This window comes from Carassius auratus, chromosome 41 (genome assembly GCF_003368295.1).
Source record: "Carassius auratus strain Wakin chromosome 41, ASM336829v1, whole genome shotgun sequence".
NCBI lineage: Eukaryota > Metazoa > Chordata > Actinopteri > Cypriniformes > Cyprinidae > Carassius > Carassius auratus.
The window spans coordinates 3,676,160-3,820,338 of record NC_039283.1 but is presented as its reverse complement, the minus strand read 5'-3'; the positions used below and the strand labels follow the sequence as shown (position 1 = coordinate 3,820,338).

Sequence of the window (144,179 nt, the reverse complement as noted above, 5' to 3'; positions counted from 1 at the left end):
ACATTTGTATCTGATTAGCAGTGATGGGAAACCAAAGATTACTGAACCGTTTGAGAATTGAAATTGTGGCAGTTAATTCTGATATAAGAAAGATGGGTTAAAGGGGGGGGTGAAATGCTCATTTTCATTCAATATCCTGTTAATCTTGAGTACCTATAGAGTAGTACTGCATCCTTCGTATCTCCAAAAAGTCTTTAGTTGTATTATATTTATAAGAGAAAAATAGTCTGTGCCGTTTTTTTCCGCAAAAACACGAGCCGCTGAAGGCGTGACGTGTGGGCGGAGCTAAAGAATCACGAGCGCGAGTAGGCTTTTGCGTTGAGAGCGTTTGGAAGTTGTGACATTACCTTAAGGAAAAAAACATCATCCAAAACAAACCATGGCTTACAGTCAGATTCAGCAGATTCAGCGCATATTTATGATCCAGAATCAGATCCCGAGGCTGAAACTGAACAAGAGCAGCAGCAGCAACGACTCACTCCGAGCGGGGCTCGAACCCGGGTCTCCGGCATGGGAGGCGGACGCACTAACAACGAGGCAGAGATATTTGAAGCAGTTTTACTCACCGCCTGCGGTTCCAACACACGATCTTGACCCTTTTTCGTTGGGATTGCATCATCCTTAAGAAATAAAATAAACGATACGCAAATCTGTCATCAAACTGGGCCTTGTTTGTAAAACAAGCATCTTCGAAATGCAGGGAACAAACAAAAACACTTGCACAACTTCGTTGATGCTCTTTAAAAATAAACTCCATCCACTGGTCCCTTAATGCTGTTTTTTTTTTGGTAATCTGTGCAGGGTTGTCTTGCCCTGGCAACCAAAAACACACTTCTTTTGTGACATTTGGCGACGCTCTCGCTCTGATCAGTGAATGTCTGTGCTGCTTAGCCTCGCTATACGGGAGCGCACGCTCTTCCGGCAGACGTCCCTCAGGACCAATATTAGGAAATTCCTATCCATCTAACGTCACACAGACCCATACTCAAAAAAACTTTCCGAAACTTGTGTCAAACCGGAAGGAGTATTTTTGGAACAAAAATACTCCTTCAAACGTACAACTTAATTTTTGAAACTTTGTCCATGTTTAGCATGGGAATCCAACTCTTTAACAGAGTAAAAAACTCAGTATGCATGAAATAGCATTTCACAACCCCTTCAAAAATCATAGGATACAGTTTCTCATGCAATGTCCTATCATACATTTGATAAAATGTGTAATAATATAGAGAAAATTTGAGCAGTTTGCACACTGCAAAAATAATGTGAGTATGAGAATAGTAGGCTATGTGTTTTTCTGGACACAGATCTGTTCAGTAACAAAGAGTAATGTGTAACACAAGCTGTTCAAGATAACATTATGGGTCACAGCAAATTCTGTATCATGTACTTTTACTGCCCTCTTGTGTTCATTATAATACAGCTCTTTACAGAGGAAGCGCCTGACAAAAAAATAAATACAAATCTGTTTTAACAAATTTAATTTATGCTAACATGCTGATAACAATAATGTAATCAAATTAGATGTGAAGACCATGTGATTGCCAAATATTATAGAACATAGATAATAGTTGGTTTGTTACTACTCCTAGTTAGTCTAGCTCAGAAAGTTAGTTCTAAGGAAAACCTCAGGATCCATTTGATTTGATATGTTGCATCTAATGTATTGAAATCTAAAGTGCAATAATGGCTAATTGCTGTGATATTTTACTTCAAGGTTGCATTGACTTTATCTTTAGGGTCCAGCCTCTCCTCTGATCTCTCTGGATGCTGGTTGTCATGGCAGCTGTGTGCCGGCGGGGGTCAGCAAGGAAACTCATCTCTGTTTGCTGTAGCTCATTGCCCTGCTGTAATATCAGCACCGGAGACACCTGGGCCCACTGACACTCGAAGAGAGTGTCTCAAAGAGAGCAGTGGACTGGCAACCCCCAGTGATTGCTTTCTCCAGCGTCCAGAACTCCACTCAGTACACACCATTAACCTGTGGCTCACGGAGCAGGACATATTAGTGACCTCACTCGTAATAACTTCCTCAAGATGCACACTCAATAGACTCTGACCTGCAAAGACGGCACCAATCTTTTGCTTCGTCAATGTCACTTTGGTGATAATAAAATAATGGCAAGGCATCAGTTATTATATTGTGAATTATATTTTTGTTTAAAACAAAACATTACAGGTTTACTTGAACTGACAAAAAAATTCAGTTTGGTTATCTCTAATGAACAGATCCGTCAGTAACATACTGTATATGCAAAACACATTTACAGTATGCCCTCACAGACAAAAGAGGAAATAGAAAAAAAAAATACTATCTTTTCCTGGTCTTCATGTACAAGACAACTGAGGGAAAGCACATGAGAGGAGGGAAAAGCCTTATATAATCATTTCTCACCTGTATTTTGATACTTATCTCTCTTTCTTTGAGTGTAAGATTACCCACAGTTGCTTTCATAAAAAGCATTATGTAATGATCACAAAATATGACATAAGTATGCTCATAAAATTTCCCTTCCCATAACAGCACATTTCTTTTAGATATGTTTCGCAACCATAAATGTCAATTCTCCACCCATTTACTGTATGAATGAAATCATGCAACACAAGAAAAGTTGGGAAATACTTTGTTGTGCTTATTTCAAGATACTCTGTTAATTTTATCACTTGAGTTATTTATTAATTGTCTACCAAACCAAAAACAAATATATAAAAACTAACTAACTAAAGAGTAATGCCTAAAAAGTACAATATTACTGAGAATCTAATCAGAAATAGTATTGAAAAACAAAATAATAATGTAAAATATAATAATAAAAAATAACACATCCACATTAATAACTAAGACAAATGACAACTTTTACATTAAAATTATATTTTATATAAAAAAACAAATCCACATTAATCATATAAAATATAATTTTAATGTAAAAGTGGTTATTTGTCTTGTGTAGTAAAGTCAGCAGTCTCTCTCTCTCTCTCTCTCTCTCTCTCTCTGGCGGGGGAGGAACAGGTTGAGTCACCTGAATCAGGAAGTTTAAGGTTGGGTGTCATTAAAACACGTCATAAAACACAGGATCGGTGCTTTCTAGCACACACATATACAACACCGGCCTGATCACTAGGAGAATATGGTAGGTTACATTTCATTTTGTTTTATAAACTTTGAGAAAATAAGCATGTATTGTGTAACAGCCGAGACAGACATTCACACTCGTTTACATTAAAATAACTCTTTATTCTTCTTACTTCAAAACAACAAGTTTACAAGTTGCTCTAGTATTTTCTGAAGGGCTGAAGCACAGTTAAGTTAAAAGCCCCCATGAACTTGAAGCGTAGACAGTGTCGAAGTTGAGAAGGAGAATGTTGTTGTATTGTAGTGTCACTGGCAGTATATTAGAGTTTAGTCAGTTATGATTTTATTATAGCCCTGTGTCTGTAGGAGTTTTACACTCTATATGGTCTCTTATTTACTCAATGAATCAGAAACTCTGAGTGGAAAGTGTTGTAGAAGTAGGGGGAGATAACTATATGTCATTTATTGACACTGTAATTTAACAGATGACACCTGAAGTGTACAATTTAAATATGCAGATGATCACTGCTTTGTGTGTAACAAGTTCACTGCATTAAATATCTCAAATCTGAGTGTTTCAGCAATTAGTAAAAGCAAAGAGGAAAACTACACCTGATATAAACCTCTATACATTTATTTTGTTTATCAAATGCATTGGAGTACATGAGTACATAATGTTACCATTATTCAAAGGCCTGAGCCACTTGGATGATCTGGAAACAGATAAAAATCTATTTCCAAAGTTTTTTTTTTTTTTTTTTTAAATAGCAAGTCACTACTGGGTTGATCTCCATGTATTTTGCATGCACTGAACACTTTCCACTGTTCTAGAAATAGTCCTCTACCTTCAAATAAATGCATGTTAAAATTCTGATAATATTGAAAATAAATATCAAATATAAATATAAACTCACAAACAACACTAACTGTTTGAAGGATAGATTACCTTTTTAAACTGTTGTACTTCATATTTACTTTATTCTAATATGTATTCTAAATTATAAGACTAAATCTTTAAATATGGTTTTATTCTTTTTTTATGTAATTTCTTTACAATATCCATGCATGAAATTGTGTATTATTCTGGGAGGAGGTTGATGGAGGACTGAATTGTACATATACATGAAATTTCATATTACAAATATATAAACAGATAGCTCAAATAATTAATGAATATATTTATGAAGATCAAGTCATGTAATGCATAAAATATGTATATATAAAGATAATACCTTATATAAAAGTATTACCTTGTTATACTGTTTACGTTATATTTATTCAGAATGTTTATGTAAATATAAAATTTAATTGCAATTTATAACTTGCATTTTAGTGACTTCTTTATGTGTTTATGTTTCAGACGTATTCAGAAGCAAGAACATGTCAGAGCTGCATATGGATGACACTGCAGCTCTTACACTGAAAAACCTCAGAACATCACACATCCAACATACAACGGGATGCAGTCGGGGTGTTACCATCAACCTGCTGTCCTGGGCCAAGATGGACCTGACCTCCATGACCTGCAGATGAAGGTCAACTTCTTCCGTAAGCTGGGTTACTCTCCACAAGAGGTGAAGGCCGCCCTGAGGAAGCTCGGCCTGGGGACAGACACCAACGCGGTGCTCGGGGAGCTGGTGCGTTCAGGGGCGAAGGCCGTGCCCTCTTCTACCTCAGACAGTGATGATGGTGGGCCCCATCGGGAAGGAAGCTCATCTAGGGGACAGGACTCAACGCTGGAGGACAGCACTGAACCCGAAAGTGACCTGAAACCTATTGTTATTGATGGCAGCAACGTGGCCATGAGGTGAGGACATGGTACTTCTGGCCTTTTTCCTTCTAGAATTTTTCTTTAGTCTTTCAATAGAAACAGAATGGAGATTGAAAACTTAGCAGAGTTTAGAGTCTTTGCCAGTTTAACAAGTATCAACAAGTTGCAATCACAAAGGGAAATTCGTGACAGCTGCACTCTGGTTGTGAATAAACGCTTCCCAAGTTTTACAAGGCTTTCACTTTGATTCCACTTTTCTTTTTTTATGTTGGTTCACTTCATATTGCTGTAACAGTAGGAATGTTTTTTAGAGCGGATTTATAAAAAAATTAATATCACATCCAAATAATTCCACAAATTCAGACTCATTGCTATTTCTTTATTTGGAAGAAACATCAATTGTTTAATAATTAATTTCAAAAGTAGTAACTAATGCATTTAATGTAATTTTACTTAGCACTTCCCATAGTGAATTGCTCATATTGCCTTCGGGCTTTAAACTTAGACCTGGTTTTTCTGAAAAGTCTTTCCTCTTCGTCCACGCTTCTCTGTTCTCCGGTATGCAAATTAAGGCACAGTTTAACCATTTTGCTTCCAGGAGGCCAAGGCCTCACGCTTAACATACTCTGCAACATTTTTGGTCATGCATTCTGCAAATGTTACAGTAGGGAATTTTGTGAAAGACATTCTTCCTTGAAATGAAAGGTTTATAAGTAGTCTAAGAGAGGTGGTAAATTACAAGACATCACAAACACTGTGGGTAAAAGTCTATTAATGCATTGATATTTGCGATAACATCTTGACGTAATGGAAATGGCTGTTTGTTCTCTTGAATCTATTGTTAGATGTAGCTTCCCAGTCAAAACAAACCATTCTGCCATCATTCCTGTGTGTCTTATCTCTGTTTTTTCTTAATCAGTAGTACTATAAACATATCGGACATGCATCTGTCAACAACTACAGTTTGCATTCCAGTTGTTGAACAGTTTTAGTATTCCTTAATGAGTTTATGCAACTCAGGTTGTGTTTCAGCTTGCCTTCTAGTTGCATTATTGCTATAAGTAAATGTATGTATATGTGTGTGTTTGTATGTATATTTATATATAACAGTTTATTCAATTAAATACTTATAAGTCATCCTGAGGCCCCCTAGTGGGCCCCGGACCCCTGGCAGCATTAAACTATTAAAACTGTCTGTATGTGTATGTAAAATGCACTACAAGGAATTTCTAACTACATTGCCCTCCACTAATATTGGCACCGTTGGTAAATTTGAGCAAAGGTGGCTGTGGAAATAAATCTGCATTGTTTAACCTTTTGATCTTTCATTCAAAAAATTCACAAAATTCAAACCTATCATTGAAGTAATACAATTAAAAGTTGGGGGAAACACACATCAAGAAATAAATGTCTTTTCTTCAATGCATGTTGGCCACATTCATTGGCACCCCTAGAAATTCTGAGTAAAATGTCTCCGAAGTATACTCCCATTCATATTTAGCTTTTTTTAGCACACCAGGGTGACTAGGAGCATGAAATTGCCCAGCCATGACTTCCTGTTCCACAGGATTATAAATATGAGGAACACAAAGGCCAAAGAATAGATAGAACAAAGAATATAGTTCTGATCTGCAGAACAAAATTGTTGAGCTTCACAAAATAGAAAGTGGCTGTATCTGGAGAATTGCAGAGATTAGTTGAATCTTGGGGTCAGAAAGCCCTTCCATCAGAACAATGATCCAAAACAAACATCAAAATCAACACAAAAATGTCTCATTGAGCAAAACAATGAAGCATCTGTAATGGACATCTCAGTTTCCTGAACTGAACCCTATAGAAAATGAGAGGAGTGAACTGAAGAGAAGAAGCTCACATGGAGCTATGAATCTGAAGGTTCTGGAGAGATTCTGCATGAAGGAATGTTGTCTGACCTCTTATCAGGTGTTGTCCAAACTGATCAGGCATTATAGGAGAAAACTCTGTTATATGTTGTTATCTTGGGGAAATGGCATTGCAATAATTGGGTGTCAATAACTGTGGCCAACGTGAACTACAGAAAACATTTATTTTATTCTACGTTTGTCCCCCCACTTGTTTTACTTCAATCATAGGTTAGAATTTTGTGAATCTTTTGAATGAAAGATCAAAAGGATAAACGATGCAGATTTATTTTCACAGCCACCTTTGCTCATATTTACCAAGGGTGCCAATATTAGTGGAGGGCACTGTATCTGAGCAATTCATGTGGTTTACTACACATTGCCACACTACACATAATTATTAAAGAGCCATTTACACAAGACTTGTAAGGAGATGTAAAAAAAAATAATTTGACATGGCATTAAAAACATTACATTCATGGTGTGAGACCTAACCACCAAAGGCTGCTAACGTGTACAGACCAGTGGTTTTTGGCATGCATATTCACTGATTTACTCATTTGCCAATTTAATTTCTCGGTCTCTTTTGTTCTCTTTCAGTCATGGGAACAAGGAAGTGTTTTCTTGTCGTGGGATTAAGTTGGCAGTTAATTACTTCCTTGACCGAGGACACAGGCATATCACTGTGTTTGTGCCTTCCTGGAGAAAAGAGCAGCCCAGGCCTGATGTACCTATTTCAGGTAGAGACACTCCCTCGGCACTTTTGGTAAAAATGAGTCATCACAGACCCATTTGTCTGAAAAGTAAAAACGCCCATCTGACTGCACAGACTCAGATATGCCTATACTTCATACTGGGAAAAAATATTTTTCTTCAGAAGGATTTTTGTCAGGATTTTCAGTAAACATAAACTACCATTCAAGAGTTTGGTGTCAGTAAGGTTCATTTTTAATAAATACTTGTATTCAGCAAGGATGCATTCAATTTGCAATGCATTCAAGAGAAAATGAAGACATTTATATTGTTACAAAATATTTCTTTTTTTAAATAAATGCTTAATGTTCTATTTATTAAAGAATAAATAAATAAATAAATAAATAAATAAATAGTGAAAAAGAAAAGCAGTACAACTGTTTTGAAGCTTTTGACTCTGTTGTACATTAATAAAGAAACAGTGTGTTCATATTTTAAAAAATTAACATGTCTTCTCATCTAGTTATGATTTCAAATATAGCGTAATTTGGTCAAATTTAGCTGTTCATTAGTTTATTGTTGTAAAACAGTCCCTGTGTACATCTGGTACTGATATGGCATACTAGTACAAAATTAACTTTGTATTAGGACTTCAGGTTTAACAGTCCAGAGGTGTTGATGTGGAGATGGTTATCTCACTTGTTTATGTCCCTGAACTATCTCTCTTTTGTTGTGAACGCCTCTGCTCAGATTCCTCAAATCAATTCGAGCAAGAACAGTAATAACAAAACAAGAAGAATAAGGAAGAGTTAAGTTTCCTGCATGTCTCAATGGGAATTCCCCACCAGGAAGTTCAAGAGATTTCCTTATCACCTTGAGTTTCACTGTGAATCTTTAATCGAGTCTGGTGCTGCGTGATGAATTATTGCCTCTTTCCTGGTTTATAGATGATGGCCTGTGTTCTTTGAAATCTTTCAGTTTACCACCTCCCTAAAGTAGCATTTGATATGGTTAAACTTTGGTGGATATTAAATGCTAATTTGGGGAAATAACCGTTTGTTTTGTATCTGTAATGTAGAAAACTCATCAAGCAAGAGAAGTTGCATCGAAAATGTGTAATAACTTAATGGATTGTCCATAATACTTGTCAAATTGTTTCAAATTGATGGGTGTTATGGTCCAGTTATTCTATCAGTGACTGGCAAATAATGTACCATGACTTTAAGAAAGACAGCCTTCATTCCAAAGTCATGCTAAAATTGTCTTCAAAGGCAAAGAAAAATGTGTTTGTCTTTATTTCCAGATCAGCATATTTTGGAAGAGCTGGAAAGGAAAAAGATTCTTGTATTTACACCTTCACGAAGGGTCGGAGGAAAGCGTGTGGTCTGCTACGACGATCGCTTTATTGTCAAATTAGCTCACGATCTGGATGGGATTATAGTGTCGAACGACACATATCGTGATCTGCAAAGTGAACGTCCAGATTGGAAACGTTGCATTGAGGAGAGATTGCTTATGTACTCCTTTGTTAATGACAAGTACGTTCTTCCAACTATTCTTCAATAGCTGCTAATGGCAGTACCTCATCTTATTCCTATTCATTTATTTAACATCATCATCACCATCTTGCACAGGTTCATGCCACCTGATGACCCTCTCGGCCGTCATGGACCCAATTTAGATAATTTTCTTCGGAAAAAGGTGATCATGGTTGAACCCAAGCGACAGTTATGTCCATATGGTAAGTAATTATCAGTTTCTGTCATTCAGAATCACATATGCCTTATTAACCACAAAATACTAATTGAAATACATTTTCTAGGGCAGTCAATTTGTGTAAGTACAGTGCAATTAATTATAAAATATAGCCCAATAAAAAATGGACATCATTAATCATGCCCAATGACTCATCCCATATTTTGTAATAATGGATTTTCCTTCCATCAAAGACATTCAAGCTGGATTTAACAACCTGTAGGCCAGTGATAAGCATATGCTCAATTATAAGAAAACAAAGCAAAATGGTATATTGACTTCGAAAACAATAGTAAAGTCTGTTTTAAGCTGCCACATTAATGCAATTTTCTTCAGTTGGCGGCCTTTTCTTAGCAATAGTGATATATTTGATTTGTTGAATTTAATTAAATTGATTATATTTACAGTAGTTTGCTAATTAAAAATTTCATAATTATATTTTTGGTGTCAGCTAGAAAACATTTACATGAAGTTAAAGTTCAAAAATCACATTATTTTACTAATACTTCACATTGCTGCAGCAACTATATTTATGACTGACACTCACTGTCCTGCCTCTTTAAAGCCCTTCTTTCTGAAAAGCCCAGTCTGCTCTGATTGGTCAGCCACTTAAAGTGTGTATCAAAAATGTAAATTCCTTTACCATAACTAGGCTTTAGCTCCAGAGGCTTCATGGGCAGCTGTAAACAGACCGATGACTATGGTAACTGTTGTGTTGGTTTTGGAATTTTGGAATACAATCTCCAAACAGCATCTATTTGATATAGTAAAGTCACCTATGCAACTGTTCCTTGAGGGTAGGCCAGAGTAGCCAGTAAGCAATTATGCATTCTGCAAATATGTAACATAGTGATGGATATAAAAGAATGACTAAAAAAAAGACTTTTCAGGCAAGTGTTTTTTGCTGGAGAGATTAATTCCCATTGTGTCAACTTCATTATCAGGGGTGTTCAATCCTACTCCTTGAGGTCAAACGTCCTGCAATAATTAGTTTCTAATTTAGTTTCTAGTGAGTGAACTGGAAGTTTCTAGTGAGTCTAAAGACCTTGATTTGTTTTAGGTATGTTTAATTAGGGTTGAAGCTAAACTTTGCAGACAGGTTAGGTTTTATCAAGCAGGACTGTGGCTTTCATTGGCCACCTCTGAAGTGCACCAAGGATGGGCAAATCTGGTCTTGTAGGGCTACTGTCCTGCAGAGTTAACTACATCCCTAATAAAACAGACTTGAAAAATCTTACCTATGTCTCCAGGGTTACAAAAAAAACAGACAGGTGTCTTTGATTATGAATGGAAATAAGCTCAAGACAGCAACCCTCCAGGACTGATTAATTCCTGAAGTAGACCTTATATCACATTTGTCTTTTTACTTTTCAGGGAAAAAATGCACATATGGGATCAAGTGCAAATTCTACCACCCAGAGCGAACAAACCAGTCACAGCGTTCTCTAGCCGATGAGCTTCGAGAGAATGCCAGGCTATCTGGTTCAAAAGAGGACAGCAGAGTAACTGGGCCACTAAGAGGCGTGTACCCAAGAAATGACCCTGGTTTTGGGTCCTGCTCACCCTCCTTGGAGCAAGAACTGGAAGAAAAGCTCAACTTGGATCCCAAGAGCTGTGATGGTAGGGATGTTATGCTCCAGTACTGGGATGACATTTTGTCCACAAAAAAGCCTTTGTATACAGCCACAATGGGACAACATGGTGTTTCGGCAGAAAGAACCAGTCTGCTAACACCTTACCAAACAAACCCTTCCTCTATTTTCAGTTCTGACTCAGGGCTTGGATCCTACCAAAGCCAGTTTTCAGATCCATCACAGAGTATTGAGTTGCATAGGATGAGATCCAATCATTCACCGATGTCAGGTAACCCTGGTGTACCTGCAGGTGGTCAGTGCTACTATGACAACATGAGTCCTTACTACAACCATCAGCCCAACTTTGGTGCCTGCAGCTCCCTACCTCTGCCTAACCCTGTCCATCGTTACAGTCATACTACTTACAGTGATAGGTCTTACCCTTATTTCTTACCACAGGCAACTAGTTTACCCGAACCTTTCCCCTGTCCTAGCTCGCCCATGTCTCATGGTGTCTATGGAAGCCATAAGCACTCTGGCATGCCAAAGTCCAATGCTTTCCAGGAAGAAAGAGAGGAGGTCAGGAAGAAGCTTCATGCAATTTTTAATCCGCATCATGTAAACAAAGTTTTGGAAATGTTCCCGCAGCTGAAAGATGCGCAGCAGTTGGCGGCAGAGGTTCTCAAACTCAAGTCCAAGGGAGAGTTCTTCTGATTCATTGAAACTGTGGGATCATAAAAAAGACCGCATGCCAAACTTTTGAAAAGAAAGAGTCTCTATGCTCTCAGAAAAAAAAAAAGTGCAAATACTGTACCTTTAGGAGTACTACTTTGCTCGTAAAAGCTTTGTAGTTGTACTTAGTATTAAAGGGACCTATTAGTAGTGGAAAATGTTCCTATTACAACTTTAAGGTACTAGAAAATACCTTTTAGAGGGAGGTAAGATACAAACTTGTCAATTTAGTGGTACAACAGTTTGTCTTTGGGGATCTCCCCAAACTTTGTACCTTTTATCTTTAAAATTTCACAGTAGTACTTTAAAGGTACTAATTACTACTCTAAGGTATTAATGTGCACAATTGTTAGGGGTAGATAGGGTACAAACATATCCTTATATGGGTATCATAGTAGTTATTTAAAGATACCCATTACAACTCTAGTAATATGCACCTTTTAGGAGTAGATAATGTACAAACTTGGCCCTTTAGGGGTGCAACAGCTTGACACTGGGACCTTCCCTGAACTTTATACTTTTTTATCACCTAGATTCATAGTAGTACTTTTAAAGGTACCTATTACCACTACTTTTACTTACTACTACTTACTACCTATTACTAATATGCACCTTCGAGGGGTTGATAAGGTAAAAACTTGTCCATTTAAGGGTACTGCCCCATTGACAAGGTGTTGTACTTCTAAATGTACAGTTATTTCAATTGTACTTTTATTTTTGCAGCTTTGATTTCTCTTTTCTGTTTTGTGCTCTTTGAAGTCTCCAAAACCTTAATGACTTATCACATAGTACTTGTGGTAACTCTGTATGACTACGAAGTCAAATGTGTGTCTAGATATTTTTTAAGAGGTTGATGCAAATTGCATCAATTGTTGCTCCTAACGTGTAGCAAACTGTACAGTACCTTGGCTCGAAGGCTACAGATTTGGTTTTGAACAGAACCTAAAATGTAATTTGAGCAGTCTAAATATAGACATATGTAATTGCAGTCAAGGAACGGACCTGTTTTAAATGTTAAGAGTAATTTTGTAGTTAGCATGTCTGCCGCCAATTGTTCATTCAAATCAGCTCCACCACAGAATCGCTTAAAATAATAGTAGGTGTGATTCCTTGTCTCCTGCACTCTTTTCATTGTATTTCTTTGTTTGGGTTAATAGGGGTGGGAATCCCCTGATTGATTTTTAGTACAATACTTACTTCAAGCACTGTGATTTGACTCTGTGGTGAATTGCATTTTGAAAACTTATCACAGAGCTGGACATCATATTTCATTGTGCTTCAATGTTATGTTTCATATCAGTTTGGTTCTGCTACTATTTGATCATTTAAAATGTACAAATGACATCTCACGTCTTTCCTTCTATGCAAAACTGACTTCCATCATCGCATTGTTCTTTGCACAAATTAGTCATGATTTTACTTTTAAGCTGTGAAAAAAAAAACATTGACATATATAATAAAATGCATACAAAGACATTTCCCATGCAACCAGTGACACCATAATTAGTAAATGACAAACACAATCTTCATTAACCTTTTTATAATAAACATGAATAAGGGAATATGCACATTTCTTATGTGTTCACTTTATTGGTTTGAAAATAACTTGTAGTTTGAATAATCCTGCAGATAAATTTTGCAATCCTAACCAAGTTTTAAAGTATGCACATACTGTAGTCTCTAAATTAATATGAGCTGTAAAAACACTACATACATCATAGTTATTAAAGAAGGGAAGAAAAAAGCATGTTTTTAACAGTTTTAGATAAACTACATACCAAGGAATTCCACATACATGAGTGTTTTATGTTAACTAAATATTAACACGCTGGGAAACCTGCTGTTGTCACGACATAAGATGTTTCTGTGAAATAGTTTCTGTTTTGATTTTAATTGTGACTGATGGCTCTGTTTTATCTGGCATCCGAAGTATGTACTGAAACTACAATCCATTTTAATCCATGACTTAAACACACCTTCATAATTCCACATGTTTGGTGCTATTTGTTTCTTTATTAAATTGTATTATTATAACTACAGATTTCAAAGAACTGTTCATCTGCCTGATGGCAATGATGATTTGCATGAATATAATGCATGTGGGTAAATGTGTTTGCCAATGTTATTTTTGCCTTTACTGCTGAAAGCCGTTTGCAATGGAACTCTGTTATATAAATATAATTGTTGTGACACGAACAATTGTATCTATGACTTATCCACATTATTTACAAAAGGATGTCGAGTATGACAGTTTATTTGATTTGAATAGTAAATCTGGGGAGATCTCTGCCATGTGTCAACATTCAATGTCAAATTATTTATAAATGTATCTCTCTCGCTCTCTCTCTCTGTGTGTGTGTGTGTGTGTCCTTCCCTCCCCTTTGGACAATATATTTATCTCTTTACATCTACAAGGAAGAAGGAAGTTCACAGGCGCAAAACATTTTTATGAAAATGCAAAGCAGCTCCATGTAAATCATGTGATCATTGTTTTTTTTTGTTTTTTGTTTTTGGAGAGGGGGGGGGGTCGTTATCTTAATCCATAGGAATGTGATTTGCTGTTTTTGTAAGAGGAAGTACAGAGACAAAAATATGAGCCAAACCAAAAAATGAAAAAAAAAAAAAAAACGCTTGCATAAGACATGTGTAACATTATTACATCTTAACAAACATTTGTTAACATTATCTGTTAGCATTATCTTTTACCTTTGAGTAATCTGTGAGTAAACATGTTTGAAACTAAAAATCATCTTAATTTCCATGAATGAGTTGTAACAGTGTCATGCGTCAGTTCAGTCTCTTTCCTGAAACATCAGAACACATCCTTCAGTAAACAAGGAAAATCTTGATGACTACAAAGAACAATGCAGCAGAGGAGACTGGTTTTTACCTCATATTTACCTCATAAACGTCAGCTCCATCCATGTTTAATAGGGTGTATGCTTCATTTGCATTAACGGATATTGGCAATAAGTAGACCTGCATGGAATGCGTGTCAACAGAATTCCACAGAATTTAAATCACTCTTTTACACATACCTGTTCCTTTTATGGAAATATTTTGGCTAACTTGATCTGTTTAAGCTACCGATATGAGTCTGCTTATCTCAGCCCTGCTGATATTCCAGTATGTATTTTAAAGACAGAATTTCCTCAACAGTCATAAATATGAAAAAGTGCAGATTCCAGTCAACAGGTAACAGGTCAAAGAAACCCACATAAAGCATCAAAACCGAGAGAACATCCAAAATCATGTACTTTCTCAAAAGTGATTGTTAGTGAGTACAGTGTAAAAGTGTAAATGTGAGTACAGAGGTCGTCTGGGACATTAAATGTCATCAAAGCAAACAGGTAAACTACCGTATTTTCCAGACTATAAGTCGCACTTTTTTTCATAGTTTGGCTGGTCATGCGACTTATAGTCATGTGCGACTTATCAAAATTAATTTGACATGAACAGAGAGAAATGAACCAAGAGAAAACATTACCGTCTCCAGCCACGAGAGGGCGCTCTATGCTGCTCGGTGCTCCTGTAGTCTACACTGAAGACATAGAGCGCCCTCTCGCGGCTGGAGACGGTAATGTTTTCCTTTGGTGCTTGGTTCTAAATAAATGTGACTTATAGTCCAGTGCGACTTATATATGTTTTTTTCCTCATCATGATGTATTTTTGGACTGATGCAACTTATACTCAGGTGCAACTTATAGTCAAATAAATATGGAGACTCATTGTGTTTATTGTCAAACTCTTGCAAAATATTCTAGCTCAAACTTTCAGGGAAAATGTTTTTATTCAAAGACTGAAGACTGAGTTGGTAGATCAGTGTTGGCAACATTGAAGTCGTGTGACTGGAGTAGCCTACGTTTCTGCTTCCTACTTTCTGCAATAATCCAAGAGTCATTAAAAAAAATTGTTTTGTCGATGGAACCAGGGTGACTTCTGGGTTGGCTTACACAAATGTCACCATTGCAGTGCTCTATTGTGGATCCATACAGCAAAAAGTGTTCCAATAAGACAATCTACTCCCAAGCCATTAACAATTTACTGAATGCTACAAACGCACCATGTCCAGAGTCACTGAAGGGAAAGAGGAAATTTTGAACAAAAAAAATATATTTCTGAAGTAAATAAGAATAATCAAGACAAAGTATTTTAAAAGAGCATTTCTCAAAACTGGCATACGGGTAGCAGTATTTAAAAAAAAAATTTTTTTGATGCATTCCTGGGTTTATTTGTTTGTTTGTTTTTTCACACCAAATTGACAACAAGACAAGCAAAGAGTTGTACCTAATTACAAAAGAATATGTTGTGCAACATTCTAACACAGATAGCTGGAAGCATAGAACAGGTCATGTGTTTACTGTCGACGACTAGTGTAGACAGTAGCTGCACCCGAAAGCTGAAAAAAATACTGCCCCTGCAGGATACTAAGGTGGCAAGGCACTTGTAATCTAATGATTATGTCACATCTAATCTAAATGATTTTTGAAGGCAGCACAGTGTCCTACACTACACAGTCCTGTGTGTTCCATTACGTGACAGTTGAGCTAAAAAATAAAGATGGTGCAAAAATAAAGTGGTTGGTGGTAATTTTTTACCACTTTCAATGTAATTTCTAGCAGGAAATTAGCGTTGTAGTAATTAAATATTTGCTTATTTATGAATAAGTCTCTACATTTTTTATACACCACTAAACTGTTTTTATGCCTTATAAGTCTATATGAAGTGAGTTTGGGGAGGTACCTTTGTTCACAAACACTGCCTGCAAAGTCATTGCCTGATAGATCAGCAAGTCAGCTACCTAAGCATTCAGACACAGCCGGTTTCACTGAAATTAACAAGTTCTGTTTGCTTTTGGTGTAATGCATTACGCTGTTCTCATCTGGTGTAGATAGGGTGTAGAAACTGTCAGTTAAAGGGCTAGTTCAACCAAAAATATAGAATAAAGGCTTCCTGTAGCAAAACAATGCATTTTGGTAAAAAAAAAAAAAAAAAAAATATATATATATATATATATATATATATATATATATATATATATATCCATATTCATAACTTAATACAGTAATCACTTTAATATAGCTTGCGCTCACTGTTGTAAATGGAAGTACTTCTGTGTGGATGACGTATGTAGGTCAACTTTGTGCCGGTCAGAAGTGACAAAAACAGAAACGCAGCGGAGAGATCAAAACAAAACAACGGTCACTAATTAGAAGAACAAAACTAGGATTTTTAAAGAAGAATCTCGGAGGATTTCGATATAAGCAAAAAGGAGACTGGTTTTCCTTTGCTAAAGTAAGGAAACTTTGCTTCCTTTGCTCCTGTAAACAAATGTTGGTTTTGTTGGCGCAAGCTAGATTAAAGTGATTATTACAGGTTTGAATATGTTTTACAAAAACACATCGATTCGCTACAGGAGGCCTTTGTTCACCCCCCGGAGCCATGCAAAACACTTTTTTTTATGGAAGGGTGCTTTGCTCGCTGATTGCCATGATAGAGCTTTAAAGATCAAAGACAGTTTTTAACTCCGACTGGAGTCATATACACCTAGGATACCTCGGGGTGAGTAAAACACAGTCTAATTTAGATTTTTGGGTGAACTAACCATTTAACTCTAAACTTTAGCATTTGTTTCTGTAGTGCAAAACACAACATTCAGACCAGTGTTGGTGGCAATGCATTAACAAGTAACGTGAGCAACGTAATCAAATGACTTTTTTCAAGTAACTATTCTTCATGCAATCCTGAATGGTAGCACAACTGAAAGGTTTTCCTCCATTTCATTTCACTTTTGGTGTGAAAGGGTTTTTACATTTGCCAAAAATATCCCAGATAAGAAAAAGTAATGCAAAAGTAATGTAATGCATTACTATCCATAAAAAGTAACTAAGTAATGCATTTACTTTAGTTATTTTTTTTTTTTTTTTGTGGAAGCAACACAATATTGTAATGCATTACTTTTAAAAGTAACTTAATCATTCACGAATAAAACAATGTGTTTCACCATGTTGCAGTGGTTGTGCGGATTTGTTTGAAACTATTGTAATCTACATTGCCTTTTATTAATAGCGTAGAAATATTGCACTGCTCACACAAATCATTTTCAATTTTCATACACCAGAGGGCTAAATTACTGTACTTTGCTCTTCCTTATGTAGTAGTTCATTAAACTGTTAACTTAAAGAATAGTTAAAGAATAGTTCACCCAAAAATCATAATTATGTCATTAATAACTTACCCTCATGTCGTTCCAAACCTGTGAGACCTCCGTTTATCTTCGGAACACAGTTTAAGATATTTTAGATTTAGTCCGAGAGCTCTCAGTACCTCCACTGAAACTGTGTGTACGGTCTACTGTCCATGTCCAGAAAAGTAAGAGAAACATCATCAAAGTAGTCCATGTGACATCAGAGGGTCAGTTTTTTGAAGCATCGAAAATACTTCTCTTCAGTGTCTGTTGTGAGAGAGAGTTCAAAACAAAGCAGTTTGTGATATACGGTTCACGAACGAATCATTCGATGTAACCGGATCTTTTTGAACCAGTTCACCAAATCGAATTGAATCGTTTTAAACGGTTTGTGTCTCCAATACACATTAATCCACAAATGACTTAAGCTGTTAACTTTTTTAACGTGGCTGACACTCCCTCTGAGTTCAAACAAACCAATATCCCGGAGTAATTCATGTACTCAAACAGTACACTGACTGAACTGCTGTGAAGAGAGAACTGAAGATGAACACCGAGCCGAGCCAGATAATGAATGAAAGATTGACTCGTTCACGAGTCAAGAACCGGTTACATCAGTTTTCGGATCACCAGTAGTTCTTTCGGACAGTTCGATTCAATAAACCGGTTGAAGAAAACGGTTCACCGGTTCTTTTGCGCTCAACGTAATGGCGTCATTTGCAATGATTGCCCTTGATTCAAGCCTTCGGTTTACCCGCGCTCATAACACTAGCACAGAATCAGTTCAGAATCAATCACCAAAAGAATCAGTTCAGTTCAGTGCAGTATCATCAGCTCCACGGTTCTTGATTCGGACGCATCTGACAGAAACGGTTCTTGACTCGTGAATGAGTATATTATACTGATGATATAAAAGCTTGCATTTCAAAAAATACAAACTCAGAGAACAAGATTAAATTACGTTTGGCAAAAATGAATGAATAAATGTCATACCATCTAATGGGCTTCCTGTTGAGCACTTCCTATGACTAATGATGACTTTAAAAGAAAGGTTTGTGTAAAGTGATGCCAAAGGGTCATTACATTTACATTTATTTACATTTATTCATTTAGCAGAAGCTTTTATCCAAAGCGACTTACAGATGAAGACACTGGAAGCAATCAAAAACAACAAAAAGAGCAATGATATATAAGTGCTATAACAAGTCACAGTTAGGTTAACACAGATTTTAACTAATATAATAAATAAAAAGAAAACAGAATAGAATAAAAAAATAAAAGAATAGAGCAAGCTAGTTAGAGGTCTTTACACACACACATACATATACAATTGCATAATAAATGAAAAGAAAATAGAATACAAAAAGATTAGAAAGGTAGTTAGATTTTTTAAAGAATAGAATTAGAATAGTGAGTGTAGAAGTTAGAGGGTCAAATAAAGATGGAAGAGATGGGTTTTAAGCCGATTCTTGAAGATGGCTAAGGACTCAGCTGCTCGGATTGAGTTGGGGAGGTCATTTCACCAGAAGGGAACATTTAATTTAAAAGTCTGTAAAAGTTACTTTGTGCCTCTTTGGGATGGCACAATCAAGAGACGTTCACTTGCAGAATGCAAGCTTCTAGAGGGCACATAAGTCTGAAGTAACAAATTTAGGTAAATGGGTGCAGAGCCAGTGGTAGTTTTGTTGGCAAACATCAATGCCTTGAATTTTATGCGAGCAGCTATTGGAAGCCAGTGTAAATTGATAAACAGAGGTGTGACGTGTATTCTTTTTGGCTCATTAAAAATTAATCTTGCTGCCGCGTTCTGAATCAATTGTAAAGGTTTGATAGAATTGCCTGGAAGACCTGCCAAGACAGCATTGCAATAGTCCAGCCTGGACAGAACAAGAGCTTGAACAAGGAGTTGTGCAGCATGTTCTGAAAGAAAGGGCTTTTCTTTCACGTATCTGGTCTCTAAGATTATGTTGTCTCTTTTGCAGCTTCACAAACCGCATCTCCCATGATGCTCTCTGATTTGCATCTCTATCTTAAGCTCTTGTATCTCCTCCTCAGACTTTAGCAGTCTCCGGAACTTTCTTTCTTCTTGAACTTTTTTTTTTTTTTTTTTTGTCACTTGTGAAAACTGTTTTCTGGTTTGGCCTTTTTCTCTGAGTCTGCATTTACATTTGTCCATGAGAGTTGCTTGACATCCTGGACAGCTACTGATTTATATATAAAAAAACTTTAGTATTAATATTTTGGTAAATGTTGATTCTGTTTTGATATGGATAATGGAGTCAAAACACTTAATACACTCTAAAAAAATAAAAAAAAACTAATTCACTGTCACTATTTACTAACTTATATATCATACAAAACCTATATGTGAATATGAATATATCTATGTTTTTTATTTTTTTCGTATGTACAATGAAAGTCAATGGAGGCCAGTTTTCTTTGGCACTCAATTTACTTTTTTACTGTATTGACAAAAACATAATGTCTTTTGTTTTCCTCTGGAGAAAGAAAGTGGCAGATGTTTTGAACAACATGAGGGTTCCTAATCAATAACAGACTGTTAATTTTGGGGTGAACTTCCCTTTAAATCCTTTAAATCCATGATAAACTCAGATATAAACTCTTTTGCTCTGCTTTATTTTAAAAGGTTTCTTAATTTGAAGACTAAAGAGAGTTGCAATGCGAGTTTGTCAGAATCCTTATAATTTCACAAAACTAGTGTGCCATCTATTGGACAGGTGCAGGTATTACATTTACATTATAATTGGTAAACAGTCAGAGGACTTTGCCTTCTTTGCATAATAACTGAATGATGACTTTTGTGTGATATTTGGATTTACCTGTGGTCAGTTTTGATGAGGGTTTATGGTCAATCTCAGCTGTGGATTTTAGAACACAAAATGGGCTGACCTATAGTACAAATAACATTTGTGAAGTGACATTCAGCCAAGTATGGTGACCCATAACCATTAACCCATTAACTTTATATATTTGAATCGCTTTACCAATGATTTGTGTAGAAGAACAGTAAATCTAAAACATATGTATAGAATGCATTAACACTGGGATTAACTGAAGATGACATAATTACCCAGAAAAACCTCCATGTGCACAACAGGTGCTTGAGAGTCCAGACAACATCCAAGCCTGTTGCAGACCTGTCGAGAGTCTACAGACATAATCCTGTCTAATCTGATTAGTGACTGGTTTATGCGCTTCTCTTGTGTCCCATCACATACCAATCCAGTGTCCTAAAATGTCCTTTTGTAACAAACTACACAATCATAATGATAATGGATTACTATTTAAAGATTAATTAGAATATATTTATAAAGTAATGTTAACTTTTTTCCACAGTAATAAATAAAAAGATCTTTATGACGTAGAAACCTTTTTTTTTTAACAGCCTCCAAGTATTATACTTTAATTATGTAACTATATTTTGTGATATTGAGTAGTTAGGACTACCTTTTATGTTTGTTTGTTTTTTTTTTTTTCGTATTACATTTGTCACAGCAACCATAAAGTGTCATAATACTTTTTGTTTTCATTTCAACACTTTATATATTGTTCCTCTTCAGGAACGAGACGCTGCGTCGAAACGCTTTGGGGAACGCGTTTAGCGTGAGCGACTCTGAATATGATATCTAATCTGTCTTATAGAAGAGTGTGACGTCACGGGCGAGGTGACGTAAGCGACCAGGAAGCTATAAAGGCACGAGCCGCACAGCTGGCTTCAGCTTCTGCGTTTTCAGCAAGCGCTCTGTGTATGCATGTCATTCTGTCTTGTCAGTCTTATTTATTGTGGTTTGTCACTATTAGCTCCTTGAAAAGTAAGCAATAGTCAAAGAGCAAAGCTAAGACGAGACATCTGAAAGGCGAATCCAGATCGCGTTTCAGATTGTGTGTTCATCACGAGTGAGAATACACGGTCTGTGCGCGGTCTGCCTGGGATTGAGGCACGCTGTTTCGGCTCTTGAGCGAGCCGACTGCCTGCACTGGTACAAGCCAGTGTGGACGCTTCGATCCCGGAGGACTCTCTCGAGGGGGAGTCTTCGCCAGCGTTCCTCGCGGTGTCGGTCCTGCTTTCGCCGAGGCGGAGCGGCGCCTGCACTCGCTGGGTTCGCAGATAGATCTGCTGGAGGGTAGGGAGACGGGCGCGTCCCTATCTCCTACCTCACCCGCCAGATCTGCCCGATCTCTGGGTGCGGAAGCCCGAGTGCTCGGTCCTTCCCCCCGAGTGACGGCCGTGACGCACCGCCTTTTTTTTCTCCGAGGAGATTAAAACGGAGGGCGTCGATGAGCTCGCAGTTGCACAAACATAAGCTGCATAAACATCAGCTGCACAGACAAACAGTTACACAAGCATCAGCTTCACAAACATATTATGCCTAACTGTATAACGAGCAGCATTAATGAGGAGCGCAGCTCACGCAGCCAGCTCTCGAAATATAAATAAAAATAAGGGGGCTGACTGTGCTTCTCGCATATCTAGGACGGATCGAAGACGGCTCTGCCTATTTCCACCCGTATTCCCTAGATTTAGAGTTCATCGAGGTTCGGAAGCACGCGAAACGGTTCCTTCCCCCTCTGTGAACTCGCAGCTGCAGCTACTTATCTCTGAGGACATTTATATTGTTTGTGTGACTATGCGGCTCGCGTGTTGCCGAAGCAGCGCGTGTACTACATCATTTTCAGTTTTGATGTAAATCTTACCAAATCCAGACCGTCTTTACTCGTCTGATTGGTTAACTGCATTAATTCTGAGGAATTAAATTCGGTATCTATCTGACTATGAGAGGTTAGATATGGATTATATTAACAATGCAGACCGTGTTTACTCGTCTGATTGTTTGTTTGCATTAAATTCTGAGGAATATAATGACACTTATCTCACTCTGAGAAATTATATATACTGGAGGGGCTGTTGGGCGAGAGCAGCCCTCCCAGTCTGTAGTCAGAGCGTCGCCACCCGCGCTCCCCCTGCGTCGGGATCCGGAGGCTGAAGCAACGCTCTGAACCAGGGTTTTTTTTCCAGCCGAAGGCGGATCTGAGGGCCGTACTTCAGGCTGTGAGGCCCTCGGTTAAGAAGTCCTGACACGTTTCGGTCACGACTGCAGAGGGCGGCCCCTACTGGGGTGGAGCGGCATACACCGCATTACACGGTTCCCGTCTCGCCTCAGCGCCCTCTGGGGGCCGGTCTGCCAACCCTGCCAGTGTTCCAGGGCGCAGCGGTCCCCAGCGAGCATCATTCTCAGTATTTTCCGCTCGTGCGCGTAGCGGAGCCGAGACGCTCGCTGCCCCTGCGGGGGCCTATTGCACCAGAGGTCAGTCTCGAGAGACTGATTCCCTTAGTAGATTATTTAGCAGCGTGAAAACTACTGCCAAATGTATCTCAATGGGTCCTGCACACAGTAGAAAAAGCTACCGTATTCAGTTCGGTTCTGTACCGCCGATATTTAACGGGGTCATTCCGACGATGGTCGGCCCCGGGCAGGGTCTGGTTATGGAACAGGGAGTCCAGGTTCTACAGCTGGTATTTCACAGTTCCAAAGGAGGATGGGGGGTTGCGTCCGATTATAGACTTGAGGGTCTTAAATCGTTCAGTTATGAGATTGAAGTTCAAAATGCTCACAATTAAGCATGTTGTAGATCAGATCAGGTCCGAGGACTGGTCTGTCACAATATATCTCAAAGATGCATACTTCCACATTTCCATCCTTCCACATGGGAAGTTTCTGAGGTTCGCTTTCGGGGGCAAAGCCTACCAATATCGAGTACTTCCCTTCGGCCTTGCACTCTCACCCCGCATGTCCACAAGATGTGTAGACGCGGCTCTGGTCCCCCTGCACATGCAGGGCATCCACATTCTCAACCACATCGACGACTGGTTGAGTTAAGCTCAGTCAAGAGCAGGTTGCGGCTCGGCATCGAGGTGTCGTTCTCGCACATATGGGGGAGCTGGGTTTGAGACTGAACGCCAAGAAGAGTGTGCTTTCTCCGGTTCAGAGAACCACCTATCTAGGCGTAGTATGGGAATCGACCACGATGCAGGCACGATTGTCCCCTGCTCGTATCGAGTCGATCCCATCTCAGTCGAGAGAGGCAAAGAAGGCCAGTCACTCACTGTCAAACAATCTCTGAGGTTGTTGGGTCTGATGGCAGCTGCGTCCAACGTGATACCTCTTGGCCTGCTGTACATGAGACCCCTACAGTGGTGGCTCAAGACCAAGGGATTTTCCCGGAGGGGCAATCTACTTTGCACTATCAAGGTCACGCGCCGCTGCCTACGTGCCTTAGACATGTGAAAGAAACCTTGGTTCTTGAAACAGGGCCCGGCGCTGGGAGCTCCTTGTCGCCGTGTAACACTAGCGACGGACGCATCCCTCACCGGCTGGGGTGCAGTCATGAGTGGCCACCCTGCCCGTGGTCTGCGGAGCGATCGCCATCTAAAATGGCATATCAATTGTCTAGAAATGCTAGCAGTTTATCGTGCACTGAAGCACTTCCTCCCAGACCTAAGGGGTCACCATGTGTTGGTGCGCACCGACAGCACATCGGTGGTCTCTTATACCAACCACCAGGGAGGTCTGCGTTCGCGCCCTTTGTACAAGCTGGCGCACCAGATCCTGGTGTGGTCCCAGAAGCAAACTCCTCTCATTAAGAGCAGTATATATTCCTGGGAAACAAAATACGGGAGCAGACATACTGTCGAGGCAGGGACTGAGGCCCGGGGAATGGAGTCTTCACCCAGAAGTAGTGAAGAAGATATGGAGAGTATTTGGCAGGGCTCAAGTAGAACAATGCCCCCTTTTGTTCTCTCTAGTTCATCCAGCTCCTCTGGGACTGGACGCCATGGTACAGACTTGGCCGAGGCTTCGTCTGTACGCATTTCCCCCTATCGCTCTGCTCCCGGGAGTTCTGGCGAGAGTACGTCGGGACGGGGTCCGTCTGTTGTTAGTAGCCCCGTTCTGGCCGGGCCGAGTATGGTTCTCAGATCTAGTCTCACTCCTCGACGGCTCTCCGTGGGAGATACCGATCAGGACAGACCTACTCTCGCAGGCGCAGGGTACGATAATTCACCCTCGCCCGGAGTTGTGGAAGCTGTGGGTGTGGCCCCTGAGGGGGAGCGCAACTGTTAGCAGCCGGTCTCTCAACCGAGGTTGTTGAGACCCTTCTCCAATCCAGAGCTCCCTCAACGAGGAAACTGTATGCCCTGAGGTCGAAACTCCTCACCTCATGGTGCAGAGACCGCCAGTTAGACCCAGCAAACTGCCCGGTTGGTACAGTTCTGGAGTTTCTACAGGCTAGGCTCTCTGCAGGGTTGACCCACTCCACGTTGAAGGTCCACGTGGCGGCTATTGCGGCCTACCACGCCCTTCTTGATGACCAGTCTTTTGGAAGACACCCCCTAGTTACACGTTTCCTCCGCGGTGCGCTGAGGCTGAAACCTCCAGTACGGTCCCGTATTCCCCCGTGGGACTTGGGTGTGGTGTTAGAGGCTCTTTACAAATCTCCATTCAACCGATTCAAGATATCTCAGATAGACATCTGACTCTTAAAACTGCCTTTCTGTTGGCCATTACCTCTCTGAGGAGAGTAGGAGATTTACAGGCCCTCTCAGTGGCCCCTACCTATTTTGATTTTGCACCTGGCATGACCAAAGTGTTCATATACCCTCGAGCGGGATATGTTCCTAAGGTGCCCTCTATCACACCACAACCTGTAGTGCTGCAGGCCTTCTGTCCTCCTCCCTTTCGGGAGCCCGACCAAGAGAAGCTAAATTGTGTGTGTCCAGCTCGAGCGCTGGATGCATACACCCACAGAGCTGCCCTGTGGAGAAAAATGGACCAATTGCTTGCATGCTGTGGTCCCCCCAAGAGGGGTTTCCCTGCTTCTAAGCAGACTACTAGTCGTTGGATAGTTGAGACTATCAACGCCACTCTGAGCCCTCTGGTCATCCCCCGCTGTCGGGAGCCAAGGTTCACTCTACATGGGGTATGGCGGCCTCCAAGGCCTTTTCTAGCAGGTGCGTCCATGCTGGACATCTGCAATGCTACGGGGTTTCCACGCCTTCTACTTTTGAAAGATTCTATGGCTTAGACATGCCAGTCACTCCAGGCACTCATTCCCCTCGTCCTAACCCAGGGGTTTGGTAGTCTGGCAGCGTTGGTACTCGTTCCCCAAAGCGTTTCGACGCAGCTCGAGTTCCTGAAGAGGAACGTCTCTAGGTTACGTATGTAACCCTAGTTCCTCGAGGGAACGAGACGCTGCGTCTCGAGGCCATACCCCCGGCACCCCTGCCGGCGCTTGCTGGTACTCGAAGCTGAAGCCAGCTGTGCGGCTCGTGCCTTTATAGCTTCCTGGTCGCTTACGTCACCTCGCCCGTGACGTCACACTCTTCTATAAGACAGATTAGATATCATATTCAGAGTCGCTCACGCTAAACGCGTTCCCCAAAGCGTTTCGACGCAGCGTCTCCTTCCCTCGAGGAACTAGGGTTACATACGTAACCTAGAGACGGTTTCTCATTTCAAACAATTATTGAAAATTAGTTCACCCATAAATTACATTTTGCTGAAAATATTTGAGAAAAATATTTTAAATATTTCAGCAATGGATCATCTGCAGTGAATGGGAGCTGTCAGAATAAGAGTACAAACAACTGATAAAAACATCACAATAATTTATAAACCTTTACTTCCAGTCCATAATCCATAATAACACTTCCTTCTATGAAAATGTCCATCCCCTGTTGTCCTCAAAATTTCAAAACACTTGAACGAGTTGTGTTCAACCAAGTATCTGCCTTTCTCACAGAGAACAACCTCCTGGACAGCTACTAATCTGGCTTCAGAAGTGGACATTCGACCGAGACTGTCTTGCTTTCAGTTGCTGAAGCCATAAGAACAACTCTTGTCAGAAGAGTGGCTTCCAAATCTTCTTTACTTATCTTGATGGATCTGTCTGCTGCTTTTGATATGGTGAACCAACATATTCTCCTGTCAACTCTATTAGAAAATGGCATCTCAGGAAAAGTAATTAATGTTTGCCTACAAAACCACCACTGGCTCTGCACCCCTTTACCTAAATTCATTACTTCAGAGTTATGTGCCCTCTAGAAGCTTGCATTCTGCAAGTGAACAATGTATTATTGTGCCATCTCAAAGAGACACAAAATCACTTTCACTGACTTTTTCATTAACTGTTCCCTCTTGGTGGAATGACCCAATTCAATCCGAGCAGCTGTCCTTAGCCATCTTCAACTAAAAACAAATATGTTTCATCTTTATTTGAACCTCTAACTCTAGCACTTTGTATTATATTTTTATTTTACTTTATTTATTTATGTTCTTTTATATAAAAAAAAACTAACACAAGCTTTCAATTTTTTTCTATTCCATCTGCTTGTTTTTCTTTGTGCGTGCGTGTGTGTGTGTGTATTGTGATGAGTCAGCTCCCACGGCACCAGAGACGTGAGCTGCCGGACCCGCGATCCGGATGAGAACCGCACCCGTTTGCACGGCCAATGGGCCAGGATGCCAGGATGTCCATCCCCTGCAAGCACCGCTTCCGACGAGCAGGATACGGCCGCTAGAAGAAACCACCACCCCTTGCACCCCGGAACGAAGAGGGCAGTGCGTGCGGCCACCGGACTCCACCCCTTACATGGACACCAGATCCCCTGTTTATTTTGGACACTCTCCTCCTTTGGCCACTTTTATTCCTTACTCTGTTTTATTTTCTGTTAATAAAAGCCTCTCCAGGGCCTGAATCCATGGCCACTGGCTCCTCCCTTGACACTGGTGGAGAATGCGGGCAAAGGCGGAGCCTAAACAGCGTAGTTGGGAAACACTTGATGACATTACTCCCTCTCGCTCGCAGAAGACCTAGACTGGGACACAGGAACGATGGAGACGGCCTCCCAGCCACACAAGGGGTAAGTGACTTCTCTTTTATTGTCATTTTACCCTGTGGTTGGTTGAGGCTGTCGACTGAAACCCGGTTTCTCTGTCCCTGTTCCGATGCGCTGCGAGAGGGAGGACTGCCTGGAAAAGAAATTTCCGCCCCAGTCTATTTGGAGACTGGTTGAGGATGGTAGCACCCCGTGTGGGCGGCGCCCTGATGATGGGGATGTCGCCTGGGAAGGGGAATGTGACGATGCGCTGCGAGAGGGAGGACTGCCTGGAAAAGAAATTTCCGCCCCAGTCTATTTGGAGACTGGTTGAGGATGGTAGCACCCCGTGTGGGCGGCGCCCTGATGATGGGGATGTCGCCTGGGAAGGGGAATGTGACGAGTCAACTGCCTCCTCCCTGATTATCAACGGCACCCCGTCCTAAATCGCCGTCCTTCACCAGGCTCCCGATAGGAGTGGGTGTGTTAGAGAGGAGGGGCACTGGCTGGGCCAAGGCTGGTGGCATGTGATGGGGCACACCTGATGTGAATGAAGCCTCATCAACACCGCTGTTTAAAAGTCCAACACACCTCTACTCGGGAGACCGGTCTCTTCCCAGTGCATGCACACTGGTGTCCTCATGGGTCCAGGAAAGGTGCGAGATGGGACTCCTGCGCCACCAGAGACGTGACCCGCCAGACCCATGATCCGGATGAGAACTGCACCAGTTTACATGGCTGACGGGCCAGGATGCCGGGCCGTCCATCACCTGCAAGCGTCGCGGCCAAAGAGTAGGATGCGGCCGCTAGAAGAAGCCCAGCTTTTCACAGCTAGACAGAATTTCTTTTCAAACCTTATAAACAGTAACTTAAACAAAACTCGTCCGCAGCACAGCAGAGAGACAGCACTCATTAAGATAATAAATGATATTTGCTTAAATTGTGACTCTGGCAAAATATCGGTGCTGGTATAGCTAGATCTCAGTGCTGCGTTTGAAACTGTCGATCATAACATATCTACAGAGACTAGAAAACTGGGTCGGGCTTTCTGGGATGGTACTCAAATGGTTCAGGTCATACTCAGAAGGGAGAGGCTATTTTGTGAGTCTAGGAGAGCATAAGTCTAAGGGTGTACTCGGGTTGGACTCGGGCGCGGTTCGCATGCAGTGTGTGAAATTATCCACAAAGAAAACAGAGCGATGGACTCCATTGTGTTCAGAGAGCGCCGCTCTTCCTGTTTATCCCGAAACCGTCGCACCATAATGACGTAAGCGTGCTCCGGCACGAATGCTGAAAACCTATATGTGAGTGCAGGCCAGAGGGGGAGTGGGGGGGGGGACAATCGTACTCGGGCCCGGTTCATGGCAACCGTGCCTAGTGTGAGTACACCCTAAGTGGACGTCCATGACGTGGAGTCCCACAAGGCTCAATTCTTGCACTTGTTTAGCCTGTACAGTACATGCTTCCTCTAAGTCAAATAACGCAAAACGCATAAAAACTAAAAACTGCAAAGTCCTTGCTGCACTTCAGCTGGTACCTTGCAAACATCCTCATACGAGCAGCACGATTACGTGAAAATTTTCACGCCACTAAGGCGACACATCTGTTTAACAACAGGCTGTGAGAGGGCTGTGGACCAAACGACACAAAATTATCCACAAAGAAAACAGAGCGATGGACTCCATTGTGTTCAGAGAGCGCCGCTCTTCCTGTTTATCCCGAAACCGTCGCACCATAATGACGTAAGCGTGCTCCGGCACGAATGCTGAAAACCTATATGTGAGTGCAGGCCAGAGGGGGAGTGGGGGGGGGACAATCGTACTCGGGCCCGGTTCATGGCAACCGTGCCTAGTGTGAGTACACCCTAAGTGGACGTCCATGACGTGGAGTCCCACAAGGCTCAATTCTTGCACTTGTTTAGCCTGTACAGTACATGCTTCCTCTAAGTCAAATAATGAGAAAAAAACAAATTGCCTATCACAGCTATGCTGATGATACCCAGATTTACCTAGCCTTATCTCCAAATGACTACAGCCCCATTGACTCCCTCTGCCAATGCATTTATGAAATTAATAGTTGGATGTGCCAGAACTTTATTCAGTTAAACAAGGAAATGTGGAAGATTTTTAGTAGTAAGGTTTTAATTAATCAAGTATATAATCAATGAGAATCTAGCCATTTTTGTTTTAAGTTATTATTCTATTAAAAAGCTAATAGAAAGTTGCCTACGCCCTGGAATGTACCAAACTGATAAGAATCTCAGGGTCAGATATACATTGAGGGCCTGCGTAAATCGAGCAGAGGGCCTCTCCTCTAGGGATGTATGAAATGTGTAGACTAAAGATAAAGTTGTTGACTATGTGGAACCGCCCCATATAATGTATAAAACCAAAAACAAAATAGCATACGAGAGATCTTCTTGCCAGGAGCTCTCGGCTTTGTTTTGCGCAAAATAAAGTCTTTTCTTCTGAGAGAAAAATCCCTGACTGAGTTCGAGTCTTTGGAGAACCGGCAAAATACACCACATATTTGGCACCCCAGATGGGACTGGAAAGGAGCAGAGTGGACGACTGCTTTTGAGCTGACTGATGAGCAACACACACACACAGTGGTGGCCACCATAGAATAAGGTAAGCATTTTTGCTTTTATAATTAGTGTGTGTTGTTGACTGGTCAGTTCTGAGTGGTAAGGACACTTAAAATCTGCTCTTCCAAATTTAGAAAAATAATAGGATATCTAAATTGAAAAAGGGGTTTTACTCCAGAAGAAATAACTGCATGCACATATTTGGTTTATTAATAGGAAAGCCTTGTAAGGTAACTTAGATTTAAAACAAAAATGGTGTAGGCAAAAAGACATTGTATAATCTGTGTTTATTGGATAGCTGTACCAAGTAGGACAGTGATAAACGGATAAGCAGATTAAGGAATCGCGAGGAAAAGTCCCACGGATACCGCTTTGAGAAAGTATAGGTGAAATTCTCGAAGGACAGAAATAGGTGGGCCCTTAAGGAGCTCTAGGAAGAGCTGTGTTTTGTTGTGTGGATGTATTTGTGTCCGGACAAATGAATTTGTGAATGGTGATGAATGTATGAACAAATAAATTCTGTGTTGGGTGGGTAAAAGTTGCGCACCATTCTTGGACTGTCACTTCAGGGTGGCTGGGTGGAGTTGGACGCAACGGGTATCCACTTGAGAGGGATTAATGTATGACAAGCCTTGATAATAAAAGGATAATTAATGACTGATTATCCCCTAGATCAAGGGGAAAAGTATGCGAGAATAAGCACTCTGGCTCAATAAAGAGTGCAGAAAGTGTGAATGAGTTGAGGAAAATAGTATCAATATGGTTTGAACCAAAATCTATAATGGATTTTTGCATTTTGGATGTCTGTGTGAAAGGGGAGAAAATTTTCTGAGCCCAGTACAGTGGGAGTGAGAACAAGGGAGGAAGTTTCCACATTAAAGTTTTAATACATGGGTGGACAAAAAAAAAAAGGAAAGAGAAGTAAAAATAAAAATAAAGAATTATTGTTAGAAATAGTTATCTAAAAAGTGATAATAAAATAGAGTAAATAAAATAGACAGTTAAATAATAATAAAAATTAAAAAAGTGTAAACGCATGAGACAATAAAAAACTAAATTCAAAAAGGTATGACACATAATAAAGAATAAAAAGCAGGGGGAAATGGTTAAAAATAGTTAAATTCAGTGAGAGGAAAATAAGAGATTGTAACCAAGTTACTATATAAAACTAAAAAGTTGATTTTTGGTGGTAATAATATAAATAAAGATATGGCAGCCACACCAGTGGAAATCATTGGATTAAAAAATCCACTGTGTAAAGAGCAAATAAACAAAATCTCAAAAAAATGGCAGAAGAGAACAAAAAATATGATGACAAAATGGCCAAAGGAAGGGACATTTGATGTGGCATTGTGTGAGGAAATGGAAACTCTGATAAAAAACTATAAAATTAAAAGCATCAATATGAAAAAAGAAAAAAGAGAAACAAAAAGGGAAAAAGAGAAAGAAGTACTTGCGCTGTTTAAAAAAGAAGGTGAAGATATGTTGAAGAGTATAAAACAGGCTAGGAAAGTCCTGAAGGAGGCAGAGAAAGATAACATGAGAAAAGAAAAGATATATGCAGAGCCCCCTCCTTATCTGCCTTTAGCATGGAGGTAACAGGAGAACTAGAGTTAGAAGGGCAGTTAGACATGGATGAGGAAAATAAGCCAGCTGTGAAAACACAGAGGCAACCCAGAAAGGATAAGTGCAGGAGCCCTAAAACAATAAAGTTAACTGTATGAAGGTTGTTTTAGAGAAAAATAAATACAAATGTTCCAAGAAATGGACTAATATAGAGATGGCAGATATGGTGGAATATAGAAATAATAATAAATTAATTAAAATAAGATATGCATTTATTATTTAATAACTTATATTAATAGATTAATTAATTTAAAAGATGCACGTGCTTAAAACTTTATAATATGTGAAGACATCTAAAATTTATATCTTGTTATCCCTGGGACACAGTATGAAAGTTAATCCATTACAGAGTTTCAGAGCTTGGGCTTGTTTAAATGTAAAAAATAAAATAAATAACTTGTGCAATGTGGAATGAGAGCAAGATTGGGTGACCAAGTTAATAGACATTTTGATACAAAAGCCATAGGCATTTTACAATAGGAAGGGAACTAGTTGCTTAAATAATTTAATTTAATTATTTTATTTACAATAATAGGAATTATTTTATGTTGGTTAGGAAACATTAATTCACCAATACCAGATTATGCTGAATCATGTATGCAAATATAGAAGAAAAATGATAATTGAAGTCTTTATTTTACCGTACGCATGTCATGCTGTTATAAAAGGGTTTATTTTATTTTATTGCAGTATACTTAAATAATAAAGGTAGCTGATTTCTGCATTTTGCAAAGAAGAAAAAATGCTTGCTATTTTTCTGCAATGAAGAACTTGCTTAACTAACAAAGAATAAGAGAACTGCTGTTTTCAACCAGATGATTTTGTTTTTATTAAGGGACCACTGAAAGAGGAGGATTAAAAGTATATAAAATTTGAAAAAGAGCTGACTGCTCAGAAACAATTTGGTCAAAAGTTACATAGGTACATTTGATTAATGCAGTCTCTGAGTGTTAAACTTTCAGATGATTTCTGGAACAGTGCCTTGACAAAGGAAAGCAATGAACTGGAGAAGTGGCAAAGCAGCAAACACAGCAGCAGAGAGAAGATGAGGGAGGGGCTAATGGATGCTATACCCTCCTGAAAGAGAAGAACACACTTCAGAAAGGAGAAAGACTGAATTTAAGCAGGAAAAGGTGAATCTTTCACTTGAGACTTTTCCTGAGGGTGAAAAGAACATTATGAAATGCCAAACTCTGGCAGAAAGCAACCAGAAGCCAGACTGAGAAGAAGCAGAGGAACAACAGAGACCGTATGCCACAACATCAGGTCTTTGAGTGCCATCACAGACTGACAACCCAGTACAACAGCCCAGGCCTGATGATGTCATCAGAAGGACTTCCATCCCTTAAGTGCACAGGTCCTGCATATTCAATGAACACTATAGAGACTGCTTCAAATGTTAATTATTTTATTTAATTATCTTATTTACTATGTTTCAATCTTGATTATTCACTGGTCTCACAGCATTTCTTTAAATTCTGTGTTTTAACTAACTCTCTCAATCTGCTTTTCAATAGGTTCCAGTCCAATCTTATATTTTAAAGAAAAAAAAAATATATATATATATATTCTGACAGACAGAAGTGAGTACTTGACTCACCGATCAGATAAACATGGAGCTGGATTTGGCATAGTAGGGCTGTTTCATTAACCAACTAGGGGAAAATGCATAACTGAATACTTGACAATAATGCTGAGTGCTTTGGGAAAAGAGAATAAATAAATAAATTTAAAAAAAAAAGGGTATCTTGATGAACAATAGAAAAAATATATATGGTTGAAAAAATAGAAATATTGGTCACTCCATTTTGTTTAAAGGTAATTTTCTAAGGTAAAACTGAATAAAATAATATTGAATAAAAATTATTCCAAAGATCCAAAATCATGAAATCAAATATGCTGTCATCACTGGGGATAACAAGATGGAAATGTTGATGACCATGGATCCAAGATTTACAGAGATCTCCAATTCTCTTCTCAGAGTTGCTCATGAGCAATAACAAAAAGTATTTGAATAAACTTTAAATTAGACGAACAAGTGACATTTGAGAAATTATAATTGGCTCTCTCAAATGCCCAATGCCTAGGCCTAATATTCTAAACGAATTCATCTATGAGATTTTGAAAAAAGGAGAAGAAAATAAAAGTTTTTGGCAAAAAAAAAAAAAAAAAAAAAAAAAAAAAAAAAAAAGGGGAGTGAAAGTGTGTGAAAAAGTATGAATGATGGTGTTGTATGGCATGAAAGAGAGTGTCTGACGAGACACTGAGGCAATTCAATCAATTTGCCCAAACAGCTGTATACAAATATGAATGTGGGCCCACAGGGCAAACTTATGCCCAGAAAATAATGACCATGGATGTATTTGGTTAAGTTTCCTGGTCAGTACCAAGGTCTTTGTTGTGGCAGAAAGAAAAACAGTGCCACACATGCGCAGCGTATAACATGGGAAGGCAGAGCAAAGCAAGCTCGCTCTGTCCACCCCACATCTAACTTTCTTTTCAGCATATCATGATGGAGCAGATTGTGTCAAAAGGATGAAATATTGTCTTTCTGACTGTTAAAATAAATACAGTGGGTTGAGTGTTTTCCAGGTCAAAAGGCCTATGCTACTGAGCAACATAGGCTTAGATAAATTATCCATTAATCTAGTGGAACTCAGTTTACAAAACAAAGAGATAACTAAATAAGCAAATTGTTGAGAATAAAATTGAAATGAATTAAAAAATAGTAAAGACAGCACTGGAATTGTAAATTTAAATTGAAAACTCAAAAAGGGGCCAGGACAGCCCTCAACCCACATTACATTTCCACAGGTCACACCAAGAAGGGCGACTAGCAAGATGAGCAAATTAGCATGCTTGATAACACTAACAAAAAACTCTTAAGTTTTCCATTTACAGGTGACAGCAGTTCTAGTAAGACCAAGGAATGCTTCGCTCCATCAAAGAGAACCAGTGAGGGTGCAGTTATGATCTCAAGAGAGCCTGGCATTAATCAGAAAAACAGTTACAGAGTGACACCTGAGTTCACATCTCTAACCTTAAAATACGCCAACCAGCTTCAACAACTCCACACAGCATGAAGTGAGGGATGAAGGGCGTGCTAGTAACGACCCACCCTTGCCAACGAGGGAAAGACCATTGCAACGACTCGCAAAGAGTCTCCCTGGTGAAGATAGAATGAGAGAATGATGGGACTGCTAATGAGATCAAAATACTTGGGTGCAGATATGAGCCAACAAATAGAAAAGAAAAAGTGGAAAAAGAATGTCAAGTAATGGTAGATGAAGAATTTGAAGGTTATGAGAAGGGAAATATGGATGTAGGAAGGATAGAAGGGAGAATAGAGCAATTGGATGCAACAAATAGAATGAAAGGAGCAAAATAGAAAAGCTCAAGATTTGTGAGTTGAAGAAGGAAAAGTATGTGTTATGTTTGGGGGACAATGCTGTATTTATATACCAAATAATACTGCTCAAGAAGGAGCATTTAATGAAGTAATGATCAAATTGAAAAGGCTTAGAAGGGTAGATAAAGAAACTGTTGGAAAAGATAATAAAATGTAAGACTGGTTTGATTTACAGTTAGGAGCATGGGGAGCATAGTTTATAACTAAATTGGGAAATTTTTTAGGAATTGCATTATTGACAGGAGATTTACTATTTTAATGTATACTTCCTATATTGAAGTCACAAGTCAAAGCCACAGTTAAGCAAATTAAATTCAAAGATGTCAAAATGATGGGAAATAGATTTTTGAAGGTAATCGAAAAGGCTCTCTATGATACATAAGGTATCTGAGCTGAAGATCAACTCTTATAATCTTGTGATATTCAATGTGTGATGTGATGTATGTATGTTTATGTCTTTTATACATAACTGTGATAACCACCGGCAAGTGCTGAACCAATTGCACATTCATGCTTTTAACAATGTTTACTATTAAAAGAGGGGTTAGGGAGACTGGATCTTTTACTCGCTCCTAGTCAAATTAGGAGAGAGATGTTTGGTCCAGTAATCCCTCAGAGTGGAATTTCATAATCTAGTCACTGATGATAATACAATGTGACTTATTTAGTCACTAGGTAGTGTAACTAATATGACTGGATTATGGAGTAGCACTCTGGATAAGAATAATCAAATGTGAGACTTATTAAGTCTCAAAGGGGAGAATATGTGGAAGATTTTTAGTAGTAAGGTTTTAATTAATCAAGTATATAATCAATGAGAATCTAGCCATTTTTGTTTTAAGTTATTATTCTATTAAAAAGCTAATAGAAAGTTGCCTACGCCCTGGAATGTACCAAACTGATAAGAATCTCAGGGTCAGATATACATTGAGGGCCTGCGTAAATCGAGCAGAGGGCCTCTCCTCTAGGGATGTATGAAATGTGTAGACTAAAGATAAAGTTGTTGACTATGTGGAACCGCCCCATATAATGTATAAAACCAAAAACAAAATAGCATACGAGAGATCTTCTTGCCAGGAGCTCTCGGCTTTGTTTTGCGCAAAATAAAGTCTTTTCTTCTGAGAGAAAAATCCCTGACTGAGTTCGAGTCTTTGGAGAACCGGCAAAATACACCACAGAAAAAACTCAAGTCAATGCATTTGGAAACAAAGATGAATTTTCAAGGTGAATGCATACCTTGACTCTAATTCGCAAGAATTAGATGCTTTGTTTCCAGTCAAGACTTGGAGAAACTTGTTCATGCCTTTATTACCAGCAGGGTGGACTATTGTAATGGGCTCCTCACCAGCCTTCCCAAAAAGACCATTAGACAGCTGCAGCTCATCCAGAACGCTGCTGCCAGGATTCTGACTAGAACCAGAAAATCTGAGCATATCACACCAGTCCTCAGGTCCTTAAACTGGCTTTCAGTTACATTTAGGATTGATTTTAAAGTACTTTTATTCATATATAAGTCACTAAATGACCTAGGACTGAAATATATTGCAGATATGTTCACTGAATATAAACCTAACAGAGCACTCAGATCACTAGGATCGAGTCAGTTAGAAATACCAAGGGTTCACACAAAACAAGGGGAGTCCGCCTTTAGTTACTATGCTGCCCGCAGTTGGAATCAGCTTCCAGAAGAGATCAGATGTGCTAATACACTAGTCACATTGAAATCTAGATTCAAAACTCATATGTTTAGCTGTGCATTTATTGAATGAGCACTGTGCTATGTCCGAACTGGTTGCACTATATTTTTCACTGTTTTCTTTTTATGTAAAATCATTTTCTAACTGGTTTTAAATTAATTTGAATTTAGTCATTTTAAAAGTTTTTAAAATTGCTTGTTTTATTTTTGTTATTTTTTTTCTTCATGATTATGTTACTTTGTTTTATGTAAAGCACTTTGAATTACCTTTGTGTACGAAATGTGCTATATAAATAAATTTTCCTTGCCTTGCCTTGCCTAGTTTTGACTGCTTCTGTTGTCCTCATTTGTAAGTCACTTTGGATAAAAGTGTCTGCTAAATGACTAAATGTAAATGTAAAATCCACCCAAATATTTGTTTTGAAATGTTGTAGCTTGCAAACAACTTTTTCCTTGAAGAAAGCAATATTATGGATAGAGGACTCTAGCCGGAAGAAAGGGTTTGAAGATAAAAACGTCTTGATTCCTTTAATACAAGTGTCGGCAAGCTACAGCACACGTGCCAACAGTAGCACACAGAGGGATAATCGCTGGCATGCAAGCATTAGGGAAAACTGCATACTGACATACATTTTGAGGTAATAACTTATTATAATCACATGAGCTATAAATACTATGAGTTATAGTTATGAGCTATAAATACTCTTAAAGTGTGAGAATTAAGCCCAATTTATACTTCTGCGTCGAACCCACATCGTAGCTACACCACAGGCTATGGCCCTATCCCAGATGGCACCTTAACCCTCATGGGCCTCCTCTGAGTGCGCACTTTCGTGACGTAATGCCGCTTTGACTGTCGGGTAGAACTTCTGCTGAGCTCGCCCCAGTGTGGGCTCGACAGAAGTGCGGATTGAGGGTGCATAATGGCTGCAAAGGGGGCACACTCGAGCACCCTTTTGAATGCTAAAATGACGAATGGGACACCCTACAGTCTCTTGGACTTAACGGACACGCACATGCGGTGGCCATTGTAAGTCCGCAAGACCGAAAGTGCACATGAAGTGCTCCATTTGGGACAGGGCCAAAAGTAGTACGTAGTAGTACATGCCCGTGGACACTGCAGTCTAGAGGTTTGAATGTATACTGCACGTGGACACGGACAACAAGAAGTATAAATGAAAACTGATGCATAGCCTATGGCGTAGAGGCTGCAGAAGTATAAATCGGCCTTTAACTTGCATCAGTGTACGGATGCGCGCGCGATCACTTCACATACTAAGCACTTCAGATCAAAGCGTGAGCAGTCTAACAGCACTCATCAATGTCAAAATGACTGAGATGGCCAATCAAATCAAAGTAGGCGGGGTTTAGTGTTGACAGAAGAATTCCGTGAAGCATCAGTTTAACTTTAACAAGAGTGAGGTAAGATGAAGCTTCAAATCATTTAACATTAGTCAACTTTTAATGTAATGTTTACGATAGAAATGTTAAATGACCAACAGCTATATCCAGTGATGCAAACTACTCAAATTTTTCTTTTATTTTTTATTTATTTTTTTATTTTTATTTTGCGAAAGAGAGAGAATGTGTGTAACTTCTCTACGCCTGTCTCTCTCCACAAAAAATGAATTAATTTAAATTAGTTAAGTTACTTAAAAACAGCGATTTTACCCCCCTCCATTCTGAGTAATATAATGTAGCGATTCAGTATCGATTAATAAAAGTCATGTGGCATCGCTGACAACATGTTTATGAGCTTTCTAATGTTTCTTTTTGCACAGCTCGATCTCAGATCTGTGTGCCAGCTCTGTGTATGTTTGCGCATGCATCAATTAAAGCAGCACATGATGTAGAACGGTGATTAAACTGAACAGTTTTAATGCATTGGCCTTGTCACACACACATAAACACACAGTGATGTTCAGTACGGTCACAATATATATATATATATATATATATATATATATATATATATATATATATATCTGTTACTCAATAAACTTTTGAAAAGTTTAAAAAACAATTTATGAAAAAATCTTCAGAAACTATTTGCAAGAAAATCAAAGAGGCAGATTGTATTTTTATTGTATCATTTAAAATGTGTATGCCCACATGGAAAGAACCTATATGTGCATATATGAAACCTATATGCTTTGTATATGCACATATATGATGCATATATGCCATACCTGTATATATACTGCATATATGCGTATATATGCCACATATGGGCAAAATTGAGGTGTATATATGTGCATATACATATACATTGATTCTTCATATCCACATATAAGCCCTATACATACAAGATATGTCTTCTATATAGCTAATGGCAGGATCTGGTCATTTTGTAGCTCATATCGCATTTTTGACTGTCATACATGATGCCTAGCTCATATTTTCTATTATCAAGGCAAAAACTAAGAATTAACAAAAAAAAAAAAAAAAAAAATATGCAAGAACTTATGTATGTGTGAACATGTGAAATTGGTATCACATGTAATTGGCATGTTATGGTATTTAACTATGGAAATATGTTAACATGATATACAGAGCCGGACAGTAACAGAGTACATTTACTTAAGTACAGTACTTAAGTACAATTTTGAGGGATTTGTACTTTACTCGAGCATCATTTTTGGGGAGCACTCATGACTTTACTCAACTACATTTGAGAGGCAAATATTGTACTCTTTACTACATTTCTATCCATAACCGTAAGCACCCGTTACTTCTTCAGCCATGTCCACATGGAGACGAACCCTCTATCTTTTTTTCCCTCTTCTCAAACAATTTACGCGTCCCCACGAAACCAATGTAGTATACATGCCAGACCAGCTTATGGCACTATAATTCTGCCACAGAAATACACTTAAAACGGAGAAGAATTGGTGCGCGTGGTACACAAACGAACATGGAATAATGCATTTATTAATCCATGTTAACGTTAGCGTTCAGTGTTTGTTCATGTTTTTGTTGCTGTTACGTGATGTAGTGGTGTCTGTCTAGGGGTGAGACGTGGGCTGATGATGCCACATTTTCAGAAAATTTACGGATTCGCCGTTGAGACGAAACGAAACGAAACGCAAAGGCGGCGTTTTCAAATATATCCACTCTGGGACCCGGTTTCAAAACATCGGTTTCAGTCTTCCAAAATGCCAGATCTGTGTGGACGAAAACGCCTATCCGCTAAAAAATTGTATCAAACGTCATTGGATAAAAAAAAAATATCAAACGTCATTGGATAGTGCAGGAAGGAAGAGGAGGAGGCGGCGGAGTAGGAGGATGATGAGGCGCGTCATGACAGACCTTCAAAGAATAATAAAAAAAAAAAATTCTGTTCAGTTTTTTTCTTATTTTTGTTCTTGTACTATTTGATTGTTCTTGTAAATACATAATGTACATTTCTATATTTTGGACTTTTATTTATGTTGCCTAGCAGGTTTTGTTTTTGTTCTTGTACTATATTTTTTGTTTTGTACTATTTGAATGATCTTGAGTAAATAAAAAAATGAACATTTCTACATTTTGGACTTTTATTTAGGTTGTCTAGCAGCTATGGATTTTAATTTTCCTAATATAGGTGAACATATAGGTACATATATACGTGTATATATGTACCTATATAGGTATATTTATGCACATATATATGTGTACATATATGTGTAAATATATGCGTGCATATATGTGTAAATATTTGTATGCATATGTGTAAATATATATGTGCATATATATGTACATATATATTTTCATATATATGTACATATATATGTGTGCATATATGTACATATATGTACATATAATATAGGAACAACACAGCCAATTTTATATATGTCACATATATTAAAACCATATATCAAAACCTATATTGAAACATATATGTTTATATAAGTTTTTTCCATGTGGGTGTACTGTACAAAGCAATGCATTCTGTATAATGTTGGCACCGTGGTTAACCAGAAAAAATAAAAATGGCACGTAATGCCGAAAAGGTTGCTGACCCCTGCTTTAAAGGTGCAATGTGTAATATTTACAATGATCTATTTACAGAAATGCAATATTATATAAAAAATTAGGTTTTCAGAAGTGTATAAAGACCTTTCTTAAGGAACCAATATGTTTTTATTACCTTAGACTGAGCTTTTTCTATCTACATACACCGCAGGTCCCCTTACATTGAAGTCGCCACCATGTTTCTACAGTAGCCCTAAATGGACACACTGCTCTACAGAGTGCGTTTCGTTGCTTTGTTGTTCTTGCAAATAAAACACTGACACAGTGATTAACAAGTACATTAACATTCGCAATAACATCGATTTATTGAATAATCAAGATTATATAATTCCTTTATTTAACTTTGTAAAGTAATCTCATTGCTTTCTGCTGTCTTTGCCAATGACATCGTTACCTGTGTCAGCCACCGTAGCTTCTATGAAGGGAGGGGTGAGTGGGGGACTGAGCCATTGGTTGCAATTCACAACCTCACACCACACCTCATGCTAAAATTTACACACTGCACCTTTAATACTTACTGTATTTTTTTGCAATTTTATTTCCACCAAAATTCTGTCTCTTTTCGATTTCCCTTATCAAAACTTTAGGTCAGTAAAAGGAAATCATTCCTGCAAAAGCCCATTCGGTTAAGCTCCTGATAACTATTTGCTTGCTAGTGATGTTCACATATTTAATTGAAAATATGTCATTTACAGCATGTGATTCCTAATGTTTTTCTTAGTTGAGAACCTCAATTCATTTTTAGTTTAATATTATATTAAATATAAGTCAAATAATGGATACATGAAAGTGCAGTAGACCTTATTCATATTTTCACATAAAATGACATGTAAGATGGCCTGCTGAACCTAAAGTATTTATTAAATTATTGTTTGAAATATCTCATCTTCAGTTGCATGTCAAGTTGGTCTTAGTTATGTTTCAATCAGCATTTCATTGTCACAGATATCTCCGCTTTAGTTGCATAGCATGTTTGTCTAAAAGTATTCATCCATCATTCTAGACACATGTCGTTTTACTTTTGTTTGGACATATCCAATAGCATGTTGCTATGAAAGGCTCATTTTTCATCCAGTGTGAATTCGGATGTTGATACTGAGCTTTCAATGAAATCTGAGCTCAAAATGACAGCAACTGATTGTTCTATGTAAATAGTCGGCTGTGTATTTTTGGATTGTCAGATGTGGGAAGGGTGGAAAATTGTGGCCTGGTGTAAACAGCAATTTAATGTCACCGTAAAAACAGCCTCTTTAACAGGAACACTGGGGAGCGTTTATCCATCTTAAAGGCACAGCTTCACCCTAAAATGAAAATTCTGTCACCATTTAAATACTTTAATGGTGTTTGAACCCACATGATTTTCCTTATTCTGTGGAGCATAAAATATTCCTTTTTGAAAAATAGCTAGACCACTCTTTTTTACATAAAATGAAAATGAATGTGGATGGTGTCTGTCAAGCTCAGAGATTATCAGTAAAGAACTATACATTTGACTTATATTTTGTAGTCTATCAGACATGTGCACTTAAACTAAAAGTAGTCATTAAAAAAAAAAAAAATCTAAATTAGCTGGTTTTATTCAAGTCAGAAATGTAGTATCACTGAATCAAACCAAATACATTCATTTATACCAACAAAATATTTCTATGTATTAAACAGAGTATAAATTTACATTTATGTTTTTAGCAGACCCTTTTATCCAAAGTGTTCAGGCTATACATTGTTTCCCCCCTTTAAACCATTATGAGTGTTCCCTAGGAATCGAACCCACAAACTTTTGTGCTGCCAACACAGTGCTCTACCACTGAACCACAGGAAAATAAATAACTCTTATCAGACAATTTTACAGTGTTTTTTAATGGTGCTTCTTTTTTAATTTTAGAGCTTGACAGTCACAGTCTCCATTTAAGTTGTCCTTCAAAAAAAAATATCTTTTCAGTTCCACAGAAGAAATGTGTTCAAATTCTTCAAAATCTGGCCTGTAAACTGAGGTGCATTCACAACATGTGTGATATTAAAGTGCTGTTAGCTGACGAGCAGCGTATGGACTCTCAGGGGTTTCATTAGCATGCTCTCCAAACACCTGTCCACCAGGACACAAGAGGCCATACAGCCTTCTGAATTCAGAAGCAAGCATCTTAATGAGGGATCTTATGAGGTCATGTCTCCTTATTCACTTCAGTTATGAATTACCTGCATTGTTATAAATGACAGAGCATTTTCATTCAAAACTATTTACAGTGTTTGTGAAGTGCTGTGTCTGTCAGTTGTGGCTGTGCAATGGTATCAGATACTGTGTCACATTATTTGATATTGTGTTCCACCATCTAATCTTTAACTCTTAAATAATAATAATAATAATAATAATAATAATAATAATTTGAAAGTGCAATGAACAATGAATGCAATGCACAGTAAGTAACTTTCTGATAAATGAAAACAAATACAATTTTAAATACAAATTATAAAGTTAATATATATTTGTATTAGTTTTTGATATTTTTTTAATGAAAAATGTCATTAATAATTTTAGATGGGAAGTTATTTGCCTGTGTCTAGACAGGACCATATCATTTGATTATAGTTTTACTGCAGTTCAGCAATATGCATTTGTCCTATTTGAACCATAGTAATTATGAAAATGAGAGATGCAATGCAAACGTATCCCCTGGCTGTGAATGGAAATGCAAAACCACATATTTGAGAGCAAAATTTTACAAATGACAGAAACATAGTATAGCATACTATAGTATATTTCTCCCTGCTTACTACGAACAGAGGGCTTAGCTCTCACCATCCCTTCCTCTTGGAACAATAGTTTCTTGTGTTTATCTGTCTATTTAGTAAAACTTATTTATGAGGAATCCAATTAGAATGACTTTTTAGATGTTGATATTTAATATTCTTTATAATTTTTTTGGACAGCTGAGTTTTAGATTTAAACGGCATAGAGAAGTGCATAAGTTGTGCCATAACTGAATTTTCTGTTCTGCTTTAAAACCATATGTACTGTGAAAAAACACTATAACATTTAATTTGAATTGAGTGAAACTGAATTGAATGTAATTTTTAACTATATTTTTAAGAGGGATAACATCTGGTTTATTCTGTGACTGTCACTATGTATTAAATGTATTATATGTATTTTTTTTTATACATAGTGACAGATATATAGATAAAATGCCTTAAAAACTGTAATAAAATTTTATAAAAACAAACAAACAAGAAATTAAAAACATTTAATAATACACCATAAAGCAAATGTATAATCCCATTCCAAAGTCATATTTGTTGCACAATATTCTCATTCTAAAAATATCAAAAACTAGACAGGAAAAGGTTTAGTATTAAGATTATTTTAGCCTAGTGACACTGTTTGGTTTGCCATTGCTATGATAAACTCTTGATAGGAAAACAAAAGCTTGAACAAAAGACTATCCGACTGAGCAAAGATTGTATTACTTCATTATTATGTTGCTGCATCCAAATTATTTGCAGAGCCTGAGCTAATTTTTATTCTACATAACTCCATTAAAAAAAAAAAAAAAAAAAATATTCTTTAGCAAATAGGTTTGTCCCTAAGAAATTTGACCTTCACTTCACACTGTCAACTAGATAAATTTCCTGCATTTACCGCACAACCAAATTAATTATTCATGGCCAGTCTTTAGCCAAGTAATTTTCATGGTTTTATAGATGCATAATATACATTACATTTGCTTTGATATAAAACTCATTGCACCTGCCTAAAACAATTTATCCTTAAATCTAACACTTAAATGAGTATAATGGCAGCTGTCATTGCTCCAGTAAAGTATTTAGATCTGAGGAAGAAATTGTGTTTTGTTTTGCAATTGAAGTGAAACAGTAGTATACAACCCTGGGAGACAATTCGCTTGTATTGAGTCCGGTCTGTGGTCTCCTCTACGCATCTGCTTCCTCTTCTGTGGCAAGCATCATTGTGCTCAATGGGAATGGAAGAGGAATTGCAGGAACTGATGGATCTCGTAGTCTAACCGAACGCAAATAATGAAAGCCTGTATCAAGAAAACAACAGTTGTGTTGCCAGGTCCCAGTGTAGCACCTTTAAGCAGCTCCACAACACCATCTGTTACACATGAAGCAGTGTGTTTTGGTGCCACTCTGACTGAATGATTTGTTAGTTATTTTGTGCCAAGGAAATGAAGCTGCCCAAAGTTTGACCTCGAGGGTCTTGAGATGGGTGAGCTGAGGGAAGTTTTTGCAGGGAATGTGACAGCAACATGCTCCCTGTCATCTTCCTCTATTTCAGTTCTACTTTTAGCTGGGGACAGGCATCTCATCCAAACCGCACAAACAACTAGTCTTTATCAAGCTGCAAAGCCACTACATGTTGGCTCAGGTGTGGTTCTGTATTTTGGTTAATGTCTCCCTAATGTCTCCTTGGTCATCCTCACTGGTTTAGTTCAAGTGCCTTGCTTACTTGACACAACTACGTTGTGTCTTCTATTACAGAGACCTGTATATGTGTAAAATTTTGAACCCATGGAATAAGGACTAAGTATACATTGGCAAAGTCCTTTTAAAGATGCAGTATGTAACTTTTGACGCTGTAGCGGTTAATAAACAGAACTGCTTGCGTCTTGCAGAAGAACATCGTAGCTGGAACTACTTCTCTCTGTTTATGTCTATGAAGAATCACAAAGGTACTGGGTTACTCCGCCGCGGTACCCCCGAAGCAATCTAAAATAGTCCGAATACAAACACTTATTATAGGTGCACCCTAGTGATTCAGGACAAGCTAAAAACACGGTTTGGAAAATGGATTCATGGTGTACTCGCTTATTATATACATTTTTCTACATTTTTAACACAAACAAAGTTACTGACCGCAGCTCTGATTGGTTGTTTCTTAACGGGAGCGATGGAGTTTCTGCAAATGGCAATAGGACACTGGGAGGAGCCAGAGGAGCTTGATTTTTTCACAGATTATCTGTCTCATATTCTACTGTCAGGACATAATGACAGGCTTAACAAATATGTAAAAAATATATTTTTACAAAAGTTACCTACTGCAGCTTTAAGAAAGTCATATACTTGTCAGCCATCTTTGAAATGCCTCTCGGGCAATGCAAGTTCAACTCTGTTCTCTGTGAATGGGGAAACATCAAATTCTTCAAAACTGTTCACTGAACTTATCATTAAATTTCATATTTGAAATCACCAAAGAAATCTGACAATGACTGTGTCATAAATGTTGTTGTTTTTTCCACAAATAGCTTAATGAAAAGTCTAACAATTATTGCTAAATGTGTGACTGAATCATATAATAACTTAATAATATTGATAGTTCATCGTCTAGCTGACTACGTCTTGTATTATTATTATTATTTTTTCTAAAATCCTGTCAAATGTGCACAAACTACCAGCTACTACTAAATATTGTAGAAACATAATTTTCTGTAAAGTTGCTTTGTAACGATTTATTTTGTAAAAGGCGCTATACAAATAAACTTGAATTGAATTGAATTGAATTATGATAGCAGAGATGTTGTAAACACAACATTTTTGTGATAAATGGAATGCATTTAAATGATGTTATCGCTGTTTTCTGTGTTTGTGGAGTAAATATGTTTACGTGGCTTTTTAAAAATGTCAAGGTAGCCGGTGTTTCATCTGCATTTGTCCAATAAGTGTACACTTTTGTCCCTGATAGTTATAATAGTACTGTTTTGTGGGGTTTTTTTTTTGCTAGGAACACACTGCACAATTTTCAGATGTCCCAGACGAAAGATTGGCATTGTGAAACAGTCATGGCGATTTCTGTGATCATGGGTCCTAAATATTGGACCTATTTCGTACAGTGTTAAAGTCTTGCGACCAAAGATAGTCAACAATAATTTTCTGACAGGAGTGCCCCCAACACTGCACATTTTGTATGCCTCCCTAATCAAACACACCAAAATTCAGAGCATCGGCTCAATAGTAGAGACCACAAGACTCCAGGAATAGGGTTGAGAACCACTGATCTAAAATTTCCCACATGTAAATATGACTTCACCTGGTCATTCATGTGCTCTGAAGTCATAATTTATATTGTGTCTGAATCCACCAGAAAGGAAAATTAGATCTAACTCAAATACACGTGAACAAGTTAGTCAAGGTCTTGCTAACCCTTTTTATTTACAATCCTCAATACCTATGAAAACACAGTACAGTGTAGCATCAGTTTAAAAAAATGAAATGTAGAAGAGTGTATAAACTATGAAAGATATTATAGTATTAGGAAGTCCCAGAAATCCATGTTTGTTATCTGAACACCCCCAATCCTTCAGTGTCTTAGAGCTGGTGCTCTGAATTTTGTGATACAACTACAAAGGGGTAATTGTTGTGGGGAAGATATTGATTTCACTGGCTGAAATCACCTTCAAAGTCTTTCTTACAACAGTGTGACATGTCATAGTTTCTGCTTCTCTCATTAATCTCATGATTAACTTTTTTGTTCTCCAATGCATGTTGGCCACAATTATTGGCACCCCTAGAAATAATTTTGAGTAAAATATCTCTGAAGTATATTACCATTGATATTCAAATTTTTTAGCACACCACTGTGACTAGGAGCATGAAATTGTCCAGCCATGACTGTTCCACAGGATTATAAATATGAGGAACACAAAGACCAAATCGCCCCTTAATCATCCATCACAAGGGGTAAAACCAAAGAATATAGTTCTGATGTGTAGAACAAGATTGTGGAGCTTCACAAAATAGAAAGTGGCTGTAAGAAAATAGCTAAAACATTGAAAATCCCCATTTCCAACATTAGAGCAATAATTAAGGGGTTGCAATCAACTAAAGATGTTACAAATCTGCCTAGAAGAGGACGTGTGTCTATATTGTCCTAACGCACAGTGAGGAGGAGAGTTTGAGTGGCTAAAGACTCTCCAAGGATCACAGCTGGAGAATGAGTTAAGACTTGGGGTCAGAAAGCCTGAAAAGAATAAAAAATAAAAAAATAACCAAAGAGCTCCTATTTCACCAGATTTTGTCCAGGAGGGTACATTCAGGAGGGTACACCCAAAAACAAACTCCAGCATATTCATTTGTCAGACACAACTGGAACTTCAAATGGCACTGGCTTCTATGGTCAGACAAAAAAAAAAAAAAAAAAAAAAGATTTTGAGCAGCAAACCAACCAGATGGGTTTAGTACAAACAGGGATAAAAAGTACCCCATGTCCAGGGATAAATACTGCCGAATCTTTAATGTGGTGGCCCTGTTTTACTGCCGGAGGTCCTGGACGTCATGTTCAGATACTGTTCATGGCATAAAAAAAATTCAAAACATAAAAAATCTAAATTTGACTGCCATTAGAAATCATATAATGGGCTGTGTTTGGATCTTCCATCAGGACAATAATCCAAAACAAATATTAAAATCAACAAAAAAAAAAAAAAATGGGTCACTGAGCACAAAATGAAGCTTCTGCCATGGCGGTGCCAGTCCTCTGATCTGAACCCTATAGAAAATGAGAGGAGTGAACTGAAGAGGAGAAGCTCACATGGAGCTGGGAATCTGAAGGATCTGGAGAGATCAGATCAGATCATGCAGAAGGAATGGTTTCTGATCTCTGGTGTTCTCCAAACTCATCAGGCATTATGGGAGAAAACTAAGAGCTGTGATTATGAGAAAAGAATGTTGCAATAATTGGGTGCCAATAATTGTGGCCAACATGAACTAGAGAAATCACTTATTTCACAATGAGATTAACTGTTTGAAAGCTTTGAATTTTGTGAATTATTTTTATGAATATCAAAAGGATAAACGATGCAGATTTTTTACCATTGCCGCTTTTACTCATATTTACCAAGGGTGCCAATAATAGTGAAGGGCACTGTAACTAATAATAGAAATAGAGAATTGAATGCATCATTACAATTAAGCCCATCATCCTAGTTTAAGCACACTATCACAGAACAATCCCTCAGAGATTCCACTAATAAGGAAATCTTCCCTCTGATGTCATCAGGCTGGAGGAACAAATAGCAACAGAGGGGGAGAAGAAAAAGAGAAAGGAAGGGGTAGAGGCTCATGTAGACACTCTAAACTTCATCCACAGCTGCTACAACTGCAGTCCAATCTGTGCTTTCCCACTGTACGGTGAAGGTAAGATACATTTTCCAATATGCCATGTTAAGGTTTTGCTAATCCTTAAATAGGGTTTTGGGTCTAGCTGTGAGATACAGGTGTAGCTGGTGTAGGTTTTTTTTATATGTCTTCAAACAGGTGGTACCAAGACTCTAGAAAAGACCCAAGATTCTGCATATGACAGATGCTAAATATTACATTTAGTTGAAAAATACTGGGAATAATGGGAATGAAATCCATGCAATCTTTCTTATACTGTATGTCAGTTATAAAAATATTAAATAAATGTTAAATAAAAATGTTAGTGAGTTCATCAGAACATGCTTTCTGAAGAAGTAACAATATCAAATCATTGGAAAATACAGGATTTCATCAATAGTATATCATATATCTGATGTTTGTTTTTAGAAGTGAGTGAAAATTGTAAATCCTTCCCCCTTTTTTTCAATGCATCAAAAAAAAATGTCATTACATTTATGCATTTATCACATGCTTTTTATCCAAAGCAACTAACAAAAGCAATTCAAGAGCCAATAATATTAGTAATATAAAATTTCAGGTATATTAAACAACTAGATTAATAAGCAAGCTACAGAAAAGGAGAAATGCAAATAGATGGTCAACGTCATCCAAAACATGATTGTATTACTGTGGAATGGAAAACGAAAGAGTCAATTTGGGTAAACCAATTTTTTCATACAAGACATGGTTTCCAGGGGAAGTTTCCTGACGGGGTTGATCATTGTCTCATGGGGAAAGGGGTAACAGGCCGTGCTTTGCACTCATGCCAATGGGATTCATGGAGAACAAACAAGCTGTTAATTGTGTGTGGGCAAGTTGCCTCGTAGCAAGGGAATTTAATAAATATGAACCGGTGTGTCTTCCAGAGAAATGAAACCAATGATCGCAAATTCTTTGATGTAACATTGATGTAACATCAATAGCCAAACTGAGATGCTGCCTGTTTGAAATTACAATACATGAACCCCGAATCAATGTGGCTCTGTTTCAGCAAAACAATTGACCTCTATTAGATAATAACATGCTCTATTACAGATCAAAGTATAATATCATGCTCAGAGGTCACAGGAGGTTAGGCATGTTTCGCAATGCCAATTTTGACAGCACAGGTTTGCATAGCTCTCAGTGAAAATCTGTTTCTAACGTCATGGATGGAAACCACCATCAGAAAATAATTCACAGGCAAAGTGATTTTTCTAAAACGGACACATGCCTTGCTTTATGTCTGTTGTTGGACCCTTTAAAATGTGAAATGAATCAGCAACCAGACTAACCAACATCCATAAACACATCAGTACTCTTGCTGTTTTTCATCATTATTTCATGCTTTCAGATGGCGTTGGAAGAAATATGTTGCACTATCGATATAAGCAAGACTCTGAGGTCTTCAAAAACAGGTTTGTTATTGTACCTTTTCAAGTAACTGTATGTGAATTAATACTTGGTATGGTTTTATTTGTTGTTAATAAATGTTTTTATTTAACATGAAAGCACAAATCAATACCAATCGCATTCTTTATGAAGCTTGCCAATGGAGACAAGACGCTATGGTGGTGATTAAAACTAAATTAGTAGGCCTACTACTATAACATACAGGGTCCTGCAAGAAAAAGACAAGACCGACAAATCTGTGGCCACAGAACAGCAGAATATAAACGCAATGCTCAAAGTCTTTCATTAAGTGTTTTTGTCCTGTAGAAAAAACAAACACTTAATATGGCATAATGTATTAAGATACATTAAGTTCAATTAAAAGACCAAATTCAATATATGGTTATTATTTAATGTAAGCAGCAGATAGCTATGAATACAATGCGCAAACTTTGTCGTCCCATACAGCAAAACGCTTAATGTGGCTTAATAACAGACATAATATGATAAAGACAATTCAGTAGGCCTAGCCTATATGTCTTGTTATTGACTCAACGTATATACAGACCAGCAAATATGAACGTGCATTATGAAATGCATTAAGTGATTTTAAAAGGATCAGCTCTGTACAGGCAGGCAGATGAGTACAGAACGCAGTGTGTAAAATTGTACATTAAACATTTTCCTCCAATATAAAATCATTTTAAATAAAACACATAATGTAGGTTAATGGACAAAGACAGTGATATAAACGAGTTGTAGACAGTTTATTCTATATGGAAAAATGCTTAACGCGAAACTTTGCATGTTGCGTTTATTCTGGGCTTGCCTGTACATATTAGTTATGTATTTTAATAATGTAGAGAAGCATATTGAGTTTGGCCTTTATCATCTTAGTCCATTATGCCATTTTGCGTCATGTGAGGCAAATACTATACAGTATACATATTCATTAAAATAATGAACTGTGTGTTTAATTTGATTATTTAATGGCATCTTAACACATTAAGCCATGTTAAGCGTTTATGTTTTTCTACGGGAGGAAAACGCTTAGCGAGAGACTTTGCGCAAGTGTTCATATTCTGCTGTTCTCTCCATGGATTGGCCAGTCTTGTCTTTTTCTTGCAGGACCCTGTACACTATAGTACTTAATTAGGTTTAATCGTTTAATCACCTCCACAGCTTCGAGTTTCCATTGGCAACATGCACGATTTGTGTCGATTGCAAGTGTCGCAGGTAGCAGAGAGTGCAAGTAGCATTGCAAGTGACATTGTAATTTAGTTTATTTTTTCTTGTCTTCACCACCTGGCTACTGTTATATAATGTTGGGAAATTCAAACAAAAAGTAATACAAATTTCAACAAAATAAAAAATAAAGACTGCAAGTGACGTCACTAGCGGAAGTGCAAGTGTCTGAGAGTGCAAGTCTGAGAGTGCAAGTGCAAGTCTGCAGCCAGACCCTGTTGCGGTCCCTGAAGGAGGGAAAGGAGACATCACGTCGGAATACAGATGAATTGGGATCTCACTTATTGAGACCAATCCACTTCAATTGTAAACTAAACAAGCCAATGCACATTGGCATGCGATTTTTGCATCCAGCTACAACTGATCACTGCGTGAGTATAATTCAGGTTTTCACTAAGGAACCGAGCCAGTGACCTGGCCATTCATCGGTGGTACAGAAGCTGTGCCTACGGAACATGACATCTCCGTTCCTTCCTTCAGGGAATGAGGTTTACAATAAATAACTAAGCTGGACTGTCTGGGGATGGAGTCTCCATTCTCCTGGTAACGTAGCTCGTGACAGCTCATCGGCTGCCCGGTTGTGCAGACCAGGAATTTGGATGGCATGAAGTGACCTCAGATGCTTCTGACTCCAGAGGAGGAAGTGGCAGGCAAGTTGCGACGCGAGCATAGACCACTTTGTCGGTTGCTGTACGCTACGGTCACAGTGTTTTCAGTGCATAATAGTACATCCTTGCCCCATAAGGCCCTTTGAGACGGATCAAGGCAAGGCGCACTGCCAGCAACTCTGGGCAACTGATGGGCCATGTTCTCAACTGTGTCGCCCGCTGTGTGTGACCACCGTCCCTCAGAGCATGGTTTTGAGCTCTTTTAGAACTTCCGGATCATGTCCACCCTCGTGCAGGTCTCTCAGTGCTTTACCCTGAAGAACCTGCAGTAATACCGTAGCCTGTCAGGCGGAGTTTGGCATCACTGTAACCCTCAGACTGCTCATGCTACTCCCTGAAGTGCCCCCTGCCTGACTGCCACCATGACAAGAACTAGATCAAGACAGAGGCAATGGAGCTCTGCCCCTTTGAGGAAAAAGAGCTTGGCCCACAACTCAGAGATGATCACCTTCCTGCAATGAGAACATGACTAATCCACAAATGCCTCCTCAGCATGCTAAATGCCCAGGCACGTGAGACAGTGATTGTGACCATCACCCAGTGCCAGGTATCGACCACATCCAGAAATACACATAGGGGAGATGGCCGTCTGCAACACAAGCACGAGGTAGTGTAGCCTGATGTGTGCAACCCACTCGACATGGGAAACCAACACTGCTGAAGGACCATACTGCCAACACAAAGAGCTCTCAAAGAGCGCGCTGAGCTCATTCAGTCTTCTTCTCTCATTAGAGTAATCAGGAGCAGAACAATGTGATCACTTGGCTCCGAAGCAAAAAGCTGAATATGCACTGCACCTGCTGCCCATTTATACTCACGCCATGATCAGCGGCAGCTGGATGCAATAATCACATGCCAATGTGAATTGGGTTGTTTAGTTTACACTCAAAGTGAAGTGGGCTCTCTAAACGAAATCCCAATTCGTCAGTCATCTGACGTGACGTTGAGAGTGACACGACTGAAAGGAAACTTCTGTGTAGAACATACATAAAACTTGCATGTAAAGAAATGGATTTAAAAATGTAATTTGAAAATTGTCCATGCTTCTAGTGTGGGTGTTTTTCCATACATTTCTCAACTGGCCAAGTAACATTTAACCACATGCAAATACAGTAAATGTCCTAGATGTCACAGGCATTTGCTGTCTTTTATCTGTGTTTCCTACAGGCTTTCTATTTTTTCTATTATTGCAAATGAGTCTGGTACACCAAACGGCTAGTACAACAACCACTCTGACAACTGAGGCAGTATCATCTACAGTGTCAGAAACTGAAAGCCAGAGTTCAACCATTCAATCTACAAATGCAGTAAGTGTGCTGTCCTCCACTTCTTCTGACCAAACATTATATACGGCCACATCAGGCACTTCCATGACAGAAGCTTCATCCACAACGGCTAGTACACCAACCACTCTGACAACAGATGCAAAATCATCTACAATGTCAGAAACTGAAAGCCAGAGTTCAACCATTCAATCTACAAATGCATTAAGTGTGCTGTCCTCCACTTCTTCTGACCAAACATTATATACGGCCACATCAGGCACTTCCATGACAGAAGCTTCATCCACAACGGCTAGTACACCAACCACTCTGACAACAGATGCAAAATCATCTGCAATGTCAGAAACTGAAAGCCAGAGTTCAACCATTCAATCTACAAATCCTATAAGTGTGCCGTCCTCCACTTCTTCTGACCAAACGTCATCTACGGCTACATCAGACACTTCCATGACAGAAGCTTCAGCCGTTACCATACAGAGCACTACTTCTAACGGTGCTACTGTTGCCTCAACAGGCATTACTAGTATGGACACAGGTATTCTTTCTTATATACTTTATACAATAGAATAACAATAATACAATAAAACTATATATACTACTAAACTGTAGAACAATACAACAGTATGTATATATGTATATGATTATATAATACTATAAATATTTATATGAAGACACAACATATGTTAATATGTATAAAATCTGTGCCAGATTTAGCCAGGGTGGCTTAAATGTTTAGCACTAAAATCCCTATAAATGTTATTTTCATTTGACCATCATTTTGTCTTTTTTAAATTATTATTATTATTGTCCTTCATTTTTTTCAGTTTCAGAAAATACATCTTTATCAGAAAATTACACTGCGGTAAGTGCTGGACACATACACTAAAAACTTGGTGTAGGAGTTACTTAAATTTAACAATTAGTTGCAAAGAAATAGACTTACAATAATCTTGTAATGAGATTAATGAGTGCAATATTTGTGTAATAATTCTTGAATTGCAACTGCTTTTTTCCCCCTAAAGCTATCCTGTCCAGCATTTGATTGCACAACAGATTGTTACTTCCAGTTCATGAATACAACGGCGAAGCCTTGCCAATCCAGTGAATATTTCTGTAAGGTCAGTCAGCCATGCTGCAGTTTCAGATGGAAAACTCCACTGGAAAGTTATCCATGCAAATCATGCACTAATGCGGGCTTGATTTAAAGAGTTACTTCTTGCTCTGTTGTGCTTCAGATAACGCAACAGGACACAGGTTACTCTGTCAGATGCAGTGCTTCATGTGGAATATCCTGCGGGAATGGGACTATCAGTAATTGCTCTGTGAACTGTTGCAACTCAACCAACTGCCTAAACAACACTCTGCTTGCCATATCCGATTCACTCAGTACGACTGGTAACCTCAAACTCTTTCTCTAATTACGTCTAACATAAGTGAATGGTAACTTTAAAACACTGACTGTTTTATTACTGCTGTCTTGTCATTAGTAGCTACAACAAAATCCACTACTACAACCACGACAATCAAGGCCACAGTTACAACCACCCAAGCAAATAATGTAAGAACACACACAGCGATTTGTCACTGTAGGGCACAAATGAACATTTTGTGCCACCTTCTAAATTTTCTTTGTTTTTCTTATTCCCAAAAGGGCAAGAAGTGCAATACTTTCAACTGTAATGGGGTGGCGTGTTACAAAACCAATAATGTCAGCAGTAATGTCATGCTGTGTCCAGTTGGTCAGGACTACTGCTTGGTAAAGTAAAAAAAAAAAAAAAATATGTAAAATGTCTGTGTCAAGAATATTTCTACTGGTCTAATTGAAAACCACGGTTTCCAGTTTATTTCTGTTTTTCTCAGTTGTATTAAAGAAAAAAGAACTAAAATAATTTAAAAAAAAATTGTATAAGTAGTATTATCACTTTAATGTTGATTTGGCAAACAAATTCTGGCTTTCTTTACTGAATGCAGAAATGATTGTAGGTTGTAATCATTTTTCTTGTTTTGTTTTTTCTCCGTGTTACCTTGTTAGTAATAAGCTCTTGGTTCTCCCATCAAGCCTTTTCCCAAAATCGTTATCCCTCAAACACATAATTGTACTGTATACCCCACAATAATCACTACAACATTAATCAGAATGAGAATTCTTACTAAAACGGTTGTAATAATAATTAGGAGCTCGATAATATTGCCACCATATTCTGCAATGTTTTTGTCTGATGAATGTCACTTGGTCTCACACATATACACTGAAGAAAAAAAGTAGTGTAGAAATAATTTAAGCAAATTTCCATTGCAAATTGAATGATATTTGGTTTAATACTGATCTCATGCTATACTGCACCATTTTATACGTGAATGTTACATGAAAGCAACTCATTGTTTCATTTCCTAGCTACAAAAGACAACATCTGGCAGTGCAGAGAGCTGGCAGGCGGGTTGCAGTGTAGATTGCAGAAAGATGACAGTTTGTCCAAGCACAACTACTTGTCACTTGGAGTGCTGCAATGCCACCACCACCACCTCATGCCTCAAACTGTCAGGTGACGTGAACATGCCCAGCTCCGCCACCAGGGGTCCACACTGTCCCACACTGCTCATGGCCTCTTTGCTGCTCTTCTGGATAGTCAAAGTCTTTACTTGAGTGTAACAAAGTCACATTTAATACGTTATCCAAAGAAGCGCCTTTTTCTGTTAGGAGAGTGTATGTTTGTTTTAAAGCTGATTGTACTTCTTTTTCTTTCACTTTTATATTATTTGTGAAGTGTGCAAATGAAGGTGTGTGTGTCTGTCTGTAAGGACAGTGTGAGAAGCAGAATATGTATGTGTGTGTAGATGCCAAATAAGCTTTAACATGGGCATCCGTAGAGACTTATGTAATGTGGAAACATGACTGTTGTTGGATTCTTTATTTCACAGAGATAGACAGAAATTATCCACCAAGAAATATATTAACACTGTAGAGATAAATATGAAGTTAGCTTCCTCTTAAGAGTTATAATTAATTCATGCTCTTTTTGACATTAATGTACACTTTAAGATGTACACTTTTTCTTACACTGTAAGAAAACAAATGCATAGAGAATGGATGATGTCTTGGCAGAAAATTACCAGTATCATTTCCGTTATGGACATTTCCTTCAACCCTAAAACATAATGCACAATTAAAAAAAAAAAACACTGGGAAAAAATGTATACATATTAACATGGCGCATTGGGCTGTATTTTAATGGACTTTTCTTACAGTGTATATATATCTGAATTTTAATTACAGTCAATCATAGTTATCTGAGGCTTCTTTTTTTTTTTTTTACTCATTATTGTTTAGTGTCCATTGTACACAGTTTTTTTGTTTGTCTGTAAAAGCAAATCTCTATTCTAATTCCTCAAAATACTCCAAAGAATATTATCATAATGCTCAGATAATCCATTTTCTGATACCAATTATATGATATTTCACCCTGTGTCCATGCAAAAATAAAAGTTATGTACAAACCAGTTAATGCCAAACAAATAGAGTATGCACTCTATGCATCTAAATGGAAATTAGACAATTTAAAATATGTATAATGTATTTATAATATTGGACATACGAAAGCCTGTGGGTAAAACCCATACTCATAAAGCTTTATTTTTACAGAGAAATATGTTTATTAAAATTCAAGTGTACAGATCTAAGAGTATAAGCTACGCTAATTTTGAAATTAGAATTTTTGAATTCACAAATTCTGAAGGGGTAACACTACTGATAATCTAATAAAAGTCATGATCAGGATTTTGGTTGATAAGGGTTGCATTGATGCTTATTGCTCTGTACTACTCTAATCTGACAGCAATGAAACACTATATATATATATATATATATATATATATATATATATATATATATATATATATATGATAACCAGCTTCACTGTAACACAAGAAATATATTTTAACAATTGCTCTTGAAAATTAATAAATAATTGTTTTGTCTTGTCAGCACCCAGTCTATTTTCTTGTTTTGACATTCTTCTTAAAATGTATTACATTTCTTGAACTTCTGATTTTAGATCAACCTGGTTAAGCAGTCTGTATTAAAGGGATAGTTCAACTCAAAATTACTCCATGATTTGCTCACTCTCACCCATCCTCATTCTGAAGAGTTAAGTGAATTCAGACATGGTGTTTATAATTCGCTAACACTCCGCTGATTCCATCAATGAAAAGTTCCAAACTTCCACTGGCATTAAAATCAACACAAAAACTGTGTGGTTGGCGCTTCATGGAATGGGTTTCAATGGACAAGAAGCTGCATTCAAGACTCAAATCACCAAGCATTGGCTGGAGTAGTGTAAAGCATGCCACCACTGGACTCTGGAGCAGTGGAAACTTCTTAATTCTTCAGCATACCAGAACTGTTTGGCGAAGGCCCTTTTCTATTCTATCTTGTACCCAGTGCGCAAAGCAAGGTCCATAAAAACATGATTGGATGAGTTTGGTGTGGAAGATCTTGACTGGCCCACACAGAGCCCTGACATCAACCCTATTAAACACCTTTGAGATGAACTCGTACAGAGATAAATAGCAAGGCCTTCTCGTCCAACATCAGTGCCTGACCTCAAATGCTCTACTTGATGAATAGGCAAAAGTTCCTATAGAAACATTTCAAAATGGAAAGTGTTGCTACAAAGGGGGATCAACTCCATTAATGTCTATGAATTTAAATGCAATGTCATTAAAGTACAAATTGTCAGGTGTCTTAATCAGTTGTGGATTTAGGTATGGGCAACATGGTCAACCACCCAGGGTGGCATCTAGAGTGAATGCACAAGAGAAATAAATGGAATACGCGATCCAGTTTTCACCGTTCATTTGCATCACACGCCAATATCATATACCTGTGTGGGTCAGTTAAACTGGTCAGGACTCGGAGTGTGCACCCGAAGAAGTAATCTTTCACTCAGACGGACGCCATGATTTGCCAAGTAAAACATATTCCTGGATCAACATTATTGTCCAAAAATATAGACTTAACTCAAACCCTACCCCTAAACCTAACCCTATCCATATTTTATTTTTAAAATCAGTGTGAAATGATAGCAGAAATAGATAGATATAAAATAGATATTTCCTGAAAAGTTATCCCTCTATTCTGATTGGTTGATTTGAATGTTGTCCCAGGATCAACAAGGATGTGGATCCAGGGACATGTACTTGGTGAAATCACGCTCACCCACTCAGACACAGGTGGAGGGTGAACCAACTCCAGAAGCCTAATGTTTAGACTAATAACTACACAGATCACAAACTGGGCTTTTTAGGCGAGTACCAGATGTAATAAAATATTTTTTATACTATTGAATTTGTATGTAACCTGATCACAATTTAAAGGTGCTGTAGGGAACTTTTGTAAAAAACAGTAGCCCTGACAGTAGAATATGAAACAGATAATCTGTGAAAAAATCAAGCTCCTCTGGCTCCTCCCAGTGTCCTATTGCCATTTGCAGAAAGTCATGCTCTCCCATTAAAAAATAACCAATCAGAGCTGCGGTCCGTAACTTTGTTTGTGTTCAAAATGTAGAAAAGTTTATATAATAGTCGCAACAGTGGGGGAACCGGGGCCGGTGGATTAATGTGTGAATGAAACACGGCTTTGAACTTTGATACATGGAAGGCGGGGTGTATTCTGCTGTGCGCCGGAGGAAGTTTGAGTCAGACTGCTACCGGACTAATGATCTTGGTGACAGGAAACAGACAATAAATTTGGGAGCTACCTTGTTAGATACGGAGCGGAGCGGAATGTTCTTGGTAGAAAGCCACACTTTTTGACTCATAACGTATACAGGAGGCTTCGACCGGTGGAGATCGGTCTTAGCCTTAGTGCGTGGCCCCAACTGAAGAAGAGTCTCACGGGCTCTACTCCAAGTGTGATGGCACCTCTGGACGAAGGCGTGAGCGGAGGGGACTGTGACTTCGAATTCCAGACTTGGAAATATAGGTAGCTGGTAACCTAAACTACATTCAAATGGCGAGAGGCCCGTGGATGACACTGGTAAAGAGGAATGAGAGTACTCAACCGTAGAGAGTTGCTGACTCCAGGAGGAAGGATTGAACACTCTCTCCAAATCTTGGTTGGCTCTCTCCGTTTGGCCATTGCTTTGGGGATGGAACCCCGAAGACAGACTGACAGTCGCACCCAGTAACTTAAAAAACTCCTGCCAAAATTTGGACACAAATTGAGGTCCCCTGTCGGAAACCACGTCCATCGGGAGGCCATGTAGTCGAAAGACGTGCTCTATGACAGTTACCGCTGTCTCCTTGGCAGATGGTAATTTGGGCAAGGGAATAAAATGAGCTGCCTTCGAGAACGTTACTGAAATCTAGCGCTATATGGGACCAGGGTCTGACAGACAGACAGTGGTTGGAGTAGCCCATCTGGTGGTTGATTGGAAGTATTGGCACAAACCAGTGGCACAAACCGAACAAGCTACAACAAAATTGTGAATGTCGTGAGACATCAATTGCTTCCAGAATCATTGCTTGACCAAAATATGGTACGATTAACTCCTGGATGAAACGCAACATTGGAACAATGCCCTCACTGAATAACGTCAGACCGTAACCCCTCCAGAACAAATAATTGATTCAGTGGGCAACCAGGCATAACCCATTCTAGGGCCGTTCTGACATTCGATTCGACCTCCCATGTCAGAGTGGAGACCACTAATGTCTCGGGTAAAATACACTCTGGAGTAGACGGGCATTCAGAAGGATAAAAAATATGTGACAAAGAATCGGGTTTGACATTCTTGGAACCCGGGCGGTTCGAGAGAGAAAAATCTAACCATCCCCCCAAAAAAAAGTGCCCACCGAGCCTGCCTGGAGTTCTCTTAGAGACTTCTCTTAGAGACTTCTTACCTGAAGTCTCTTAGCCAACCTGATATATACCAGGTTCTTATGATCAGTCCTTGTATCCTAGAAAAGAAACAAAAATTTTTTTTTTTTTTTTGAAGCACTCGTCTGACATGCTGAACGTGTCTCTGGCGAGAAGATGAAAAAATCTATATGTCATCCAGGTAGACATACATGAATTGATCTACCATGAGTCATTCATGAGTGCCTGGAGTAAAAAGATCTCTTTGTTGAGAAAACAACCAAAAGGTCCAACACGTTGCAGCCAGCAGGAGAGTGGTGATGCAGGGACTTCGATGGGCAATCCAGGACAGATGAGTGATGACAGAGTGAAGAATTCACTGGAGTGATGTGTGATGAATCAGGAGTAAAATCCACAATGAGACTGAAACAGGTACAGCATGACACGATGAACTCAATACAGCAGAAGGTACACACAAGGAGAACAGGAACATGAAACAACACGGGGAAACTCCAACAGTGATCTGACAAACATGAGATGAAAGACAGGGCATTAAATAGGCTGGGATGATGACATGCAGCTGCCACTGATCACTGATGATCAGCGATAACGCCCACATAAAACAATCAGCGTAACAAGACACACACACACACACACACACACACACACACACACACACACACACACACACACACACAGACACACAGACACACACACACACACAGACACACACACAGACACACAGACCAGAAGACCAGAATGAGACAGCGGATCACCAACCGTGACACTATCATGCTAAAATAGGCTAATGTATCGTTTATGTTATGCTATGCTGTTGCTCATAGGGCAACAACACATTTTTTTTCTGTTCAATTAGCTTAAATAACCCCACACTAAAATGTGATTTTGTATAATGTTTTTTTTATATACAAAAAATAAAACAAATATGTTATCATCACTCACTTTATGTATTTTATTTTCTTCTTTGTCAGACGTTGGACCCTAATGGATATAAATTTTAACCTAAAATCTTGATGTTAAAAAGTGTAATATTATTTTTAATTTTTATTATTTTCAGTTTATGAATTTTGTTTAGGGGTAGAACCAAAAGCTACAAGCTAGAAAGAACCACCACTGCTCTTAATACTCATATCCCACAATGCAGTGCTCGGCTTTCCAATTCCAGTGGATTTACATCTTTTTTTTAGTTCAATAATTTTAGTAATGATGTTGCTTTTGTCATTTGTATTAGTTTAAGGTTTAATTTAACTTAAAACTTTAGGTTAAGGTTTATCACCAAATAATTATATTTAATTACAATTTTATTTTAATGGGTAAAAACTTTATATTTAAGTTATGATAACAAATTAAATATCACTTAATAATAACAACACTATGAAGCACTCAGAAATTGTGCAATAGTTTTCCATACCACACACAGCCCATGCAGAATGTAGTATGAATGTAGTGTTATTTTTGTATTATACTATTATTTACTAATATTTAGAATTAGCTTTTATTTATATATTCTCAGTTTATAATTTTATTTTATTCCTAGTAGTTTGTCAAAATGTGCTTTTTTTATTTTCTTCTGGATTTTTTTCAGTTGTTTCAATTAAAAATATGTTTATAATTTTTAATTTAGGTTTGTTTCAAATGTAAGTTTTTTTTATACTTATTTAATTTAGTCTTTATTCCAATCGCCAAGGTTATAATACAGTATATAAAACATTAGCGCCAACTAGTGTATGTGTCTAAAGTAGTGGGTGGGATCTGAGTCCAAGTTCGGTGTCTCTGCAGTCTCTGACGCCTCTTCTTGGCAAGAAGAAAAGTAATACATCTAAAGAAGAGAAAATCAGAAGTGGCTCTATTAGAGTGGCTGATGAAGATCTTGATAACCGATTACAGACGCTATGATGAAACTATGATTTGAGTGCGGAACGTGAACTCTTGGATCTGCTGCGTGGCATTATCAGACGGGAAGTCTCATCTGCGCTCGCGGAGGAAACCATGAAGACAGTCAAACACTTCAGACCGCTATCCGGAACACTTTAAACGTTTGTTGGTGTAAAATGATCGTAAATGACACCTCTTGCGTTTGAAGTATCCGGCGCAGACTGGCTGTGAATGATGGATCAGTCCGTGGCAATTCAAGAGACTTTGGCCAAAGGGGAAAACTGCATCATAGTATCCTCTCAGCGCTCATCTGACACCGTGCATTGCAATTTGCAAACATGTATTTCTTTTCAGATTAAAGCCGTGATTGATTCTTACGTGCATGCTTTATAACGTAGCTACGAAAGTTTTTTTGCGAAACTTTGCATGTGTATTGCCTACGATATGTTTGCCTATAAAAATATATTTAAATTGTAGTGAATGTCACGTAGTTAATATTTCTAGATATCTGTTTACAGTGCATCAGGCTAAGCATACACCGTTTTTTTATTTTTATTTTATTTTTATCGAGCATGCCCAAGTTTTAATGAAAAAAGGAAATTCCCATATGTCATTCCTCACGGGTCCGCTAGATGTCGCCGGTGTGCAGAGTGATAATGGCTCTTATAAACCGAGCATCAGTCAGCATAATATCTCGGTTGATAGAAAGGTGATGAATTGTGTCAGATTTCCTTAGCAGCCCAACACATGCTGTGGAGTGTGTTTTACTGCTGAATGATGTGAGAGAGAGCAAACTGATTGGACTGGTGCAACAAAACAAAGAACATGCGTGAGTTCAATATAATAATTTTCACCAGTAACATTAATGTGCTTTACTACACTTTCCGAAACCACACTTGTAATTTTGTGCGTTTTAGTTCATGTAGTTGTAACATCTATCATCTAAAATTGACTAAAGCTTTGAGCAGGTACCCAGCTAACAGGGAACATTCTGGTAAGGTTCTCTCATAGTTATGAAACAAACATTATTCCAGTAACGATAATATAATGCATGTTTAAAGTTATCAGGTCTTAAATTCATTATTAACATATTGTTAATTAATCTTTTTTTTAAATTCTTTTTAAAATGTTACTGCTGTTTATTTTTTTAAACGTTACTTAGTTTTAGATGATTTATAGAACATTCAAATATAGCATTACCATAATGTTAGCTAAATTATAAAATTGATTGTTCCATTAATGTAGTCTTTTTACGTTCACATAACCAAGAAGAAACATTTTTAAACATTTTCGTAACTCAATGGGAACTTTAGCAAAATGTTCTTAGATCATGTTTTTGTTAGCTGGGTATGCATCCAAAATCAACAGTCTTTCTCTTCTGGAAAAACAAACCAAAAAAGGCTTCATAAATGATTTATTATCAGATTTTTTTTTATAGTATTATTTTTGTCTTTTAGTAACAGCATGTAGAATATTATTGAGTATATATTTGATTATAGAATTGCAAAAACCATAACGATAAATGTTACATTCGCAGACTTTTGACTTTTTCAGGTTATTCATATTTTCCCATCGAAGGATGGCCATCACTGGTGATGATGTCACACTGGATGAAATCATACCCATTTCTTATGACTTTTCAGTTGTTGAAGGTAAGAATGAATTATTTGCTTCATTTGAATTGGAAGTGCACTTTGATGGTAAATGTGAGTGGTTTTATCTGATATCTCCTCAGTTTCGTCTCCAGATGAGCTTGCTGTTGTTGGTGAGTTACAGTGTTTGCTGCTACTCAACATCATAAAGTCAGTGCATCAGTATTCAACATTCACTTGTCACTACAAAGGTGCAGATACTCAGGTACGAGTAATGTTTTTCGAAGAAGAGTTGGAGCTGAAGTTACCTTTCGGTTCTCATACGCGTCTCTTCCTCAGTGAAGTCAATCGGGCATGGAGCGGTAAGGCATTACATCATGATGAAGTTCCTTTTACACACACTGCCTTTCAAAAGCTGCTTTTATTTAGCAAGGATGCATTCAGTTGATCAAAGAGACAGTAAAGACATTTGTAATGTTACAAAAGATTCTAGTTCAAAGGAGTGCTGTTCTTTTGAACTCTATTCATCAAAGAATCCTGAAAATAACAATGTGTCACATTATTAGACTGATTTCTGAAGATCATGTGACACTGAAGACTGTTGTAATGATGCTGAAAATACAGCTGTGCATCACAGGAATAAAGTACAGTTTAAAATGCACTCAAAGAGAAAAACTGCTATTTTTTAATTCTAGTAATATTTCACTAATATTACTGTATTAAAAATAAAAAAGACACACATCAACTACACAAAAAATATTTTAAAAGCCTTATACGAGAAAAAACACATTTAATCTTATTTGGATGTGTTTGTGAAGAACTGTTTGGTCATGTTCAGTAGTCCATTGAATGAAGGGGAATCCACATGGCAGTGATGAAGAAAAAACCGTTTCATTCGTACCATCCGCAGCAAACCTGCCAAACACGTTTCCATTCATCCTAATGAAATGCTGAAACCCATTCAAACACAGCAAAGCTGTCCGAAAGCGAAAGACATCAGCTGACCTGTTCTGTCATTCATTTACCTGGGAAAATGGTACTTTTGGAATCATTGTGTAATAAGCGTTTACCGGGAAGCTAAGCTGTACAGCCTCTGCGTGCTATATATTTCTTTAATAAATCGTCTATAGGTTATTCAGACTGAAGAAGCTAAGCAGCCAGTGTGCTCGGCTCTCAGACAACAGATAAATCTAGCGAACACACGTTAAAGAAGACGAGAGAGGATGAGATTGTGGAACAGAAGGGTGTGAGAGGCGGAGTTTGAGTTCAAATAAAGTAGGTTGTCTGCTTCTACTCAGTTTGTGGGTTTTAACGCACAGAATAAGTAGCAGGAATCGCTGTTTGCTCTAAGGATTGTGGACCTCCAGTATATTTTGCGAGTTGAACAAGAACATCATTTGAAAGTCAATTCATCTGACAGTCTAAAGAGGAAATGTGCTTCTGCTGAGTGATGTTTAACAAAAGGACTTTCATCCCTTGAGCGCTGATGGCGAGTATCACGGGCTCAGATGTGCTCATTAACCGGAAGAATATTAGAAATATGCAAGGTAAGCGGCAACACTCTTGTAGATCAGTTGTGGTAAAATAGAAACTATAAACAACAGCAGCCACTTGCTTGAAAAGGGAAGTGCTGGCTCTTCTGATGCTGATGTTAGTGTGAAATTGCGGCTTGTAGTTCTGAGAGAGAGAATGGCAACAAAAGAGAGGAAAATACAGTTCCACTTCGCCTCTTTAAATATACAAAGAAATCATTAATGAAATTAGAGACAGTGATCAGCTGAGTGAGACCAATCTATTTATATCATCAATTCTGTCTCAATATGTATCACTTGAAAGTGTTTCATCCTGAACTTTAATTCATTTGTGTTATGAAGTAAACTTGTCTTTTAAACTTTCAGATGTCTGTGAGCAGTATCCGAAGGACAAACCAAAATTTGACTGGCTTACAAAGTACCGTAAGATGTCAAAAGGAGCTCGATCACTGAGAAAGTCAACTGGAGCCACGACTGTCAAGATGAGACACGTTAAGAAATCACGTAAGCATAACATTTGCCATCGCATGATTTAATTGCATTTTAAAATACATTCAAATAGTAATAGTAACATAGTAATTATATTTCACAGTATTATATGTATATGTATTTTTGATCAAATAAATGCAGCCTTAGCATAAAAAGCATTGCAGAAATTAGGCAGTGATGCAGTCAGTCGCACATGTTCATATCATGATATACTCTCACAGTCATACCCAGAAGCTAGTGTTTAAAGTCTTCAGTGAAGCGTGAGAGCACGTTTAGATGCTTTTGTGCAGAACTGCTCGTTTTAAATCAGGGAAGCATTGAATTCTCACAGTACAATGTAGGTTTGTCATGGACCTGTAAGATGTCTCTTCTGTGTGTTAATTGGTGATAAAAACTGTATATTTGCTTTAACTGTTTACTGTACAGTGGTCTCTATAATCTATAATCATGCAAACACTGAAACCCTTACAGAAACAAATGTGGCTGTTGCTCTTTCAATTTGCATGGACTTCTTTGAGTAAACAGACCAGAAGATCCACATGCCAGCACTGCATCATCAGCACTGTTTTTATAACCTCAGTGAAACCACAAGCTTGTTAGATCATTGGTAGTCTGTCTCAGTCTGGATCTTCTGTGTCCATTTAGTAACTATTGACAGTGATGCTTTAGTAAAACTTACTGATGCGGTATTCATATTTCAGTTAAACTATCAATTTTAGTTTAAGTTTTAGTCATTTTTGTGTCATTAGGCGTTAAATATAACTTAACTGTAATCTAAAATTTTTATTTATCTACTTTAGTTTTGTGCAATCTTAGTCCTCTAACTAAAACATATTTTTTACCAAGGCAATATTTCTAACTTAACGTTTTAGCTTTTTGTATTACATCTTATTTCATGATCATTTTAATTATCAAACAACGTTTTTGATAGTTTTTATAATAATTTTAGATATCAACACGCAGGCACACTTACAATGTAAGTGTTGTCTAAATTCATATTTGCATAATAGATTTGTAGTTCTAGCCTATATTACAAGGCTGAAAGGAAGATATCACTGGATACAATGTTGGACTGGATTTTTGGTATTGTTTCTCAATAACATGCTGATTATATTTCTAGTCGAGTATGATTAAACTCTATTGCTTTGTGTTTTGACCGAGCGCGTCTGCAAACGAATTTGAGGCGTCGTGACGAATCCTACTATGGCGAAAGCAATGCTCATGAATAATTCATGAAAGGTGACGTTCATCCAACGGCCTATTTGATTGGCTGCAAAACTGACGTTAGTGAAGACTTACGTCTCTGGACGTTAGAGGACGGTTACGACGCGACGTCAGAATGACAGCATTCATATTCATGATCCTTCAACATAGTAATGCTCGGTGCCAAAAGCTATTCAGTCAAATGAAGTCGAGTCGCTCCGTGACTCCGTGTGTAAATAGAGTCAGAATCATGCGAAAACAGGGAGATGTCTAACACGACTGGATTAAATGGTAAGAAAAGTGCTCACGGTTAGATATAACTTTAAACAAAGTAAATCGATATCTAGATATCTCTATGTAAATAACTACGAGTGTGTGTGTGTGTGTTCACTGTTAGCTCGGTAAGTAGACAAAATCGCTCGGTTCTTCTGGTTTGTCATAGTGCAGTGTGTTTAGTCGTGATTGACTCGGGCTGTTTCTCAATCCCCAGTGAGCTGACTACCTAGAGAGCACTTGTGGGCTTTCCGACTCACAGAGCACAGAAAACGCTCGAATTAACCAATAATAATAAAAACCTTTTGATATTCATAAATGCTGAGTAGATAGGCTTTGATATAGAGACATACATGAATGTGTAATCCTGTGTTTTGAGTATGTATATTTATGGATCTATGTATCTAAGTGTTATAAACTGTTCACGTCTGTATATTACCTTCTATCTTCATGTAACTTACTGTTCTGGTTATTTACCACTAGCACTATTAAGTATTTTGGGGTATCTGACTGTGTCCTGTTTTGTGACATATTATTTCACATCTAGAAAAGTATTTTAAAACTTTTCCTATTTGAATATTTGCACTTTTACTATTTATTTGTCACTATTTTAGAAACACCCAAAGATTTAAAAAAGTAATGAAAATTCAATTACAAACACAAAAAACTATAACATCATCTTAAATAAAACTTCTCAGAGCACATCAGCCTGGGTTTTAAAGCTTCCTGTCGGTGGGCTCCTGATTCAGCCTAAAGATTTCTAACTAGGAGTGATTCAGGACCGGCGCTGACCCATTGCTAGGCATTACACGTCCTATTTGAGGACTGGGATTGGATGGCCAAGAAGAAGAGAAAAAGAGCACCTTTAAATAGGGTCTATTATTTCCGGTTTCCTATTTTACCCTAATCACACACACATGCTCAAATCTATTAAACCACCGGTCATGACGCGAGGAAACAAGTATTCTAGGAATCTGTCAAAAAAAGTAGTTTAAAATTCTGTTGTCATTTATTGGGCAAATAACAAACTGAAACATCTAAATAGTCTTTATTCACACATAATAACAAAAACTAAACTAAATTTATTTTATGAACTATATTTTATTTGTATTTTGTACCCCATCTTTTAGCCTTGCATTCTCGCTGGCGTTGTGTTTTAAATACTTTTCCACAGTTTCTGCTGTTATCGATTTCCAAATAGTTTCTGGTTGGTCTCAAAGTCTTGCTTTTGATTAAACTTTTGTGCAGTCTATCTTTAAATCCATTAAATCCCAACAGTAATGATATTTTAGCATTAGAAATACTATTGGGACTAAAGAGCTTATACATAGTGGTGGATTAACCATTACAGAAACATACAAATGGTTTTGGTAATCATTGGGTGTATGTATATATAGATGCTGTTGTGTCTAATAAGATCGGTCACAAGCATGAGTCCTACACAATCTAATCTAGCGTCTTATTTAGTCACTGTCATGCATTGTCTGCAGCACATTCTTCTCTCTCTTGGTCTTTAGGCCATTGTCTCCTCTGCTAAAGAAACTCCTCTTAAAAGTCCTCCTCCTTACTCCTAACACTTTTTTAACTTGAGCTCTTTTAAAGGTTAAGATGCTTTGTGAATCACTTTTATCTTTACTAGGATCTTCTTCTCTTTCATTTAAAGAGGACACAGTCACAATTTTCCTAGAATTTCGTCACTGGGAGCAACTAAGAATTTCCCAGATTCTGAATCGTTTATAGGTCACAAATTAAATAAGCCATTTGAATTCCTTTTCTTGTCCCCAGTGAAGGTCGTGATGCTCTTTGTTAATTGTTCAGTTCAACTTGATTTAAATCTGACAACTCATGTTCAGTCTTTGTCAGACGTTGGACCCTAATGGATATAAATATTAACCTAAAATCTTGATGTTAAAAAGTGTAATATTATTATTTTCATCCTCATTTCTCATTTTCGACTTCATGAGTGTCTTTTAGAAACGATAAGCAGAGAATCCAATCCGTTCCAAGCTCACAAAGTGAGACTTTTTCCGAATTGAATGAATAATATCCAAGCGTTTAATCTGAATTAATCACACAAAGATGCGATGAAAAAAATCATACGGTCAAAATGCACAAAAATGTAATTCACAATAATATCCATAAGATGTGTTTTTTATTTTCAGATCTTCGTCTTTCTTCGTTAGTGTTGAAACATGCATCTCAGCTCCAGGAAAAAGTGAAGTGTGCTCCCCACAGGCCACGATTAGCCAGTCAAAGCTTTAGAAATGATTTGTTATTCAGATCTCAGCCAACCGAAATGTATTGTGTTAATGCGGAAACCATAGTTGCCCAACCTTTCCTGCCCGTGTGAAATAGTTTTGAGGAAGCTTTGTTTTGGTCCCGCCCACATTCCTCTTTTCTACACCCTCATGACATCATCATGGCCTCATGGATTAATTCATGCAGTCATGGTGAAACTTTGACCTTTTCTGCTGTGCTTGTTATCAGAACGAACTCAAGGAATCTGGGTGCTGGAAAAGAGCTGTAGGACTCACAGTTCCTGAAAAACTCTCCCCTGAGATTATGGGATGCCTGGCTGGCTTGCGTTTAAGTGCTGTTTATGAAACGCTGTAGACTGACCTGACTCAAGCATTGTCTGTGAAATCTCTCTCCACCTTTACAGAGAGAGCCGACGCAGCCAACAGCAGCAGACAGATGAAAGAGGACGAGCGGACCAGAGGAGAGAGCGTGCATGACAGGTACATCTCCCACTTTATCAAAGTGCTGCAGATATAATTAGCTCAGGTCATTTTTACACTGTTTTTATAAAGGCACACATATGTAGCTCTAATAATTCTGCTTCTCCGGGCTGTTTCTGATTTAAACCAGAGCCTGTCAGCTGTCGGCCTGCAGGCTGAATTCAGTTCGTCAGTCAGTTTTATGTGACTCTCCTATTGATTTTGGTAAAATCGCTACTGCCTGATACATATTTTCAGCTTTCAAACCATGAATCGGCACATTTCAGTTGTGTCTTATTTAATGCAGAGTAGGCCTATTCATAGCAGCAAACATTCAGTCATTAAAACGAAGCGAGTCACAACAGTTGAACACAGTGACATGTGTATACTGTGAGGTGCCATATACTATAAAAGAGAAATACAAACCTTATGCTCTTTTATCAGCATTTTAACAACAATAACCCGATTGTCCTAATTGCTTAAAGCTCTACAATGTTAAATGATCATACGGTTTTGTTTTTGAACTCAGGTTAAGAACAATCTGTTTGCTTGTTGAAAGTGTGGTTTGTAAGTAGAGACTGTGATGTTATAATTTAAGATCATAGTACCTTAAAACTATAATTTTATATTGTGTTTAAAGAGATCATGAACTGCCTTTGTTTATTATTTTGTACTGTTCTCTGAGGTCCACTTATAATGTTGTCAAGATCTTTACATCAAAATCATCATAATTTAGCAGTAATAGGCTAGTTTCAGTCCTGTTTTGACCCCCTCATCAGAACGGCCTGTTTGAATTGGTCAAATCAAGTCATCTTTATTTATATAGCGCTTTTAACAATACAATTTGTAAAAAAGCAACTGAACAGCACTGAACAGGAAAATAACTGTCTCAATAATGCAAAAAGGCAGTTCATCATTGAATTCAATGATGTCATCATCCAGCTCAGTTCAGTTTAAATAGTGTTTGTGCAATCATTTGCAATCAAGTCAACGATATATCTGTAAATGAAGCATCCCAACTAAGCAAGCCAGAGGCGACAGCGGCAAGGAACCAAAACTCCATCGGTGACAGAATGGAGAAAAAAACCTTGGGAGAAACCAGGCTCAGTTGGGGGCCAGTTCTCCTCTGACCAGACGAAACCAGTAGTTCAATTCCAGGCTGCAGCAGAGTCAGATTGTGCAGAAGAATCATCTGTTTCCTGTGGTCTTGTCCTGGTGGTCCTCTGAGACAAGGGGCCCTATCTTGCACCCAGCGCAATTGACTTTGTACACCGACGCATGTGTCATTCCTATTTTGCACCCGCGCAAAGCGCGCTTTTCCCTCCACAGAGGCACGTCGCTAAACTAGTGAATGAACTTGCGCTCCCTGGGCGGTTCAGCGCAAAAAAGGAGGCGTGTTCCGGCGCAAACAATCCCTGGTGCTATTTTGCTGTTCCATTAAACAATTGCGCCACTGACCAAAAAAAACCTAGTCTAAAGTCAGTGGCGCGTTGCGCGTTGTTCATTATGCTATTTTAAGGGCGCATGCTTGACCATAATGTATAGCGTGCACAACGCGCATACACTTTGCTCATGTAATCTACACAGATGCAACAGTTATTTTTGCAAATCATAAATTGTTACACTAAAAAAATATTAACACATGAGATGACGGAAATCATTGTGGTGTGCCACGAAGATGTGAACAAAATAGGCATAAATCTAGCTTACAAATTATTCAGGCTAATTATTCTCCCATCCCCATACAACACAACTTCTCTGTCTTTCACTGCTCTTACAAGAACATCAGTCTCCTCGGCTGTGAACCGCTCCTGGCGTGCGCCTGGTAAATACGCCATAATAATAGCAATCCATAATGGAACTTGCGCACCTGCTTTTAAAGGGAATGTTGGATGACGCTCTGATTGGTTTATTTCACGTTACGCCCAAACCACACCTATGAATAATGAAGCTGCTTCAGACCAACCCACTTTAGATTTGCGCCGGGCGCAAGAGCCATTTATCCCGCCGGGAAAATAGCAACAGCGCCGAGACCCGCCCACAAACTTACTTGCGCTTCGCGCTTTGACACTTGCGTTTCAGATCGTTAAAATAGGGCCCAAGGTCTTTACAGGGGATCTGTATCTGGGGCTTCAGTTGTCCTGGTCTCCGCTGTCTTTCAGGGCAGTAGAGGTCCTCTCTAGGTGCTGATCCACCATCATGTCTGGTCAGTACTGGATCCGGGTGACTGCAGTGACCCTCTGATCTGGACACAGACTGGATCTGGTGGCTACAGTGACATCAGAATAAGAGAGAAACAGACTAATATTAGTGTAGATGCCATTCTTCTAATGATGTAGCAAGTACATAGGGTGTTATGTGAAGTTTTCCCGGTTCCGGTTTACCTAATTAATGCAGCCTAAAAATCCTTTAACGGATTTGGATATTAAAAGTGTATTAGTATGTTATGTGTAAACCAGGTTAAAGAGATGGGTCTTTAATCTAGACAGTGTAAGGTAGGTTATTCCAGAGTTTAGGCACCAGATAGGAAAAGGATCTGCCGCCCGCAGTTGATTTTGATATTCTAGGTATTATCAAATTGCCTGAGTTTTGAGAACGCAGCGGACGTTGAGGATTATAATGTTAAAGGAGCTCATTCAAATACTGAGGTGCTAAACCATTCAGGGCTTTAAGTAATGAGAAATATTTTAAAATCTATATGATGTTTGATAGGGACTTGGCAAAAGATCGCAGATTGGTGCCACCAGGGTAGCTGCCCTCCCCCGTCGAAAAAAAACACAGAGTGTGCGCATACATCACGTGATTGTCTAGACTAGTTTGCATATGCATTTATAGTGCGTGCTTTCACTGGAAATTTAGAATTATAAAATTTTTCAATATACGAGGCAGAAAATTTGTAGATCTATATAATGTATATATAAATGTCATATAGTTACTATCACACAAAGACTGACGTTTTTTTTTTCCAAAAGCCAGCATAATTACAAATGTGATATTGATTTTATACAACAGTTCAATAAACTAGAAGTATCAAGAGACTTACGTTTTAGACAACATATTCCCTGTTTTTGCTCCATTTCTAAAGCAAAAATCATTCCAAACACAGCTACAGTGCTGTTCTGCGTCTCTGAGCGACATGATAGTAAATCAACGTTTAAATGACTCGATGTACCAGACTCACAAAGAAAATGTATTTATTTTCATTTGACCTTTTATCCAATTTTGCAATACTACTTAAAGTGTTATAAAGAAGCATGCATGAATGAGAAAATAAAGAGTGGGGTGTGTTTGATTTTAAGTTGATTAAAAAGTCAGTGGAAGGTTAAGTAGACTTGTTTTATAATACTGAGTTGTCTAAAATGGGAAGAACAACAAACACAATTTCAAGGTTTGCAGTTAATTCAGTGGGATTTTTTATTTAAACGGTCTACAGCAGTCAAATAAGAAAAATACCATAAAACCGTAAACTAGAATAAAATCTATGCATAAATGGATTTAATATTTGATCAAACTGTGACTCCAAGAATCGATTTGAATCAATTTCTTTAAAATTATGTCTTTGAAAGATGTCTCTTCTTCTCTCCAAGGCTGTTTATTTGATAAAAAAAAACAGTAAAAACAGTAACATTGTGAAGAAATTATTACAATTTAAAATAACTGTTTTCTATTGTAATATATTATAAAATGTAATTTATTGCTGTGCCAGTCTTCAGTGTCACATGATCCTTCAGAACTCATTCTTACATTGATTTGCTATTTAAAAAAAAACAAACATTTAACACTGTTAAAATAGTTTAGATTTTTCATATTTTGTGGAAACCATAATACATTTGTTTTCAGGATTTTTTGATGAATAGACTTCTCAAAAGAAAAGTATAATTTGAAACAGAAATCTTTTGTTACATTATAAATGTCTTTACTGACACTTTTGATCAATTGAATGCATCCTAACTGAATAAAAGTATTTAGTGTTTCTGTCATAAAGCAGTTTGTTGGTTTCGTTTCAGTCAGGAGAGAGTGAGGAGTGAGGCGAGAGATGACCTGATCCGAAACTCCCAGCCCATCCTGGCAAATAAATCCCAGATGCTCGGCATGCCCCAGTTCGGCCTGCGGGATAACCTCATCAAGTGTGAGCTCCTCAAGAACGAGGACGCCTACACCTACATCCAGAACTACAGGTGCGCCTAGCCGCCAGTCATGCTGGATGCTAACATTTGCCTGTCATGTCATATGCTGATTTCAAATTTGCATCTGCTGCTTTTCAGAGGCCTTTATGGTCCCATGTGGCCTACATGTCACAATAAATAAACTGAAATGTTATTAAAGTGTCATTGTTAATTAGAGCCCTGCATTTCAGCACGAGCCCAGACATCACAGCTCACAGACAACAGGCCTGTTTTAGGTTTCTCCTTCTTCTTTTATATTTTAGACATCCACCGATTAAGGTGATGGAAAAGATGTCTGTGCAGGTGGAAACAACACCGTGACCTTGTTTAGCAAGCGTGCCTTCAGTTGTAGAAGTAAGGAGGACTGGACTAAAACTAAGGCCACTACCCCAACTAGTACTCATTCATTTAAGCCATTAGTTGACTATACCATTAGTTGCACTTTTATATTAATTTAATTAATTAATACTGAAACTTAATACTGCCTTTAATATATAGGCTAGCTCAAGCTCAGGCTTAAAGCTTGCTGTAAAGCACTACAAAAGTAATGACTATGTGTCAGGAAATATATCAAGGAGATATTTTAATGAATCATTAATAAACTAGTGTTAATAACTTCTGAGTCAGTGTTGGCTGCCATCTCTGCAGTACACTTGACGTGTCTTCAGAGAGAAATGAAATTACTTAATCAGAGTATTTAATTTGAAAAGAAAAGCTTTCTACAGATAAGAGTTCTCATTTCTGTGAAGCTAGTAGCCTAGTTTCGCTTCATTTTTGTGCTGTGCTCCAGTTCATAGAGACTGAGACAGCAGAAAACGCATCCTGTTTGTTGTCTTTGTTAAAAAAGCATAATGTGTTGTTCTTATTGTGAGTAAGTAGACCCTTTACAGTTTCAAATGATGGATTACTCTTATCTGTAAGAGCAAAAATAATGGAGTATTTTAAATAGTTTCCACTGTTAAGTGATCACGCCAGCTACTCGAAGTCCTGAAACACTTTTTAGCTCGGATATAAACTAACATTGTGATATGATATGTATTTATGGATTTTATTGTAGGCAAGTCAAGTTTTGATTTGTGAAGGCTACATTGATCAAGCGTGGTCAGCTCACTGGCACTCACTGTGTCGAATTGTGCCTTATTTGTAAACGAATCCACTGTAAAATGATGTGAACAAAAACCAAGTTCTTACTGCCGCCGCATGGATCTTAAAAAAAAGCTCACTACTCGGGCATTAGTAATCAAACAATGGAGCACAAATACACACAATAAATTGCATGCTATATTTAATGACCAGCGGTGAACAACAGCTCTGTGTAGTACATGCTGCTCCATGTGAACACGCATAGGTGATGGAGATTTACAGCTGATTACAAAACCGGCTTTACTGAGAAGATGCACATTAAATTTTGCATGTGATTTATCGTGCAGCCCTACCCCAGTGGCTCTTAAACTGAGGATAGTGTACTCTCAGATAATAAACCCCTGCAGGATGATAAAGACTACACTGTTTAATCTTCCACTTAATTCATGTGGCCACTTGACTTATAAATAAATAATTGAGTGCAAAATATTAATTTGACATATTAATTACCTCAGCATGATTCACAGTACCCACTCGAGCACTTCGCTATCAATAGCAGTTGTGGTTGTATCAATAACAATGTTTCACGTTTACACTTTTTGAGAAGAACAATGGCTCAATAAAAAATACTTTTCAGGTCTATGTCCAATGCCTCGATTTCTCTAGTTATGTAAGGTTAAAATATTTAACCTGTACATTTTTTCCCCTCATATCGCAATATAATATATCATAAAGTGGCACCTTCCACAACCTCTTGTTTTGGCAGATTGGCTTCAATAAAAGCTGCTTTTTGACCCTCGAGACAGTTTTGAGTTCTGGAACTAACAGGATGTTTTTATAGTACAATGAACTCTTATCTTATCGGTTCATGACCTCTTTAACATGTCTTTGCTGAATACGACAGGAAAGACATGTTTGCCCTCCCAAAATATCTCACTGATGTAAATTAATACATTTCAGTTCAGTCTATTTTTTGAAGTTGGAGAAAATCCTCCTTGAGTGGACATTTGCAGTATTGTCAGCAGTGCCCCCTTCTGGATGGAAACCTGTCCTACAGCTGCACATGCATGAACAGTATTTCTACAAATATAGTCATGCCGTCATAAGCACAGTCATTTTAAAACCAAACTGTATTAAATCCAGACTGAGCCAGAATTAAACAGACTCCTGCGTTGGAATTGCTTTCATTGACCTTAGCAGTACAGTAGTTCTCTTTGCAGTACTTCTTGAGGTTTCAGTATGTGAGAGGTTTCTTAATTTATACTGGCAGCTTCTCTCTTTGGCTTGTGTTGTGACATCATGTGAACCACTCAACAGCTTTTTCTTGGGCACGTACAATGTGAATGGGCAGAATCCAAAGGAAAGTCTCAGTCCATGGCTGGCGTCCAGCACCACTCCTCCAGACTTTTACCTCGTGGCGTAAGATTTGACATTATGATATCTTCATGAATGTAAGCAGCAATGAAGATGGTCAGATCAGTGTTTCTGATTCCCTGCTGTTTTCCCTCTGTAGTTTCCAGGAGCTGGATCTGAGTAAGGAGGCGTTTCTCTTCAATGACACTCCTAAAGAGCCCGAGTGGATGTTAGCCGTCTACAAGGGCCTCCATCCAGATGCCAAGTATGCTTTTGTAAGGACTTCCTCTGCCCTCTCACACCTCAGGCAAATGATATATGAATACCTCCCTGTGTTTTTTTTTCCCATGTATCGAGAGAAAAGAGTTTTGATGGCTCTGAAGTGACTGTCATGAGCATTGCTGTGTGTGTTTTGCAGGTGAAGCTGGTGCGGTTGGTGGGCATCATGCTGTTGTTCTATGTGAAGATGGAGCATGCAGCACACATCTCTGAGGTGGAGGTGGAGAGCGTCGGCACAGGCGTCATGGGACGGCTGGTGAGTTCATGAAAACAGTTATTCAGGACTCAATGGAAGCTAATGAATAGTTGTACACAGAGTCCAAATGTAACAATTGTTAAGTGTCAAACGCATGTAAAAAGTGTGAAGGCTGCAATTTTATTATTAATATTATTATTATTAAAAATAGCACTTATATATCATTGCTTTTTTTGTGTAGTTTTTGATTGCTTCCACTGTCTTCATCTGTAAGTCGCTTTGGATAAAAGTGTCTGCTAAATGAATAAATGTAAATGTAAATGTAAAAAGAAAAATCATTCATTAAAATTCATTTATTATTAAGTACTGCATGTCCTTATATAGTGGCATAATAATAAGATGATCTCAAAAAAATTGACTTTAACTGTTCTCTAAAAAAATGTTTATGCACAAGCGTACCAACGAACTCCAGCTGTCGCCAGTCGGGATATCAGTTTCCGGTTTACGTTTGACTAGCTTAGCCACTAGCTGCCAGCATAAGACATTTGATTAAACTAGTTGTGATGTGCAGATAACTTGATGTGTATTTGAATCCCCTGTTCCACTTGCATGTTGGGACTGATGCTTACTTTAGGCAGATCTTGAAGACATCTAGTAAATACTAATTTTGGGCGACGCGAAAGTAAATATCCCAACTTTTGGTGACACCTGAAGTTCAAGTCACAAGTGCTCCTAAAAAAATAGAGCCATGTTTTTGGTGCATTGAATTTCTGATTTAGGGTAATAAAGGTGCAGTAGCAGTCCGCTTCCAGTTTCACAACTCGGACATCTGTGTGGTGAACTCCCACCTCGCCGCGCACACAGAAGACTTTGAAAGACGCAATCAGGACTTCAAGGACATTTGTCGCAGGATGCAGTTCAGCCAGGATGACCTCACACTGCCACCCCTCACCATCATGAAACACAGGTACCAGCCAAACACAGTAGCCTGCCAGTCTAACTCTCTCTGTTTGAATCTTTCATCATCATGCGTCTCTCTTCACTTCCAGTGTTGTGCTGTGGCTGGGAGATCTGAACTACCGAATCAGTGACCTTGAAGTGGATCATGTGAAGGACTTGATAGCTAAGAAGGATTTTGAGACCCTGTATAATCACGACCAGGTAAGACAGAAACACTGCCGTTTGTCCAGAGAGTGTTGAGTTTGATGGCTATATGATATGTGTGTGTGTGTTTCAGTTGAAACGACAGATGGATGAAGAGGTTGTGTTTGTGGGCTTCACGGAGGGAGAGATTGATTTCCAACCAACATACAAATACGACACCGGCTCAGATCAGTGGGACACAAGGTCAGAAAACACCATCAGACTTTCATCACACAAGGTCTGTAGATTGTGATGTAATCTGCAGCAGAGATACTTCAGTGTTCACAACCCACACCTCCCTCACTAGTCATACCAAAAAGACCACAGGAAAATATTACTGTGAACAAGTATTACACTTGGGCACATGATCCATGTTGTGCTATGGATATGAATAAGTACCTTGTATCATGGTGAGATGTTACCTTTCCAAGTGTCAAACATATGTTTCTCATCTTGACAATAAAAGAAATGAAGATTTATGAAGAATGAGTGACCCAATCCATATTTAGATACCAGAATATCACAGGGACTTGGGGTTTGGCTCTTTTGTACCAGTAGACAACCACATAGTAATGATCTTTTAAGAGACATTTATTAGGATTATAATTGGAGTAGGACTGCATGATATTCAAAACAAAATCAATATTGTGATATGGATTATTACGATTATCAAATTAAGATGGCTGTGATTTAATTAAATATACAGTATGCACTGCCTTTTTTAGAGGGAAACAATTTTTTTTTTACTTACGCACAATTTATTTATATGCCAGAAAACTGTCAAAATAAAAGCTCGATAGTTTAAATCTCTAAATCAAGATATAAATATGATAGAAAATATTTGTATTTTCATTTTACAGTTATATACAGTTATTTTTTTATTTTATTAATTGTTTTATTTTATAAAAATCACAAAAAAAAATATTACTATTACTTCATAGCCTCTATTATTATTACTTGGCCTATGAAAGCTCACTTTTGTTCAGATGCACTTCACATCAGAATCACAAAATCGACTCATCTGATAACAGTTCCTGTATTTTTGCATTTTGCAATGTGTATTGCAAGGAAAAACGAAATGTCATTTTTCCCTAGTATCATTCAGCCCTAAAGTTGATTAAAGAAAATACAAATAAAATGTGAAATATGATAAAATGCTATACAAACAGTAAATGGCAAGTGTTTGTGTCTGGTCTGAGCAGTGTTGTGTTTGTGTGTGCAGTGAGAAGTGCCGAGTTCCAGCATGGTGTGACCGCATCCTGTGGAGGGGAAAGAACATTAAACAGCTTCAGTACCAGAGTCACATGACCCTGAAGACCAGCGACCACAAACCCGTCAGCTCTCTGCTAGAGATCGGGGTGAGAACGGCCGCCGTCAGCCAGTCCTCGCTCGGTGACCTCTTACTGACATCTGCTGTCACTCTGCTGTTACAGATCAAGGTCGTGGACGAGGAGTCCTACAAACGGACGTTCGAAGAGATCGTGAGGCACATCGACCGCCTGGAGAACGATTGTATTCCTTCAGTGTCTCTGTCTCAGAGAGAAGTGAGCAGTCTTCCAGCATTTAGACACAGTTTACATTCATACTGATGTACAACATCTGGGGGTCATTAAAGATATTAATACTTCCTTTGGCAAAGATGCATTTCATTGATCTAAAGTAAGAATAAAGACATTTACAATGTTGCAAAAGATTTATAACTAAATGCAGTTTGTGCACTATATTCATCAAGGAATCATCAAAATAACAGATATTTTTTATTCTATTTTAATCAAAGAAATTCTGTCTTTTTTCAGCATAAGAAACGTTTTTTCAAAAACATTAAAAATCTTTCAGACTCCAAACATTAAAACAAAGTATAATGATTATGTAATGCTCATTAAAATTGTGAATGAATGTTTCATGTTTCTTTTGGGTTTCTTTCTGTAGTTCCAGTTCCAGGATGTGAAGTTCATGCAGCAACAGGCAAAGACTGTGAGCGTCTATAACGATGGACAGGTGCCGTGTCAGTTTGAGTTCATTCCCAAGCTGGACGAGGCCACCTACTGCAAGCCCTGGTTAACAGCAAACCCTGCTAAAGGCTTCCTGGCTCAGGGTGAGACGGGGTTTATTTGATGGAGAAGTGATGCAGTGAAATCTAGTCAACAATAGTTAATAGTGTTTTATTGAGATTTGATTGGCTGTTATATACCTTCTGGTTAAAACTGGGACTATTTGCTAGTGTCATCGGTTGGATCACGTAACTGTGTCCCAACCAGGCGTGACACAACACGTTGCAATAACGGCAGTCACTTTCAGTCCTCACTGACAGCAAAGTGCCAAGCCATAGCCATTCTTCATGATCAATCAGTGATCACATTCACAATTAAAACTTAATTATGACTCATAAAAAGTCTGAATTGAAAGAAATTCTGAATTTTCCACTGGTTATTATGATATGTTGATGGACTTACATAATTAATATGGTCATTCTGACAAGATAGTATAAACAAGGGATGTGTAATATTGAAGCTGAAGATTGTGAAACTTTATTTTGATGATTCTTCATATGTTGAGTGGTGATTAGTTCTCAGCAGTGACGGAAAATTAACGTTTCTATTTATCTGCTGTTAAAATGATTTCCAAGGGAAATTACTAATATCTTTATTAGATGAATGCATCATCTTTTATGGCAACTTCTTACATTACAATAAAAATATAAGACTCTTTATGGCTGTTTTCAGTCTAATGAAATAAGTATTAACAACATCCATCTTTGTGCTGCAGAATTTGGCCCAGAAGCATTTGGCACAACACACACGATATCAGATTTTTGCCGATATTGTTTCAAATCACTTTGTCTGACAGCCGACACTGATACAGATATATATTTTCCTTTGTTTTGAAGCAACACCAAGTCTCTGCGGTGTTAATTTTGGTTAGTTTTGAGCAGAAACATATCTGTTAGAACTAATGAGCATTATTTAATTAACTGGTGTAAAACAAAAGAGCTTTAAAAATGCTAAAAATCTTTCAGAACTCCTTGTATTTAAGATATCATTAAACATTTAAAATATATATATATATATATATATATATATATATATTAATGTATAAATCTGTATATATTAAATTATTGAATTGATTAGTGTCATGTTTTTTTTTTTTTTTGTCATGTAAGGTATAGCTTCTGACCTTATGCTATATTTATGACATTGATACTGCTTTATGTATTCAGAAACATAAGTGTCTTATTGATTTTTGTGTATTTTACTTTCATTTTAATACAAGCAGGCCAACAGAGCCCCCTAAATAAATGAAACGTCTTACCGGAGGGGCATCATTTTGGGTCGACTCTGATAACGCTCCGATAATTTCATGCATCCCTACATGTTAGTCGTTCTCGAGTCCGAATCCCGCTTTGAATGTTTTCTGTCCGTAGCAGCCATCAGTTGTTATTGCTTCGGTCTCACTGATGTCTCTGTGTAGGTGCCAGCGTGGACATCGACCTGGAGGTGTTTGTGAACCGCTCTACAGCTCCAGAGCTGAACTCAGGCCAGCAGCAGCTGGAGGACATCCTGGTTCTGCATCTGGACAGGGGGAAAGACTACTTCATCTCCGTCACGGGCAACTACCTGCCCAGCTGCTTCGGCTCGTCTCTCAGTACCCTGTGTCTGCTGAAAGAGCCCATCCAGGACATGCCCCTGGAGACCGTCAGAGAGCTGGTGAGAGCCTGCCGCCCGTGTCTTACTAGCACTGCTGTTTGTGTTGTGCTTTATGAAGCGAGGTTGGGGGTTCGATTCCCCGGGAACACATGATAGGTGAAAACTGATAGCCTGAGTGCACTGTAAGTCACTTTGGATAAAAGTGTCTGCTTAAATGCATACATTGAATTGAATTTTAATTTAATTCATAAACTTGGTTACAAGCTGTAATCATCTGGGAATGCCTCATGCTTTTTATTTGTTGCATCAGAGTATGAAGTCAGATATCCAGGGCAGTAATCCAGAGACTGATAAACCTCAAGAAATCCCCAAGGAGATATGGATGATGGTGGACCATCTCTTCCGTAATGCTAAAAAACAGGTCAGGACAACAGCCTTGTTGTGTTTTAATCTTGCTGAAACTTTTCTCTTTCCCTGTCTTAAAAAAAAATGAAACTGTGCCTTTGTAATGTTGTGCTGCTAAAAGCTGTTTGTCTTTTTTTACGGTCGAGCCATTGAGCTGCTCTCCATAGCAGCACCAACACTAAAGCAGCAGACTGTGGAGGAAATTCACTCAAAGTTGTTTTAGTAACACGAAACAAGAAATAATAGCTTGCCCAAACCGTTCTGTGTTGTTCCGAGATGGCTGACTAAATCTCCTGCTCTATTACACATGTGATTCATCGACTGATTGTAAATGAAACTTCGAAGCACAATGCCTGGAGTTCATCCAAGAGCTGTAATAGTTGACACTGTCTGTGTTACAGGAAGAGCTCTTTCAGCAGCCCGGCCTGCGCAGCGAGTTCGAGGAGATTCGGGATTGTTTGGACACGGGCAGCTCAGACTCTCTGCGTATCCTTTCACACGGTCACTGCATGATTCATGTCTGCGGTGTGAACTGACTCAGCGTGCTTCCAGAGTTCACTCTAACTAGAACGTCTAGTTCTTCTATTTCTAGAAATTAAAATAGTTTCCTTTATTTTGCCACTGCAAACAGAGCAGGAGAGACTTGGTGAGCGAGGGTTTCAGCAGAGACCAGTGCAGTCCAGAGGAATGATTCATGGGATATTGTGTGGGCGACCATGTTCTCTTTCTCACATTGCAAGAGCAAAAAAATAAATAAACTAAGAATATAACGGTGCTTGATAAGACTAAAATTTAAATGTCACATGGTAGGGCTGTAGTACTCGAGTCCGGTCTTGGACTCGAGTCCGGACTCGAGACATTTTTCTGTCGTCTCGGACTTGTCTCGGACTCGTTGAATTTGCACTCGGACTTGTCTCGGACTTGGCCATTGGACTCGCCAAGTCTTCTAGTTGGTCTCGACCGAGTCCAGCAAAAAAATAAAATAAAATTTTTTCCTTCAAAACAAAACCACATTTGCATGATGTCGCGACTGAAAACGTGCGGAAAACGCTAGACGCGCCGCTCTCCTTTTTTCCAAAGCACTCTGTAATCTGCGCTCGTGCTCCAGTGGCGTCTGCTGTTGCTGGGCAACCATGACCCGGATCTCCATGATGATGCAGAAGTTTCAGCAAAGAATAAATGGAATTCCAGCACTTAAAATCACTTACAGTAGCTCTGCTAATATATTCATTTAAAAAATGGCTATCCTTGTACAGGCTATGATCATCTGTTTCTCCATCTTAGCTTTCATATCCCGAGCTTTGCGTGTGTCTGTGCACTGTGCCAAGGCATCTGTCATATAAATTTTTGACCACACATATAATGTCAATAAAAAATAAAGTACATAAAAATTATTTGACCTTACAGTTCCAAACTTTGTTTGTTTATCCAAGTTTAGCTCCCAGGTTTGGACTGGGTAAAACCAGTACTCATTACCAGGGCCCCAAAGGAAGAGAGGGCCCTTGAAAAGTATGAATCTGAAATATATATTTTTTACCTGGATATTTTCATGGGTGGGGGGCATGGGGGCCCATCAGGATTCGCCTATGCATAGGGCCCGGGATCTTGTGTAACGCCCCTGTTAGCTTTAACCCTAATTATACAAAATTGAACCTCAAGCTCTTACTAGACACACTAATCTTCCAGGTGTTTTAAGGCTAGTTGGAGCTAGAATTTTCAGGACATTGGCCATCCAGGATGTAGTTTGGAGACCCCTGTCCTACAGAGTTGTTACTTTGCAGATGCTTTTTGATCATTACAAATAATAATGTAAAATGATTTTCTTAGAATAGGAGATATGCTTTCTCTTGCATCACAAACATTATCAGTAGTTAAGTATGTGGTCTTGAAGAGGACCCTTTTTTCTTTCATTTGGACTCGGTCTTGGACTTGGACTCGAAACTTTTGGACTTGGACTTGACTTGGACTCGAACCTCTTTGGACTCGGTCTTGACTCGGTCTCGACTAGTCCTGGACTTGGACTTGACTTGGACTCGACAAAGCTGGACTTGACTACAGCTCTATCACATGGTATAATTAGAAAAATAAATAAAAATGCAGTGTTTCCCATACAAAGACTTTACTTGGGCGGCCTGTCCTATCATTTAAATGCTGTAGTTGTGCATTATTTACAATGCATAATCATGCATAATATGAGTATATAATTAAATGTAGTAGTAGCCTATGTAATTAACAAGTATTTCAATAAATAAAAACATTGTTTAAAACCACACATTATTTGTTATTTGTCGCTTGCCCATTTTTGTGCCGTGGGTAATCGGAGGATTTTCCTCCGCAAGTATATTTCAAACCTGTGGGAAACACTGAAATACAGTAGTAAACATTCAAAATCAGACGTTTTTAGCACCAAATTAATTTAAATAGTCCCCTTGGTTTTACTAACGTATTTGCACATGATTTTAGGTTGTTTTATATTTTGTAGTTTTTTATTCTGTTATTGGCTATTTTTTGCTGTTGAACTAAACGGAGATAAGGGCTCAGATTACATTAGACACTGGCCTAAATTATTACCTGTACCGTATTTTTCGGACTATAAGTCGCACCAGAGTATAAGTCGCATCTGTTCAAAAATACATCATGATGAGGAAAAAAAACATATATAAGTCACACTGGACTATAAGTCGCATTTATTTAGAACCAAAAACCAAGAGAAAACATTACCGTCTCCAGCCACGAGAGGGCGCTCTATGTTTATTAGGGGTAGACTACAGGAACACTGAGCAGAAAAGAGCGCCCTCTGGTGGCTGTAGATGGTAATGTTTTCTCTTGGTTCATGTCAAATTAATTTTGATAAATAAGTCGCACCTGACTATAAGTCGCAGGACCAGCCAAACTATGAAAAAAGTGTGACTTATAGTCCGGAAAATATGGTAAAATTAACACACGTCATAGCTGGGCTGCTCTGTCAAAGCCCACAATAGGCCATGAATTAAAAATATATATAATAATTTAATGATGAAATCTTTTTAGATGAATGGATTATATATAATAACGTTTTATTTTAAAATACTGTTTTGGGCCTTTTTTTTGAGTCTCTTAATTTTACAAACTTTTCAAACTTTGAATTTATTTCGTCAAAAATACAGTAATAACAGCAATATTGTGAAATATTACTACAGCAATTTTCTAATATTGTTCAGTGTCACATGATCCTTCAGAAGTCATTCTAATGTGTTTAATTTTAATTGGTGCTCAGTTATTAATAATACGATCAATGTTTCTTTTCTCTGAAGCTGAATTGATCGTGCATCCACGTGTCTCTAGTGTACTTGAATGTTGAGTGCCCTTGACCTGAAGCTGTTTCAGCTGGCAGTAACCACTCTGTGGCTGAAGCCCTGCTCCTGTTCCTCGATGCTCTTCCTGAACCGGTGATCCCCTTCTCCTTCTACCCACAATGCTTGGAGTGCTGCTCTGACAGCAGCCAGTGTAGACAGGTCTGTCTTCAACATGCCTTTCTCGCTGTAGTGAAATACATAGTGTACCATCTGAAAAAGTGCATGTTCTTTCTCCCCACAGATCATTTCTATGCTACCTCAGTGTCATAAAAATGTTTTTAACTACCTGATGCCCTTTCTTCAAGAGTTGTTGAAGTTCTCTGCACACAATCGGCTGGATATCAATATTTTAGGTAGGTTGACAGTGCACTTTCACTACTTGTTTTGGTGTATTTCTGTCTGCAGATTTTAAGAGCACTGGCCAGTTTCAATGTAAAAGCAGAAGTCAAACGTTGATTGTAATCAAGACACATTCAGTGCTTCCTGAAGCAAAGACTGCAGCGATCCTCATCCTGCTGCTTAAATGCTGACTACATCTTATTATTAGTCATTTATAAACTGATTAGTTGCATAAGTAAGAAATGTGGTCCTGTACTAGGTTAAAAAAAGAAAAGAAAAAGTGTTGGTTTCTGTTTTGATTTTCCACGAATTTTGTTAGTCATGGAAAACTTGCAAATATGATTTGAACAGTCTGACTGACTTTGTATTTTATTCACAGCCTCGATCTTCGCTGGCCTTTTGCTCAGGTCTCCCACAAAGCAAGATATTACAGAGAAAAGAAAGGTGAAGGAGTTTTTCCAGCATTTCTTGGTCCAGATGCCCTCTGACAGAGACATTCATGATAAATCACCTGAATAATGAACTGCATCACGTCGCCTTGATTATTTCACACGCCTGTTTTATTCCAGGTTTCAGCAGAATTATGTCCATATATGAAACTTTGTAGTTGCCATTTAATTTAACACATTTTAAACAGATATTGAAGCTAATTTGTATTATTACAAAGCAAATGGGAGTTTTATTTGAAGAATAATGGTTATTTAATTAAATATATTTGTATTTTGATGTTTGTAAATAAAAAAAACAGTTGTTCTTTTTTATTAAATCTCAACAATTATCACAATCTCACTGTTTGTCTTTTCCTTTAGTTTCTTCAAAAAATCATATCAAGATTCATATTATTTAGATGTAAAATAATTTGAAGAATGTAATTTAAATATTGAGGTATTAATCCATTATACATTTGTCTTTTTTATTTTCATGCTCGTTTTCAAGATTTTTTTACACCAACCTAAATAAAGTATTAAAACAATGGCTTAACGATCATTTATACAAAGACAATGTGGACATGTTCGTAAACACAAAGGATTATTCCTCAAAATCATTTCAAGTATTTGACAGTGCCTCATTTATTTATATATATATATATATATATACACACTGTATATGGAAACACTTTAGTGTAGGCCTATCTTTGGAAAGATACGATCTTAGATCTTTAGAAAGATCTTTGGAATTTCTTTTTTTATTTATTTTTATTTTATTTTTTGTATAAAATTCTATCGCAAAATTTCTTAAGATTCAAAACCCTTTTACTGTCTGGTAGTGCGCTTGTGTTCCCATTAACCCTGTATAATTAACTGAGGTACTAGTCTACGAAGTTATTATTACACAGTTGTCACACAATGGGCTAAAAATGACAATAAAGTTGACTTTGTTATTTTAGGAATAAATAAAAGTGATATGTGTTTGCTGCTTAGTAAGTCGTTCGGATAAAAGCAGATGTTGTGATGTGAAGAAGCTGAAGTGAACTGAATGAATGCTGTAGTGAAGTGAACTGATCTGGAGTCTGTCGGCGCTGCTGCTCATGATCATGATGGTGCCTCTGGGTGGGAATGAGGACAGGACCCGATACACAACATTACAGAGGCCTCTAGCGTCTTTATAACACTGGTAAATACAGCAAATCATTTTAATCTGCTTGATTTCGCGGTGTAAGTGCGTGACGGTGTCGTTCAGATGTTTTCATGGCTTGTCTCCGTTGCATTAGTTTCTGTTCAATGCTAGCGGGTTGAATGTGTTAGCATACATCCACCCTGTATGTTCAAACCATCACATATTTGCCGTGTTCCGAGTATTTTACACTTTAACCAGTCAAAGCGACATATTGTCTGTGCTGGTGTCTAAATAAACTGGTTAATATAATCTATAAACTAGTGTTAATCGCGTGCTGACCGAGCTAACGGCTGTCTGTCATTGCTGTGAATGGAGACCCTGCTAGCACACTAGCCTGTTAGCTTCTCTGTGTATTCTTAATAAAACGCGACCGCTTTAAGTGATTATATGAAATATGTGTTACTTAATTATTCCAGTGGTTTTGTCTTCGGGATATTATTAATGTTGACCGGACAGAAGTAACGTTAGATGAACTAAAGACCGGAGCGTTAATACACAGGTGAGCTAACAGTTAACTGACATGTCAAGTTTGTTTTTATACAAATATTTCTAGTTTAAGCTGAATATGAAACATTTATGAGTGGATGCCATTAAGGACTGCATGCTTTAAGGTCTCGGGTTTCTCTATGTGTGTTCAGTTTGATAAATGTGAATGTTTTCGTGCATGACTAGTGATTGTCATCAATGTCAAAGTGAAACTGGAAACTTCCAGAAAGTGTCCTGAATGACAGAAGCCTCACCTGCCTAGGGCTCGTTGTGTTAAATTATGAGGGTTTTCTGTTGTTACAGTATGTCTATTGCTTTGGGACATAATATCCTCTTTGTAACTTATAGTAATATGAGAAAGGCATTCATAGTTTACACTGTCAGCCAGTCCAAGACTGCGTTTGGGGTATTCTAGATAACGTCGTAATCTTAAACCTTTTATCCTCATTGTCAGGCATCAGAGATGTTGACTCAGACCATGATGTTGATGTCCAAAGTGCTGTCTAGGTAGTCTGCTCAGCTAGGTTTTGTCTGGTCATTTGTGTTTCAGATCGATCATTGTGTGTGTGTTTGTTATAGTTTCATGGCAACAGTAGTTTTAGTTCACACATGCACCTTTACCCTGATTGTTTTGTTGTTACTCTAACACCAGCAGAGAACAGTTTCCCAGCATTGTCCTAGTTTCTCGTGACAGTGCCAGACACGCTACTGATTTTCCAAAACATTACATTGTCTGACACTTATATTAAAATACAATTGATTACAACCATACTGTAAAACGGATATGTGGATATGTAAATTTCATAGTAATTATGCTGGTTTAAATGTACAGAAACGTACAAATTAGCAAATTTTTATTTCTTGATAATGCACACAATAATAGTTCTTGACTTTTCTTCATTTAACAAAGAGGACCTACGGTTATTATAACGATTCAAAAAAAAGTTATTTTATTATTTATAACTTTCTATCATTGCATTTCTTCATATTTTGATTTAACCTTGTATTTTTTTATTTTAAATTTATTGAATTTTTATATAAATTTTTTTTTATGTGCTTGTCATTTTATTCGCTTTTTGTTTAGTTAAAATTTTTGGGTTTTGTTTTTCTTTTGATATTTATATCGTATTTTATTTCAACTTTATTTCATTTACTGAAAATGATTTTTAATAGTTTGTTTTTTAAGTTTTAAATTAATATTTATAGCTTTTATTATTTCAGCTGTATTTGATTTACTGAAAAACTATTTTCAATAGTGTTTTTTTTTTTCTTATATATTTTTTACCAAAAATAACTGTTAATAGTTTCAGTATTAACTTACAGTGACAGCACTATGAAAAAGTGAGTTGCCAGTTCAGTTCTTGGCCGATCAATCCAGATCTATTAGCTGACATTGTGTATTATGAATATTGTTTTTAATCTCTTTAAACTTGTTCCAGCCGCAACAGAAGCAAGCAGGAGGACACACGGCCAGGACTGAGCTCCTCCCTCAGGATCATGGGAGAGAATGGCCCTCTCACGGTGACAGCCATGCTCTTTGAGGACGAGGAAGAGGATGTGGACAAACTGGGACAAGAGGAGGAAGATGAGGACAAGATGGCCGACTATGACAAAGACGACGACATAATCTCGGGACCCTCGTCCTCCTCGGGGAGGGTCTATGATCGCACCACCGTGCTCATCGAGCAGGACCCCATCCGCCTGGACGAGGAGGGCGAGGAGGACGGCATGTCCTTCCTGCAGGAGGGAGAGTGTGAGGGGGACGAGGGCTCTCTGGCCTTCATGGGGGACCCGGAGGGCATGTCCCAGGGATACATACACCACACCATCTCTGCGGACCAGATACAGTTCATAATCAACCCGGGGTCCACCCCTATGCCACGAAACATTGAGGGTGCAACGCTGACGCTTCACTCCGAGTGCCCCGAGACCAAGCAGAGAGAGGTGAGCAGCTATATACAGAGTCATTCTGACATTAATTACGCCCCCTCATGTTGCTCCAAACCTGTCTTCAGAACACAAATGAAGAGATTTGTGATCAAATCCCAGAGCTTCGCAATGCGACTGAAACATACTGAGGACATGGTTAAAATAGTCTTGGTGCTCTTGTGAATGGTGTGCTGGAGACTGACCGGAAAAGAAGAAATAGTTAAATAAAGTCAAAAAGAATAATCACATAAGCACTGATGTCACATGGACTGGTTTAACCATGTCCTGATGTTTCTGGGCCTTGAACGTGGTAGTTCCCTTACTGTCTGTGCAGAACTATCTTAACCTGTTAAATGTCACCCTGTCCTGTATACGGGACGCCTACGTTGACTATACTATATTACAATCAAATCTAATCTAATCTTGACAAACTATATATCGTTGGAAAGGTCTAAGACTCCCAAATATATATTATATCAATATTTTTTGTTAAAAATTATTTAGGAAAAGTAATAGATCAATTTATGACAAGAGTGCACCCTCAGAAATCTACATTACAAAAGGAGCTTTGACCTTTGTTTAAAAATAAGACTTCCTCGTTGCCTTTTTCTCTATCACATTTTAGAAATCATCAGAAGTTATATATCACTTGAAAACATAAAATCTCAAAATTCATCCTTCAAAACCCATTTTAAAATCAGACATTGCATTACCATGTAAATGGCACATCAAAATCATGTTACAAAATGTTTTCAGTCATGAAATATAAAAATTTAGGTTTGTATCATGCACATTCATCTCTATCTTCAAAAACGTGAGTGACAGTTATCAGGTTAATAAGTGTTGATAGATTGATGAACGAAGGTCCTCCGGGTCTGGAAAAACTGAAATCTTTCCTGAGGGTCAGTAATGACAGCGTGTTTCTTTGTGGGTGAACTGTCTCTTTAAGAGGAGGACCCTGGTTGTTTAGTTTGTGTTCAGTCTGGTTGTACCGGTTACGATCTGCTTGTTCAGTGGAAGCACATCAGATGAGCCGTCCTCCGCTCTTACCGTGCTCCTCACCTCAAACTAATTATTAGTGAGCTGCTAATGCACTAACCACTCGGTTAAAACTGATTGAGTTCAGTTTTATTTGAGCCCAAATTCAGTTTTATTATATTTTCCCCCCTGAATTCAGTGTTTTCCATTTTCATTTTTTCAAGATGTCACTTTGTTCAATTTTAATAATCAAAAAGCGTGTCTAATTAATTGAATTCATATGGCTATAACAATCTTATAATGTTTTATTTTGTTCCAAATTCCATGTTTTCAATGTTTAATTAATTAAATGTTAACGACAATAGTGCCATATGAGATAAAATTTTATTCTGTTTTAGTGGGTTTTTTAAACATTAATAATAAAAAAAAGCATGTTTAATTAAATCCATTCCTACAACCTAAACAAATTTAATAAAATTGAACAATAATAAGGCCCTATAAAATATGTTTTTCTTTTTAAGAAATTCTGTTTTGTCTGTTTTAGTTTGTGTGGATTCTCTAATTTATGATTTAATACAAATGTATTATCAAAACCGTGATAATCAAAGGAAGACATGAATTATTTAACGAATCTATTAAAATGTTATCAAATTTAACAATTCTTTCCTTGTTTGGCAAATAGAGGCTTATTGTTTAAATTAAAATGTTAAAAAGTAAAAGTTAAAAGTAATTTTTAATTAAAAAGTAACTTTAAATTAAAACTTTAAAGTGAAAATTAAAATAATTTTTTACCAAAATACAGAAACTGTAATTAAAGTTTTCATTTACTGTAGTCAAAAACTGAAAAGTGAACTGAAGTTTTGCTGATTAGATTTGTGGAGTTGACACGTTCTCTCAGTTTGAGCTGAACATCTTGAACACCTCGCTGCTGTCGCATCAGTGAAGTGTGTCCACACTGCTGATGTTTACTCGTTACACCACACACACAGTATGTGCTCAAAGTAAACGCTGAGCTACTTCTGAAAGTTTGTGCATCACTAGTAGATCTTGAAACTCAAGCCGTGTGTTTTCTGAGATCTGAGCCAGTTCCTGCCGCATCCATTCTGTTCTAAACACATTATAAAGGCGTTCAGTCTCCGAGCCTGTGTGTGATAGATTGACTATGAAGCTGAAAGATATTTGTAATGTCATGCTGAACACAAAACATTCTGTGTGTGTCATAATGTGTGTATTATTACTCATGTGGAAAGGCCACCGCGAAGCAGAAATAGATTAGTTTGATTGCAACAAATGGCTCCAGGTGGTTTATTTGCATTACACAGACTTGCAAATGACCGGCTTTTATTGACCATTGTACCACGCGTACACACACACACACACACACACACACACACACACACACACACACACACATTGAAAAGTCATTCTTCACATCTACATGGCTTTGTCTCGTAATAACCCTAAATACTTTGACATTATGTTTGTGGTTGTCTTTCTGTTTGTCGTATCGTGTTACATGAGCTCTTAATTCTTGCCGTTGTATTCAGAGAATGATTGAAGATATTAATAATGTACGAGAGCTCAGCCACAGTGTTACAATATTATGATCAAATTATATGAGGTTATTTTCACTTGACCTTGTAAACATGACCCATTTGTGACATCGCACTGAACAGGCAAACCACCTTAACATTTCGAAAGCATAAGACACTGAAATATATATATAATATATATATATAATTTTATATATATATATCACGGTTCGGTTCGGTTCGGTTCGATACGTTTTAGATACAGCAAAATGTAAAAACATCTCAACTTTTCAGAATGCCGCAAGCGCACCGCGGGTCATGTGACAAGAACCAACCAATCAGCTTCATCCTTTCCCGTAACAACGTTGAGAGCTCAGCCAAGATGAAGGAACAGCTGATCATAGTTGTATATGGATTGCAATTTTGAAATAAATTTAGTAGCAGAGCTACTGCAAGCGATTTTTAGAGCTGCAAATCCATTTATCCTTCGCTGAAATTTCCGCGTCTCATGGAGAGAGCACGTCATTGTTGCTTAGCAAAGACAGACGCCTCAGGAGAAAGACGTGCTTAGCGTTTTCCACGCGTTTTTAGGCACGATATGTGAACGGCCCCTAAGGCGCTCGCTCACTCAGCACGCGCTGAAGGCTCGTTGCAAAATGTCTAATGCATTTAACAGACCAGAAATATAAGATCCCCCAATAACCAACAGGTCTGGTGTTTGGGTTGGATTCCCTGTAAGCTATAGTGTCTAAATGCTGCAGGGATAGTTTGCTGCGTGCATGTTTCTCCTTTTTTTCGTCTTTTCCCAGATAGTACTGACGCATATATCCCAGATATTCCCGCTGGTGTTTTTTTTTTTTTTTTTTTTTTTTTTTTTGTATTCCCGCTGGTGTACCCTGTCATGTTGCAGATGCGACATACCGTTGTTTTTTTATCCACCACTCTCTTGCCATCACCATTATAGCTTAAAGGGAATCCAAAGTGCACCCAAACACCAGACCTGTTGGTTATTGGAGGATCTTCTCATTTCTAGTCTGTTAAACGCATTGGCTATTTTGCAACGAGCCTTCAGCGTGTACTGAGTGAGCGAGCGCCTGCTGAGTAGCCTAACATAAACATATAAGATGGTGTTTTTTTCTTCTTCGGGAGTGTCAGGGGCGTTGCCTGTTACGTTGTTTGGGTTATTGGGCTACCTTGTTGAACGCATATCATTATATTTCTATCTCTCTCTTTTTTTTTTTTTTTTCCAAATATAATTAATTACTCCAACGAACCGTTCGGTATACATAATGCGTACCGCGTTCAATACGAATACGCGTATCGTTACACCCCTAATATATATATATATATATATATATATATATATATATATATATATATATATATATATATATATATTGCATTTTTCAATGTATTTTAAAAGTAAAATATTCATATTTGCTACTATTCAAAAGTTTGGGGCTTGTTAGATTTTATATAGTACATATATAGCAGTTTTTATATAGCAGTTTTCTTTGTATAGTAAAAAATTAAATTATTGTTAAATATTATTGAAATGTAAAATAGTTGTTTCTATTTAAGTATATTTTAAAATGACATTTAAAATGTGGCCTAGTTTATTTGAAATAGAAATCTTTTGTAGCATCACCAACGCCCTTTCCTGTCTCATTGATCAGTTGAATGTGTCTTTGTAAAATAAAAGTATAATAGAATATTATTGTTTATTGATTTGATTTGGACTAATTACCAATTGAACTAATTATTCATCAATTAATCAAAAGATTAATTAATCATCAACTGACAATGAACAATGTGTTTGACCCATGGCATTAGTTAAAAAATCTTACAATGTGTTGATTATGTGTAGCATTGTATGAAAACGAGGAGATTGTAGAGCGAACAGTGCAGTGAGAGCACATGGTCAGAAGCAGATAATCTGATGAGACACTGAATTCACAAATAGTAGGACAAATACAAAGTGTATGAGGATGAAAGCTTGATTTGTGCTAGATTTTAGCCTTAAAGTGGGTGGGACATTTCCAGAACAAATGGATGAAGATGTGTTTTTAAATTCCTGATGTGTATTGTGTAGTTTGTCTGTGTGTTTGCCAAGCAGAGAGAGAGAGAGATCAGCATTATCTCATGGTCTGATGTCCTTTGCTCCTGGGAACAGAGACGTCTGTATGACCAGAGATCCTGCTGCTGAATACTGATCAGTGGCTTGATGTGAAAGAGAGTCTGTTTGCTGCTCAAACACACACACACACACACAGAGAGAGAGAGAGTCACACGTAAACCGCTCATAGTGTTCAGTGTTCCCCAAACACAGCAGGACACGCTTTGATCCACTGTTGGCAGCTTATGAAATATTCTTCACACAGAATAAAATAATAACTCCTGATCTTGTAATCTTGATTGTTAATTAAGTCGACTAATGTAACTTATTTTTTTTGTTCAAAAGTTTGGGGCCATTAACATGTTTTAATGTCTCTGAAAGAAGTCTCTTCTGCTCACTAAGGCTGCATTTATTGGATCATAAATCCAGTAACACAAGACTGCATGCTGCAGAAGTTATGGCAAACATTGGCCAGTGACAGGAAATTAAGAGAGAAGAAGTGGGTGGATTGGGAAATGTCATGAGCCAGATTTGATGTCATGTTGTACACATGAGCACCACGGGACGGGTAACAGCATGTGAGTTAACCACTAGCTTACATCACTACAGGGAATAGTTCACCCGAAAATAAAAATCTGCTCGCCCTCATTCACAATGTAGATGGGTTTTGTTTCTTCATTGGAACAGATTTAGAGAAATGTTGTATTACATCACGAAAGGATGCTCTGCAGTGAATGGGTGCCGTCAGAATAAGAGTCCAAACAGCTGATAAACACATCACAATAATCCACAGCACTCCAGTCCATCAGTTAATGTCTTGAGAAGTGTAAAGCTGCGTGTTTGTAAGGAGCTACGTTAAAACCATTGCTTCCGGCTAAAAGTCCTCAATCCATAATAATTATTTCCATGGTAAAACAACATCTGAATCAGGAGAGAATGCTTTTAATGATTGATATGATTGATATAATGAATGATTGAATGATTTAATGCTTTTTGTTCTCCATTGTAGATGATTTCCTGTCCATCTCTTTGTGACCATTGGCTCTTTCTATCCATCTCTCAGGTGAAGCGATACCAGTGCATGTTCGAGGGCTGTACGCGCACCTACAGCACGGCGGGAAACCTGCGCACGCATCAGAAAACACACCGCGGTGAATACACGTTTGTGTGCAACCAGCAGGGCTGTGGCAAAGCCTTCCTCACGTCCTACAGCCTGAAGATCCACGTCCGAGTCCACACGAAAGAGAAGCCCTTCGAGTGTGACGTCCAGGGCTGTGAGAAAGCCTTCAACACTCTCTACAGGTGAATTTGAAGATTTATTTCACAAATACACGCTTAAGTGCATATAGTTACGGTACTTCAAAGCGTTTGCTTACAAACGTAACAATTTTCGTGATTTGTTCTCACACACATTATGAATTAATCAGTACTCCGTGTGAAGGTGTCTGCTCACTGACTAAACCTGTGTTGCTCTCGTCAGACTGAAAGCACACCAGAGGCTGCACACGGGGAAGACGTTCAACTGTGAATCAGAGGGATGCACCAAGTACTTCACCACACTCAGTGACCTGAGGAAGCACATCCGCACACACACGGGGGAAAAGCCTTTCCGGTGAGGAGACCGCACCTGATCAGAGCGTTCACCGTGCTCTGCTGTTTAACACCGCTGGACACTGCAGTCCTAACTTGTGTTTGCATGTCAGTAAAGATTGAGGTTTTATTGTGTTGGTGTCTGCAGGTGTGATCACGATGGCTGTGGTAAGGCTTTCGCTGCTAGTCATCACCTGAAGACACATGTACGGACACATACTGGTAAGAAACTGGCTGTCTGTCCCACAGACATGAAAGCAAAATGAAAGCAGTACACTGACAAAATCTTAAAAAGTCTTTAACCCTTTAAAGCCTACTGTATCATGTTTGATATTGGTATTTCAAAGGCCTCTAATTTAATAACATAATCAAACTTTACCTAATTCAGCTTGCTGCACAATCAGCATGCCTTCTGTTGTCTGATCAATCATTTATACTTGTTTAGCAAGAGAAAGGCCTTTTAGTGTAATAGTAAAAAAGCAGCTTGTGGTTCACGTGACTTTTTGCTCTGAAATCTTTCCTGAATTTTATAAAGTCAACATAAGAATAATTTTTGAATTGTTAGGATTGTTTCAAGATAAACACTCACTGGACGAAAGCAACTTAACTTTACTTGATTATCCAGAAATCAGTTTTTTTATATATATATATATATATATATATATATATATATATATATATATATATATATATATATATATATATCATGGTCAAATATGATCATCTGGCTTTTGAGGAACGTGTATTTGTTCATCTCTCAGTCACCATTGTACTGCATTGCATTATATGTTTTGAAACTACAGAGCTTTGATCACAAACTAAGCATTTAAATCTCATAGAACTGATATTTGTATCATTTTATGTAAGTAGTTTACAGTAATGTTATAACGAATTTCATCTTAGTCTTTGGCCATATAAATATTAGCAAGTGCCCCAAATAGAGTATTTTTGCTCAGACTGGGCCTCTAAATAAAACTGAGCTTTGAATATGAGCCCCATAGAAGCCTGATAAATCAAATATTATACTCAACACTTCTCTTTCACCTTTTGTCTAAAGCAGGGGTCCTGCAGAGTTTAGCTCCAAACTTGGCACATACCTGGAAGTTTCAAGTGTACCTAGCAAGAGCTGGTTCGGGTGTGTTTGATTAGGGTTGGAGCTAAACTCTGCAGGACACCGGCCCTCCTGAACCGAGTTTGGTGACCCCTGGCCTAAAGGTTGCTTTTAAAAAATAAAACATCTCTGACCAATATTTCATCTGGCTTTACAGGGTTAATCTCTTACAGAGGTCATACTATACAGTTTTGTATTTTCTGCAGCAGCACATTGATAAGAATCTGAAATGTTTCTTGAGTATGAAATAAACGTATTAGAATGATTTCTGAAGGATCGTGTGACTCTGAATACTGGAGGAATGATGCTGGAAATACAGCTTTTGTCACCGCAATAATTACATTTTTAAGTGTATTAAAATAGAAATAATTTTGTATTTAATTGTAGTAATCGTTCAAATCTTACTGTATTTTTTTAATCAAATGGATGCAGCCTTGCTGAGGATAAAAGCCATCTTACTTGTAAAATAAAATGAGTGTTATTGATACAGATAGAGGTACAGACAGTATAGAGAAGACACTTAAAATGCTTTAGCAATACTTTTACTAAAATAAAATAAAAATAAAAACTAATTGCAACTCTATAAATAAAAACTACAATAAAATTGCCATAATACTACAGTGATGCATGGTAAAAATCTGGTTTGGATGTCTGTAAAATGAATCGAAGAACTTCTGCAGTTCTTCTCTCATGGTCTCTTTCTCTGTTCCAGGAGAGAAGCCGTTTTTCTGTCCGAGCGATGGCTGTGAGAAAACCTTCAGCTCTCAGTACAGCCTGAAGAGTCACATTCGGGGTCATGATAAAGGCCCAGCGTTCTCCATGAGCAGTCATCCTCTGTCAGAGGTGCGCACTCACACAGTCACACAATGCTTTGTTACACGGCCGCTTCAGGACGGTGGTCTTAATTGGGACTGTTGTACTTGTTCTGTTGCAGGATGGGAATCACTCGCTGTGCCTCAGTGATTTGAGCCTCATTTCCACAGACTCTGAGCTCCAGGAGAACCACAATGTGAGTGACGTCCTCATTTACACAGAGCAGTTTTCAGTCGTCTGTCAGATACGAGTTGATCTCAGCACATGTCCGTGTCTCAGTCTCAGGGTTTGGATCTGAACAGCGTCACCCCCATACGAATCTTTGAGCTGATGTTCCAGAGTCCTGAGAACAGTGTCAGCCCGGACGACCCAAAACCCACAGGCAAGAACTTTAGAGCTCGCTGTGTTCAAAAACACCGGCTCATTCCTGTTATGTAGCACGGTTTGAAGAAGTGAACAAGCATTTGTTAGTGTTTTGTGTAATCTATTGAAGTCTTTTATTTGAATTATTTTTGACTATATCAGACTTTCTGAGATTTTCTCAGGTGCTTAAAATTCATGCTATGAACGTGATAGAAACATGTTAACTAGGACTGGGCTGATAAATGATGGCTGACAGACATCACAAAGTTAAGCTATCACACGTTCAGATGGAGCACTGGGAACACAGATATTCACACGTGATGTTGGCCATTATAGGGCACTGTCCTTGGTAAGCTTTCCACCAAGTTAGTTGGTCTTCTTCTCCATCAATAGTCATTTGGTGGAGGTATATCAACATCTCTTCTTCACCTTTTTGATCAGTGGTGAACATTGCTGCTGTAGCTGCTCTTTCCCCAAAGAAGGATGCCCAGGGAACACTTTTTCTTCTTAGGTAGGGTGCCAGCCTCTGATTCCTCTTCTCTCACTTATTCAGTACTGGGTTTCAGACCGCAACGACTGCTTCTGCCATGTCTGCTACCAGTTCAGTTTTTGTAGCTCGAGTGGCTTCATGTGATCTCCTCTGTATCTTGGGTCAAACAGGGTTCCTTTTCACATTATCCTCTGGGTGGCATCATAGCCATATTTGCCATCAGTCTGCTCCAATATGAGGTGCTTGAGGTCGGCTGTGAGTTAGGCATCCTGCTCTGACTTCCAGGTGGGCTAACATGGGCAGAAATGAGGAAACGGTAACGTAGTTTTCTCCTGAGGGGATATCTGTAAACTCCGCTACTGGTTTATTAATACTGGTGTATTATTTATTCAATACAGTAACTGTCATCCAAAATGTTGCCATAGTTTACATCAGAGCATCCCTCCAGAGTACACTGTTATATTGACAACATGACTAAGCAATTTGACTGTCTTATCCATAAACTGTGACACAAGGACATGTCATTCTGATGGCACTGACATGTTCATTGACACAGATATTTATATTTGAGAGATAAAAGATTTTGAGCAAGAGATTGGCTTTTGCAGGTAATCCATGGTGTTGTGCTATTTGTACAAGTTGTTTTGAGAAATGCACTTACTGAGAAATATATACCAAAGCGACAGAGAAAAACTGTAATACTCAGGTGATGGTGTGCACCGGTGGCCGTTGGAGAGAGCCACAGAGGCCTGGGTCGTGACAGATAGATGGTCATACATAGATAGATCAAACTTGTACCATATTAATGGGTACAAAGAAGTACCCCTACAGTTTGTGCCATTTAGGTACAAATATGTCCCTTTGAGGGTACAAATGCCTCATCGCTGGGGTGGTACCTCTGAGGTACAGCAATGGTAGAAGCAAAAGAAAGCAATGTTTTGTTTTACCACAATCAAGGATTTAAAAGAAGTTAAACTGTACAAATTAAAATACTGGAGAGAAAATAACGACCGCACACCACAATCTTCGTTTGCAATAAACTTTATTAAACAAAGTTTTTCACATTTAAACAACTTTAATAGAGAATCACTTTATGAATGCAAACCTCAATGTAAAATCTAAGACAAAGAAACAAGGTATCATACGAACTGCTATGAATCGGGCTAAAAGACTATACCAGCATCCAGTCTCTTTTTGAACTTTGTACATTGAAAGAGGCTAAAAGTATCCTAAGTGATCCGTCCCATGTACTTAACTCCAGTTACAAACTTTTACCTTCTGGTAGAAGGTACGGGATCCCACGATGCAAAGTGAACCAGTATCTATCAACTTATTTTTTATGTGCGTGTGTTTTTGGATGGATACCTATTTTATGTATTGTGCGTGTACCAGGTGATGTTGGAGCATAGGAGTCTACTCCAAATTTCCCTACTGATTAATTTCATTTCATTTTTTTTCATAATCAGTGATGCTGTATACAATAGATGCATCACGACATGACAAATCCTGTGCCATCATTTGTGTATATATATATATATATATATATATATATATATATATATATATATATATATTAGGGGTGACCCCATATAGTCGACGATTCGATGCTTTGATTCGAGGAGCCTCATTCGACTACCAATCTCATAGTCGAATATTCCCAGGCTGTTATGATTATGCCATTCTGTCTATATGTGAGCACTCAAATTTCTGATTTCACATAAAACTTGCGGTTTTCTCCCAATAAGTTAATATGCAGCCTATTATGATAAAGCCGTGAATAAGAAACTGAAAAGAAAGAAGCTTCAAATAAATATTTTAAAGTGTGTTCATAAATCCAACCACCGCTATAGATTTATGTTTCACTTTCCATAACCTGTGACCGATAGAGGAGCATCTTGGCAGATTTAAAAATTTACCTTTACCAAGATTTTTTCAAGCAGGTAGGGTACAAGTGATTTCAAAACATTTCAGCTGGTGTATATATATCGTGGATATATTATTTACCTGATATAAAATGTGTTTGGTTCAGTCAAGCACTTCATTGTATCACTACAGTTATATCTCTTCAGCACACAGCACGAGCAGAACAAACTACAATGCAGAATATTAATAACTATGACTGGATTGTCACACACACACCATTATAATGAGAACACCATAATAATAAAACGCTGTGAATCTTTAGAGTTTGGCTGCTCTGTTTCTGCACATTGTTTCGTGAAGAACGCGTCCACAAAAGGAGTTCACATTCAGAGCCCCTCAGACATGTTTATTTGCATTCGTGCTATTTTTGCAGATAGCAAACTAGTATTTTGCAAACTGCATTGTAGTTTGTCCTGCTCGTGCTGTGCGCTGAAGAGATATAACTAGTGATACAATGAAGTGCTTGACTCAACCAAACACATTTTATATCAGGTAAATAATATATCCAGGATATATATATATATATATATATATATATATATACAGTATTGTTCAAAATAATAGCAGTACAATGTGACTAACCAGAATAATCAAGGTTTTTCGTATATTTTTTTATTGCTACGTGGCAAACAAGTTACCAGTAGGTTCAGTAGATTCTCAGAAAACAAATGAGACCCAGCATTCATGATATGCACGCTCTTAAGGCTGTGCAATTGGGCAATTAGTTGAATTAGTTGAAAGGGGTGTGTTCAAAAAAATAGCAGTGTGGCATTCAATCACTGAGGTCATCAATTTTGTGAAGAAACAGGTGTGAATCAGGTGGCCCCTATTTAAGGATGAAGCCAACACTTGTTGAACATGCATTTGAAAGCTGAGGAAAATGGGTCGTTCAAGACATTGTTCAGAAGAACAGCGTACTTTGATTAAAAAGTTGATTAGAGAGGGGAAAACCTTTAAAGAGGTGCAAAAAATCATAGGCTAAAATGATCTCCAATGCCTTAAAATGGAGAGCAAAACCAGAGAGACGTGGAAGAAAACGAAAGACAACCATCAAAATGGATAGAAGAATAACCAGAATGGCAAAGGCTCAGCCAATGATCACCTCCAGGATGATCAAAGACAGTCTGGAGTTACCTGTAAGTACTGTGACAGTTAGAAGACGTCTGTGTGAAGCTAATCTATTTTCAAGAATCCCCCGCAAAGTCCCTCTGTTAAAAAAAGGCATGTGCAGAAGAGGTTACAATTTGCCAAAGAACTCATCAACTGGCCTAAAGAGAAATGGAGGAACATTTTGTGGACTGATGAGAGTAAAATTGTTCTTTTTGGGTCCAAGGGCCACAGGCAGTTTGTGAGACGACCCCCAAACTCTGAATTCAAGCCACAGTACACAGTGAAGACAGTGAAGCATGGAGGTGCAAGCATCATGATATGGGCATGTTTCTCCTACTGTGGTGTTGGGCCTATTTATCGCATACCAGGGATCATGGATCAGTTTGCATATGTTAAAATACTTGAAGAGGTCATGTTGCCCTATGCTGAAGAGGACATGCCCTTGAAATGGTTGTTTCAACAAGACAATGACCCAAAACACACTAGTGAACGGGCAAAGTCTTGGTTCCAAACCAACAAAATTAATGTTATGGAGTGGCCAGCCCAATCTCCAGACCTTAATCCAATTGAGATCTTGTGGGGTGATATCAAAAATGCTGTTTCTGAAGCAAAACCAAGAAATGTGAATGAATTGTGGAATGTTGTTAAAGAATCATGGAGTGGAATAACAGCTGAGAGGTGCCACAAGTTGGTTGACTCCATGCCACACAGATGTCAAGCAGTTTTAAAAAACTGTGGTCATACAACTAAATATTAGTTTAGTGATTCACAGGATTGCTAAATCCCAGAAAAAAAAAATGTTTGTACAAAATAGTTTTGAGTTTGTACAGTCAAAGGTAGACACTGCTATTTTTTTGAACACACCCCTTTCAACTAATTGCCCAATTGCACAGCCTTAAGAGCGTGCATATCATGAATGCTGGGTCTTGTTTGTTTTCTGAGAATCTACTGAATCTACTGGTAACTTGTTTGCCACGTAGCAATAAAAAATACACTAAAAACCTTGATTATTCTGGTTAGTCACATTGTACTGCTATTATTTTGAACAATACTGTATATATATATATATATATAATATTCAGTGCTGTCTATTGGAAAATGGAGCTTTAATAATAAAGAAATAATGAAATGTTGTGGGGGTTTTTTTCAATTGTGGATTCTTAATTAAAGGGGGGGGGGGGTGAAATGCTATTTCATGCATACTGAGTTTTTAACACTGTTAAAGAGTTGGATTCCCATGCTAAACATGGACAAAGTTTAAAAAATTAAGTTGTACGTTCCAAAAATACAAAAAATATTCCAAGACAACCCTGCACAGATTACCAAAAGAGAAACAGCATCAAGGGACCAGTGGATGGAGTTTATTTTTACAGAGCATCAACGGAGTTGTGCAAGTGTTTGTGTTTGTTCCCTGCATTTTGAAGATGCTTGTTTTACAAACAAGGCCCAGTTTGACGATGGATTTGCACATCGTTTATTTCTTAAGGATAATGCAGTCCCAACGGAAAAGGGGACAGAAACAACATGCGAGGTTGTCATCAAACTGCACTTTCCACATGTACAGCTTAAAAAACAAAACGAACAAAAAAAACAACATAAAGTGGAACTTAGTCATTTTCCAAAACCGCTAAGCAAATATATACAGTTTCAATACATACTGCTATTGTTAAATTTCAGCCTCTGGATCTGATTCTGGATCATAAATAAACGGCTGAATCTGACTGTAAGCAATGGTTTGTTTTGGATGATGGTTTTTTTTTTCTCACGATAATGTCACAGCTTCCAGACGCTCTCGACGCAAAAGCCTACTGGCGCTCGTGATTCTTTAGCTCCGCCCACACGTCACGCCTCCAGCCACTCGTGTTTTTCCTGGAATAATTGGTACAGACTATCTTTCTCTTATAAATATAATAAAACTACAGACTTTTGGAGTTATGAAGGATGCAGTACTACTCTATAGGTACTCAAGATTAACAGGAGATTGAGTGGAAACGAGCATTTCACCCCCCCTTTAAATTAATTGAATGGATGATACATGGATTGTGCAAGTCAGTTATGTTTGTCTGTGCATCTGCGCGCACACTTATAATAGGCTGATAGGCAATTGTGTCATTTAAATAACTTAATTGGCAGAGCTATTTAGTAGCCTTATATGCACATTTATGGTTTTACATATAGGAACATTTGCTCTGGTTTCGTTGTACATCTTTGAGACTGCTGTCTTCGAAAAGAATTTCAACATGGCAGCTGGCAGCAGGACTGCTTGTCAAATGTTTGCAGCATGGCCTTAAATGCACTCTTCTCTACCATATTAAAAGAAACCATTTCTTTTGCTAGGTAGCGAGTTTCAGCATCAGTACAGTGCTTTCATGTTTCATTGTCACGCTTTTATTTTGTACTTTTGGGAAAAGCCCCAGTCATGGTTGGTTGGTCCCTAGCTGTTTTGCCAAGTTCAGTTATACGTGATGGCATTGGCAATAAATTGAAATCAGAAATCCTGCACACCTCTTCAGATGTGTCTCTTGACTGTCCTCTTTCATTAGGTCTAAACCCAAAGTTTTGCCAGACAGACAAAGTGGTATATATATATTTTTTTTTTGACCAAGTTTGTCAAAACCATTATTAGATCACTTTGCATTACGCATATGTCCCGCTAAAAAAAGTGATTGGTAGGTGGTATTTTGTCTTAATTTTATTTACAAGTTTGGTTCTAGGCAAAGCAAAGAACATCCGGGTTAGATCGTGGGTTGATGCATAATAAATATATTACAATAAAAGTTAAATAGCTTAATAGTAGTTCAATTTAATGTTTTAATCCTCTGACATCTCCTCCGCATCGCTCCTTAGTGGTCAGCTGCTGCAGAGCGTGCCAAAATCGAAATTGCTGATGAGATGAAGACGAAAATATCTAGTGGAAAGTGAGACTGTTACGTTTTTAATGATACAATTGTTTTCAATGTTTTGGCAGATGGCCGTCTAGCGAACTGACATGCATAAATCTGTTAGCAAACATTTTGTGTATAGAAGCATGCTAAAAACATGCTAGCAATGTGTTAAAACATGTTAGAAGCATGTTGAATTTCTAAAAAATGTTAGCAACATGGTAAAACATGTTAGCTTCATGTTAAGGCATGGCAACAACATTATAAAACATGTTATAAACATTCCAATAATGTGATAAAATGTGTTAGGAACATGTGAAAACATACAATCTGTAAAAAACATGGTGTTAAAAATTATAGAAACATGTTAAAACATAGGAACAACATGATAGAACATCTTAGCAACATGTTCACGTTGCAATGTACTTGTACATCTTAATAATGCTACATCTTATAAACATGGCAACAACATGTTAAAACATGCTAACACTATACTGAGAATGTTATAAAAAATGTAAACATGTTAGTGACTTTCTAAAACATGTCAGAGATGTGCTTAAATATGCTAACAGTGTGTTAAAAACATGCAATGTCTTAAAACATGGTAGCAACATATTAAGACGTTGTTAGCAATGTGCCAAAACATAGTAACAATGTGTTGCAACATGTTAAGAATGATGTTAAAACATTTTAATGTTAAAACATCCTAGCAATATGATAAAACATGTTAACAAAGCAAGATTTTACAACAAAAGCTAGAAACATGTTAACTGCATGTTAAGGCATGCTAACAATGTGTTAAAGCATGTTACATCATTATTCACGTTTGGATACTAGAAAATTGGCTTGGTGTAGGAGTAAGCTAAGGGACAACACCTACAAATACTTGGCAGCAAAATGCAAGAAACATGTCAGGAACAGTTTACTTAAACTTGTTGGCAATCTTTTTTTAAAGTTCACTTAATGGTAATGTTTTGAAGACATGATTTCCATCTTTAACATTTCAACCAGCTTATTTATGACAAAATATACTACATAGTAGGAGTGAGCCATCACATATCCAGTGCCTCAATCTGACGTCAAGCTTCTGTCTCTCCAGATAACCTGGCAGAGTCTTTTGGCCTTGAGTCGTCACCTCAGACAGCTACTGCAGAAGAGTCCACTCAGCCCCCTTCATCCACCTCTTCCCCATCCAGCTCCATCACGACCTCTGCTTTGGAGGCTCAGACTCCACCTACAGCACTCCCCTCTCAGTCTGCCCCCCCTCCTCCCACTGTCAGCAGCTCATTGCTGAGCTCCACTTTCCCTTGTGCTCCACCCACCTCTTCACACTCACCCGAAGTGCCAGCTCCATCTGCACCATCAGTCACCCAGCATTACATGACATTGACCTCTACGGCTGAGCCGGTGCCTCCACCATCCGCACCCGGAGTCTCCAGCGCACCAACCGTGACGACTGAGGTGACGGCGACAGTAACGCACACAGTGCCTTTAGCTCCTCCACCTCCTCCTACGATCACTATCGCCCCCCAGCTCGGCCTGCAGCCCAATATCGTCATGTCTGACCAGAACCTGCAGTGGATCCTCAGCAGTGCCGCCAGCGCGCAGCAAAACCCTGAACAACAGGTGCAGCAGTCTACCATTCAACTAAATCTGTGTTTTTGGTTTTCAGTTGTGATGTAGCTTCAGCTTCATGTTTCTGTCTTTTGTTCCCCTTCAAGGGAACTTGCACTGCACCCTCAGTGTCCACTAGAGGGCGCAATGTCTTGTTCCCTTTAAGGCAGTGGTTCCCAAACTTTTTTCAGCATGCACCCCTTTCTAGTGTTTGGCACCTGTCAAGCACCCCCCAACACCTTACTCTGGTTAGATTTCACATTTTTAATTGCAATAACTAAATACAAATATTCACTGTAAATTAGAAAACATAATAATAATAAAAGATCACTTCCTTTTTTTGTGAGATGGATGGGCCTGCATGTTTGCACACAGATCATATACATTAAATATATATGATATATACATATAAATATTTAATTTCTTTAAAGTGCCCGTTTTTAACCTGGATTCACGAAACATTCTTAAGGAGAAATTTCTTCTCAACTTCCATTTTCTTCTTATTTTTTAATTTTAGAAAAAACTTAAGGATATTTTGTATTCCCAAAAAAATTAATCTTAAGAATATTCTTATCTTTTCTTAAGATTGTTGAAGATAATCTTCTTAAATTTAGGACAGCCCCAGACTTTTCTTAAATCCAAATAATAATAATTATTTAATTAGTTTATTGGGTTATTTGAAATTAATTGTTATATTTGAACATTACAGCAACAGCTACATATAATACATAGGAGGACTAGAGATGTGCACAAGTTTTCTGAAGGGACAGCGATGACTGTTAATGTAAACATGATCACTCATGATTAGCCTATGTGTGACGCTGCTTTTTGCTGACTTCAAAACTCATTAGCAACCCTGAAACGAGTCAGGGTTAATTTTAGCTTATTAATACATCATCTTTGATCATCAATATTCGGTGCATATGAGTGCGCAGGATGCATTTGCTGTAGAAGCGCGGACTAAAATACCGGAAGCGTTCACTCAGATGAAAGTGCAAAAACACTACACAAAAATTAATGAAACATATTGCTGCAGCTTAAGACAGGCTATTTTAAAAGTAACTGTTCAAAAACAGGCCGCATTAAAACATGAAGCTGAGCGCCATTCAAAGTCGCAACAAAAATATACAGTCTGGTGCGTGCTTATGATTATGATTATTAGGGTAATCTACAGGAGTGAGTTTAGCAGCAACATGTATTTATTCAGATAACGGCTGTTAATTTCTTCTTAAGAAAAAAAATTAAGATGTTCTTAGGAATATATTTGAGAACGTTTTAATATTTTAATTTATTTCTTAAGAAGATTTTTGTGAATCTGGCCCCAGGTGTCCATTCTGTTGAATGTAGTAAGTAAAAAAATGAACAAATTATCAGTTAGGACCTAATATGAACTAAAAGAACAGGGCTGGGCTATTGTGACACAAACGTGTTTGTAAAATGAAATGAAAACAATTGTAATTTATACAGTAATGTAGTGTGTAATGTGAAATGTGAAATTTTATTTCTTAATAAAACATTTGCATGTAAAGTTTACCTCAGTTAAATACATAAAAATAATAAAGAGCGATCTTTTTCCCCGCCATTACAAACATTCTCTTGCGCACCCCTGGTGGTCAGTCTGCGCACCACTAGGGGTGCACGCACCCCAGTTTGGGAACCACTGCTTTAAGGGAACCATGGTAGATTGCGTTACCAGAGATGTTTTGTCTTAATTTATAAGCAAAATTTTTGCAATTAAGCCCTTAAACTTAATACTTAAAGTTAAAATTAATACCCTTAAAGGTATAGTTCACCCAGAAATTAACATTTTGGCATCCTTTACTCATCCTTGTCGTTCCAAACCCGCTTTATTTTCAAGATAAAAATTAAGATATTTTCAATGAAGCCTGAGGGAATTCTGTCACTCCATTGAAAGTCCATTACCAAAACTTCAGAAAGTTCTTAAAGATAACATAAAAGAAATCGTGAAGTAAAAGGTTTATTTTGTTTTTTTAATTAACTTTTTGAAGCTTATACATTTTGGTGAATATAGATATTGTAAAAGAAATCATAAATGTAAAATATATTCATTTGTTAGTGTTATGATTTATGAAAGTTGTATGGGTTGATGGTGAGTGCCTGATGACAGAAGTAAAATTTTTCAGTGAACTATGCTATCAATATGCTAAAACATGCTAAAAATGTTAAAACATGCTAGCAATGTCACTGTATAAACATGCAATATTCTGTCAACATGTTACGAATGTTAGATACATGTTAACACCCACTCGCGATGTGCTAAAACGTTAGCAATGCGATAAAACCCATCTTGCATCATCAGATTATTTAAAGTGCAGTGGACTTTAAGTGTGAACCCTTATTGTGCATATTTTAGTTTATTAATGTAGTTTATCAGCCAAGGAGAAACCAGAAGATTTGACCAAAGATTTGATGCTATGAACCTCACAATCCAACAGTTAATTCACCAAAGCCTGACAACTTTTAAACATGAAGTTGACTTAAAATTGTGTGTGTGGTGAAGTAAACCTATTTCACTGCTTGCTTTGTCTTTTACAAATTATGTTAATCTTGCCAGAAATACATGTTTGATTATATAACAAATATTTTATTGATATTTTCATCATTAGATTATTTTACAGTAGATCTTTATAATCATCTAGTTCAGGTTTGAATTGATGGCACAAATGTATTTATTCTTCTACATTTTTTGACCTTACTACTGCCTTTATTTTCAGGGCCCAAAAGTAGAGAAGGTCTTTTTTACAACAGCCATACCAGTCGGTGGACATTCAGGTATGACTGACCATATGTTGTATTATCTTATTCTAATGAAAGTTTAAAGGCCAAAAGAATAGGGCTACATGATTAATTTAATTGTGATTCCAGCTTCTGCTTGTCTTGATAGATTAAGCACGATCATCTGTGTCTCCTTGGTTATTTATCCTTTAGCGGTGCGGTGCGCCCCCCCCCCCACACACACACACTCCCCACTGTGAAAAGTATAATATAGATGGGGAAAGTGTCAAGTTCAGTGTATTTCTGACTCATTATGAGAAAATGGCCTTTAAAGATAAGTGATTGAACTCTGCAAACACAAATAGATCAAGTCTGATAAAATGTGTATTTTGGATGTTTTATTTCGAAACGACACATTCTGTGTAAAGCCAAATAGCCCAAAATCTTAAAATTGAGTAATAGAAACACTTTACATAGGTTGGGATTTTTGGTGCTATTATTTAAAATTTCACTGTTTAGAAAACATTGTAGTTTAACTATTTGCATAATTTAGAAAATGTGTTAATTTGCATGACAGATATAGTAAATCAGGAAACTAGATGAGGGAGAATAAACCATGCATACAGTATATGTTGTCATTCTCATTATTTGTGCAACAATTCTGATCAAATCTAAAAAGAAAATGACCACTATTATGTTTCTGAGCGAAATAACCACAGATCGGTTTACCCATTATGATGCAGCTCTAGCACAGAGAGTGTCAGTCACAGCTAGCTGTTGTGCTTGTTTCAGGGAGCGCAGTGCAGCAGATCGGCCTGAGTCTGCCGGTCATCATCATAAAGCAGGAGGAGTCCTGTCAGTGTCAGTGTGCCTGCAGAGACTCGGCGAAAGACAAGAGCGCTGCTTCCTCGCTGGAGAAGTCGAAGAACACATCGCCTCCTCCTCCTGCACCTGCTCCAGCTCCTCCTGCCCTCCCCGAGGAGCCTCCATCCTGCTGCCCATCCAAAGAGACCCCCGCTCGGCCCGCTCCGGTGACCCCCATCACCCCCAGCGATGGCCTGGCCGGCATGGACGTCTCCGATCTGCTCAGTCCAGACACCACGGCCAGCATAGAGGCCCTGCTGATGGGGGCGGAGGATTTGGCCGTGCCTGATGGAGGCAGCAGCAGCGCCCCCTAGAGGCTCAGGCCTCACCCTTCATCTGTACCGTGTACAGATGGGTATCTCACACACACCTGTGCCTCTGCTATAGGCATGCATCTCTCCTGATACAAGTGTGTGCACTTTTAAGGGAGAGTAGCAGGCGGGGCAGTTTAGGGCACCAGGAAGAGTAGTTTAGTTGCTTCTCATAATGATTTAAGTGTCGGTAGTGTTTTAACCCCGCTGTTTTGTTCGATTATTTCAAAGATTATTTAAAGATCTAAATCGGCTTATAGAGATTCACCATATTAAAAAAGAAAGAGGTTTTGGCCGGGCATATGCTGTGCTTGAGTTTAAACTTGAGACCCTTTAGATCGATGGGACTTCAGAAGCAAGGCCTTTGTCACAGTTTATGAGTAATGAAGTCATCTTCATCCTGCACATTAAAACGTTGAAGTATTTTATGTATAATTTATTATAAAGGCTGCAGTGCTCATAATAATAATAATAATAATAATGTGATTTTGTCATTCTGGATAAACTGCAATGAACACTTACCTGCCTTTTAAAATGTAATTTAGAGGTTTGTTTGGCTGCCTGTAGCTAAGTATTTAATTTTATTATGTTAATTTATTAAAATACTCAATTGTTGGATAAATGTAGCTCTCTTTCCCAGCTTTTCACAAAATGTTCCTTTTCTGTTGCCCCAAACTAGAAAACTGACTAGAACATTTTGTACGGGTCATATTTCCCACCATCAAAAGAAATAAATATACAATGTGACTGTTTGCATAAAGAAAATTAACCCTATTTATTTATTTATTTTTATTGGTTTGAATATTAGTGACAATTTCATACCCAAGTCTCATTATAATAATGTAAAACAACAAAAAGTGTTTAAATATATTTATATATATTTTTTTCAACTGAATAGAATTTATTATATAGAATAATCAAGTTTTTGTTAATATGAAGCCACACACATAACATGAGGAATATAATTATAATATAGTGCGTGTGTATATATATATATATATATATATATATATATATATATATATATATATATATATATATATATATATATATCATGGCCATGAACTATGAATTCATTCATATAGCCACAATTTAAATATTTGTTCACTCATATTTTTTTTTTTTTTTTTTTTTTATAATCATGACCACTATTTACTCTTTTAGTTAAAAACCAATTAGGGAACAAATTAGTTTGTGGCCATGATTTATTAAATCGAAAAAAAAAAAATGTGGCATTGAATTAAGAATCTGTGTGAATGAGTTATGTCATGTGTGGGGCTCCATATATTAATAAAATGCATAAAATAGATGTTTGTTTGGTTTTCCTTTTGATCTTTGGAAGAAATATGATCTCTCTTTGTCTTTGTGATGGGCAGTGGTTGGGTTTCTCTCATTGTTTCCCATCTCTCATCAGTGTCTCCCTGCACTTTTCCCTTCGCCAAACCCATTTCTAAAGCCTCCAGTTTCTCTTGTGACCCGCTCAGGGATACAGAAAAACATGCAGCGGCATATTCTGAGGGTGTGTGTGTGTGTGTATGTGTGTGTATGTGCGTTTATTAAGGGTTCCAGACCAGATAAGCAGACACAACTCATCAGACCTGTTGTTTTGTAGTGCACTACCCAGCCACGGTTCAGCCGCTCGTTTATACACCACTGCTGTATAGAGGCTCTAAAGAGCTGACCGTCATCTAAATACAAATATTCGAGCCTTTAGATTGTATTTGTATTTTTGTATAGAACTGAGGAATCAGACTCTGGGTGTGAGATGAGATGAGATGAGATGAGAGCCGTGGCTCTGCACTGCCTTTACTGTCACCTGTGCGTCTCTGATGCAGATCCTTGTGTTTCAGACTCCAGAAGCACAAGAATTGCCTTACAACTCCTGATAGTCATTTCATTTCATCATGGACTAGACGTGGAGAATCTGAATCGGATCGATATTACTGAGCGAGCCTTTTCCTATCCAGTGCCAAATTAAACGGTGAACTGACAGTGAATCTGTGTACATCGCTCAATCAGTAGCTTTATTTAGCCACTACATTTTCTTTTTAAATATCTATTATTGAGACCCTTGCCAATAACATTATAGTGCAATCTGTTTGAACAATGCAGTTTTTCCAGGATAAATGCATGCACTTTGGGGTCCAGCCAATGTAATGATGCTTTCCGACCTTATTATTCGTTCACATTTTCGCATAGGACTCTAGTTTTGACAGTTTAGATGAAAGATTCATTTTGATCGAAGCCAGTTATTATTCATCACCTAACAGAAATGAGTAGCTATGCAATGTGATGGAGCATATAGAAGAGCATCAGTCCATCTGTTCATGTTCAGAAGTAACCGATCGTGTGTGAGGAGCACTCAGTGGTGAAACAGCCGTGTCCTGTTGCGTTGAGGATTTCATGTTTAAAAGCCTTTGTATTTTCCTCACGTCTCATCTATCAACATGTTTGTGTTGTGTACAGTTATGTTTGATGTGACTTTGTATCTGGGCATTGCAATGTTATATATATATATTATTTGTATATGTATATATTTTTTTTCCTAATGAAAATTATGGCTGCGTCAGTGTAACTTTTTGTTCTTATTGACCCCCACATGACGATCTTGCATTTGTTTTAATGTTGGAAAAATACTGGTGAAAGAACTATTTGTTTGAGCACCAAGTCCTGATTTTATTCTTGCTCAAGATCAGCTCTTGTTCATGTGAACCCACAATGTTGTCTTGAATCATTCCACCGTTTCCATCATCATTACGCTTTCGTTCACACATGGGTCTTTTCAAGGCATTCGCTTATGATTTGGTCTTTCAGTGCGACAGACTAGCTTACACAACAGTTATTTTTCATAGGTATTTATTCTGGTTCAGGCAGCGTCACAGGACACTAGACAAGAGGAGATGTTGTTCTGGTCTGTTAGTCGAGTCAGGAGCTCGAGGTAAAGAGGAAACTAATGCTTCCATAAAAATTGCTTTTGATACCCAAAGTGTGAGGAAACTGTAAAGATCTGTATTTTTAAAGAATGTATAATGTGAAATTTTTTTCTCATATGCTTGTTTTGTATTATGTATTATGGCGAAGTAATAACTTTTTGAATCAAAAAGCAATACAATACCAGTAAAATCCTGTCTGGGTGGTTACATTATTTCAGAAAGCTCTCCATCCCAACACTTTCACATCAAGATTTGATTGTTATACACTTGTAGATCTCAAATACTGAAAGGAAACAACTCCTCGAAATGATGCATTTTCCTCTTTCCTGCCAAAATAAACACTTGAATGAGTAGCACTGCAAACAGCCTTTTTAAACAAAACACTGTAAAACAACATTAAACACATACAGCAACCTGCTTCTCAATTTCCAGCAGGTCATTCAGGATCAGATTTGGCCATCAAGAGCCTCCAGGTGTGTCAGAGAAGGGCACTGTTTGAGAAACGCATTAATCCGTTAATTAAAACAGTGATTTTCACACACACACACAAAAAAAACACATTAAATATCAATTTATCTGATTTGCTGGAAAATCTTTTAACTGAGTGTTTTTTATCTTCAGTGTTTTCTGAAGTATGGACATTTATTTAACCCTTTAGCTGCCCCACCAAGAAAAACATGTTTGTTTGCATTTCTTGTCTCCTTATGTTGCTAGTTCCCACACTCCCACACTTTTTCTCCAATATATCCCTCATTTATCAAATACTTCACTTGCTTCTCACACTTCATAAAAAGGGAGTGGTTGTCTCCTTCCTTTGGGTTCCTGCCCATGTGGGGGTGGTAGGAAATTAAGTTGTGGATATGCTAGCAAACAATTCTATAAAGCATGAAACAGTAGATGTACAAGTACCAATGAGTAGAGCAGAGGTCAAAACCATCATAAAGCAACATTCACTTAATATATGGCAAGAATATTGGAACACAGCGGATACAGGACGTCATCTATACAGCATACAAAATCAAGTAGTAACAAGCATGAGGAAGGTCAGAAGCCCAAGGGAGGAGATGTTAGTCTCACATCTTAGAATTGGTCACACTGGTTTAAATGCAACATTGCACAGAATAGGAAAACATCCCACTGGATTATGCACTGAGTGTAATGTGCAAGAGACAGCGAAGCATATACTGTTAGACTGCAAAAAAATATATATAATAATATGAAGAAGATAGGGCAGAATTAAAGGCACAGATGGATGAACAAAGCATGACACTTGACTTGAGCATTTATTAGGGAAATCATCTGGGAGTATACACAATTTATTAATTTTGTTTTTGAAAAACACTGGGTTAAGTGAAATAATTTAATAGGAAGGAATTTTCATTTTGTGAAGGTTTTTATTTGTATTTATTTACTTATTTATTTTTTCTTCACCTCTCCTTTGATGTCATTCTAATACCAACACTCCAGTCTAGTAGGTGGCGGTAATGTGCCTTTGAGATTAGCCAACCGCCATTAAACCCGAAAGAAGAAGAAGAAGAAGAGGAAGAGGAAGAAGAAGAAGAAACGTGGCTGCTTACTTGATGAAAGCATGCAGTCTATGGCTGCTTATGGTCTTCTTCAGTTTTATTCGCTCGGCCAGCACGCGGTTCGGTTTCCACGTTCACTCGTACACCGTAAACCGGTGGTTTAAGAGCGTCAGCATGTGTAAAGAGCTGAAGACGAGAGGCGTGCGGCTAACGTTACCAGCGCAGAGCTCCGTTGATCTGAGCTCACAACAGCAGCAGGGTAAGAGCTTCTCCAGTCCATACAACAACACTCATATAAACTCTCTTCATAAAATACACTCGCCAGTCATCTCATTTGTCTCTAAAATGTCCAACGTCTGATATTTATCTTGAATATTCCTGTCACAGTATCATAACGAGTTGTGCTACATTAGGAGCTTCATTATTACCCTGAATGACATGCTGTGGTGGGAATGACCGCTTTAAATTACTTTTTGGCATTAGTTTAACAAAAAGAGACAAAATATTTGTCATAATCCAATAGCTAGGAATTTATGTTTTTAAATGCAGAATAATATTTTATACAATTATGAAAAAAATGCAGTGGTTTGTAGGATGGACCTGAAAATTATAGTCAAGTCATAAATAAAATGTGACCTTTCTATATTAATTAGGAATATTCAAGTAAAGTCACCTTTATTTATATAGCGCTTTAAACTAAAAAGATATCATTAAACTAGGAAAACATTGTGTCAATCATGTAAAAAATTTATTGAAGTCAATATTTAGAAGAGTATGCAGCCCTTGGGATGTGCCTGTGGGTTTATAATCGTCTGGTGTGTGTGTGTGTGTGTGTTTGTTGTGACAGAGTGGACGGAGATCCTGAGGGCCACAGTCACGGCTCTGAAGGACGGGCAGGTCGTGGCCGTCCCCACTGACACCATCTACGGTCTGGCCTGTGTGGCCCAGGACTCAGCGGCCGTCAGGAGAGTTTATGATATCAAAGGAAGGAATGGAGACAAACCTCTAGCCATCTGTGTCGGAGAAATACAGGACATCTACAGGTTTATTCACAGTTCTACTTCAACACTACTGGTCAGAAGTTTGGGGTCAACACTGATAATTATCAGAAATATTTCTTGAGCTGTAAATCACCGTATTATTCTGATTTCTGAAGATCATGAGACACTGAAGACTGGAGGAATGATGCTGAAAATACAGCTGCGCATCACAGAAATATCTCATAGTATTTTTATTTTTTGCAAGTAAATATTCTGAACCCAGACTTATTTTAATGCTACTGAGTACATTTTTAAGGTACCATGGTTTTGTTTCAGTAAAAAAAAAAACACCATGGTAGTTTGAGTTCAACAACATAGTTGTAAGTGTAACTTTATATGTAATATGTGAGAGAATACCATGGTATAACCCTCTGATACAGTCCCAGTACAGTGTTTGTGCTGTAAATGCTTCCAGGTTCTGTTCGGTGTCTGTGAAGGAGGAGCTGCTCAGAGATCTGCTGCCTGGACCTGTTACACTCGTTCTGGAACGATCCTCCACACTGAACGGAGACCTCAATCCCTTTACCAAGGTTGGCTTTAGTTATTCTCCACATAGGTGAATACATAAGAACTTAGATGAAATTTCATAATTACTTTATATTTGAAATTTGGTTAGAGATGTACTGATGAATTATGGTCACCTAAAATATACTTTAATGACATTTCTGTTGAAACTTGTATGTCATTTATTTAAATTGGTAATTTCACATTTTTAATGAAGTTGCAATTTAGTACATATGTTAACTGTATTATTAAAGAACACTTAGTATTATTAATCACTTTGCCTGTGCTTTAGTATGCCATCAACACATCAAAATAAGTGACATTTTTTGAAAGCATAACAAATGGTTGTTAAAATTATTTAAATGTACTATAAAACTTTTAGTTTGGCACTATTACATAATGCACTTTTTGTGTTAGGATACAGTCATGTGCTCTTATAATTAAAAGGTTACTCCACCCAAAATTGTTGTCATTAATCACTCACCCCGTGTCGTTCCAAAAGTGTAAAAGCTTCATTCGTTTTAAGAAATGTAAGAAATTTTGGATGAAAACCGGGAGGCTTGAGACTGTCCCATAGACTGCCAAATAATTAACAGTGTCAAGGTCCAGGAAAGTATGAAGGACATCTTCAGAATAGTCCATCTGCCATCATTGATTCAACTGTAACATTATGAAGCGACGAGAATACTTTTGTACACGAAGAAAACAAAAATAACGGCTTTATTCAACAATTTTTCTCCTGTGTCTCTCTAAATTTGTGTAGTGCTATAAATCTTAGCTGTACACAGATGGCGTGCACTCTTCTGCATCAGCTGCGCCACACGGATATTTTTTTTTTTTTACATGTTTATTTACCCTTGGGTTTTAAAGCAAATAACGCATCTGCGCAGCACGGAGTCTACGACATCTGCATACAGTTCAGATTGGCCAAAATGGCGCTACGCTGATTTGGAGAGAAACAGAGGGGAGGAATTCTTGATTAAAGTCATTATTTTTGCGTTCGTTGCTTGGCTGAATTTTTCTTTGATTCGCTTCATGACGTTACGGTTGAATCACTGATTGCAGATGGACTATTCTGACGATGATTTCTTACCTTCCTGGGCTTTGACACTGTTATTTACTTGGCAGTCTATGGGACAGTCTCAAGCCTACCTGTTTTCGTCCAAATTATCTTAAATTGTGTTATGAAGATGAACAAAGCTTTTACGGGTTTGGAACAACATGGGGTATGTGATTAATGAGAAAATTTGGGTGGAGTAACCCTTTAATATCTGCAAGAACTTTAACTATATACAGGTGCATCTCAATAAATTATAATTTAGTGGAAAAGTACATTTATTTCAGTAATTCATCTCAAATTATGAAACTCGTGGATTGAATTTAATACATACAGACTCAAGTAGTTTAAGTCTTCTGGTTCTTTTAATTGTGGTGATTTTTGGCTCACATTTAACAAATTAGAATATGATGACATGCCAATCAGCTTATCAACTCAAACACCTGCAAAGGTTTCTTGAGCCTTCAAAATGGTCTCTCAGTTTGGTTTACTAGGCTCCACAATCATGGAGAAGACTGCTGATCTGAGAGTTGACCAGAAGACAATCATTGACACCCTTCACAAGGAGGGTAAGCCACAAACATTCATTGCCAGAGAAGCTGGCTGTTCACAGAGTGCTGTATCCAAACATGTTAACAGAAAATTGACTACAAGGAAAAAGTGTGGAAGAAAAATATGCACCACAAACTGAGAGAATCGCAGCATGAAGTACACTCAAGAATTTAAGAGAACTTCACAAGGAATGGACTGAGGCTGGGGTCAAGGCATCAACACACAGCAACACACACGTGTCGAGGACTTTGTCTACAGTTGTCGTATTCCTCTTGTTAAGCCGCCACTCCTGAACCACAGACAACATCAGAGGCGTCTTACCTGGGCTAAGGAGAAGAAGAACTGGACTGTTGCACAGTGGTCCAAAGTCCTCTTTTCAGATGAGAGCAGGTTTTGTATTTCATTTGGAAACCAAGGTCCTAGAGTCTGGAGGAAGATTGGAGAAGCTCATAGCCCAATTTGCTTGAAGTCTAGTGTTAAGTTTCCACAGTCTGTGATGATTTTGGGTGCAATGTCATCTGCTGGTGTTGGTCCATTTTGTTTTTTGAAAACCACACTGCACCTGTTTACCAAGAAATCTTGGAGAACATCACGCTTTCTTCTGCTGACCAACTTTCTGAAGATGCTGATTTCATTTTCCAGCAGGATCTGGCTCCTGCCCACACTGCCAAAAACGCCACAAGTTTGTTAAATGATCATGGTGTTGGTGTGCTTGACTGGGCAGTAAATTCACCAGACCTGAACCCCAGAGAGAATCTATGGGCTATTGTCAAGAAGAAGATGAGAAACAAGAGACCAAACGATGCAGATGAGCTGAAGGACACTGTCAAAGAAACCTGGGCTTCCAGACCTCCTCAGCAGTGCCACAAACTGATCACCTCCATCCCACACTGAATTGAGGCTTTCCAGAAGGTCAACAATTCACTAAAATGGTTTTTATTTATTTTTTTATTATTGGTCTTATGAAGTATTGTAATATATTTAAGATATTTAAGAATTGGTGGGTTTTTGTTAAATGTGAGCCAAAATCATCCCAATTAAAAGAACCAAAGACTTAAACTACTTCAGTCTGTGTGCACTGAATTTATCTAATACACAATTTGAGTTGAATTACTGAAATTAACTTCCCCCCGATATTCTAATTTAAGATGCACCTGTAAATTTAAATTTAGGCTTTAGTTAATGCAGTGTGTGTAGATCTTTTGTTGACTGTATCATCTAATGTTTTATGTGCTGTAGCTCATAGGGGTTCGTATTCCAGACCATCCGTTCATGAGGCGTCTCTGTCAGATGTGCGGCGAGCCTCTTGCTCTCACCAGTGCTAACGTCAGCACACAAGCCAGTACAGTAGCTGCTAGCGTAAGTACAGAGCTACAAAGCACAGAATCCGTTCTTGATGGGCTTCAGGTTGTGTTTGACGTGCTGGTGGTGTTCTGCAGGAGTTTGAGGATCTGTGGCCCAGTCTGGCTATTGTGGTGGATGGTGGTCCGATTGGAGATAAAAGCCGTTTGGGTTCAACAGTTGTGGATCTGTCTGTGTGTGGCAGATACCGTATAATCAGACCGGGATGGTGAGCATTTACACCACATTCTAGTTTTGCATAGTTTATTTATTGTTATCCAGTCAGCCTGAAAACACAGCTGTAGAGCAGTTATTTGAGATGATCCATATTCTTTATATACAGTCAAACCAATGTTACCACAATGGTAACACATTACCACAATTTATTCTCTCTAGTTTAGAAAATGGTAATAAATATCAGAAGAACACGGTTAAATTGTCAGAACAAATTAATCTTGATTAATGTCAGATAACACACAAGCAAAACATGGTCTGCTCAAAGTGTCTGAAGAAGTTTTGCTCCCAAATGTTTATCACTTTTACTGACAGTCCGCTGTATGATGAACTTTTGGGTATTCGAATGTCACAGATGACTTTATTTTGCTTTCCTCACTTGCATAAATCAACTTTAGTGTCCTGCACCCACTAGTAAAAAACTAAATCTTGTGTTTGACATTATATATGTATATTGGTCAAAGAAGAATAGGTGTTTCTAGGCTTCAAAACTATGTTTAATACAGCCTTAAAATTATAATTTCAATTAAATTCTTTCTTTTTTTTGTGTGTGTGTCCTATTTAATTTTGTGTGTTTTCTGAGCAGAAAATAATTAGTGTAAATGATGCCCGTTGGTCAGCAAGAATTTTGTAATAATTTAATATATGAAGAAATGTGATTATATTATATTAAGTGCAGATCAGAATAAGTGTTTAATATTTGCATAAATATTATTTTCCCTGAATGAAAATGTAACATTATTGCACTCGTATTTTGACATTTGTCTTTGACCCAAAACAGAGCAGCTGACTTCACTAGTCTACTAGTTATGTAGTTGCACGTCTCCACTCCAAATGAACTGTCTCTTCTCTCTTGCAGTGCTCTCTCTGCTACAGTTCAGGTACTTGAGGGCAAATATGGACTTCTGGAGGATCCTGTCAATCAGTGACTCGAGCACAGCACAAACCCGCTGTAGGTCAAAGTCAGCCCAGAGAACTGTGTGCCATTCTCAGTAATGGCTCTTGAGGCTCTGATTTTTCAATGGGGTTTTCTTCCCTCTCTTCTTTTCAGAGAATTGAGTTTGGTGGATCTTCTGAAATGATCATCACACTCCACAAACTCAATTTCTCAGGTTCTCATGCTAAAGACGCACATTTTTCTTCTCAGTCCCAGTCGGCCGTTTGGTTCCTGAAGACTCATTTGTGGAGTGGTTCTTCTGTTGCAGTGACCTCTACACCACTGAAGCGCATTTGGGGATACACTTATGTTGGGAATATTATTTTGGGGATTTGATTTGATTGGTTTGTTATAGTACATTAATAGTTTATATTCAAGGATTTTGTTAATTTGGATTTTATTTATTGCAGTTTTAAATGTCAATTTTTCAGGGAATCACCTTCTCTCTGACAGAGAATCATTTGTCTTTTTATCAAATAAAAAAACTAAATCTGATGTCGATCACTTTTAATATTGTACTGTGTAAGTTCAATAATACTTAATACAAGTACTGTTTTGCAGTGTGGACCAAAGCAGATTAAATCTTTATGCAGTAGTCCCACTTATTTGGTATTTATAATTACAACTTTATGATCCCTTTGGCATTTTTTTGTTTTGTAAAATTAGTAATTGTTATTCATTTGTGGTTGTTTCAGTTGCCTTAATGTCTTGCTCAATGGTTTTAAGAGGATTTAGTCATGTTTCTGTTTTTTTGAGATGTGGACAGTGGGGTTTTTGAATTCAAATATCTAATTTTTTTATAACTCATAAAAAATAAATATATACACACAGTACAGACCAAAAGTTTGGAAACATTACTATTTTTTATGTTTTTGAAAGAATTTTCTTCTGCTCATCATATTTATATATACAGTATTGTTCAAAATAATAGCAGTACAATGTGACTAACCAGAATAATCAAGGTTTTTAGTATATTTTTTCACAAAATTGATGACCTCAGTGATTGAATGCCACACTGCTATTTTTTTGAACACACCCCTTTCAACTAATTGCCCAATTGCACAGCCTTAAGAGCGTGCATATCATGAATGCTGGGTCTTGTTTGTTTTCTGACAATCTACTGAACCTACTGGTAACTTGTTTGCCACGTAGCAATAAAAAATATACTAAAAACCTTGATTATTCTGGTTAGTCACATTGTACTGCTATTATTTTGAACAATACTGTATATATATATATATATATATATATATATTAGAAAAACAAGCAGCTAGAAAATGTAGATTGCAAGTGACAAAAAAAGATAAAATTATAATAGAGGGTGCTTGAGTTTGAGGGTCAACTGTGTTGCGATGTGTTTTTAGATGTTTCTTGAAGATGTATGTGCATTACTGCATGTAAAATATATTTTGCTTTGCAATATAACAATTTTAAAGGTAACAATGTTATTTAAAAGGCAATGGTAGACATTGTAATGTTTGTAATTGTATTTTATCTGACAATTACTGTATTAAGTTAAATATATTACAAACTTTAATTATATTGAATATATAGAATAGAACCACTTTATTGCACAGCTGTACATTGAAAGTTAAGATCTAGCAGCAATACAGACTTACAAACCGTTCTAGTGCACATGTAAACAAATATGAACAGAACTAGGAAGATACATATTTACATTATTTTTACGGTTACATTGTTATCTTAAAATTAATTTATTCCTTGTTATGTCTAATCCTTAGCATCAGCTAATCCACTGCTTCGTGCCATTCTTCAGTTATCAATTAATGATGTAGTATCAGGGTTGAAGTTACAATACGCTTAGTAGGCCTACTGTAAATCCATGGCTTTATACATAAATTATGTATAAAATTATGTATAAAATATGTATTGCCAGCAGAACTTTTTGATTCTTAAAGGGTTAGTTCACCCAAATATTAAAATAATGCCATTAATAACTCATGTCATTCCAAACCTTGTAAGACCTCCGTTTATCTTCAGAACACAGTTTAAGATATTTTAGATTTAGTCCGAGAGCTCTCAGTCCCTCCATTGAAGCTGTGTGTACGGTCTACTGTCCATGTACAGTAAGGTAAGAAAAACATCATCAAAGTTGTCCATGTGACATCAGAGGGTCAGTTAGAATATTTTGAAGCATCGAAAATACATTTTGGTCAAAAAATAGCAAAAACTACGACTTTACTCAGCATTGTCTTCTCTTCTGTGTCTGTTGTGAGCGTGTTCACTGCAGTTTGTGATATCCGGTTCGTGAACGAATCATTCGATGTAACCGGATCTTTTTGAACCAGTTCACCAAATCGAACTGAATCGTTTTAAACGGTTCGCTTCTCCAATAAGCATTAATCCACAAATGACTTAAGGTGTTAACTTTTTTAATGTGTCTGACACTCCCTCTGAGTTCAAACAAACCAATATCCCGGAGTAATTCATTGACTCGAACAGTAGACTGACTGAACTGCTGTGAAGAGAGAACTGAAGATGAACGCCGAGCCAGATAACGAACAATAAACTGACTCGTTCTCGGTTTTCAGATCACCAGTAGTGATGGGAAGTTCGGTTCTTTTCCGCGAACTGGTTCCTTCGGACCAGTACTTCATTAGTGAATAAGTACTAGTGTCTATTTAATAGTATCTAATGAATTAGTACTAGTATCTAAAAATACATTCTAGTACCCAATGAATAACTACTAGTACATACAAATTAAGTACTAGTCACTAGTGGAATACATACTACTCAAAACTCAGTTGATATCTCAATGACGGATCCCCATAGAAGTCAATAGCAAAAATGTTACATTTGTGACTAGTAACAATATAAAAGTTAGTAGTCACTATTGAATTAAGTACTAGTATCTAATGAATAAGTACCAGTGTCTAATAAATAAATACTAGTGTCTAATTAATAAGTTCTAGTATCTAATAAATAACTACTAGTATTTAATAAGTATGAGTATCTAATGAATAAATACTAGTAACTTTACAAAAGACAATAGTACCTAAAGAATAAGCACTAGTACCTAAAAATAAGCACTAGTTGTTAAAGAATAAGTACAAGTACTTAATGGAACAGATACTAGTATCTAAAAAATGAGTACTAGTAACATGAAAAAAGATAATAGTATGGCTTTGTAACGATCAATCACAGGAAACGAGAGATCCAGTGTTTAATGGGTAATCCAAAATACAGTATCCAAACAGGCAAGAGGTCATAACCAAGAAATCAGTCCAGAAACAAAACAAACAAGAACAAAAACTAGAAAACACAAGGAACGTGAGAAAACTGGGTGACAGAAAATAAGGACTCCATGAAAACAGAAAGAGAAAGACTGGTATTTATAGACAGGATAACGAAGGAAGTGGAGACAGCTGAGTGCAATAACAGGTGTGCAATTAACTGTGATGAAGGGACAAAGCTATGTGGGATATGTAGTGCCTATGGGGAAGTGAGACCACTAGTGGACACCCAGGGAAACACAGACCAGAAACTGTGACAGGCTTATAGATTAAATGTTACTACGGCTTTCCATATGCTTTGCCGATTGCGAAACGTGATTGGTAAACAGTTTGCCAGAATATACCCTGACCTTGGGGTGAGTAATTCCCAGAACCATATTAACACATACAAAAAAAAGCTCTCAACAACATAAGAAATTTGTATTCTGACTATTTTTTTATAGTTTATATGTAGTCCATGGTTGTTTTAAAGAGTGACTATCGTAAAAACCATTTGTGGGTTGAGCAGTGGAAACGTGATTATACTTATTAGTGATGGTGTCAATTTTAGGGTTCTTGGGTTTTATCTTCAATATTGGATTTTATTTATTGCCATTTTGAATAAAAACTGGACAAAGATCAGTTTCATGTTGAGGGTCTTCCTTATTAGGGCCCGAGCACTGATGGTACAAGGACTCTCTTGTAACTGCTCTATTTATTATTATACTATTTTGCTTTGTGAACCAAAACAAAGTCAAAGTCATTTTATTGATTTCTTATAGTCACATCTTTTTATTTGTTTGTGAAGCATTATATCCTTTTTGGAGTTAAAAGTCATTCATAAAAAATAAGACAGCGAGCGACTTCAGATCACTTGGACATGGTTGTGTATGAGAGGTAAATGTCTTTCATGTCTTAGACCATCAATGTGTACTTACGATGGGGAATTGTTTAATTTGGACTCCTCTGTGCATGCTCTTTGAGGTGGTGACCGTAGACCTGCATTATATGAGTGACAGACAAGAACGGTTTGACCTAAAAATATCAAAATTGAAACTACTTCAGAAACAAAGACACCTACATATTGGATGCCCTTGAGGTAAGTTAAAAAATGCCTAAATTTAATTACAAAGTGAACCATCCCTTTAAGTCTAAGTTCAAGACCATAATTTCATAGACACAGTCGTGACTCAAATGGCCTGGATTCAAAAGAGTTAAGAGTTAGGCATAAGTGAATTATGGATATCAGGCCACAAAATATGTGTTGAATGCAAATTGCAAATTCGAACAAAGTTCAGATCTTGTAGATGCAATAGACCACATCGACCTAATATACTCTGCTGGGACTGTACAGCATCACCCTAGCACAAAGATCCTGAAACCTGAATAACCTCTTAAAATGCTAAAAGTGTCCTTTGCTGCATTGCAATGTAACCTGTAGAAAGCACTAGTTCAGAGTTTTGTGAATAAAGCACCTTCACAATAAGCATAATTTACAAGAAATGTTAGTGTTCAAGCATAATTTTATCTGAATCAATGTCTGAATGGTGAATCAGCAGCAGAAACTTTTCTAAAATTATAAGCTGCAACATCAGGCACTGAGACTATGTGCATGTGCTATTAAAACAACTCAAACAGCAGAACTACAGGTAGTAACAGGAGAAAGGCCATTAGAAAAAAAAAAAGAAAGATACAGTTGTTGTTAAATTATTTGTCTAATTTACAAGGCCATAGTTGAGATCAGAGAGAAGAGGAGCCCAAAGAAGATAAGATTGCGATTGTTTGGTCTTAGCCACATTCCAATTTACCGGTTACTCTCTTTGTCCATTCTGGTCTACAAATCCATCCATTTTCCTTTGCAAAGATTTGGACAAACAAGATTGAACAGTACACTTTACAAAACAGATAAACACAATACAGACAGTTGTGATGTAGGCAAGATGAAACCTGTTATGCTCCCAGGGCTGGATTTATGCATAAGCATCCAGGGAGGCCAATTACAATGAAGAGTAATATATACTGTAGAGTTTTGTACTATGGGTTACCTACAGCAAAACAACCAAAACCCCAAAAGGCATTGAGGGAATAAATATAACAAACAACAGGATAACTTTTTCATGTTTTTCACCTTTTATTTTCTACAGAAAGCACTAGTATTTCAATAGTATTGAATCAGTAAAATTCATTCATCATTCATTACTTCGTTGAAATTACTAAAATGTTTTTTAAGTGTAATGGGACATGAATATGTGCTTCAGCTCTCCAACCTGAGAGAAGCTCATCAGCATCTTCTTACCCAGAATGCAAGAAGAGAGTCCTTATTAAAGAAAAGCAGGACAGTCAGAAACATCATTATAAACAGACTGAATGATTTGGATCATAAAAAATGTGTGAAAACACAACATAAATGGTAATTACATTTTAAAATCAATAGTGGTTGTAATGCAATGTTTTTGGGCTTATTAGCAAACACATAGGAACCTTCTCCTCACTTCCTTCCACAAATACACACAGGAAGAGACATACACATAAACACACCTGTACTTACATATACAAAGATATGAACCCCTCTGTATAACTTCTAAATATATTAACAGGAAGAGACTCTCACTGACACACACTCTCTCACACACATGCACCTGCAGCTCTGTGGTTTTCTGTCAGGAATTTTGGTTTGAAGCAGGAGGTTTAACAGGACTAATAATAGATGAACATCAACTGTCTGACAGACTCTTCTATTAATTGTATTAAATGAGAAATAAATAGCCTCAGTCATCTTCCTGTGTCTCCTCTTAGAGAAAGCTGTGGGTGTAGATAGACAAACCTGCTGTCAGTTCACAACACATGACTGATCACACACAATATAACAGTCTCTGAATCTCTCTTACCTCTTCTCATCACTCTGTTCTGGTGAATCAGTATGGGGGAATGAAGAAGGATGCTGCTGGATGAGTTTATGAAACTTAGAGTTTCCGACTTAAGCACAGAGAAGACTCTTGTTCTCATGTCCGACCCAGCTGCTCCCACATCTGACCTATGGAGGGCCTCAGAACCCGAAGTTGGCCGAGTGCCGAGTCCAAGGCAACAGAGGCCACTCCACCATGGCCCCCTGAGCTCCCTGTTCCTCCATAGCTCCCTGGACTGCCTGATCCGCATTGGGTCACTAGTCTGCCTGCTCCGCCATGGCCCCTGAGCTCCCTGTTCCTCCTTAGCTCCCTGGACTGCCTGATCCACCATAGTACCCTATTTTTCTTGCTCCGCCATAGCCCCCTGAGCTGTGGATGTGCCATTAGGGGGAGGTAATGTCAGCACTGTGTTACTATGTCTTGTGTTTTGCCCCCCATGTGCTCCCCATGACCCAGTTTCTCCCTTGCTGATTATGTAAATTGGTGCCAGGTGTTCCTCAATTAGTTCTAGTTATTTAAACCCTGTTTCTTCCCATGTCCTGCGTCCGTTCTTGTTCATCAATCCCCTGTGCTACGTGTGTGTTCCATTGGATTAATAAAGACTATCTTCACAAAATCCCCTAAGTCACCTCACTCCTTCGCTCTTTCACTGTAGCAGCAGACTGACAATAAGGTGAGCATGACAGCCAAGTTTGTTTCTTTAGGAAAGCACTGCCTATGACGAGTGCTATCCAAAGGTGGGAAGTCCTCACACTCAAGAATGGATTGGTAGGGCAGGAAGCACGTGTGCTTTAAGGAACGCAAACTCGTTACTTAATACTTTGTGCCTCAAATCAGGATATCAGTACTTCTTCCTCAGCTGCTTGAAAAGAGCGATTCAGTGGCAGTTAGGGCACTCACTGGGGGCTTCTGTGTGGGCAAGGGCAGGGAGAAAACTAAAAGTTGCAGTCCATCAGGGATCCGTCAGCGATCCCGATGGGTCCCAGGCAGATTGGGTAAACCTAAATGATATCTTCAATCCATTCAGCACCGGAACACAAAAAGGGATTAGCAAAGCATATTCCACAATCCTCTCTGCCGATGAATCAACGGCGAAAACCTAAGCATTATAATGAAAGAGAAAGATTCTGATGAAATGCCACTCAGCGCCGCTTAAATAGGGTGCATTCCTGCCCCCCTTTTTGCATGCTAGAGCACCATTGGCCATTGCAATGCAGCAGCATTAAGCAAAGAAATCTTTGAGGAGAAAGGTGTTACCCCACTTAAATCAGCTAATGCTGTTCACAACATCAAGAGATCCTCTCGAAAGGGAACAGTTGAACAGACAAGTTAGTCGTTTCTGTGAGTGTTATTTTTAGGGGTAGGGGTCAGGTAACACAATAGAAAATATTTTTTACAACATATTTTTTTACAGCTGTCTTAAATTTTTTTTAACAATTCAAGTTTATGAAATGTCCTAAATAATACAGTGACTAATACTAACAAATATGTGTGAAATGATTTCATATTTCATAATATATCGCCTATTGTAATGTTACTGTAAGGAAAACCCTTAGCCCTCAGCTCAGTAGGTGGATGCTCTAAAGAAATAATTAAAAAAGGGCACATAGCAGTGTTAGAAAATAAAAACAAGGATCAGATGGAGCTATTTCTGCAAAAGATTAAAGCTCAATGGAAATAATCAGTCACAAAATGAAACTAAACATGGATTTGAAGTAATTTATCACAGTAAATTGTGCAGTTGGGACAGATGTATAAATGTGTGTGATTTATTTATTTAGATTTTTTTAAATCACATTTTACATGAAGAATTAATGATATAATTAGCTTATTTGTTCATTATGTAAAAAGTATTAATATCAGTAAAAATGCTGAAATGCACAAATACTAAAATTTGTTGTTACCAAATTTAGCATGAAATTTAACATGAAAATGTTTACTTACAAATAAAAAAATCTAATAATATAAAAAGGCACTGATGCATTAGTGGCAATATAAGAAACTCACAGCAGCTCAAGAAACTAATATTATTTCAGGAACAGATAGTGGGTTTGGTCATTGAGTCATATGGCCACTCCTTCTTTATTTGACCCCTCCCCCATATCACCATCTTCTGTTTTAAAAAACAAAAGCCAATTTACAAATTTTCATTGTTAGAATTTCATTTAGATTTAGTTTAAATGAGAAATGTAAACATAAGTATATAGTTATATAATGTGACAATTTTAAACAACTATTTTAAACTATAGTTTATACTTCTTATTATGTAATATATAAAAACCACAGTGATGCTTTTAGACCTACTGTGAACCATATTTTGTTTAGTTTAGTTTATCTGTTTCAATAAAAAGCTGTCACAGTTGCTAGGTGACTAGAGCATGCTCTATAGGCTAGACAGTGTGGGAGCTCAAATATGAGGAGCTGCTATTAAGATAAAACGTGTGATGATCTTGTGCTGACATGTGAAGAACTGAGATCTCTTTTTTACTGTTATGTGGACATGAGGAAATATAGACTAGCAAAAGTGGCCTGAATGATATGTTTTGTTAATGGAAACCTATGTGCAGACACAGACTCTGATAATAAAGTCTCTCTACTGGCATCAAAACCTTACAGAGTGCTTTCTCACAGAAGCGGCAGAAGCCACCACACTCCCAGTTTGACCTTCACTCACAGCAAAGGCATGGCCAAAATCTGGGTCTGATCTTGTTTGGTGGGCTTAAATGACAATGCCATGTCAAGTTAAAATTTTAGGCCATTTGTAAAATCACCATTCAGCTTAGACCTTCCACAACTTGAAAAATGCAGAATGAACATATTTAGTTAAACAAATGAAGACTAATGGCAACAGACACTGACAGGGAGGCACATTGATCCAACAAAACCTGACAAGTGTGCCTGTTGCATTGGTCGGCATCAGTCAGTGCAGTTTAAACTAGTCTTTGTTTTATGTGGCTAGCCTTTTTTATAGCATCTGTTGAACATTCAGATGTTTTCAATGAACTGCATTGACTCAAAGTGCTGACACAATCGTTCATGTCATCTTTTTCCTTTGTTTCGGGAACTAAGTTAGTTCTTTATCTCTTCCAACTCTACAAATGCACCTAATATGAACCCGCTAATATGAACCCGCTCGTCACTCTCGAGTCGGTGTCCTGGGTAGTCCTGTATACCAGTCAGAGAGAGAGCTGTGGGTGTAGACAGACAACCCTGCTGTCAGTTCACAAAAAATGACTGAACTCTCCAACCTCTCCTTGTCACTCTCTTTTGCCGAATCAGTACAAGCAGTGACACTAAGAGCAGTAAGAGCAAAACTACCAGTACAATCACAAGCACTGTGGTGAGGCAGAGAGACGCTGCTGGAGGAGTTTGTGGAGGAGTGACTGGTGTTAAGCGCACTGGAGGAGAAGCTGATTTTGTTGTTGCAGGAGTAGTGGACAGTGACATATCTGCCAAAACAGACACAAACACATTCAAAATGATGAAATGATCTAAAATTAATAATATTCCTCAATATTTCTCTGACCTGCGCAGGTGAGTCCAGCATGTTCTTTGTAAGAGCAGTCACTGTGGTTGTTCAGGGAGAAAAGACAGTCCCACAAGTGAATCTCAGTCCCTCTGCACTCGACTCTTTTCAGCCACACAACACCTTCACCAGCACCAAAGACTGAATCAACATTAAGTGCTGCTCCACACCCCAGCTGCCTGCAGACCACCTGAGCATCGCTGATGTCCCACTGATCATTACAGACTGAGCCCCACACATAGTTATGATACACCTCCAGCCTCCCAGAGCACCGGCCCTTCCCTCCACTCAGTCTGAGAGGAAGATGATCTAAAAGACACACAGCAGCCAGCATTTACGAGCATTAGTACAACATTTAAAGGGTCATGAACTGCCTTTTCTATTTTATTTATATTACATGCGCAAATCGGTGGGCGGGGCTAAACAGCCAGTGCTGTAGAAGCAGGCGTTGATCTTCTCCTGTGGAGGCGGGGTTTAGCCACACTATTACATCATAAAGTTTTGGCAGATTGGCTTCGATATGAGCTGTTCTTATCCTAACGAGAAAGTTTTGAGTTCTGAAACTTACAGGATGCTTTTACAATACAGTGACCTCTTATGTCAAAAGATTTAGGGATTTTTGATTTCTCAGTTCATGACCCCTTAAAAAAAACACATTGAAAAAATAGAAACTAAAAATTGAGTTATTTAAATATGTCACTGATTTTAAATGCAAATAGTGCAATGCACAGATAATAATTCATCAGGTAAACAGGCTTACAACAAGAAACATTAAATAATGTATTGTCAGGAAACGTACTTGAACACTGTCTCTGGAGAGGAGATGTTGAACACGTTAGATGACTTCGAGGAGACTCCTCTCTCTCATCCTCTGAAATTAAAACACTATAGAGTCAAGACTCTTCCCAGCTGCTCAGTTTAGTTGTGTAGAATCATTCATTTTCTAACCACATAAATGTGGTATTTAAGGACACACGACTACTGAGACCATATTAAATTATTTAAATATCATCTCACTTGTACAAGTAATTTTGGCCACTTCATCTTCGCTATCACAGTCATTCTGTCCCCAGGGTGAAGATGGACACTGCCATATAGTGGAGTCATGTGGTCGACATATTACTTTATCCAGCCAGTTAGGAGCCGATTCCACTCTTGCTGTAGAAGCATCCAAAACACCAGATCTTCCACAGTTCAGCTCTTGACAGATCAGACTCACCGTGTCTTCGTCCATCTGGTTCCAGCACACATTACCCCAGGATCCATTGTAGAAAACCTCCACATTCCCTTCACAGCCCTCAGTCAATCTGATCTCTTTAAACTCTAGCCAACAAATTCAAAGAATTAAAAAATAATAATAATTCAGTTCTCAGTTTCCTGCCCAACTCCTTTTATTAGTCACAGGTTACTGAAATGTTGGTTAAATTATTATTTACTGTTTACCTGAGCACACGACTCCTACATCCTCCTTGTGATTACAGTCATGTTTTCCATGTTTTGGAGAAGAGCAGTTCCACAGAGACGTCTCATTCCCCTCACACTCCACCTTATCCAGCCATATGTGTCCAGAACCAGGACCAAACCAGGCAGGCACCTGCTGGTTACTGAGGGCCACTCCACACTGCAGCTGTCTGCACACCACATGGGCATCTTTAATATCCCAGGAGTCATCACACACTGTCCCCCAAGAGCCGCTGTGAAAAACCTCCAGCCGCCCTGCACAGTCTCCCCCAGAACCCACCAGCCTGATGGACCTGTGGCCTGATATTCAGAGACAGGAAAACACATTATTGATCATGAACATGGCAACTGAAGAATCTGTCTAAGTGGTGGTTCTCCTCACCAAGGCAGGTGATGGTCAGCTGTTGTGTGGAGCTGCAGCTGAGAGTTTGTGGAGAGCTGCAGTTCCCCAGATGTGCTTCACTCCCAGAGCAACGGAAGCCCGTCACACACTCATGACTGCGTTCAGGACTGGATGAAGAGGAACCGTAGAATTTCAGCACAGGGCCACAGCCCAGCTGTCTGCAGACCACAGAGGCTTCAGTGAGAGTCCAGGAGTCCAGCAGAACTCTCCTCCAGACCTGATGGACGAAAACTTCCAGCTCCCCCTCACACTGTCTCTCTCCAGACAACCGCACCAGACCAGCATGAAGAGCCAGAGGGGAATCTGAGGCAAATAAGTGAATTCAAAACTTGAATGACACAGGCATAAATCTAATGTACAGGGAATAAATATTGCATTTTGAATAAGAGTAGCATAATGTCAGCGAATGTTACAGTAATATGGACTCACTAGAGCAGATGACTCCAACATCTCTTCTGTGAGAGCATTCAGCTCGACTCCATGAAGAGATGGAGCACTCTGAGAGTTTTCCTTCGCTCCCGTCACAATCAAACACATCAGCCCAGATTTCACCACTTCCCTCTCCAAACCAGTCTGATCCCACAACAGACACAGCAATCCCACAATTCAGCTGTCTACAGAGGACACTGGCAGCTCTCATATCCCAGCATGCATCGCACACTGTGCCCCATCTACTGTTAAACTGATGTTCAACTCGACCAGAACACATGTCCGGACCCTCTACCAGCCTGAGATCAGTGTAACCTGGAGAAAGAACACAGAGCTTACTGAGAATAATTCTCATGTTCTTAGCTCTGTTTGATACAGTCACTTAGAGCTACTGGATTTGTTAAATAAATAGGTTGAACATTTTACCAGAACATATCAGTCCGACATCATTTTCATGAGTGCAGCTTAATTTATATGACTTTGATGATGGACAGCGTTGAATGTGTGATTCATTTCCTCTACACTGAATCTCTTGTGTCCATATCTGAGCGTCTCCTTTACCAAAAGCAGCAGCTCCCAGCACCTTTACAGGAGCCCCACAGTCCAGCTCTCTACACACAACCTCTGCGTCCTGCAGGTCAAAGGCAGCGTCGCACACTGAACTCCATCTACCTTCAACAACCATCTCCACTCTTCCAGAGCACAGGTGAGACCCGTCCACAAGTCTTGCCCATCTTCCTGATTTAATTTACACAACAGAGAAGACCATCTGTCATTATGAATATGATACAGACATAAAACAAGAAGCAAGTCCTTTAATACATTTTTTTAGAGAATGAAAGTGAGTGGTTTAAAACATAATATATGCTAATAATCAATTAATTGTTTATGAATTGCTCTGTAAACAAATTGCACACAATTGAACTGCATGGAAGTCTGATTACAGACTGATTACTCACCTGAGCATCTGACTCCAGCATCTTCACAATTATAAGCACCCCGTCCACTTGATCTACAGCTCATCACTGAGGACTCTGATCCTTGACAATCCACACCATCCTTCCAGATTTGTCCCGAGCCTTGTCCAAAGTGACCACCACCCAGAGCCTCTACAGCCTTTCCACATTCCAGCTCTCTACACACCACTGAAGCAGCAGTTATATCCCAGCCATTATCACACACTCTCCCCCACTGACCATTAAGATAAACCTCCACTCTACCACTGCAGGGACTGTTACCACCAACCAACCTAACATTCGCAAAATCTGTACACAAAAGAGAGAGAGAGAGAGAGAGAGAGATTTAAGCAAAGGAACAGTAGAACAGCCTACAATCATAAGCAGAAAGAAGTTAGTAAATTCAAACTGTACAAGTAGTGCACAAAAAAATTACAGCTAATCTTATCATTAAATTGGTTGCATGTAAAAGCTCAAATCGTTCATAAAAATTGAATTCTTCATTAATGATCAGTGTCACGAGATCTTATTTCCTAGATTCACTTTCTACAGTGAAATGAGACCATTGTAGATAAACTGCTGATATAAATACACTCTTTACTTTCCACTTGTGTACTTACCAGATGTGGTTAGAGCAATTATAGAGGAGAGTAAAACGAGTGTCAGGCATCCCTCCATCACATCGTCTGTTTGACTCTGTCAGCACCAGTTTCACCTCTGCTCCCTCAAACACAAAGACAGACAGAGAGACTCACAGCTGCCAATCACACTCACTATTACCTTATTAGACAGAAGAGAGGAAACCATCGAACACAATCGGTGACAAATCAGAAAGCTGAATTTTTATTTTCTCCATATACAGTATATCAGTGAAGTGTCAGTGCTGAAGAGCAGGACTCCTCCTCCAGCGTGAAAGGACACTTCACTGAGGACGGACTCGTGTCAGTCATAAGTCAGCGTGGAGATAAAAGACACACTAAACTTAGAGCTGATATTCAGCATCAAAGCCTGAACCTGAACACACAACATGCAAGACTTCTGCAACTCTGAATACTTCAAATATGCACACAAAATTCCTAGAACCAATTTCTCATCATTTTAATGAATTTAACATTTTAATCTCACTGTTTCTAGATAAATTATGCTTAATATCACTGTAAGTGAAATTTTACTAATTTGTTCCTTTATTCTAACCAATCAAACAATAAAATATAACACCATATAAATGTTATTGTCACTAAAGCGATTGTTTCGTTTTTGTTGTTGTTTGTTTTAGTCTTTATTGAATTAAATGTTATCTGCTTTCAATGGGTATACCTTGAAGAATAATAAAATAACAGCAATATTTATGTATTTAATGCCGGAGTGCTGTATGTTTCCAGCAGATAGCAGCAAAACAATTCTTATTGTAAAGACCAGCAGACAAGAGTGCAGTTTATTATACATTTATTTATTTCCACGTATAAGTATTATATATATATATATGTCCAATTCGAATAAATGTAAAAAATATATATAAAATGTTGACACAATACATATATAAATAAAAGTGGAAATAAATAAGTGTATAAACAAATAAATGAAAACAATAAAAGAAAAATGCAGTTATAGGCTATATGCATAAGGAAATATAGAAATAATTAATGATATTTGTTGTTTTACATTTCTTTGTAGATTTATTTATTACTTTTTTATTTTTGTATTTATTTATTTGATCAGTTTCCAGGTCACATGCTGAAGAACCTTAGGTTACTCACATAACCCCAGTTCTCTTTCAAACATTCGTTCAGTATCTCACCACTTTGGGAATAGCCTGGGGCATGACCAATCCTGGAAGCACAAATTACACCACATCTGTCTCCCCAATATACTGTATACCACTGCATAATGGTCCCCACCTCATTCACAGCATATCTTTTTCCCAGGCTACTGCAAGGAGGGAAGTGTGGTGTGATACCTGACTCATGTTTATAAGAGAACTGGGGTTACGTGATTTACCTAAAGTTCTCTTTCAAACATTCATTTGGTATCTCACTATGGGATATAGACAACTCCTGTATTGCAGATATGCTGTCCAAAGCAGGCATACCAACTCAAAATTGTGTAAAAAAACAGTAACACAAGCCCTCCATTTATTATTCACAGAATAGGATTGAGACATGTGAAATAAAAAGTTTTTTTTTTTAAACACACTTAGGATGGAATGAGCCAACAAAAGGTCTGTGCCTATAAAATCTGACAAAAGTGTGTGGCGAAGCCCAACTCGCCACCACACAAATGTACTGAATTGAAACACCCTTAAACAACGCCCACGAGGTGGCTAACCCACGGGTACTATGAGCCTTCAGTCCCTCTGGAGGCCTTAGACCCATGCCATTATAACAAAATATAATAGCTTTCACCAACCAGTGGGAAAGGCACTGACGAGAAATAGGTTTACACTTATGAGAATCAGCCCATGAAACAAATAACTGATTACTCTTTCTTAATCCCTTCATCCTGTCCACGCAGTAACACAACACATGGACAGGGCACAAACAATGAAGCTGCTCGTCCTCCGTCGAGGAAACGGGGGCCATGAAAGCCAGTTAATCCACCTGTCTACAGGAGAAAGTTGACTAGCTTACCTTTGGCACAAACACTGGGTTAGTCTTGAGAGATACTCGTGACAAATCTGCAGCAAATACCATACAAGAGTTATGAACCAAGCATGAAGTTCACTAACTCGTTTCACGGTCGTCAGAGCCAATAACAAAGCAACTTTTAGCAAAAGGAGCTTCAAATTGATATTATCTATCGACTCAAAAGACAATTGAGAGAGTATGTTAAGAACCACGGACAGCACCACTGCAGAATCAGCAGCTTTGAAATCCTGTTCAGATGCCGCGCACCCCTCATAAACCTGCACACAAATGGGTGTTGGCCTCTGGTATTCCTGTCAGTCTCCACTTGGCAAGCAGAAATTGCAGCAGGATAAACCTTAATGGTAGAGTAGGCTCTCCCCTTATCTAAAAGTTCTTGCAGAAAACACAACACCTCTGTCACTGAACATCGAAAAGGTACAGTTTGCTTTTGCACGCACGATAATTCAAATACATTCAATTTCCTATCATATGCAGAGCGTGTCGAAGCTGCTCTCGCATTTTGAATTGTTGCATTCACCCTTAGGAGGAAAACATGTAACACTTAAATTCAACCTCTCACGTGCCAGGCACAAGTGTCCAGTGTCCAGTGACGGATGAAAAACCCCAGAGGCCAGGGCCGATCGTGCAGGAGCTGGATTTTCTCCGTCATCAACTTCCCTGACCAGTCTGGCACGATCAGAATTAATAAGTGGCCATGGAGAGCATGCAAGCAATGTGACGGAACTATAACTTTGCGTTTGAAGTGCCGCTTCGGACATAAGCGGTGTGCCACTACCCAGCACTGAAACTCTCTCATCAGTAACAAAGGATATTTCCTCCTCTAAAATCCGAGCTAATTCCCCTCCTGCTGTTGACATTAACACACTGTTGAAAATTGGAGGTTTTACAGCAAACTGCAGATGATAACCCCCACTCTATCATGGATAATACCCAAGGGTGTGCTGCGCATACGGGCCAACTCTCTGCATAAGCAGAGAGCGGACTGCTGTAGCTCTCGCTCACTGAAGGTGCGGAAACAACATGTGGGGCACTGGATGAACTGGTTCCAACACTCCAACAAGAGAACTTCCATCCTTTGAACATTTTTCTTGAATCACACCCTGATGCTTCTTTGGCGGTGGGGGGGGGGGCACAAGACTCCTGCGTCATGTGCAGAGGGATGCTACAAAGACTCTGTGTGTGATGTAGCCCCTCTTTTGACCCAAAGACAAACCATAGGTTAGGTCGTCCGTTGCATTTTCCTTACCTCTTCTCGTTCTTTCCTGTTCCCTCTTTTGTTTATTTGTTTGTTTGTTCTGTTCTGCTTGTTTGGTTTTGACCTTGGATTGTTTTGGACCACGATTTGGATTACCCTTTAATAAAGAGCATCTGCAATTGGATCTAACTCTCTCCTCTGTCTCTCTGAACACGATCGTCACAGAAGGACTCCATCAACATAGATCCAGCAGTATATTCTTTGATGCTTCCTCCCCAACCGCCGAGTGGGATAAAATAAATCGTTTTGAGGGTAACCGATTGGTCGTGTTTTGTGGGACCAGGGGAGGTCGCACAGGAGTGAGTGGTCAAGAGGAGGTCCGGCATCACTCTCCACTATGGTCCCCCGTCAACCCTGGGTTCGTGAGGAACGGATGGGAACCACCATCTCGCCATTGTGGACGGAGAGGACACAATGCCAGCACCGCTGCACAAGATGGCCGCCAGGCCAGCGCCGCTGCAACAGATGGCCACCAGAGTTGAGTCAGGTTTCCATTGACCCTCTAAAGTCGAGTCAGGTTCCCGTTGACCCTCCAGAGTTGAATCAGATTCCGGTTGACCCTCCAGATTCAAGTCATATTCTCGTTGACCCTCCAGAGTCGAGTCAGGTTCCAGTGGACCCTCCAGAGTTGAGTCAGGTTCCAGTTGACCCTCCAGAGTCGAGTCAGGTGCTCATGAACCCTCCAGAGTCGAGTTAGGTGCTCATGGACCCTCCAGAGTCCGGGTTAGTCACCGTTGACCTTCCAGAGTCAGGGTTAGTCATCGTCGACCTTCCAGAATCAGGGTCAGTCATTGTTGACCTTCCAGAGTCAGGGCTAGTTCCTGTTGACCTTCCAGAGTCGAGTGAGGTGCCAGTTGACTTTCCAGAGTTGAGTCAGGTTCCGGTTGACCCTCCAGAGTCGAGTCAGGTGCTCGTGGACCCTCCAGAGTCAGGGTTAGTCACCGTTGACCTTCCAGAGTCAGGGTTAGTCTCCTTTTACCTTCCAGAGTCAGGGTTAGTCACCGTCGACCTTCCAGAATCAGGGCTAGTCACCGTTGACCTTCCTGAGTCTGGACTAGTTACTGTTGACCTTCCAGAGTCAAGTCAGGTCACTGGGGATCTTCAAGGACAGAGTCAAGTCACCGGGGTTCTTCATGGGAGAATTCAAGTCTCCAGTGATCTTCATGAACAAAGGCAAGTCACCATTGATCTTCATGAACAAAGGCAAGTCACCATTGATCTTCATGAACAAATACAAGTCACCAATGATCTTCATGAGCAGAGTCAAGTCAGCACCGATCTTCTGGAATCCAGTATAAACACCATGGGATTACCAGAGTCTCGTCACTTCTCTGTGGAACTACCAGAGCCTCTCCACGTCTCTGATGAACTACCAAAGCCTCCCCACGTCTCTGCTGAACTATCAGAGCCTCTCCACATCTCTGATGAACTACCAGAACTATTCCATGTCTCTGCTGAACTACCAGAGTCTCTCCTCGCCTCTGAGGCTCGTCACGTCTCAGTCAAACTCTCTGAGCACCCCAATGTTCCTGTTGTGGCCATGGAGGCTACCCTTAACATGTTCATGTTCTTTGTTTCAGACTTGCCCAACCAGACTGGCTCTTCTGCCAGTCCGATCCCACTGTGGTGGTCTTCAGCGCTGCCCTGGTGGGCTTCGGTTTTGACCACACAGGTGTGGTGGTCTTCTGCTCCGCACCGGGGGGCTTCCATCCTGACCACACGGTTGTGGTGGTCTTCTGCTCCACCCTGGGGGTTTTCCGTCCTGACCACAAGACTAGATTTCCACTAGTCTTGTCCGTTCATCACAGTAATTGCACTCCTGCTAATTGCACAAGGTGCATTCACTAAATTGTCATTAGCCTCCCTATAATTACCTGTCTTTCCATGTTGTCTGTATGGAGTCCTTACCTTTCGTGTTTCCAGCCTTCTCATCCTCTGAGAATCTTCTTTGTATTCTCGTCCTCCGAGTTCCCGTTCCGTCCCCTTTCCTGTTCCCTCTTTTGTTTATTTGTTTGTTTGTTTTGGACTGCTTGTTTGGTTTTGACCTTGGATTGTTTTCGACCACGATTTGGATTACCCTTTAATAAAGAACATCTGCACTTGGATCTAAATATCTCCTGTGTCTCTCTGAACACAATCGTCACATAAACACTAGGGCTGGGACAACACATCGAGGTCATCGATGACGTCGACGCAAAAAATACGTCAACGCAAACTATGCACATCGATTCGTCGACCTGTTTTTATTTCTCTAAAAAATGTTTGCAAAACGTTTACCTTATGTGCGCTGAATATACGCAATGGCCGGATCAACATTCTGTCCAACGTTATATAACCAATCCAGGGGTTTTTCTGCATTGATCTTTTTTTTTTTTTGGCGGCTGTCAAAGCCTTATTTGATCGGTGAGTGATGTAGACAGGGCGCGCACGAGAGAGAGCCCCGGCTGTGCACGCGCACTCACAGTCTTCAAACAACACGAGCGCTTCTTGCTCTCTCTCTCCCTTGTGCATATTAATCAAAATCATTAAACACAATAGAAAAAGGGAGAAACACCAAAGTTTCACGCGAGCTCCCGCACTCACAGTCTTCAAACTATATGAGTGCCGTTTTGCTCTCTCTCTCTCGCTCCCTCGTGTGTATTAACCAAAATCATTAGACACGATAGAAAAAGGGCGGAACGCCAAAGTTTCACGTGGAGCATTCAGAGATTTTTTTTTCCTCCACGACAGGCTGCTGGCTCCCACTGTTAATTTAATTAATTAATTAATTTTTTGGGGGGGGGGGGGGGGGTGGAAGCACTCTCTGTATAAGCTTAAAGCCTTCAAGTTTACATTGGTTACTGTATTCTTTCAATTGCTCTAAACAAGTTTTTTGGGTGACCTTTTTTATTGAATGCAAGACATCAAGTTGTTGTTATTTCCATCTGAAAGAAGAACTTTTTCAGTAAGCTTGTTTCAGTAAGCTATGTGTTTTCAAGGCTTCAATGTTTTATTGAATGCTATCTCTATACAAGAGCAAAGTAATGCATTCTTAGTCAGTCTTTTGTTTTGTCATTTTAAGAGAAATAAAAATATATTGCAATGTTAAGGAATTCATGTTTTTTTCATTTTAGATATGTAAATCAACATGTATAAATAGTTAGTAGTCAATTAATGGGGAGATAATCGAAACCGAATCGGTCTGGAAAAATTAATCGTGAGATTAATCGATGCATCGAAAAAATAATCGCTAGATTAATCCTTTAAAAAATAATTGTTTACCCCAGCCCTAATAAACACCAAAGTGAATAAAAAGAATCTGAACGGCTGTTTGAAAACTGTTAAATAAATAATAAATAATAAAGCCTGTCACTCTTTCAGTGCTCATCATGGCGAGATTTTGTTAAAAAGAACCAAGAACAAAGTTTACTTTGCAATGCTCCGGTAAAATGACATCATAATAATTATAATAATAATACAAATCTGGAATCTTTTGACATCACGCGTAAAGGTGCCATAATTTCCGCAATGAATGAATGAATGGCGGATAGTGCAACACACTGTTTTGTTTACACAAGTACGGACGACACTCGCAGTGTTTTCAATCTCTTTAGTCTCACTATGATGATGTGAATACACAAATTTCATCCCCAGCTGCTCTGAGAGTCACTTCATTAGCATTTTAATGTTTCATTTGACACAATATCACAGACAAAGCAGATGCAAGTTCATCATGGCAAGCTGTCAAAATAAAAGTTTAGTTAAATGTGAAGAAACGGTAAAAAGTATATTACTATGTAACAGCCTGACGACTCAGTGTCCCAACAATGCTACTACTACTACTACTAAATATTAATAAATCTTTATTTTTAAAGGATTAATCACGTTTTTTCTTTTTAATTTAACACCTTAACAGTATTAACAATAAACATCTGTTGTGCAGCACTGTGTTTGCCAAAAAAAAGACTTTCGATTTTGACTTTTGATTAGGATAAATTAATTAGTTTTATGTCTTCATCTGATTACCAGAAAAATTAAGAAGAATATTTTATATGGCCCAATTCTATATGGCTCTTAATTTCTTATTATAAATTCACCATTTGCAAACTAATGTTTACTGTTTTTTTTTTTTTTTTTTTTTTTTAATTTCAATAGCATTTGTATTAAAACTATAATTACTGAGTGTAATTAAAAAATGAAAAAAAATCGAGAATTGAATAGAAATCAAAACGATTAGGGCCATTTGCATCGATACCCAGCACTAGCAAGTCAGTCCTGGGCCAATATGCTAAATAATTTGTATGGTCCCCCTAACTCCGTCCTCCAAGTACATTGAAAAGACATTTATAGACGTTCAATGTAATGTATCAAAAAAAGAAAACAATTTCATTAAAAAAAACACTACCCAAAATCGTTTTCACCATGGTTGTAGCCAGGGTTTGAATATTAGTGTGGTCTGGGTTGAAATTGTGCTATAATAACCACACTCATTATATACGCTAAACACTTTAAAAGAGACAGATATGTAGATGTCTTATGAGAAATATGTTTTCTCTGTTTTGGAGGAATGAGCATTATTAAATGACATCACATTGCACTATTACTTTAGGTTAGGGGTATATCATTTTATCAGTTGTTTATTATTCATTCAGCAATATATAGGCGTATTACTATTATAGTTTTCATTAATAACCATAGCTATATGGATGATAACTTTGTCAAGTGCCCTTATGAATGTTGTTGGCACAACAAAATTTAACTACAATATGAAATAGCATAGACGTAACATACTTGTTCTACAGATATCTGCACTAGTGTTATATGCTACTGTTTTGATAGCGTTAGTAACGTTTCTGACAGATAATATCATGATGTTTTTGGGTTTTTTTTGCTTCTGCCTTACCGTATGTGGTATCCTGTCAGCAATAACATGTCTGTGGGCTCTTTTGAATACTATCAGTTTCAGTTCTGGCAGTGTTGTCAGATATTGCTATGAAAACAAATAAAAATAAATATATACAAATGTCTTTCCACCTGTAGTCACTAATGGCAAACAAACTCTCTGCTTAATTGTTATTTCTGACTATTCTATATATGTCCTCTGTCTGAATAAGTAGAAAGGAAAGACATGACAAAGGAAAGACAAGGATGTTTGAAAGAGCCTCTGCGTGTGTGAATTGCCGAATAGAAGAATAGTGAAGTGTAGGAAACAGCTGAATGCGGTGCGAGCTCGGTGCCTGTGAGTAGATACGGAAAGACCATATAGCTGGCCTTATAGGAAATATCTGACATTTTGAAAACAATTTGAACAATGGCGCTCATATACAGAGTGACTGGAATATTTCCTGCAGGGAAACGCCATTGAGGATAAGAAGATTGTGCCTACTTCTCTCAGTGTAATGGGTGCAAATACCTTCACTGTGCTACGCAGTCTCGTACAGCTCGCTTAACCAGATGAGAAAACTTATACACAGATTGTGGTGATCACGGAATGATTTCGGTTTCACAAGAGAAAATCAGGAAGAGGGAGAAACTGTAACGTTGTTTGTTGCTGCACGGGAGAAACTTCCTGAACACTGTGAACTTTCTAAATAGTTGTGGGGACAAAAATGCCACATAGAACATGGTTGCAGAGGAAAATAAAAGACTGCAAAACAAAAATGCAATAAAATGCCTGGTGCATCAAAGAAAAAGAAGATTGTGTAATATACAATGTAATCAAGTTGAAATGAGTACACAGACAACACTTACTCTTCTTTAGCGGGAAGCTCTAAAAGTTCTAGCCATGGAATGATACTCCAAGGGCTCATGAGGGGCTAATGCAGTCAAGCCAGCTGCCAAGTCAAAAAGCACGGTCAATCTAGACTAGCAGCCACGTTATTTTTAGGGTCGAGTATAAACTGCGTATTATGGTAAAACCATCAGAGAACTGATCTGAATGTAGTGCTCTTCCAGCAAACCTTTTTTTCCCCAACACACAACCCTTTAGTGTCTCATACTGAATACCAAAATAAAAAACCTCTAATACTCATATTACAAAATAAGAACAATAGTATATGCTTGCTGCATCTCTACATTCGAAAAGCTATAAAAATATAATTTCTAGATTTCAAAGGCTGGTTCCACCTCAGACAGAAAGTACAGTGTCAGCTGCATAGTTTCAGTACAGTGTGATGTGAAATTACAAAATAAGAGACTCCCAAATCTCATAAATAAGTGGCTCCATCTCTGCTTTCAAAAATATATATTAAAAAAAGTTATAAATTGCACAGACCACTTTCACCTCAGATTGAGAGTACACCTTGCCACAATGTCAGCTGCATCGTTTCAGGACAGTTTGATGTGTAATTACAAAATAAGAGCCTCCCAAATCTCACAAATAAGCGGCTGCATCTCTACTTTCAAAATATATATATATATTTAAATAGTTATAGATTGCACAGACCATTTTCACATCAGATTGAGAGTACACCTTGCTCTCATGAGAGCAAATTTTTTATTTAATTTGGGGGTGTTGATGACACAGTGGATAAGACATGTGCCTTTGGTGTGAGAGACCTGGGTTCGAATCCACTGTGAGACACCAATGTGTCACTGAGCAAGACACTTAACCCCTAGTTGCTCCAGAGGTGTGCGACTTCTGACATATATAGCAATTGTAAGTCGCCTTGGATAAAAGCGTCAGATAA

General features: G+C 38.2%; 6 protein-coding genes across 14 annotated transcripts; 5 read left to right on the top strand and 1 right to left on the bottom strand.

Annotated features, from left to right (window-relative positions):
• The first annotated feature begins 3,049 nt into the window (after positions 1–3,049).
• LOC113059824 (endoribonuclease ZC3H12A-like) lies at positions 3,050–13,767 on the top strand. Its single transcript, XM_026228445.1, has 6 exons — positions 3,050–3,131; positions 4,434–4,880; positions 7,325–7,464; positions 8,721–8,955; positions 9,052–9,158; positions 10,547–13,767. Exons 2-6 carry the CDS (start codon positions 4,534–4,536, stop codon positions 11,458–11,460), a joined length of 1,743 nt encoding a protein of 580 aa, XP_026084230.1. The 5' UTR covers positions 3,050–3,131; positions 4,434–4,533; the 3' UTR covers positions 11,461–13,767.
• Positions 13,768–48,022: 34,255 nt separating this feature from the next.
• On the top strand, positions 48,023–56,785 carry LOC113059823 (uncharacterized serine-rich protein C215.13-like). 2 transcript variants are annotated; one of them, XM_026228444.1, is made up of 9 exons: positions 48,023–49,037; positions 50,374–50,437; positions 53,492–54,142; positions 54,432–54,469; positions 54,630–54,725; positions 54,843–54,993; positions 55,095–55,165; positions 55,259–55,363; positions 56,003–56,785. In XM_026228444.1, exons 2-9 carry the CDS (start codon positions 50,374–50,376, stop codon positions 56,249–56,251), a joined length of 1,425 nt encoding a protein of 474 aa, XP_026084229.1. In that variant the 5' UTR covers positions 48,023–49,037; the 3' UTR covers positions 56,252–56,785. The 2 variants fall into 2 exon arrangements, with proteins under 2 accessions (XP_026084229.1, XP_026084228.1); XM_026228443.1 differs by having other exon boundaries at positions 54,843–55,002.
• A 5,442-nt stretch (positions 56,786–62,227) lies between these two features.
• LOC113059821 (type II inositol 1,4,5-trisphosphate 5-phosphatase-like) lies at positions 62,228–86,892 on the top strand. 3 transcript variants are annotated; one of them, XM_026228440.1, is made up of 23 exons: positions 62,228–62,650; positions 63,109–63,188; positions 63,914–64,011; positions 64,095–64,124; positions 64,203–64,313; positions 65,850–65,987; positions 70,111–70,186; positions 74,173–74,343; positions 76,732–76,833; positions 76,928–77,042; positions 77,186–77,302; positions 78,022–78,209; positions 78,292–78,403; positions 78,480–78,589; positions 79,608–79,743; positions 79,819–79,929; positions 80,315–80,480; positions 81,854–82,089; positions 82,340–82,450; positions 82,836–82,920; positions 85,801–85,928; positions 86,011–86,122; positions 86,488–86,892. In XM_026228440.1, the coding sequence occupies exons 1-23, from the start codon at positions 62,591–62,593 to the stop codon at positions 86,625–86,627; spliced, it is 2,733 nt and encodes a 910-aa protein (XP_026084225.1). In that variant the 5' UTR covers positions 62,228–62,590; the 3' UTR covers positions 86,628–86,892. The 3 variants fall into 3 exon arrangements, with proteins under 3 accessions (XP_026084225.1, XP_026084226.1, XP_026084227.1); XM_026228441.1 differs by lacking the exons at positions 62,228–62,650; positions 63,109–63,188; positions 63,914–64,011; positions 64,095–64,124; positions 64,203–64,313 and adding an exon at positions 64,537–65,498; XM_026228442.1 differs by lacking the exons at positions 62,228–62,650; positions 63,109–63,188; positions 63,914–64,011; ... (1 more) ...; positions 64,203–64,313; positions 65,850–65,987 and adding an exon at positions 67,328–67,466.
• A 489-nt stretch (positions 86,893–87,381) lies between these two features.
• LOC113059820 (metal regulatory transcription factor 1-like) lies at positions 87,382–111,191 on the top strand. Its single transcript, XM_026228439.1, has 11 exons — positions 87,382–87,722; positions 89,651–90,155; positions 95,830–96,068; positions 96,247–96,378; positions 96,505–96,578; positions 98,180–98,310; positions 98,402–98,476; positions 98,560–98,662; positions 106,148–106,674; positions 109,398–109,455; positions 110,191–111,191. Exons 2-11 carry the CDS (start codon positions 89,709–89,711, stop codon positions 110,574–110,576), a joined length of 2,172 nt encoding a protein of 723 aa, XP_026084224.1. The 5' UTR covers positions 87,382–87,722; positions 89,651–89,708; the 3' UTR covers positions 110,577–111,191.
• Positions 111,192–115,027: 3,836 nt separating this feature from the next.
• Positions 115,028–121,528, top strand: yrdc (yrdC N(6)-threonylcarbamoyltransferase domain containing). 3 transcript variants are annotated; one of them, XM_026228438.1, is made up of 7 exons: positions 115,028–115,291; positions 115,880–116,075; positions 116,488–116,602; positions 119,425–119,544; positions 119,625–119,755; positions 120,620–120,712; positions 120,908–121,528. In XM_026228438.1, exons 1-6 carry the CDS (start codon positions 115,087–115,089, stop codon positions 120,687–120,689), a joined length of 837 nt encoding a protein of 278 aa, XP_026084223.1. In that variant the 5' UTR covers positions 115,028–115,086; the 3' UTR covers positions 120,690–120,712; positions 120,908–121,528. The 3 variants fall into 3 exon arrangements, with proteins under 3 accessions (XP_026084223.1, XP_026084222.1, XP_026084221.1); XM_026228437.1 differs by having other exon boundaries at positions 115,029–115,291; positions 120,812–121,528; XM_026228436.1 differs by having other exon boundaries at positions 115,029–115,291; positions 120,620–121,528.
• Positions 121,529–128,657: 7,129 nt separating this feature from the next.
• LOC113059818 (scavenger receptor cysteine-rich type 1 protein M130-like) lies at positions 128,658–143,571 on the bottom strand. 4 transcript variants are annotated; one of them, XM_026228432.1, is made up of 12 exons: positions 142,904–143,114; positions 142,394–142,480; positions 134,232–134,335; positions 133,615–133,920; positions 133,082–133,393; positions 132,656–132,970; positions 132,206–132,529; positions 131,806–132,123; positions 131,380–131,685; positions 131,162–131,233; positions 130,363–130,671; positions 128,658–130,285 (listed from the first exon to the last, which is right to left on the bottom strand). In XM_026228432.1, the coding sequence occupies exons 3-12, from the start codon at positions 134,287–134,289 to the stop codon at positions 130,053–130,055; spliced, it is 2,553 nt and encodes an 850-aa protein (XP_026084217.1). In that variant the 5' UTR covers positions 134,290–134,335; positions 142,394–142,480; positions 142,904–143,114; the 3' UTR covers positions 128,658–130,052. The 4 variants fall into 4 exon arrangements, with proteins under 4 accessions (XP_026084217.1, XP_026084220.1, XP_026084219.1 ...); XM_026228435.1 differs by having other exon boundaries at positions 134,232–134,328; XM_026228434.1 differs by lacking the exons at positions 142,394–142,480; positions 142,904–143,114 and adding an exon at positions 143,242–143,571.
• Between the last annotated feature and the right edge of the window lie 608 nt (positions 143,572–144,179).

Bases quoted from the DNA above. Each gene is read 5' to 3' on its own strand.
- LOC113059821 (XM_026228440.1), top strand. From the start codon at position 62,591: ATGATGGATCAGTCCGTGGCAATTCAAGAGACTTTGGCCAAAGGGGAA. The intron at 64,012-64,094 runs GTAAGAATGAAT...ATATCTCCTCAG, and splicing joins TGACTTTTCAGTTGTTGAAG to TTTCGTCTCCAGATGAGCTT. The intron at 78,210-78,291 runs GTACCAGCCAAA...CTTCACTTCCAG, and splicing joins CTCACCATCATGAAACACAG to TGTTGTGCTGTGGCTGGGAG.
- LOC113059820 (XM_026228439.1), top strand. From the start codon at position 89,709: ATGGGAGAGAATGGCCCTCTCACGGTGACAGCCATGCTCTTTGAGGAC. The intron at 98,477-98,559 runs GTGAGTGACGTC...TCCGTGTCTCAG, and splicing joins AGCTCCAGGAGAACCACAAT to TCTCAGGGTTTGGATCTGAA. The intron at 98,663-106,147 runs GCAAGAACTTTA...CTGTCTCTCCAG, and splicing joins GGACGACCCAAAACCCACAG to ATAACCTGGCAGAGTCTTTT.
- LOC113059823 (XM_026228443.1), top strand. From the start codon at position 50,374: ATGGCGTTGGAAGAAATATGTTGCACTATCGATATAAGCAAGACTCTG. The intron at 54,143-54,431 runs GTATTCTTTCTT...CATTTTTTTCAG, and splicing joins CATTACTAGTATGGACACAG to TTTCAGAAAATACATCTTTA. The intron at 54,470-54,629 runs GTAAGTGCTGGA...TTCCCCCTAAAG, and splicing joins TATCAGAAAATTACACTGCG to CTATCCTGTCCAGCATTTGA.
- LOC113059824 (XM_026228445.1), top strand. From the start codon at position 4,534: ATGCAGTCGGGGTGTTACCATCAACCTGCTGTCCTGGGCCAAGATGGA. The intron at 4,881-7,324 runs GTGAGGACATGG...GTTCTCTTTCAG, and splicing joins GGCAGCAACGTGGCCATGAG to TCATGGGAACAAGGAAGTGT. The intron at 8,956-9,051 runs GTACGTTCTTCC...CATCTTGCACAG, and splicing joins TACTCCTTTGTTAATGACAA to GTTCATGCCACCTGATGACC.
- LOC113059818 (XM_026228434.1), bottom strand. From the start codon at position 134,289: ATGGAGGGATGCCTGACACTCGTTTTACTCTCCTCTATAATTGCTCTA. The intron at 133,394-133,614 runs GTGAGTAATCAG...AAATTAAATCAG, and splicing joins TGCTGGAGTCAGATGCTCAG to GAAGATGGGCAAGACTTGTG. The intron at 132,124-132,205 runs GTGAGGAGAACC...TCTGAATATCAG, and splicing joins GCTGACCATCACCTGCCTTG to GCCACAGGTCCATCAGGCTG.
- yrdc (XM_026228438.1), top strand. From the start codon at position 115,087: ATGAAAGCATGCAGTCTATGGCTGCTTATGGTCTTCTTCAGTTTTATT. The intron at 115,292-115,879 runs GTAAGAGCTTCT...TTGTTGTGACAG, and splicing joins GAGCTCACAACAGCAGCAGG to AGTGGACGGAGATCCTGAGG. The intron at 119,756-120,619 runs GTGAGCATTTAC...TCTCTCTTGCAG, and splicing joins CGTATAATCAGACCGGGATG to TGCTCTCTCTGCTACAGTTC.